General features: G+C 47.6%; 1 protein-coding gene across 3 annotated transcripts; it reads left to right on the top strand.

The window, feature by feature from the left end:
* The first annotated feature begins 49,965 nt into the window (after positions 1–49,965).
* Positions 49,966–94,356, top strand: JDP2 (Jun dimerization protein 2). Of its 3 annotated transcripts, none has more exons than XM_066341440.1 (4): positions 49,966–52,250; positions 61,611–61,834; positions 85,782–85,886; positions 93,034–94,356. In XM_066341440.1, exons 1-4 carry the CDS (start codon positions 52,070–52,072, stop codon positions 93,217–93,219), a joined length of 696 nt encoding a protein of 231 aa, XP_066197537.1. In that variant the 5' UTR covers positions 49,966–52,069; the 3' UTR covers positions 93,220–94,356. The 3 variants fall into 3 exon arrangements, with proteins under 3 accessions (XP_066197537.1, XP_066197539.1, XP_066197538.1); XM_066341442.1 differs by lacking the exon at positions 49,966–52,250 and adding an exon at positions 52,358–52,660; XM_066341441.1 differs by lacking the exon at positions 49,966–52,250 and adding an exon at positions 52,518–52,656 and having other exon boundaries at positions 93,034–94,355.
* The last annotated feature ends 49,106 nt before the right edge of the window (positions 94,357–143,462 follow it).

Genomic DNA, 143,462 nt, shown 5'->3' with positions numbered 1-143,462 from the left:
TCATGTGGAGCAAGACAGTGGAGTCAAGACCTGGGCTTTGGAGTCAGACAGTCCTGGGTTGAAATCCTACTTCTGATTACTTGTGAGCTGCATGACTTTGGTCAAGTTATTCAGCCTTTCTGAGCCTCAAGCAAGTTACTGAATCATAAAGAGGAATGACACTTATTGAGCACCTACTGTACGAATGGTACTGGGGATGAGTCCTGAGCAATGTTCTCTGTGAGCCTATGGGAAAGGCCAATGTTCACATTTGTAAATACAAGTTGTGGTAAGTTCTCCAAGGGGAAAAGGAAGGGTCCTCTGACACTGTAGAGCCGAGGCCCTAATTAGGGTCACTTTGGAGAGCGGGGCTCTCTGAAGAGCTGCTTTGGGGGGAGAACCGTGGGCTGAGAGATGCTGGCCAGAATACAAGTGTGGGAGAGAGCATTCCAGCAGAGGGTAGAGCATTTGTCCCACCTCCAGCCCATGAGACGCCCTCCCCCCCCCCCCCCAGAGCAGAGGAAGCCCTTCTTAGCTAAAAATAAACCTGCTGAGCCACTGGGGAAAATCCTGCCACTGCCCAGAGCCCCCCAGAGAGCCCGTTCTGTGGCTGTAACCCTCTGTGCCCCACCCCACAGGATGTAGGGGCTGGTGGTCCTCAAACTGCGAGCCCGACCTTTCCGGCTAATTCTGCCTCCCTGAGAGTGTGTCTCCAGCGAGGCTGGGCTTCCAGGTTGGGCGCCTGCCAGTCAGTCTGGCCAGGGAAGTAACTATTTTGGGAATTTTTATGATGGAACAATATTTTTTTGGTAAACAAATGGAAAGCTGTGAAACAGGGACGCTCACCCCTAGCTCCTGGTTCACCTTTCTGCATGTGGCGGTGTCACAGAGGTGGCACTGTCCAGTGGGGAGAGGGTCCCCAGGGCTTCTCACCTTCAACACACACCCCATCATTTCTCTTGGAACAAACATTTATGGAAATTGGGGAAACTGCCCCCCACCTACACCCTGCCTTGGAGTCCTTAGGAACCAAAGCACTTGGTGTGGTCTGCGGGAGGAGGGGCAAGGATTTGATGGAGAGGCAGCCTGGTTAAGCCCCAGCCCAGGACTCCAACCTTAGCTCTAGAAGCGACCTTAGAGAACATCTGACACTCCGTTCAGTCCCCCTTTAAAGGAAGGGAACCAAGGCCCAGAGAGGAAAGATCCCTTCCCTAAGGTCACAGAGCTCATCAATTACAAATGAGGTCGGAATCTCAGACACCATATGCTTCGTCTTATTCTTTTTCTTCAGGGATAATAAGCCAAACCAGCAGTCAAGAACAGGAGAGAGTAGGTTTCAAGTCTGGTATTTTGCAGGGAGCCTACAAACTATATATTCACAGGAAATCATGAATATATTAAGTTCCTAAGTACGGACCCCCACCCTCAGCCTCACCTGGGAGAGGACTCACCTCACTTCTGAGGACTAGTCCTTTCTCCTGGCCCTGACCTGACCTGGTTTGGCCTCCTGGGGCGGATACCTACAGTGGCACTCGCCTCTGATTGGCTGCTATGGAGGCTGGACTTCCTTAAGGAGGGCCCCTCTCCCTTGTACTGGGCTGTCATTCTTGCTTAAGAGACATTCCTCCAGCCATTCTATCATCTCTTTTTCTACCCTATGGCTCCCTAGCATCCGTAGCTGCCTGCACCTTGTTTTCTCAGACAGGGTTCTGGTCATGTTTTTATGCTTGGACTCAGAGAAAGATAATTAAAGCCCCCAGGCAAAAACAGGATCAGCACACTGCCTGCCTCCTACCAGAGGCCACAATATTGTTATAGTAATAATAGTAAAAACAGCGACCTCTTATTGGGCCCCCACTGGCCCCTCATAGAAGCTGTTCATTTTCATATAACAGCCACGTATGGTACAGATTTATTTGTCCTACTTCACAGACAAAGACACTGGGGGCCAGAGGAACCCAAGATCGCATAGCCACTGGAACTGGGAGTCACTCCAGCTCTGTCTGGCTCTAATCTCATAGCTCTCCCCGCCAGTCTGCCTCCAGGTATGAGACGGGGTCTGGCCAGAGTATGGAGCAGGAGGGACTTTGTTTACAAGCTCTAATAGGCCAGACGTTGGGATTGAAGGACACAGGCAAATAGAACATATCCCCTAAGTTTTGAGTCTTGTATTGGTTAGGAGTCTTCCACTTTGAGTGATTAGAAACTCAATGCAGCCTGACCTGTGGTGGCGCAGTGGGTAAAGCGTCGACCTGGAAATGCTGAGGTCGCCGGTTCAAAACCCTGGGCTTGCCTGGTCAAGGCACATATGGGAGTTGATACTTCCTGCTCCTCCCCTCCTTCTCTCTCTCTGTCTCTCTCCTCTCTCTCTCTCTCTCTCCTTCTCTCTCCTTTCTAAAATGAATAAATAAATAAATAAATAATTAAAAAAAAAGAAGTTATTTAAAAAAAAAAAAGAAACTCAATGCAACCTAGCTTATATTACAGAGAACTTATCTTCACTTGTGTGCCTGGGAAGTTCAGGGTTAGCACTGGCTTTCGGAGCTGCTTGATCCAGGACAGTCTTTCTTTTTCTCCTCCTCCTGACCTGACTTGGCTTATTCTTCAGACGTGGCTTTCTCCACGTGATGGTATCAGTGGTTGCTGGAGCCCAGAATCACCCTCTCAGCAGAAAGGAACTATTTTCTTTCAAAGCTTTGGTGAGAAAATCCCAGAAGGACTCCAACTGGCTGGCTTAGATCATGTGCCCATCTCTAGCCAATCACTGTAGCCAAGGGGACCGGAGGCTCTGAGCCTGGGGACGTGTGCCACATAGAATGTGCTTCCCACAGGGAAAAGAGCTTCAGTATCTGATGAAGGGCACAAAAGGTCTGGAAAGACAGAAGCAACAGGTATCTTTGGGCTTGGGAACTGGGAGCATGTTGGCATCTCTGACGATCAGAAGGAAAATTTAGGAGGAAGGGTTCTTAGGAACAATAGTAGTAATTACAACAATGGTAATAAACAACGTTTGTTATTTTACAGCTTATAAAGCCCTTCCACACTCCTGTTTCGTCCTCATGTAACTCTGGAAGGCAGACAGAGCAGGTGTTGTTTCCGACCTCATTTTACAGATGAGGGGACAGGGTGGAGAGGATAAATGATGTGCTCACAGCTGGCAGGTGGCAGGTCTGGGACTCTGATAATGGACACACACTCATGTTCTCTGAGATCAGGAGGAAAGACACACCGAGTGTGAAGTGTCTGACATCCTAAAGGCAGATACTACTCTCAAGGTAATAGGCACACCTGAGCATGTCACTTTGGGGCCATTTAGTTTCGGGTGATCCTCCTGCTAGGTGTTATGTAGCATGTGTGCAGGGTTCTTACCTACCTAGTTCATTGTTCTACCTTAGTGCCAAACACTGCTTGGCACACAAGAGGCACTGCATACAAAGTGATCCAGGAGTGGCCCCCTGAGGGGCTGAGTCTCCCCTGAGGGCAGAGGGTGAGGCTCAGAGCTGCAGGCCAAGGACTGAGCCTTGGGGAGTGGGTGGGGGGAGAAATAAGGAGGGGAGCCCCAAATGCAGCATGGTTGGCTCCAGCTACAGACAACCTTTGCCAAATGTATAAGCCTTCACACTTACTGGGCAGATCAAGCTGGACATATGGGATCTATAGACTCTGAAAATCCCATTGGTACAACAGGACTGGGTTGGCACCAGCTAAATTGCACCTTCTGGGGTCTCATTGCACTTCTCCTTAATTAAGTTTAAGTTAAATTAATCAAACTCCACTTATTGAGCACCATGCCAAGTATTATGCATTGTGTACCAGATGTATGGTAATAAGGAAGACACAATTTCTACCATTTTAAGGGTCACTCATTCATTTAATCCCCATTACTTCCCAGGCACTGTGTTAAGCACTAGGTGTACAAGATTTGGTGAAATTCTTATTCTAGGTCGGGCGGAGTGACACATTTATGCCCAACTGATTATAATACTTGCAAAGTGATAAGTGATTTGATAAGCATATTAAAAATACTTTGAGATTATAGAGATAAAAAGTGACTAATTTTTGAGAGATTTAGGGAATGCTTGATAAAGGGATGTTATCTGAGCTAGACTAGCAGAGCAAAGGACAAAAGGTAAGTTCATGGCAAACGTAGTGGATGAATGGTGAGCTGTTTGGGATAGGGAGAGTCAGGTGCGCAGGGAGAGCGTTGGGAAATGGAGGGTGGAAAGGAAGCTAAGCTTGAAGACCAGCCCAGGGGTATTCATTCTACCCTTTGACGCCCTGGTCCCTTGCGAGGGAACTCTGCCTGGTATAAGCGTCTGTGTTTTGCCATTCAGTCATCTGTTAGCCTCATGCTTCATTCTTGGCCATCATGCCCTATTATGTTTGTTACCTCTTAAAATGTAAGCTTCCTGCATTTATTTTTTAGTCCTGAGCCCAGTACAGTACGGATCATAATCAGGACCCCGACGCTGCTATCGTCCAGGTATATCAAAGGGAGAGAATGGCAGGAGCTCTTCCAGGGGGCTGGGGAGCAAACTCCAGGACAATCAGAGTTGTTGACGCTGAACTCTGCCTAGGGGTCCCTCATCTACCACCTAGGGGTCTCCCAACATGTATATGCTGGAGTGGGCTGGCTTTCCACTGACTTCTATTCCCCCTCATTTGATAATAAACCTCCTGAGCCTGACCCAGGAACATGCCACCTAGCCTCCTTTGCTCCCTGGTATATCCATACAGCTATGTTCCAGCCAGTGGGATGTGAGGAGAAGCGACCCACATTTAAGCTGCCCCGAAAGGAGTGTATTACTGCTCCCCCCTTCCTACAGGAGGGGGTGAGAACCACTGGAGTGGCCAGCTTGGACTCAGCAGTGGAAGCTGTGCATTGAAGATAGCAGTCACCTAATGACCTGGACGGCCTGTCTGTATCCTGATATATATAAATTTTTATTAACTGAGAGACAGAGAGGCAGTGAGGCAGGGAGACAAAGACTCCCACATGCATACCTACCAGGATCCACCCAGCAAGCCCACTAGGAAGCAATGCTCTGCCCATCTGGGGCCACTGCTCTGTTGCTCCTAATGGAGCTATTTCAGTGCCTAAGGCAAGGCCTGAGGCCAAATTGCTCGAAGCATTCTGGCCATGGCCGCAGGAGGGGAAGAGAGAGATAGAGAGGAGCGAAAGAGTGAAAGACTGAGGAGAGGGGTAGAGAAGCAGGTGGTCACTTCTCCTGTGTGCCCTGACCAGGAATCGAACCTGGGACTTCCATACGTGGGCTGACGCTCTACCGCTGAGCCAGCCAGGGCCTACATCCTGGTGTATTTTTAAGCCTCTTTATTATATAGCGCCTTAATCTGTACCTGAATCTGTTTAGTATCAGGAGACTTGGACAACTAGTTCTTTGTCCCATGGCAGGACAAATCACTTTATTTTCTAGGCTTTATCTGTTAGATGGGAAGACTAGTAACTCTCCTTGCTCCATGGGAAGCATCCAAGAGCTGGTGTGGCTGGGATTTGAGAAGCACAGGAGCAAGGCAGAGGTCTGTGGGGACCACTGTCAGGGTGAAAGCATCCCTGATCATGGTTTTCACTCAACATTTCCTCTCAGGAATGCTCAGAGGCTCAGTTAAATGGCTTGTCCAGTTAATCAGAGGTAATGTATTAGGTATTCACCATCTTCCCAGAATCATTCTCCCCCGTCTTTACAGTGCTCAGACTGTAATGATCTAGGTCGAAGAGCTTTTACCCAATTGTAATGAAATGTGCTGAACCTAGCTGAACCTCATTAAACTACCATGCTGGGACTGGTGTTTATGTTCCGTGTTCATAATGTTTGAATGTTAAAGTCATATGAAAAACGTAAGCACTGAGATGAAATAGCTGCCTGAGTCTGGGCCACTGTTTCAGGACGAAGGGTCCCTGATGGTGGCAGCAGAGTTGACAGGACACCCTGACTGTACCTGGAAGGCCTAGCTAAGACGGGACGCCCGCTTCCTCTCTGCTCACCCACCCGTCAACGCGATGCGTCTTTTCTCATTTAACCCTGTGCTGAGTCCTCGTGCTTGCTCAACACACCCATTTGATTTATAACAAACGAAGGATAGAGTCTGTGTGATTTGAGAGAATCAGGCGAAGGGCAGAGTTTAGGGGATTATTGGAGCTGGGCAAGAAAGAAATGACAAGATGTTTAAAAAAAATTGAAAACCAATTTCTTAAATACCTTATGGTAGGAGAATAGTAAAACTAATTATGACTCCATCATGCATTCCATTCATTAAAAAACAAAGCAAAACTTCATTTTCTACAGTGTACCTAGGTCCTGGGACAAAAGTCTCTGACCACATATTATGCATTTATTTAAAATCACAGAAGAATGCATGACATAAATTTAGCAGGAGATGCAAGGGTCAACATTTGTGTCCCATCTGATGATAACTAGATTACAAGAAAGATATGCAGAGGAGAGTGAAGTGAGGAAAAGACGTCATGGAGGTAATGATTGTATTAGGGTGGTGAAGTCAACCTGTCGTTCTTTTCCTAACTTACTGTAGTAATTGGATTTCATTGGTAAATCTAGATGATAAGAAGGGACATCATCTGACACACATTGGCCACCTGGTCCAGCCAGCCTTCGAGGGTCCTTCCCACTGGACAAGCCCCATCTTCCCACGCCAGCCAACCTCTGACATTCTTCAGGTGCTGGGCCCTGCTGCTTGGAGTCTAAATCCTAGACGTTAAAGTTTGGGAGGGGCCTGAATAAACAAAAAGGCACCCGTGTTCTCAGTGATGGCAGTTCTACAGCTCTCCAGTGGAAATGGTCCTCGATCCAGCACAAATGCGGGGGCTGGTATTTCCCCCGGCTCTCAGGGCCTGGGCGCCCATCCATCTGGGGCGCGAGATGAAACGCTTGGCCAGCTTCCCACCTTGGGAATGGATGGGCCAGGCACCACATGCCAAGCCACAGCCGGGCACTCACAGCTGTGCCTGCCTCCCCTGGACAAAGCGAAGGTTCTGTCTGCCCACTCCAGATAGGCCTGTCTGGGGCGTGACTCTGGGATGCGTTTTGGAATCAGACAGATCCGAATGTTGAAAAACCGTACAAATAATTAATTGAAGAACTACACACACATGGTTAGAAAAATAAAATGATAAAAAAGGGCTTACAGTAAAAAAACAGACTTCTGCTCCACCCCTCTTGGATTGAGTTTTGTCTCCTGGAAGCAACAACTTAAAACTGTTTGGGTTTTCGGTTCTACCGGTTTCCCATACTATCTCTAAGTGGTGGGCTAATGGTCCTACTGGGTCCCCGTGCATCCTCCGGGGACTTGTCTCCCTGCTCCAATAAAGCAGGATTTAGCTGATCTGTACATTTGGGCAGACATGGAGAGGTACCGTCCAGATCCTCCCTTCAAAAACAGACTTGCTGCCTAGCGACAGGGAGTGTGGTCCACAGACAGCCACCAATCGCCACCTCCTTCAGGGTCAGCCCCAGAGGTATAGAGCGGCCTCGCCCCAGGTCACGTCTTTCTGGGGCAGCTTGCATGCAGTGTCGAGAGCACAATGAGAGAATAAGACCAAGCTATTCTGCTCAATGTGGCACTCGCGCAGTGAATACTCACCTCAGTGCTCCGGCCCAGTTGTTGGAGACTTGATAGGGTCTGCTTCACAGTCTGGCTTCTTCTTCTGCCCAGCCTGTTTTCCCCCTTCTTTCACAGGTGTCCATCCCAATAAACATCATGTGTCCCTAACTGTCTCAGTGTCTGGTTCCAGAGAACCCACCTATAACATATGCCCTCATCCCTCTCCCAGTTTTTTAGAATTTATCAATTTGTGCTGTGTCAACAGGAACTACATTTTCCCCAAATCCCTCTCCTATGTGGTTCCAAGTGAGGGTTAGCCACGAAGGAGGTTTGTGCAGAATTTGGAAGACAGAAGTGAAGCAACAGCCATTTTAATCTTTGAAGGTTAGTGTAGGGCCAGGCGCCAACCTTGCCTGCCGTCCTCGACACGAGGCTCACCTTGTAGGCATGCTACCCCAGTCTCCTCCAGCTCTTCTGGGTCCTGGGCCAGGCGCATGTGCAGCTCCATGATGGGGGCCCCTGCTTATCGGAAGGTCACCCACATCATGGAGATTAGAAGTGGAGAGAAACAGATGCAGAATTCAGGTTGTCCTTGTGGGTTTCAGGTTGTCCTTCCTCTTCCTCATTTCCATCTTTTCTTCTCAACTGCCCATCCTGCTGCCCACCAGCCCAGAAACAGAGGCAATAGCTTTACACGGACCATTTAATCAGGTCCCATGAATACATAAGGTATAATCCCCGTAACAGTTCCCCTTTTCTTTCATTCTAACTGGTAACAATCACTTTTTTTTTTTTTTTTTTTACAGAGACAGAGAGAGAGTCAGAGAGAGGGATAGATGGGGACAGCCAGACAGGAACGGAGAGAGATGAGAAGCATCAATCATCAGTTTTTCATTGCAACACCTTAGTTGTTCATTGATTGCTTTCTCATATGTGCCTTGACCACGGGCCTTCAGCAGACCAAGTAACCCCTTGCTCGAGCCAGTGACCTTGGGTCCAAGCTGGTGAGCCTTGCTCAAACCAGATGAGCCCGTACTCAAGCTGGTGGCCTCAGGGTCTCAAACCTGGGTCCTCCACATCCCAGTCCAATGCTCTATCCACTGCGCCACTGCCTGGTCAGGAAAAATCACTATTTCTAATTCTTCTATTGATAACTTCATTTCATTGGCTCTCAATTGTACTTTACTCCTTACCTTATAAGGTAAAATATTAGTATCACATTCTTGTCTTTCCCTCTCTTCTTTTTATCTTACCTCTTCTGTCAGCTATTTTAAGTTTCTACATTTTCCAGTGTGGTAACATTATACCCCGTCCTAACATCATCGTGAACCTTTCCCTTCTTTGTTCATGGTCCACTCTAAAAGTTGAAGACAAATAAACAGCAACTGGGGTAGTGTGTTTTGTGTGGGTGAATGGGCAGTGGGCCTAGTGATGGTTTATTATCATATGTCTTTCTCTGTATGTCCAAGGACAAACACCCATGTCACTCAAAGGACAATATTCTTGGCCCAAGATCAAATCGATTTTCTTGTTTTATGTGTCATCATTTGCTCAGACTCACCTTATCTTTTATGTTGTATCATTTTTAGACCATAACTTTCTTGTTTAGTGGTTTGTTTTCCCCAGAGTTGTTGCTTGCTTTCTTTTTTCTGTTTGAGTAAAGAAAGCTAGGTCTTTGTCATCATGTTCCAATGATCTAGTTTTTTTACTCATTTTATGTTTGTTGGACTCTATTATAGTCTTCTAGAAGACTTTCTCTTTGGGGCCCACTGGCATTTTAATGGACATCAATTTCTTTTGAGGCTTGCTACACAGCTGCCATCTGAAAATTTTTTTATTGGGTTCCTGGGTTAATTCCATTATTTCTTGTATTGTTATATTATCCTTTTGTTCCTTGGATGTTCACTCAAATTTTACTGGAGTACATTTTCATTTAGCTTACCCACAAGGCATGCTCGAGAAGACTATCAAGTATCTATGTGAGGATCTAACTGTGACTTTGGCAAGTTCCTACCCTTTTTGTGTTTCAATGACCTCAGCTACAACATGGAGGATATGTCACTTACCTGATGGGGTCACTGTGAGGATTATATACAATAACTTGAGTAGAGTACCTGATCCTTGATGTTGAGCATATTTTAGTTTATTTTCCTAATTAAACTACTGTTTTGCTAAGAGATCTTAACATGTGCCCATTGCCTATGAAATAAAGTCCAAATTCTTTAACTTTGCCCGAGGCCCTCCTACATAACTGGATCCCAATTGAAATTTTCAAACTAATTTCTTATTATTCCCTTCACATACCTTGAGCCCTGTCAAGCTCTTCTCCCCCCCACACCCATGTCTTCAGTCATCAGGCCTTGACTTTCTCCACTCCCTCTGCCTGGAAAGATTTTCCCATAATGTCTGTGTGTCCAACCCATTCCCTTCCCCACCATACATCCTTCCCTGATCGCTAAATACAGACCGTCCAGATGTTTCCTCTGGCTTTTATCCCTTTCTACTGGGTATTGGAGGCACTATGGCTACACACGTGCCTGGCCACCTGCAGATGGACCAAGCTCTTCCAGTGCTTCTCTGCAGCTGGGGCAGCATAGTGGTGCATGCTCCCCTTTTTGCAGGCTGGGCAGAATCCGGAACATCTCTAGGCAATGTTTTTAGAGAGCCCCAAATCTGTTTTATTCCTCCTGCAAGGGTAGCTTCCCACACCCATAAACAGCCCCTCCCCACCCTCAGCCCATGGAAGGACCAAGTTTACTTTTAGGGACACCACCTATTGATTAGGTTTCATGGCCACTTTCCACCATCAAGTATCTTTTTCTATTTATTTATTTATTTATTTATTTACTCACAGAGACAGAGAGAGGGATAGACAGGGACAGACAGACAGGAACGGAGAGAGATGAGAAGCATCAATCACCAGTTTTTCATTGCGACACCTTAGCTGTTCATTGATTGCTTTCTCATATGAACCTTGACCGTGGGGCTACAGCAGACCGAGTGAACCCTTGCTTGAGCCAGCGACCTTGGGTCCAAGCTAGTGAGCTTTGCTCAAACCAGATGAGCCTGCACTTAAGCTGGCGACCTTGGGGTCTCGAACCTGGGTTCTCTGCATCCCAGTCTGACGCTCTATCCACTGCGCCACCTCCTGGTCAGGCCCACCATCAAGTATCTTTTCCATTGGGATTTAGTTAGAGCAACAAAATGCACATGCCCCTGGGAAGTATGTACACTAGTCTAACATTATTAGCACTGGTATTTGCTCACTTGGTCACTCACCCGCTCAGATATCAGATCAGGGGTCCCCAAACTATGGCCCCCGGGCCGCATGCGGCCCCCTGAGGCCATTTATCTGGCCCCCACCGCACTTCCGGAAGGGGCACCTCTTTCATTGGTGGTCAGTGAGAGGAGTATAGTTCCCATTGAAATACTGGTCAGTTTGTTGATTTAAATTTACTTGTTCTTTATTTTAAATATTGTATTTGTTCCCGTTTTGTTTTTTTACTTTAAAATAAGATATGTGCAGTGTGCATAGGGATTTGTTCATAGTTTTTTTTTATAGTCCGGCCCTCCAACGGTCTGAGGGACAGTGAACTGGCCCCCTGTGTAAAACGTTTGGGGACCCCTGTATTAGATGACTCTGGTGAGCCAGGCACTGTGGAGGACTTGGGGACACAGAGAGGAAAGGCATAACCCCCGCCCATAGGGGAAACACAACTAGCTTAGATTTAAGATCACTTTCCGGTGGAGAGCAGGCTGCTGAAGTATTTGAGAACTAGGAGAGGGTTGGGTGTGTGGGCTGGGACTCAGGAGGAGACTGTGAAGGACCCCGGGAGCCTGGGGGGAAGGAGACCCACAGGGCAGCGGGGTGCCTGAGACAGATTTTTCTTCCTCTCATAGTTTAGCCCTCAGATATGATGGAGCCTGACTGCTCAGCACACAAGGCAGGATGGAGGTTGGAGACAGGGTGGCGTGGAAGATAATGCGGCCTCGAGTACAGGGTTTACCCACTCTATCCCTGTGCCATACTCTCTCTGGACTCAGGTGAGACCCTGGACAGCTCCTTATAACGCTACCTGCTTGAGAAGCACAGAGAAGGGAAAATCCCTTAGTTCACCCAGTCACATTCTTGGCCATTTCTGCTCATTTTTAGGACTGGAATGGGAGGCTTAGGAAAAGAAGAGTGGCCCCAGCTGGTGCCCATCTCAGGCCCTCTCATCAGTGCCAGGCCAGACCCAGCCACCCGGACCAGAGTGATGCAGAGGGCGGTGCAGAAGCTCGCGTTGTGTGTTTCTGAGCAGACATTGCAGCCTATTAAAGGTTGCATTCCGTCTGGTGGTCACATCCTGGACTGGCTGCCCCATGGCAGACAAAGCTCCTTTTGTAACCAGTGGGACCACGGGAAAGGGAAAGCTGAGTTTTTCATGTGGCCAACCAACTTCCAGCTAATATCAATAAATTTATTCCTGGGCCTTTCCAAAACAAAGCTTTGCTAATGTGGAGCCGTGGGGCTGCGGGAGCTCGCGGCGGCCTGGCTGTGGCCACAGGCCCAGGTTCTCCTTGCCCTTGGCCAGAGCCAGCTCTGCGGCCCAGACTGTGAGGTCTTGGGACCCCAGCTTTCTAATTGGGCTTTTGTGCTGTCTGCCCTCTCCCAGAGGAAGGCTGTCAGGGAGCCCACCCACACCCAAGTCAGAGACCACAGTTCTCGTAGCTGGAAGGCCCTGAGATAACCAGCCCAGCACTTTTGTTTTATGGGGAGGAAGGGACACTAGACCTCTCTTATCTACAGAGATAGTGACTGGGATGGGGCTAGATTCCAGGTCTCCCTGCTCCACATCAGGAGGTCCTTCCGCTGACACCATGCATGGCGTTTCTTCTAGAAATGTGTCCTGTTCCACAGAAGGATGAAAGGAAGGGGGCAATGAACACTAAAGAACTACCTGCTGACAGTGGAAGCTGAAACACAGTGATTGGCCGGCAGGCCAGGGGCTGCCCTGGTTGTCCCCACATTGTGCTCTATGTGTAGACAATCTGACACCTCAGGAAGCGGTGGTGGGAAGCCAGCTGGATTCCACAGGCCTGAGAACGAGGGGAGTCAATGTTGTAAATCCCAGTCTGAGGGCAGGAGAAGGCCAATGTCCCAGCTCAAACAGGCAGGCAGGAAGGAAAAGAAAGATCAAGCTTCTCTTTCTTCCACCTTTGTTCTATTCAAGTCCTCAACAGGTTAAGTGATGCCACCCACACTGGAGAGAGCAATCTACTCACTGATTTCACCAGTTCAAATGTTAATCTCATGTGGAAACACCTCATAGACACTCCCAGAAATAATGTTTAATCAACTCTCTGGACAGCAAGTTGACATATGAAATTAACCATCACAGTGTCCTTGCTTTTTTTCTAGTGTCATAAGTTTCCTTTTCTTTCTTTCTTTCTGGATCTCAAATTTGAAAAGAATTCAACTGCAGTCCCTCATCCCCACTAAACCCTCTGCACATACCTAGGACTTCCCAGTGATGCGAACACTGGTTGGGTGGGAGCAAAACCCGCAGAGCTCATTTATGATGCAATTATAGTTACAGACAAATACCCACTAGAAAGTTAAACCCCAGACAGTTGTTCTGATGGTAGGACAGCAAAGGCTAGCTTTGGGGGGACTAGGTTGATCAATCATTTCAAGGTCTTACGCACATTGGGAGAGGCAATACAGCTAAGTGGTCTGGAAGATACTCAGGGGAGCCAGATGTAGACCTGGCTTCAAATCTCAGCTCTGCCATGATTTACAGGCTCTGTTACCTGTGGACAGTTATGTAACCAATCTGTGCACCAGTTTCCTCATCTGTAAAATGAGGACAATGAATTCAATGAATGAATCCATGTGAAGCACCTAGAACAGTGTCTGGCACATGGTAAATGCTCAATAGGTGTCATTATTATTATTACTCTTAGAGGAATAAGTACAAACAATAAATGTCTGTTGCATGTTTGGGTGAGGTATTGTGGATGCCAAGAGCTTTGGGAGATAGAGGGTTAACGAGAAGAGTGAGACATGGGCCCTGGTCTTGGGCACTTTCAGTCTGCAAGCAGAGAGCCGATAAGTATCAAAAGGGAGGAATGCCATATGAGTGAGACCAATAAAACCCCCTGAGGTTTGAGAAAGGGGATTGGATCTCAGAAGGGGAAGAGCAGAAACCAGGCCAAAGCCTGAACATTCTGAGATCTCAGAGATGGGGAGATTATCTTGAGTAATTTGGGGCAGTTGGAAAGTTTTTTCAAGTTAGCGGCCTGGGGTGTGTGAGTGTGTGTGTGTGTGCATCTGTGTGTGTGTGTGTTCCCACTCATAAAAAGGAAGGCCACTTTATTTATTTATTTTTGTTAAGAAAAGAGAAAAAAGAACTTTCTCAACACCTCCCTGTAACCTCATTCCACTAGGCAGCTTCGTGAACTCATTAGCATATCGGCTGTGGCACCTTGGTTCCAGACCCGAGCTCCCGGACACCTGGGGGAATTCTGAGAGGCCCCTTTGCCTGTCAGACAGAGAGCTAAGCAGAGATTTCCAGGTCAGAGCAAAGCTGGGCACCTACCCCTAAGGGAGTGGACTGGGGACCCGACTACCTGACACATGGAGGACTAAGGCCCAGGAGCCATTTATATGGAGGCTGACTTATGTATACATTTCTAAAGTCTGGTTATTTTTTTAAATAATAACTAAGATAAAGAAAAAAGGACTTTGACCCAAATGTGGACTCTCTTCACTCAGCTTGAGCCTGTGTGGTAAGACCTCAGCTTTTTGGAGCTGCAGAGGGACAAGTTGTTCTGAAGGGTTAAAATACGGGTGCCCAAACTGAAAGTCAAATCATTGTGATGGGCTTTGAAAATGTACACATGCTTCTTTGCTTTTTTTTTTATTAGAGTGTTTGGAACATGATTTATCCTTTTCTAGATGACTAAGGGTGCCTTCCATAATACTCTGTTGCCCTTATGTTCTTGTGAACAGGATGATTTGATCTCACTCTAAGTGGACCCAGACTATTATGCATTTTAAATTTTATTGGGGAAAAAACACCAATAAACTTCTGGATTCAGCTGTGGCATGTGAAAAAGCTTAGAAGCTGTCATTCCTGTCCTTACAACAAGAAAAATCTGTACAAACTGAATACCAATGGCTTTTCTTGAACTGAGCAGAGAATTGGCGTTGTAGGACATATCACCACCTTGAAATCTGGAGTGACGGATGAATACAGAAAAACACAGCTGAGATTGGGTTACTGGATGCTGCTAGAGCCATAGACTAGTGGGAACACTTAAATGATAACTTGATAATTTTCTGGAGATTGAAAGTAGACTTTCATGAGAGTGAGAAACTCTTGGGGGCCATGATCTTAGGGGCACCCACACTGTTGTGGGTTTTACCTCCAGGAACTCTACCAGGTTCTCACAGTGAAGAATCAAGAAAGAGCCCCTGTGGTTCTGGTGGGGAGAGGAGGAAAGCAACCATTTTGAAGTACATCCAGTGCATTCTCCATAATAAAGTCCTGCTATTCAGGAAAAAAGACTTTGCTAAAGCCTTAGCCCACCTGTAAGAAGGGTACTACCTAACATTTCTGTCTAAAGAGAGAGGGGGAAATAAAAAGCATTTGTGAAGGTCTCAGTCCAGGAACACAGGCCCAGTAGAAGACTTACATTAAGTCATAAGATTATATAAACATCCTCTCCTCACACTTTACCACATCAACAGGGCTCCCACATGGCAGAAGTGAATTACAGCTGAAAGAGGGGCAAGGTGCACACTCTATTTAAGGAGTTCTTAGGGAAGCCCAAAGACAATGGAAGACACAAATTTAAAATTTTCTAACGGTAACATTAAAGAAAGTAAAAAGAACAGGTTAACCCAATATATCTAAAATGTTATTTCTTCAACATGTAACCAAAATAAAAATTATTAATGAGATCCCTTTCTCTCCCTCTCTCTCTTTCTCTCTCTCTCTCAGTATTATGTCAAAATTCACTGTGAATTTCTCAGTGTGTATTAGCTACATTTTAAGTTCTCAATAGCCACATATGTAGGACAGCACAGCTCCAAGGGATTGTATTAAGCTAGAATTAGTTTTGACTGGTAGAGTCAACGGTGACTTAGACAAGATAGAAGTGTATTTCTCTATGTAAATGCACTGTTGGGCATTGATTTCTTTTTTATATAACACTTCATGACAATATTCAACTAGGCTTCTTTTGTCTTGTTACTCTACCATGCATGGGCTTTATTCCCGAACTTCTCAATAGTCCAAAATGACTGTTCCAGCTCCAGCCATTGCATCCATATTCCAGCCAGCAAAAAGTAAAAAAAGAAGAAAACACTGCTCTCTTTTAAGGCACTTCCAAGAAGTTATGCTCAAATTACTTTTACTTACATGCTTTCATCCAGAATTTGGCCAGATGGCCCTACCTAGCTGCAGAGGAGACTGAGAAATGTAGTCTCTATTTTAGGTGACCATGTGATCAGCTAAAATTCTAGGGTTCTGTGGCTGAAGAATAAAAAAGAGAACAGATATTGGGAATTAACTGGTACTGTTGATCTCAGAAACACTAAAGAAATGCAGATTAGAATGGTAAACCAGGAAGCCAATTTACTGTTTTTTTCCCATGTATAAGACACACCCTTTTCCGAAAAATTTGGGGTCTAAAAACTGGGTGTGTCTTATACAATGGTTATAGATTTTTTTTACTTGCATTTCCTGCTTTTTCGTCCTTATTTTTGCGCTCATTGTTGAAGACGGAGATTTGTCATCAGACACAGATGAGGACAAGCTAATGGATGGGAGTTTTGACAGGGATGAGGAGTTGTATGAATTTTATGATGAATAAAACGAGTTCAATAACTTTATGTAATTCATTTTTTTCAAATTTCGGGCCCCAAAATTAAGGTGTGTCTTATACATGGGAGCATCTTATACATGGGGAAATATGGTATTAAGAGATTATGAGACCATAGTTGCCAACCAGGTAGGTAGGAGTGCCTTGGTCTGCTGACCATTGCAATCTCTTCCCAGTAGAATAATGTAAATGGCTGGAAGATTAATGGACCAGGCTATGATGGCCTGAAAGACTTCTTTCCATTTAAGGATATAACGACCTGCTAAGTGAACTAAAACACTCCTGCTAGCTATGAGGGAGCCCTCTCTCTGGGATGACACTGGAGACCCCTGGACAAACTGTTTCTTTCAGCATTCTTTTTTTTTTTTTTTAAAGACTTTATTTATTGATTTTAGAGAGAGAAGGAGTGAGATCGTAGTTGCTTCATTTCAGTTGTACATTGATTGCTTCTTGTATGTGCCTTGACTGGGCAAAGCTGGGTTTCGAACTGGCAACCTCAATGTTCCAGGTCGATGTTCTATCCACCGTGCCACCCAGGTCAGGCTCAGTGGGTTGTTTTTTTTTCAGTGTTCTTTTATCTGAACTTCTTGGGGGCTCCATCCTTTCCTCATCATAGTTTTACACATTACAACTCTGCTTGAATTTGTTACATTTTAGATTTTGGAAGACTAGGTTTTGAAGACAAACTAGCTCCTTATTGTAGACTTTTGAAACACTGTTCTTTCACCAGCAACACTTACTCACTTGAAAAACATTTATTAAGTACCTACTGTGTGCCAGGTATTGCCTTATGCTGAGAGTGAATGAGTACCTGGCTTCTGTCCTTAAGGTGATCATAATACCTAAAGAACAAGGAAGGGAATGTTGGGCAAGGGTTTGAAATATGAGTAGGTGTTTGCTGAGCAAGAGGAATGAAAAGTCATCCCAGGTATAAGGAACAGCATGTGCAAAGGTTTAGAGACATCGAAGAATAGACCTTATTTGGGAGCAGTCGGTAGCTGGGTGGGGCTTAAGGGGAGGAGGCACTGGAAGGGTGCTAGAGTGGACATGGTGGTGGCCTTCTCAACATCCATTCCCTCTTGGTAACCACTACATTTTCCTTTGGGCATCCATTCTCCCTACACTTCCCATACTCTTTGAAGAAAGTTGACTCCACCCTAGCCCTAGGAGTAGGGTAAATAGCTCCAGTATAGACTCACCAGCAAAATCCTTTCTTGCCTGAGGATGAGCAACTGACCCAATTTTTTTTTTTTTTCAGAGACAGAGAGAGAGTCAGAGAGAGGGATAGACAAGGACAGACAGACAGGAACAGAGAGAGATGAGAAGCATCAATCATTAGTTTTTCATTGCGGCACTTTAGTTGTTCATTGATTGCTTTCTCACACATGCCCTGACTGCGGGCCTTCAGTAGACCGAGCAACCTCCTGCTCGAGCCAGCGACCTTGGGTTCAAGCTGGTGAGCTTTTGCTCAAACCAGATAAGCCCGTGCTCAAGCTGGCGACCTCGGGGTCTCGAACCTCGGGGTCCTCTGCATCCCAGTCCGATGCTCTATCCACTGTGCCACTGCCTGGTCAGGCACAACTGACCCAATTTTGACCTGAGAGACTGGAGAAGGCTTTGCTAGCAGCTTCTGGGAAAGAAGCTCTCTCTTTCTCTTTGTACATGTCATGGAGTGTGGGTGTGAAGCCAGGAATTGCTGCAGCCATTTTGTAACCATGCAGAAGCCTGTCCAAGGATGAAGACAACACCATGCAGGGTAGACAGAACATCTAGAAAGAAGCAGGGGCTTTGATGACATTATTGAACTATTAAGTCAAACTTACCTTGAAGCGCATTCTGTCCCTAGGCCTGAAGCAGGTTTGGGCCATTGTGTGAGGGACCTTGGGGCTCAGCCTTTATTCTGGGGGTGGTGGGAAACTATAGATGGTATCTTTCTTTCTTTCTTTCTTTCTTTTTTTCTTTCTTTCTTTCTTTCTTTCTTTCTTTCTTTCTTTCTCTTTCTTTCTTTCTTTCTTTCTTTCTTTCTTTCTTTCTTTTCTTCATTCCTTCTTTATTTTTGATATCAGCTGTTTATTAAAGACTTACATGGGCAAGTATTGTTCCAGAAAAAATTCTATTAGAAGGTAATCCTTAAATGGTTTTTGCTAGCCATTTTATATAATTATTTGTAAGGGAAAAGAAAATGGATTTTTTTTCTTTTGGTAACTTTTTGTGTGTGCTTATTTTACACCTGTACTTGGCTATTCCTTTCAGGTGCTATTCTCCTTCTGTTTAGTAACCTCTATTTTCCTTTCTTCCACCAGTCAACCTCAGAGACTTCCATAGTCCTATTACCATAATCACACTTTTATTTCCGCTCCTCTCCACCTCTCCCCACCAGTCTTGTTGCCTGCCTCTCTTTCCATAGAAGGTTTTCAGGCAGGGAGTATTAGATTGCGTTGTAGGAAGTGCTTTGGGTGCTGAGGGCAAAAAGCCTGGACCAAGGCTAGAAGTGAGGACCTGAGCCAAGACAGGAGAAAAGTGGGAGAATTTTATTTATTATTATTATTTTTTTGTATTTTTCTGCAGCTAGAAACTGGGAGAGACAGTCAGACAGACTCCCGCATGCGCCCGACTGGGATCCACCCGGCACGCCCACCAGGGGCGACGCTCTGCCCATCAGGGGGCAATGCTCTGCCCCTCCGGGGCGTCGCTCTGCCGCGACCAGAGCCACTCTAGCGCCTGGGGCAGAGACCAAGGAGCCATCCCCAGCGCCCGGGCCATCTTTGCTCCAATGGAGCCTTGGCTGCGGGAGGGGAAGAGAGAGACAGAGAGGAAGGGGGGGGGTGGAGAAGCAAATGGGCTCTTCTCCCTGGCCGGGAATCGAACCCGGGTCCCCCGCACACCCAGCCGACACTCTACCACTGAGCCAACCGGTCAGGGCGGAAAAGTGGGAGAATTTGAGGGGCCAGATGGCCTGGATACGGAGGCATGAGGACCAGAGCGTGCTTTGGGAAGACCCTGAAACTCTGAGCCTGACTGCACGATGGAGACTTCCTCTTTCGCCTCCAGCACTGCAGCCCCATAAAATCCTTTCCACCGCTAGACTCTTAATTCTTCTCTGTGGTGCACTCATGCCTCTGATTATAGTTCCTTATGGGCATGCCTGGTCCTCTAAAGCAGAGACCACGCCTCATCTCTTCACATCCCCGGAGACTAGCTTGGCACATGGTTGGCACTTGGCCAATGCTGAATTGGATTGAGTTGATCGCATACGGTTCTTGCTGAGCTAGGCATTAGCTGAACCCTCCTCCTCCCCCGGGGACTTAGTCATCTCTTTTATAAGTAGCCTCTAAAAACTGCAGCTCTGATACCCAGCTTCCTTGTTGTTGGCAGGTGCTGGCAGCCCAAGTGCCAAACACCAGGGAGCCAGCCACTGGGAACACACTAGGATGGGGAGAGCAGGCCAAGTAATCAGGGCCGTATACATTGGAGAGGCGTAAGTGTGCCCCCAGGGGATCTGCAACAACACCCTCTTCCAGGAAGCAGAGACCAGGCCTCTTCCTTTCTTGTTTCTCACCTGCTGTGTCTTGTGGCCAAAAGTACATTCACTGGCTTTCCATGCATCTAAAATAAATCACTTTTGGGACCACACCTTTCCAAGCTACCCCAGGTTTGCTCCATGGGAGCATTAATCCCTTACCATCCCATCCAGCCTAAAATGCTGGGGTTCCACTTCATAAAAATATTAACCCTTGCATGACCAGGTGGTGGCGCAGTGGATAGAGCGATGGACTACGATGCCAAGGACCCAGGTTCGAGACCCTGAGGTCGCCAGCTTGAGCACGGGCTCATCTGGTTTGAGCAAAAGTTCACCAGCTTCGACCCAAGGTCGCTGGCTCAAGCAAGGGGTTACTCGGTCTGCTGAAGGCCCGCAGTCAAGGCACATATGAGAAAGCAATCAGTGAACAACTAAGGTGTCGCAGTGCACAACGAAAAACTAATGATTGATGCTTCTCATCTCTCCGTTCCTGTCTGTCTGTCCTTGTCTATCCCTCTCTCTGACTCTCTCTCTGTCTCTGTAAAAAAAAAAAAATTAACCCTTTAGTCCTGGCCAGGTAGCTCAGTTGGTTAGAGCATCGTCCCGATACACTAAGGTTGTGGGTTTGATTCTCAGTCAGGGCACATGCAAGAATCAAACAATGAGTGTATAAATAAGTGGAACAAGAAATTGATATCTCTCTCTCTCTCTTTCTATTTCTCTCCCTTCCTCTCTCTAAAATCAATCAATAGAAAATTTTAAAAATTTGAACCTTTTAGCTCCTTTCAGAAAAAGGATTTCAGTTTGTCTGATGTTTGCCCCCCACCATTTCTCTCTCTGAGTAATTCATCCCATATCCCATAGATGGTCATGGGCTGAGCAGCATTGGGGGAGCTATATTAACCTTCACCAACTTAGCAAGGCACTCCTCCTTTCTCTTTTGCATCAGCCTCTTCTAAGTTTTGAGGTGCGCTTTTTTTCCTCCAACCCCGAGGTTTCCCTCTCCACTTCTCCAAGATTTCAAGCTTTCCCCCAAGTCTGTTTCGTGCGTTGGCAGTTCCTGGCCCCCTGTGAGCCGTGCTTCTCGTGCTTCTCCGGAGGGCTCTGAAGTTCAGCTCTCCTCTGCCCAGTGTTATGTTGTTTTGCCTGTCGCTATGGCAGGGATTAAGATGTGAGCCAGGGAAGGAGGGCGGAGGGAAGCCAGTGAGCAGGGAAAGCAGGACTGCGAGGAGGAGGACAGGGAGAGCCGTGTTGGGAGCAGGAGAAAAGAGTGGAAAGAGGGATTCCTGTTTTGTTTTGTTCTATTTTGGTTGTGGTTTTTTAGTTTGGGTTTGTTTCTAGAGGCAAGAAGACAGGCTTGTAGTGCTGAATCCTGCCCCCGATGCAGAGTTACAACCAAAGAAATCTTCTCCTACAGTCAGTAATCTAGAGGCTACCTCCAGACCCCACCTCTAATAAGAAAAACTCTCGAAAATAGCTTTGTTATTCTTTTCTTTTCTTTTTTTTTTTTTTTTGAGAGAGAGAGATGAGAAACATCAACTTGTAGTTGAAGCATTTTAGTTGTTCATTGATTGCTTCTCATACATGTCTTGACCAGGGGGCTCCAGCCGAGCCAGTGACGCCATGCTCAAGCCAGAGACCTTAGGCTTCAAGTCAGTGACCTTTGGGCTCAAGCCAGCAACCATGGGGTCATGTGGATGATCCCACGCTCAAGCCAGCAACCCACACCCAAGCTGGTGAGCCTGCACTTAAGCTAGTGACCTTGGAGTTTCAAACCTGGGACCCCAGTATCCCAGGTTGATGCTCCATCCACTGCACCACCACCAGTCAGGCCCTTGCAGTTATTCTTAATTCATTTTATGGACAGGCCTGCCCAGTCAGTGTGACAATGTGACCCAATAACATCCAAGGCCCAGGCAAGAGGGCCCTGGCTTTTGGAGACTTGGCCCATGAGGGACTATTTCTGTGGCCCACCCATCAAGGGTGGCCTGTGCAATCAGTGGCTGCTTGGGGCACAAGCAGTGGGCAGAACTTGGAAGTATAGGAACATGCAGGTAGACAAGACCCCTGGTTGAGGTTGGAAACCAAAGGGTGACATCCCCTGATCGGGGACTGCCTGCCCTGTGCTGCCACATTCTGGTCTAAGGAGTCAGAATTCTGACGTCATGCCTGGCCTTTCAGAATGCTGTTATCAAGGTACATTTGTGAAGGAAGGAGGCTAGGGCATGTTTTATTTAAGAACTTATTAGATTGACTAATAGCTCTTAAATATTTAGATACATGGTATGTGGGTCTTAATATTATTATTTTTTAGGCAATTAAATTTAACAGAGTGACTTTGGTCAACCAGAGCACATAGATTTGAGAAAAAAATCTCCACATCATTTGGACAGTTGATCATGCTGTATACCCATCACCCAAAGTCAAATCATGCTCTGTCATCCTATATTTTGTTTCTCTTTAAACCCCTCCCCCTCCCCCTCTCCTTCCACCTTCCCTCTCTTCCCTTCCCCTCCCCCTGGTATCCACTGCACTTTTATCTATGTCTGTCTATGAGTCTCAATTTTGTGTCCCACCTATGTATGGAATCATACAGTTCTTAGCTTTTTCTGATTTACTTATTTCACTTAGTATAATGTTATCAAGGTCCATGCATGTTGTCGTAAATGGTACTATGTCATCATTTCTTATGACTGAGTAGTATTCCATAGTATATACAGCTAGTGCTCAACTTACAACCACAATTTTTTCCGGCAGACTGGTCGTAACATGATTTAGTCGTAAGTTGAGTAGGCTATATGTACAGTACTGTGAAATGATGTTATAAAAATCTTTAAGTCATATTTTATCATAATTTTCTTTCATTATTGTTATATATCATAATTTTCTTTGTTCATTTTATATCATTTGTATAATTTCTACACCATTTTGTTTCTTATTTTTAAATTCGTCAGGTTTAAGTAAAACACTGCATTACCAGTACAACTGGTTTAATATTTGCAAAGACAATTTCCTATTGGTAGACATCTTGGGAAGGGTTTGATGAAAAATATCCAAGACACAAAACTCAAATTGCTGTACCGAGTTTGGGATAACAGTTGAAATGGTGCACGCAAAGATGGTAGTGCTGCCAGAAGCTGGTCCGCACTGTTGTATGCCCAGCTGGGCAATGCTTGCGTTGCCAGGCACGGAGCAGTCGTGGCTAGTGATTGTGGTCGTAAAGTCAAATGGTCGTAAGTTGCATAGATCGTAAGTCGATCAATATTTGTATGTATCACATCTTCTTTATCTGATCCTCTATTGAAGGGCATTTCAGTTGTTTCCATGTCTTGGCCACCGTGAACAATGCTGTGATGAACATGGGGGTGCATGTGTCTTTACTTACTCATGTTTTAGAGTTTTGGGGGTATATACCCAGTAGAGGGATTGCTGGGTCTTGTAGTAGTTCTATTCTTAATTTTTTTGAGTAACCACCATACTTTCTTAGGTAATGGTTTTACTAATTTACATTCCTACCAACAGTGAATGAAGGTTCCTTTTTCTCCGCAGCCTCTCCAACACTTGTTATTACCTGTTTTGTTGATAATAGCTAATCTAACAGGTGCGAGGTGATAGCTCATTGTAGTTTTGATTTGCATTTCTCTAATAGCTAGTGGAGATGAGCATTTTTTATATATCTATTGGCCATTTGTATTTCTTCTTGGGAGAAGTGTCTGTTCATGTCCTCTTTCCATTTTTATTGGGTTGTTTTCTTGTTTGTTGCTGAATTTTGTGAGTTCTTCATATATTTTGGATATTAGCCCCTTATCTGAGCTGTTGTTTGAAAATATTATCTCCCATTTAGTTGACTGTCTGTTTGTTTTGTTGTCAGTTTCTTCTGCTGTGCAGAAGCTTCTTAGTTTGATGTGGTCCCATTCATTTATCTTTGCCTTTACTTCCCTTGCCTTTGGGGTCAAATTCATAAAATATTCTCTACTGCCAAGGTCCAAGAAACAAGTACCTATGTTTTCTTCTATGTACTTTATTGTTTCAGATCTTATATTTAGGTCTTTGATCCATTTAGAATTAATTTTTGTACAAGGAGACAAACTGTAGTCAAGTTTCATTCTTTTGCATGTGGCTTTCCAATTTTCCCAGCACCATTTATTGAAGAGGCTTTCTTTTCTCCACTGTGTGTTTTTGGCTCCTTTATCAAAGATGATTTGACTGTATATATGTGGTTTTATTTCTGGGCTCTCTATTCTGTTCCGTTGGTCTGTGTGTCTATTTTTCTGCCAGTACCATGCTGTTTTGATTATCATGGCTCTTTAGTATAATTTGAAGTCAGGTATTGTAATGCTTCCAGCTTCATTTTTTTCCCTTAGGATTACTTTGGTTATTCAGGTTTTTTTATGGTTCCATATAAACCTGATGATTTTTTGTTTGGAGTCTTTGGTGTTTTCTATATACAGGATCATATCATCTGCAAAAAGTGAAACCTTTACTTCTTCTTTCCCAATATGAATGCCTTTTATTTCTTTCTCTTGTCTGATTGCTCTGTCTAGAACTTCCAGTACTATGTTGAATAGGAGTAGAGAAAGTAGGCAGTCTTGTCTTGTTCCTGATTTTAGAGGAAAAGTTTTCAGTTTTTTACCATTGAGTATGTTAGCTGATGGTTTGTCACAAATGGCCTTTATTATGTTGAGGTATTTTCCTTCTATACCCATTTTGTTGAGTGTTTTAAACATAAAATGATGTTGTAGTTTATCAAATGCCTTTTCTGCATCTATTGATAGGATCATATGGTTTATTTGAATTCTTGCCCTGGTTCCAGAAACTTGTGAAAAAACAAAGATTTGCCTAGTCAAGATGCCTCTATCTCCAGGTGTGTCTCCAAATTTCTCTCTCTCTCTCTTTTTTGAAGTCAGAATTTTCCCAACACCCTTGTTTCTGAAGAAACAACACTCTTCTGGTAGAAGCAGAATTAGGTTTTTTGAACTATTTGGTGTCTCTTGTTACAGGGACATGTGCCATCTGCTAGCTGAAGCCATGGTATTTTGGGAGGATACCAGCAACCAAAATTAAATATAAATTTAATAAAAATAAATTAGAATATTTCAACGGTAGCAGCATTTCACTTATCCAGAGGGGATTTATGCAGCAACCTCGGTTATTTGGAACACAGTCAGGAACCAGAAAAGAGGCAAAAATAAATAAAAACAAAAGACAAGTGAGGAAACAAACAACTGCCCTAAAACAACACACACAGAAAAGAGTGTTCGCAGTCAAAATAAATATCACAGAATTCATCCCCTACAGGTTATACATTCACTCCCAGGCAGGACCCACTCTCAGACCTTCCTTCGGAGCCCACTGACTCTGTGCAGATAACTCCAGGGCCAAGTTGAGTGTGAAACTTCCCACTTCACAGCAGAGTTGAAAGAGCACCTTAGAAGGGGAGGGGCGAGGCCACTGGAGACATGACACTGATCAGAATGAGAAGATGGTTCTCCGTTTGTGTTCAAGGCAGGACAGACCTAGAATAAAAAGTGGGCAGGACACCACAGCACAGCCTCAGAGCCCAGTTAGTGTGAAAGGAACCGCCCGTGTCACAGTCCAAGAATGGGGGCAGCAGGGGGTGAGAGACTAGGGAAAGTGTGTGCTATGGTAAGAATGTTGGTATCCCCCCAAATTTTATATGCTAAATCCTGACACCCTAGGTGATAATATCAGGAGGTGGGCCTTTGGGAGGTACTTAGGCTCTGCCCTCAGGAATGAGATCAGTGTCCTTACAAAAGAGGCTTCAGAGACCTCCTTAACTTCTGCCACCCACCATGTGAGGATACAAGAAGTCCTTGACCCAGAAGAGGGCCCTCACCCTGATCTTGAACTTCCAGCCCCCAGAACTGTGAGAGCTAAGTTTCTGTTGTTTATCAGGGCAGTTTGAGGGACTAGGGCAGTGTAGACCATGAAAACCCTGCGCATCATGGAAAGTTAGGGAAAATCTAAAAGTGGGCCGGTATTTAGTGTCGGCGAACCTGGGAAGCAGTGGGGACCCCCTCCCTGCTTCCGGGAGAAGAACCGCTCAGGGAACTGGTTTGCAGCCTCCTGTGTAGCCGAGCACATGCAGAATCCTTGACCCAGCAGTTCCACTCCTAAGTTTGTGTCGAGAACACTTCCTTGCACATGGTCGTGGGAAACATAAGCCAGAAAACTCATGGCAGCACTGTTTGTAATAGTATTCAAAGTCCCTCAAACAGTAGAGTGAATACATGCATTGTGGTATATAGCCTGCAATCGAATATCACCAAGCAGAGAAAATGAACAAACTATAGCCATGGATGAATCTAAAAACCATGGTGTTCAACAAAAGCAACTAGTCACAGCCCTGGCTGAGTGGTTCAGTTGGTTGTAGCATTGTCCCTGATATGCTGGGGTGGTGGGTTCAATCTTTGGTCGGGGCACACATAGGAATTAAGCAGTGAATGCATGCACGGGCGGAACAAATCAATGCTTCTCTCTCATCCTCTCTCTAAAATCAATTTTAAAAAGTAAAGTAGAAGAAAGAAAAGGTACTAGTCACAACGAAACATAGAAGTAGGGTTCAATTTATATAAAGTCCAGGAACAGGCAAAACTAATAATATTGTTTGGGGCTACATTCATATGTGGTTAAAAAAAAAAGCAAAGACAGAATTAACATATAAGCTGGTGTAGCGATTACCTCAATGGGAAAGAGGGTACTCCTAAGGTACTATAGTGATACTCTTTCTCTTCTTATCTGGGTGATAGTTCTGCTGGTATTTACTTGATTTATATTTTTTAAACTGTACAAATGTTTTTATTTATATGTGTATTTCGCCAACAATTTTTTAAAAGAAGAAGAAAAGCAAGAGTCAGGTTCTGTCCAATTTAGTCTGTTTAAGAAGGCACAATAGTGTTTAATAACATTAATTTGAAACATTTCCACCAATAACAATGAAAAGAAAAGAGCCGTTTTGGGTACATACGTGGAGGACTAAGTTTCAGTGATCTGGGAAGTTTTCATTTATATGTGACAGCTGCTCAGCCTTTCTTCCAGATAGTATGGTAATGAGCTGGAGTCCCATCTCTTTGCAAATCAATTTCTCAATTTCTCATTGGCTGAGAAGGAGGAGAGAGGAACTTTACTGGGAGCTCCTTGATGAGGCACAGAGCACTTTCCCTAACCAGCTCCAAGCCTGTCTGTTGGCCTCCCTCCCTCTGGCTGCCTTCCCGTGGGTGTCACTTGGGAGCCTGTTATAAATGCAGAATCTCAGGCCCCACCCCAGACCTACTGAGTCAGAATCTGCAGATTAACAAGGTCCCCAGAGGCTCCGAATGCACACTGAAGTGTGAGAAGCACTGCTCAAGTCTAGACCAGTGGTTTTCAACTGCCAACGGTCCGCCAGAAATTTCATGCCAAGTTCACCAAAGAGTTAACAACACCCAGGGACCAAATTCTCAGCTCTTTATTATAGATTCAGGGAAAACCTGCCCTTTGAAGAGGCCCAAGGTGGGCCCTCCTTATACTGAATTCCATGTTGTTAGTGGATAGCATTCAGGAAAACTCAAATTCATTCATTCATTTATTCAATTAATATCAGGACGAAGCATGTGAAATCACCAGTCTGTAAATCACAGACAGCTAAGACAGTATTATTCATTTGATATGGTCTAGCTCTTAATGTTTACTGAGCTCCTATTATGTGTCAGGCACAATGCTAGGTATTGTGGATGAAGCTAAGGGCAAAACCAGCCTTGCTTGCTGCCCTCATAGAGCTTACAATCTATCAGGATAGATGGTCATTAATTTTTTAAAATTCCACATAAGTAGATATAAAATCACAACTGTAGTAATAGCTACAAGGTGGAAGTTCCTGGCGCATGGACCATCCATGAGCTGACACATTTCAGGGTGGGTGTTGGTCCGAAGAGGCATGTCTGAGGAAGTGTGGCCAGAAATGCATTCTGAAGGGTGAGAAAGGGTGGGAATGTGGAGCGTGCCGACTCAGGATGTTCCTGGCACAGCAGGTGCTAAGGCCTCCTGGAAAGGATTCCATGGAAGATGGAGACCCCCCCCCCTGACTGCAGGACCCAGCTGGCCAGCTCTAGAGTCTCTCTTCACCCCAGTGACCTTGTCCACAAGGCAACTGAGTGCTTTGGTCTTTTTTGTCTGGATAAAGTTTGGTGGCCTTGGGAGACTTGTTTCAATTCCCTGCATGCCTGTGATGATCTCTCTTGCTGCTAAGTCTTTGCACATGCTGTTCCCTCTGCCTGGAACACCGCATGGGCAGGCTGCCCATCTCCCTCCACTCCAAATACCTGGTTTACTCCTAGTCGTTCATTGTCAGTAAGTCTTCCTTACCCCCTACTGCCAAACTCTGGTGCTGCTCCCACAATCCCCAGCAATAGGCTTGTTAAGCACTGATCGCCCTTCTGGTACCAAGTCTGATTTTCCTCATCAATCCTCTCTAACACTCAGCTCAGGACAGAGGAGCTGCTCAATATTCACTTGCTGACAGAATGAGTGAAATATTGTATTTAACCTGATGCACAGTGGTGGCCCACACGGTGGGTGGGCATACTCAACTGCTGTTTCCCCCTTCTTTCTTCCTTCCTTCCTTGCCTGCCTTCACTGTAGAGGCTGCTTTGCTTCCTCAGCATCGAAGTGTTGGCTATTTAATTGTTCCTTCTTTGAGGTCCTTCTCCCCACCATTGTCCAACCCTGGGAGCTGGACGTAGTGCTCCTGGTAAACACCCCAGCCCAGGCCCAGACTGTCAGAACCAACCCTGTCCCTTGGCTGGGGATGTACAGCAGTCCTCTTGGTTGGTCCTACTTTGAGGCCTTGAAACATTGTGCCAGGCTCTGTGCCAGGCTTTGTGCTAACAAACATTTGAGTTAAGCGTTATGATCTCATTTTACAGATACGGAAACTGAGGCTCTTACCCAACGTTAATAGGAAAGACTCAAACCCAAACCGGGTGGTCTTGAAGCATGAATTTGTCTTCTTGGTTAGGATGTTGCTCACCTGACCCAACATCAGCCTCCTGCTTTTTGCTCCCCCACCCCCACTCGCACCCGCCCTACTCTCAGGGCACCCAAAGGTTCCCTATTAAGAAATTTATTCCTTGAGACTGAAAGCATTTTAATTTTTAAGAGTTTCTATTAAAATGCAAAATTCAATGGGAAGTATAATTTCTTAAGCCTTTATTTTATAGCTTAAGAGCAGGGAGAGTTCAGTGGACTAGTCCTGTGGGAGGACAGTAAGGGAAGGCCTGAGGGCAGAGAGGACAGGGGCAGATGAAAGTGTTTCACTGGCCCAGGGCCCCTTTCTCCTGGGGCCTGGATGAGCCCAGGGCTAGCCTCCTACCTGATCCCAGGGGCCCTCAGGCTGATTATTTCCGGCAGCTACTTTGGGAGGGCAATTATCCTGAGAGCACCTTATCCCCCACTCTCCTCCCAGATAGTCTCATAATGCTTCCAGGAGCCCTGAGCTGGCAGTTCTGGGTGGACAGGAAGAGAGGGAGGGTTTTGTTTGTCTGTTTGTTTGTTTGTTTTAGAGAGAGAGACAGACAGGAAGGGAGGGAGATGAGAAGCATCAACTTGTAGTTGCGGCTCCTTAGCTATTCATTGATTCATACTAATCGTGACCAATGGGCTCCGGCTGAGCCGGTGACTCCTTGCTCAAGCCAGCGACCTTGGGATCATGTCGGTGCTCACGCTGGCGACCTCAGGGTTTTGAGCCTGGGTGGATGTTCTACCCACTGCGCCACCACCAGTCAGGCCCACATGCTCTCTCTCTTAACCACAGGACACAACTTCTGAGGCTCAGAAAGCCCAGGTCCTTCCAAGGTGGGTCTGAGCCTGAGCCTGTGCTGTGTGCTCAGGTGGGTGGAGGGGAAGGGTTCAAGTCCTGGCCCCTGGGTTGTCACGGCAACCTCTCCTTGAGCCAATCTCCGGGTGACCTGGGTGTTTCTGAAGGCAAGCTGATAGCTTCCTGGCTGCCAGCCCTGCTTTAAGCTGAGCTGTGAGACGCTCTGGGTGAAGGACCATCGCATTGCTGGCTTGGCACTGTAGGCTTTCAAGACTCAACCTCAGGAATCAATATTTTTATTTCTGTCTCAGCGCAGAAGTCTCTGCTGACCTGCAGGAATAAAATGGCCCCTCCACATTCTGAGTCAGGGCCTGAAGGCTGGTGACAAATGTCCCCTGAATATAGAAGGAATTTTCCATGGACTTCCCTCACCGTCTCCCTTCCCCACAGCATTGGGACTGGATCTGCATTGACCGCTCTCTTTCCTGCATATTTCCCAGGAAATGGGATGTAGGTTATCTGCATAGGGACTAAGGAATAGGTCATCAACATGCCAGGCATTGCGATAAGCACTTGACACGGCTCATTTACCCTCACCACAGTCACATCAGGTACAGACAAGGGCTCATTTTACACGTGAGGGATGTGATATTCTGGGAGCGTGAGTGGCTTGTCCAGGGTCACGGAGCCAGCCGTGGTAGAACTGGAGTTGAGCCCAGTTGTCTGATTGTCAAGCTAGAACCGCTAGCATGCTGCCTTTCGGTCTGGGTGCTGGGAGCAGACCGCCGGGAAGGAGGGCACACGGTGAGATGGAGAAACGCAGCCAGAAGAAACACAAGTGCAGCCCAGGATGGAGGGGCCTCCCCTTCACTGCCATTTGAGTTGCGTGCCCTGAGTAGGACGCCCCTTCACAGGATTTAAACTATCTGGAATAAATATCAACCTCCCCCTAAAACGTTCAAACATGGTTTAAAACAACAACACAGGATTTCCAGTCCTTTTAAATTTGCAATTCTCTATTGCTTTTGGTTGTTGTTGTTTCTTTTGTTTTTGTAAATATGTCTTTTGTAAAAGGATTAGTTATCTGTGATATGGGATTCAATTAAAACATGTTTGCTTTGAAGTCTTCATTGAAATCCCTTAGAGTAACTGGAGATTCCTAGAGGTGTTCCCTGAAATTAGTGGAGCAGGTTACCAGATGTGTCCACTCTGTGAACGTCCAGTTGAACAGGTAAGATTTGTGTGCTCTGTGTGTGTGTGTATTCTAGTTCAATCAGAAATTCACTGAAGTATTAGAAAAGTGAAAGAGGAAGAGCTGTCTCTGAGCAGCGTGTGACAGAGGACGAGATGTGGGCGTCCAGCATCTCCAGTTTTCAGTGGAGTTGAAGGGCTCTTATTCGGGACCTCACAGATAGCTCTCAGGGCCCGTCCATGTGTCCGATGGTCACCACTCTGTGAACAGCTTTCTCGTGGCAGCCTTCTGGGGGGTCTTGTATATGTGCCTTTTAGCTTCGGGGACTTGCAATGTAGGATTCGCACAGGGTCAAGTGTGAAGACCTGTATACACACTCACATGTGTGTGGGACAGCGGCTGGCCACCAACTCTAGGCTGCTTCTAGTTGCATGCCACTCCAGCACATATGAGTCATGTGACCCTGGGCGGGTCCTTTAATCTTTCTGAACAATATTTTCCTCATTCACAGAGTGAGAATGCTAATACACTTCACACCATAGGTTGCATAAGGACGGATTAAGTAGGATCATGTGTGTGGAGGGCTTATCCCAGGATCTAGTACACAGTAAACGCTAAAACAATGTATGGGGCTTATCCCAGGATCTAGTACACAGTATACGCAAAAACAATGTATGGGATCAGAATGTCTGGGAATGAAGCTTTGGCATCCATTTTTTAACAAGCTCCACAGGTAAGGTGACCAACTATTTTACAGTGAAAAGGAGGACAAAAATAAATTGAAGGAAAGAATATCGTAAATAAAAGAAACATTTTATTCATTGCAGTAATACACTATAATATGATAAATGCATAATAAAAACATTTGTTTTATTTTATATTGTAATTATGCTTTCATGCCTATTAATTTTTAATAATAATTGTAAAAAAAAAGTACTCATTTAGATACAAATACGTCACATCCCACACAATAGATTGACTCTGCATCGATTGAATATGGACATTTACAGATTAGTCTTCCAATATCGAAAAGGACATGTAGGAGGACACTTTTTGAGGGAGGATGGAACTTAAAAAAGAAGGATTATCCTCCCTAAAGGAGGACGATTGGTCACCTTATCCACAGGAGATGCTGACACACAGCCAAGGCTGAAATTGCACTCTGGTCTGGCCTCTGCCCCCAGCACTGCACCAGGGAAGCTCTAGAATGTTAATTCGCTTCCCTTCCTCTCTCAGATTAGAGCCGAGGTCCGAGGAGCCTGCCCTTCAGAAAGAGCGCAGTCTGGCTAGAAGAAAGTCATTTCTTCTGCCCTCTCACAGACATTCACGAAGTGTGTGCGAGGCATGGTGTGGAAGGACAGACGGGTGGCCAGGTGTGACTCTTGTCCTTGGGGAGTTAATAGTTCATGACAAGGACATGCACTGCAGTGAAGGAGCACTAAACTCTTGGGCTCTGCTTCCAGCTTTGTCCCATTTGAGTTTCTCTGGGCCTGATTTTTCACATCTCTACAACAAGGAATTGACTGCATGGTTTCTGAGATGCACCCACCCCTGGCATCCATGACTCCATAAGTGTACCCTTAAAGACACTGTATTGTAAAACTCAACAATAAGAAAGTGAACAACCCATTTAAAAAATGGGGGGAAGGCCTGCACAGACACCTCACGAAAGAAGATCTACAGATGGTAAATAAGCACATGAAAAGATGCTCCACGTGATATGTCATGAAGGAAGTGCAAATTAAAGCAACAGCAAGATACCACTACATGCCTATTAGAATGGCCAAAATCTGCCTGACCAGGTGGTGATGCAGTGGATAGTGTTGGACTGGGATGTGGAGGACCCAGGTTTGAGACTCCAAGGTCGCCAGCTTGAGCGCAGGCTCATCTGGTTTGAGCAAAGCTCACCAGCTTGGACCCAAGATCACTGGCTCAAGCAAGGGGGGTTACTCGGTCTGCTGAAGGCCCGTGGTCAAGGCACATATGAGAAAGCAATCAATGAACAACTAAGGTGCCGCAATGAAGAACTAATGATTGATGCTTCTCATCTCTCTCTGTTCCTGTCTGTCTGTCCCTAACTCTCTCTCTCTCTGACTCTCTGTCTCTGTAAAAAAAAAAAAAAAAGAAAAAAAAAGAATGGCCAAAATCGCAAACGCTGATGATACCAAATGCTGCCAAGGATGTGGAAGAAAAGGACTCACTCCCTGCTGAATGAATGGTGGAAATGCAAAGTGGTATAGCGGCTTTGGAAGATGGTGCTGGTTTCTCACAAAGGTAAACATAGTCTAAACATATGATGCAACAATTGTGATCTCTAGTATGTTTACCCAAGTGAATGGAAAACCTATCTGCACAATACACAAAAGCCTGCATGAGAATGTTTATAGCAGCTATATTCCAAAACTCAGAAGCAACCAAGATGTCCTTCCGTAGGTGAATGGATAAACAGTGGCACATTCAAACAGTGGAAGAGTTTTCAGTGCTAAAAAGAAATGAGCTATCAAACCATGAAAAGACATGGAGGAATCTTTAATGTATATTAATAAATGGAAGCAGCCAGTGTATAAAGGATACACACAGTATGATTTCAACTCTATGACATTCTCGAAAAGACAACATTATGGAGGCAGTAAAAAGATCAGTAGTTATGGGGTGGGGAGGGGGGTGATCTGTGGAGCACAGAGAATTTCTAGGGCAGCAAAACTATTCTGTATGATACCATGATGGCGGATACATGTCGTTATACATTTGCCCTAACCCATAGATTGCACAACACCAAAATTAAACCCTAATAAAACTATGGACTTTGTGTGATAATGATGTGTCAACATAGACTCATCAGTTGTAACAAATGTCCCACACTGGTGGGGATGTTGATAGTGGAGGAGGCTGTGTCTGGGGAGGGGGGACAGTGATATATGGAAATACTTTCTCTTTATTTTGCTGTGAACCTAATGCTGTTTTTAAAGAATAAAGTCTATTAAAAAAATAAAACCAAAAACAAATAAAATGCCATATGGTATATGGTCAAGAGCACAGGCTCTGGAGCCCTACTCTCTAAGTTTGAGTCCTGGCTCTGCCCATTAACTAGTTGCAATCAACAGCAAATCAGCTATTCATTCTGTGCCTCAGTTTCCTCATCTGTAAAATGGGGATACTAATAGTGCCTGCTTCATGGGTGTTTGTGAGGATTAAATTAATTAATCCAATGCATTTAACACAGTGCTTGGCATATAGTAAGTGCTCAATCAATATTAGCCACGATTAAAAAAGCGAAGCTTTTAAAGAGCTGATTTCAGACGATTGGCTGTCACTACCTGTTGGCCATAACAACCCCTCGCACTTACAACAATCAGATGCCTGAGAGGATGACCTCTTTTCACTCCGTGTTGGGGTAGAAGAGCTTTGCAGAGCCAGAGCTTTCAAGCCCACACCTGTTCTGAGGCCCAGGGAAAATGCCTCTGGATGGAACCGTGCCAGCGGATCAGGCAGGAAAAACAGTGATACGTCTATGTCTCATTTCCCTGAGTGGCCTGGCAGATCCTCCTGTCCCCATTCTTTCCTTCACCAAGCAGCGTTTGTTTCTGATGGCAATCCAGGGAAGAAAGCTCTGCACTGCATTAAATTAAGACTGGTGACCAAGGGTAATGTGATCATATCACCTTTTGACCACAGCAACCAGCCTTGAGCACCACAGCCTTTGAGATGAACTTTGACATTTTTCGTGCACTTAAAATGCATTTAATATTTTTGAAATCCTTCCAAATAGCTCTAATGGCATAATTATGTTTGGAATTTATACACGTACCTATCAATATATGTAGTTTGCATTGCAATTTAGAATTTTTTTTTTTTAAAAAAAGGACACACTGTTTTGGTCCTAAGACCCTAAAATGATATCTATTGCTTTCAGATAAAGAATTATTAATACAAATAAGAACAGGTTGACCTTGACCAAATAAAGGTCACTTAGCCACAGTCTGTAAAGATCAAGGAGTGAGTGCCCCCAAAAGGCAACTCCACTTTCCCTTCCATAGAAGATCTATTTGTGTCACCCCACTTTCATTGCTAATGACAGCGTCAAGACCGACATTCTATATAGTATGGGATGCTGAAATCTGCCAAGGGCTTGCATGAACATTAAATGACCTCGTCTGACCCACCCAACAGCCTTGTTAAATGAATCTGAGGCTATCAGATGTCAAGAGTCCCACTCAAGGTTTTTCAGTTAGTAAGAGGCATAATTTGTATCCAGCTCTTTGGCTTTTAAGTTTTGCTCAGTCCTTTTTTAAAAAATTCATTTTAGAGAGGAGAGGAGAGATTAAGAGAGAGAGAAAGGGGAGAGGAACAGGAAGTAATCAACTCCCATATGTGCCTTGACCAGGCGAGCCCAGGGTTTCAAACCAGCAATTCAGCATCCAGGTTGACGCTTTATCCATTGTGCCACCACAGGTCAGTTTCAATCCTTTACAATTGAATACTTTCTCTTGTTGCTGGATGTGAACTGCTTGCTGGAGTAGGTTATCACTGGCTGTGTCTCTAACAACCTACCTCCTCCTTTCCTATGGGTAGAGCTTCAATTTACTTAATTCAGGTATCCATGTTGCTTCCAAGTGACTAAGCCAATCATGAGCTTCTCAGCACCTCGGCCAGGGGTTGACAATTGGGCAATGGACAATTGGGAAGGCTCCTGGTATTAGGGAACTGAGATCAACATGAACTTGGCCGTGTAGCTCATTTGGTTAGAGCAATGTCCCCGTATGTCTAGGTGGCAGGTTTGATCCTGGTCAGGGCACATGCAAGAATCAACCAGTGATGGCATGAATAGTTTGCACAGTGATGGGCATGTGACTAAGTCTGGCCAATGAGATGCCAGGGGAGATAGATGTGAGGAAGAGGTTTCTTTGACTAAAAATTAAGTATGAAAGAAACAGTCTTCTTCAACTGATAGAGAGAACTCAGGTCCTAGAAAAATGTTTCCTTCAACATCATTTCATCATATCCTTGATGAATGCCATTGGAACTTAAATCTTGTTTCTATCAATTAGCCTGTGGTAAAATTGGTTTTGTAATTTGTCATTTCACTGAAAGTTGTAGAACCTTCTTGCATTAAATGAGGGCTTACTGTATTTCTATCAGACTTGTTTTGTTTTGATTCTCATTGTATTGCTCCTGGTCCTCTTTTAAAGAGCTTCTGGCTCACTGCCTTTGACTCTGGGCCTGTGGGCCTTGGCTCTTCTCTGGATGACACCAAGGCTGGGTCTGTAGTTTAATGGCAACTGACTGCAATTGACACGGGTCTGAGGCAGGGAGCCTCCTTCATGGAGAGGGTGCAACTGTCCCAGCTGGCTGTGCCCAAGAGGCTGGCACAACGGTACCATTTGTGGATGTAGGGCTCCCAGTTGATCTCAGAGGAGGTTGAGAGCCAAGCCCCCTGCCTGATGTTTCAATAATGGCTGGAGGCGAGGTGACTGACGGTGATGCCCTCCTTATTAGAGCTTTCTCCACAAGACCGTGATCACTGAGCACTCAGGCTTGGAAAAGACATTTCTTCTTTGAGAGTTGTAGTCGCAAATGAAAAACTTCCAAGAACCAGAAACTAAGCTTTTTTTTTTTTTTTTTTTTTTTTGTATTTTTCTGAAGCTGGAAATGGGGAGGCAGTCAGACAGACTCCCGCATGCGCCCGACCGGGATCCACCCGGGATGCCCACCAGGGGGTGATGTTCTGCCCCTCCGGGGTGTCACTCTGTTGCGACCAGAGCCACTCTAGCGCCTGAGGCAGAGGCCATGGAGCCATCCCCAGCACCCGGGCCATCTTTTCTCCAATGGAGCCTTGGCTGCGGGAGGGGAAGAGAGAGACAGAGAGGAAGGAGAGGGGGAGGGGTGGAGAAGCAGATGAGCGCCTCTCCTGTGTGTCCTGGCCAGGAATCGAACCTGAGATTTCCGCATGCCAGGCCGACACTCTACCACTGAGCCAACCGGCCAGGGCTAGAAACTAAGCTTTACACATGAACATTAACCCCTTAGTTCTTAGTACCCTGGTCAGCTTCCCTAATGGGTTTAGTAGATCTGAATTGGAAGGGTAGCGGGAACAGCACAGAATGATTACATGGCATTTCTATTTTCAGAATAAGTATTCTACTGCTTTGTTTTATCCTTTTGTCAACCTGGTGAAGAAGGTAAGAAAGGAACTGCCAACTAGTCATGTGGGAAACACCCTTATGAGGACCTACCCAACCATACCCAGACCCTGTGCATCACATGTGGTCTCATTTAGTTCTCATCATGACCCCCTGCAGTAGGAATCCCTATCTTCACTTTTCTAAGAGTATAGTGAACCTCAGAGAAGAGACTGAGTTGTGGAACTGGGATTTGAATCTAGCCTCTGTTTCCCAAGTCGCATGACATTTCTGGGTCTCAGTTTCCTTAGATGGAAAGTAAGGGGGTTGCAATATGGACTTTCTAAGGTCAATTTTAGTTCAAATTCCATGATTCTCTTGGTACCCTTCTCATTGCTGGAGCAAAGGACAATTGGGAAGGCTCCTGGTATTAGGGAACTGAGATCAACATGAACTTGGCCGTGTAGCTCATTTGGTTAGAGCATTGTCCCCGTATGCCTAGGTGGCAGGTTTGATCCTGGTCAGGGCACATGCAAGAATCAACCAGTGATGGCATGAATAGTTTGCATAGTGAATTGATATTTCTCTCTCCCCCCCTCTTTCTTTCTCTCCCTCTCTCTCACCCTTTTTCTTTCTCTCAAGTCAGAAAATGAAACAATTTTTAAAGAGGAGATAAACGGGGATGGAAAGAGACTTGACTTGGGGTGGTGAACACATCGTACAGCATACGGATGACGTATTATGGAACGGAATACCCGAAACTTAGGTAATTTTATTAACCAATGTTACTCCAATTTAAAAGAGAGAGAGAGCAACATGTTGCACATCCAGTTGGCTTCAGTGCCCTTGTCTGTTTAGCTTCAGGCAGTCTTCATCGCTGCCAGTGCCTTGTCTCTTTGACAGAGTTCCAGCCTGTCCTCTCCTCTCCTCTCCTCTCCTCTCGGGCAAGCAGCAGCCTGAGACCCCGGCCCAGGCCGGGTCCCAGGAGCCAAGGCTGGACACCTTGTCAGGGGAAATCCAAACCACAACGTCCAATCACTCCCTTACTGGTGCTAAGCGTGGTTCCAAGTGCTTTGCAGGCAATAACTCTTTGTATATTTATGTATTTCAATCTTTATAATACCCCTGTGGGTTGAGTATTATCACATACACTCCATTTTAATGATGATGAAATCGAGCATAGAAAGAGGTTAAGTAACTTGCACAAGGCCACACAGCTAGCACGCGTCGGAGACAGGATGCAAGTGGGGAACGTCTGGTTCCAGAGCCCACACTCCTTACTCTTAACCTCTACTGCCTTGCGTGATGCCTTAACCTTAAAAGACCGGGTAAGGCGGTGAAAGCTGTGTATCTGGTCATGAACGACAGCCTGAGACGCCAAGATGGTGAGCAGCTCGAGAAGAGTTGGGGCTGGGCAGTGAAGGACGGGGTGATCCCCTGCCACACTGAAACGTTGACCCATGGGAGGAAGGAGCAAGTTGGTGCCCCTTTATAAAGAACACCTGCCCCTGTGCCAGTGAGTAGGATAGGTCTTGGACACCAAGCTGATCTGTTTAAGGGCTTCTGACAAGTAGACAGAGGTTGGTTCTGATAGTTTCTCTCCCTGTCTCATAACACCCTTTCACTCTCCTGTGTGCACTTGTTAATTATTTAGTCACCAGAGAACTGGGCCAGCCTTGTTCACGACTGTATTGCCATGGCCCTGCATATACAGATAACCAAATATTTGTTAATGAACGCGAGTAAAAGTCCGGCCCGAGGTCTAAAGTGTACTCTCAGCCAGAGCTCCTGGGGCGGGGCAGGGCGAGGGCGCACAAATAACAAGCTGGCATTTGAGGAAGTGTTTGAAAGGAAGGGAAGGCTTTAAAGAGGAGGAAGGAGAGGATTAGGGAGGTGTGTTTAAGAGATAGAGAAACACTGGCGGGAGGCAAGGGGAAGGATATGTGGGCATAAAACCTGAAAGGGAGCTTGTGAGCTTGGCCGGGGCTACCAAAGAGGCCCTTGTCCAGGGGGCCTCCCCGGGCAGGGCGCGGCCTCCCTCAGAGCCTCTTCCTGAGGCTGCCAGAGATGTCCCCTTGTGGAGCAATGAGTTCTCATTGTAAACATTTTATCTACATTGCCCAAGGAGAGCCAATTCACCCCAGGTTCTGGTGCCCGCCCGCCCGGTGTGAGTTTCCTTGAGCTGGGCCTGGGGACTCCCCCAACCCAGGTACTCTGGAAGTCAGACCTCTTGAGCCAACATAAGGCAGAGTGCTGAGAAGAGCAGGTGTCAAAACCTGGCCCAGATTGCCTGGAACTGGATGAGCTTTCCTAGAAGTGAGCACCTCCCCTTCCCCCACCCACCCAGACCCACACAACAGCCCAGTCATAGGCCCCCTTGGCTCCTGCCCACACCTCTCTACCACACCACCAAAATTGTTGAGTGTAAGAGGAAACGCCACCTCCCGCAGAAAACCTAAGGGACTTTTTTTTTCCCTCCTTCAATAAACATTTGCTGAAATAACTTTTTATTGGTGGTTGTTTTAAAACACACGACATGAAAAGAGCCCTGAGAGTTAATCCCATCGTAACTTTTGTTCAGCTAGATCTGTGTCATCAATGGAGACCTCAATTTCCTCATCTGTAAAACACGGCCCCTTTCTCACGTTCGTATTCTACTAGTGTGCACCACACCAGGGCTAACCGATCATCACATCCTGCTCAGCATCTGTTCAGGGACTGTTCCCTAAGTGCCGAGAGCCCAGACTGCTTTTGACATTATTGGAGATCCAGAAGAAATTGTCCCGCCCCTGCCCACTGTTGATGTAAGTGCCCTTGAGTGCCAACCGTAAGCTCAGTACATGGCAGGTTGTAAGACCAGTAGCCACAGCCACCATCACAGCCGCCTGGCTCGTGCAGGTTCGCATTGGATTCAGACAGACGGTAATGAAACAATGGGGCCAAGAACTGGTGGGCCATTAGCTTTAATCCTAGCTTGCACCTGGTGGGCAAGTAAAAACACACACTGGGCTCCAAAACCCACTCACATTCAGTGCTCACAAAGCTACTACTGACTTATCCAAGTTTCCTAGAACCAAAGGTGTCTACCTCACCAGATGTTCACCTCTATGCCCCATCTCCTCTCTACACAAACTCTGCACAAACTGGCTTCTCCTTCAGCACTCCGCCATCTTGGCTGCCTCTCTTCTCCTCCACATGGCCTTTCTCTGCTCTCTCCTCTAATGCTAATCTCAGGAACCGAGAAAGCAAACTCCCGGTCTGCCCCCATTTTATAGTGTAGAAATCAAAACCTTTAATCCAATATACAAATAAGGAAGTCTCTGATATTTGCTGAATCTCACAAACCAGCAAAGCTGCCCTCCACCCCCATCAGGGTATTTTACACTATCCAAAATCCAGTAAGTCCATCCAACAAAGGAGTCAGTATCCACTCTGGTCATAGCCCAGGAAATCAGTCCACGCACATGGGGCCTCAGCCACCCCCCTCATCCCTGCCATCCTGGCAGGTCTTACACTGTCCCAAAGAGGAGTACGTGGCAATGGCAGTCAGCATTTCCATCTCGGCTCCAGAGAGCTTGATGGCATCCACCCCTGTTGGGCAGATAAAATATATTATGCACCCTGGCCAGTTGGCTCAGTGGTAGAGTGTCGGCCTGGCATGCAGGAGTTTCGGGTTCGATTCCTGGCCAGGGCACACAGGAGAAGCGCCCACCTGCTTCTCCACCCCTCCCTCTCTCCTTCCTCTCTGTCTCTCTCTTTCCCTCCCGCAGCCAAGGCTCCATTGGAGCAGAGTTGGCCCAGGCACTGAGGATGGCTCCATGGCCTCTGCCTCAGGCGCTAGAATGGCTCTGGTCGCAACAGAGTGATGCCCCAGATGGACAGAGCATCGCCCCCTGGTGGGCATGCTGGGTGGATCCCGGTCAGGTGCATGCGGGAGTCTGTCTGACTGCCTCCCTGTTTCCAACTTCAGAAAAAAGAAAAAATAAAAAAAAATAAAAAAAAAAATAAATATAATGCTCACTTTGTTAAAGATGGCGATGCCCACGTGGAAGCTCATTGCCCAGGTGATATTAATGTGTGTTGGGGCAGGCTGTGGGCAGGCAGGATCCTTGTAGCCTGGGGCTTGGTTTTGGGACTAGGTCTTTCCCACCCTTTTTGATGTGGGGTGGTGCAATCCTGTCATGCCTCAGATGGATGGCTTTGTGTTAGAGACTTCCCTGTTTTGTATATTGGATTACAGGTTTTGATTTCTGCACTGTAGGGTGGGGCAGACTGGGAGCTTGCTCTCTTGGTTCCTGAGATTAGCATTAGAGCAGAGAGCAGTGAAGGGCCATGTGGAGGAGAGGAGAGAGGCAGCCAAGATGGCAGAGTGCTGAAGGAGAAGCCAGGTAGTGCAGAGTTTGTGCAGAGAGAAGGAGATGGGGAACAGAGGTGAATAAGGCTGGTGAGCTAGAAACCTTTGATTCTAGGAAACTCGGATAAAGTCAGTAGCTTTGTGAGCACTGAATGAGTGGGTTTTGGAGCCCAGTGTGTGTTTTTACTTGCCTGCCTGGTGCAAGCTAGGATTAAAGATGATGACCCACCAGTTCTTGGCTCCATTGTTTCATTACCATCTGTCCGAATCTAATGTGAACCTGCATGGGCCAGGCGGCTGTGATGGTGGCCGTGGATACTGGCTTTATAACCCCAATGTCCCAAAATCTCAGACCTACCAGGAAGTAGCAGGTACTCCTTCCAGCTGGGCTCTCATCTTCTGGAGACCGTGGATTGCAACTCCAGCCCGATTCTCCTCATTCTCCAAAGAGGAACTGGAAACATCAGCTCCCACCGCCAGGCTCGAGCTCTGGGCTGCTGCCACCTTCTGCTCCGCAGACCTTGCGGCCCCAACCCCAGCCTTAGCCCCGGCCTCCTGCCGCTGCTGGTTCTCCACAACATCCAGGGCAAGCTGCAACTCATGAACCTGTGACTCCTTCTCCAGCGGCTGGGCCATTTCCAGGTGAATCTCATGAACCTGGTCGGCCTCCTCTGGTGCTTGCTTCAGCTCCAGGGTCGACATCTCTTTCTCCCAGCTCCAGCTCCTTTCACTGCTTGGTTTGCAGGTCCCAGGCAGCCTCTTCCACAGAGCTCTCAGTTTCCTCACACATGGCTGTAAAAGTCAGCCAGCCTATGTCCCCCAAAAGGACAGCCATGGGGAACCATAACAGCAGCCAGTCCTCTACTCCCGTGCAGGTTCGCATTTGATTCGGACAGTCGGTAATGAAACAATGGGGCCAAGAACTGGTGGGCCATTAGCTTTAATCCTAGTTTGCACCCGGTGGGCAAGTAAAAACACACACTGGGCTCCAAAACCCACTCATTCAGTGCTCACAAAGCCACTGACTTATCCGAGTTTCCTAGAATCAAAGTTTCTAGTTCACCAGCCCCATTCACCTCTGTTCCCCATCTCCTTCTCTCTACACAAACTGGCTTCTCCTCCAGCACTCCACCATTTTGGCTGCTTCTCCTAGCCTCCTCCACGTGGCCTTTCTCTGCTCTCTCCTCTAATGCTAATCTCAGGAACTGAGAGAGCAAGCTCCTGGTCTTTTATAGTGGAGAAATCAAAACCTTTAATCCAATATACAAATAAGGAAGACTCTGATACAAAGTCACTTATCTGAAGCATAATGGGATTCCTCATGAGAGTGCACCACCCCACATCATGCAATCAGTCAAGGGTGTGGGGAAAAGCTTAGTCTTAAAACTAAGCCGTAGGCTATAATCACCCTGCCAGCTTATAGCCTGTTCCTTACACCCAATGCAAACTATAAGCGAGAAAACATATATCATATTTAAAAACTTATTTGACCAACACAGGTGCCATAGGAGTTTTAAAAATGTAAGATGTTGCCTGACCAGGTGGTGGCGCAGTGGAAGAGCGTCTAACTGGTATGCAGAGGACCCAGGTTCGAGACCCCAAGGTCACTAGGTTGGGCACGGGCTAGTTTGAGCAAAAGCTCAGCAGCTTGGACCCAAGGTCGCTGGCTCGAGCAAGGGGTCACTCAGTCAGCTGTAGCCCTATGGTCAAGGCACATATGAGAAAGCAATCAATGAACAACTAAAGTGCTACAACAACAAACTGATGATTGATGCTTCTCATCTCTCTCCATTCCTGTCTGTCTGTCCCTATCTATCCCTCTCTCTGACTCTCTGTCTCCGTAAAAGAAGAAAAAGAAAAAAGTAAGATGTTGTCCCTATCTCTCAGGTAACTTCAAGCACGTGAGAATGACAATACATATATGGATAAAGAGGACAGTTTAAAATAGCATACAATTAATATTAGATGGGCAGGGAAATACTAAAGGTTTGAAGAGGGAGAAATTCATGTGGGTTTGACAGATCTAAGAAGGCCATGTAACAGTAGGGGTTGAGTTGGCTAAAATGTGATGATGATGATGAATATGGCCACATTTATTGAACTCTTAGCATGTGGCAGGTACTGATATAGTGCTATAAGTGATATCAGTGATATAAATATCACATTTAATCCTTACATCAACCCTTTAATGTAGATACCATTATTGTCCCCATTTAACAGTTAAAGAAACCGAGGTCCAGACATTTTATCAAAGTATCTGACCAATACACAGTAACACCTTCTGGGGGTGAGGAGCAGGGATTAAGAAGAAAGGAAAGAAGGGGGAAGGGTTTAAAATTCCTTTAGAAGCAGCATTTTGGGGGTACTAGGTGGAAACATCTTTATAGCATAATGTTTTGTAAAGCCAGTGGACACGGCCAAGGCCATTATCACAGCAGCCCCCTGGCCCATGCAGGTTCGCATTGGATTCGGACAGTAGGTAAAGAAACAAAGGAGCCAAAAGCAGATGGGCTGTCATCTTTAATTCTAGCTTGCACCCGGTGGGCAAGTAAAAACACACACTGGGCTCCAAAACCCAATCACATTCAGTGCTCACAAAGCTACTGACTTATCCGAGTTTCCTAGAATCAAAGGTTTCTAGCTCACCAGCCTTATTCTCCTCAGTTCCCCATCTCCTTCCTTATCCCAGATACAAACTCTACACAAACTGGCATCTCACTCAGCACTCCGCCATCTTGGCTACTTTTCCTGGCCTCCTCCACGCGGCCTTTCTCTGCTCTCCTCTGCTCTCTCTTCTAATGATAATCTAAGGAACCAAGAGCCCAAGTTCCCGCTTCGTCCCCATTTTATAGTGTAGAAATCCAAACTCTTAATCCAATATACAAAATAGGGAAGTCTCTAATACAAAGTCACTTCTCTGAGGCATGATTGGATTGTACTACCCCACATCAAAACCGCTGGGAAAGGCTTAATCCCCAAACCAAGCCCCAGGCTCCAAGGATTCTGCCTGCCTTTAGCCCACCCCAACATACATTAATATCACCTGGGCGATGGCCTCCTCGTGTTATCTTTAACAAAGTGAGCATAATACATTTTATCTGCCCAACATGTTTACATTTTCTTTTTCTTTTGTGACAGACAGAGAGAGAGAGAGACAGAGAGAGGGGCAGATAGGGACAGACAGACAGGAAGGGAGAGAGATGAGAAGCATCAATTCTTCGTTGCGGCACCTTAGTTGTTCATTGATTGCTTTCTCATATGTGCCTTGACCTGGGGGCTACAGCAGAATGAGTGACCCCTTGCTCAAGCCAGCGACCTTGGGATCAAGCCAGTGACCTTAGGCTCAAGCCAGCAACTTTGGGCTTCAAGCCTGCGACCTCTGAGCTTCAAGTCAGTGACCTTTGGGCTCAAGCCAGGGACCATTGGGTCTCGTCTATGATCCTATGCTCAAAGCAGTGACCCCGCGTTCAAGCTGGTGAGCTTGCGTTCAGGCCATGCGACCTCAGGTTTTGAACATGAGTCCTCTGCTTCCCAGTTTGATGCTCTATCCACTGCGTCACCACCTGGTCAGGCTAATGTTTACATTTTCAAGTTAAATTCCTTCTTTTAATAATGACTTTAGGCCTCTTGACTATACATCCTTACGGTTACAATGTACCTTTCAGATCTGAATAAATACAATGAACTTATCTCAGATCTCATTTCTTTGTGTTATATTTGACCACATTGACAACGTATTTTAGCTTCCACGGCAGTGGGAAGCCCACTCCCATGGTAAGGGAGAGGGGAGTTGAGGAGCCTTGAGGTTCTGTGATTCTATGTCTGTATCTATGTTTCTTCTGCTGTCTGGGGCACCCTTTGTCTGCTAACTTCTTTGTCTCCTCTGGTTCAGTGTCACACCTCCTAAGACTGACTCCTAAACCAGCTTCTGTTCACTCATTCATTAAATCAAACTTTATTAGTTAATTACTTATTATTTGAAATTTAATATTTCTAAAAATCGCCTTTGTACTAAAGGAGTTTGGTGGTTCTGTCTACAACCCTGGTGTCCGCTTCGTGGAGCATCCACATGGGGATGACTTACACAATGATGTCCCCAACGTGGACCTTTCATCCTTCCCCAGGTGTCTTCAGGACATATTTTGATAGATAATATTCTGGAAGTAGAATGTATCTGGTTTCTCCCAGATCAGTCAAACCCTAATTTCCCCATTTTTATGAATACCATCCATCTTCCTGGGCCTCTTGGCTGTCACACTTTAATTTTAATTTTTTTTAATTCATTTTAGAGAGGAGAGAGAGAGAGAGAGAGAGAGAGAGAGAGAGAGAAGAGAGAGACGGGGGGAGGAGCTGGAAGCATCAACTCCCATATGTGCCTTGACCAGGCAAGCCCAGGGTTTCGAACCGGTGACCTCAGCATTTCCAGGTCGACGCTTTATCCACTGCGCCACCACAGGTCAGGCCATTTTTTTTTTTTTTTAATTTTTTTTTTTATGTCACACTTTATGGGCAGGGATGATCACTTCTTTTTGCTTTGCCTTCTCAAATAGGGTGGCACGTGGTGCCCAGCTCATACCAAACATTAAAACAAGGTTGTCTAAGTTATTTAAATGACTAACTACACCTCCAACTGGGAGAAAGGAACTCAGTGCGGGTCTGTATTTAGTCTCAGATGGTTGAGTGGCATTTGATGAAGGAGGCAAGAATAGTAAGCAGATTAGATTCCACAGTGACTGCTTGGCAGTCCTTTATAAGACTGACTTTGGGTCACTTTATTCATGTATTCTTCAGCCCTCTTTCGGTGGCAAGTATCAGAAATCTTAAAATATCTTAGCAGGAAGAGAAAGGGGTGTATCGACTCCCTCACTCTGAAGCCCACAGACCTGTGCAGCATGTTCTCAGGTATGTTAGATTCAGAGACTCAGATGATGGTCTCATAGCTGTTTCTCTCCTTATATGTATGTCTTGGCTCTCTTCTCCTCTGTGTATTAGTTTCATTCTCAGTCAAGTTCTCGTCATATGACAGAAAAAATGGCCATAGACAGCTACAAATTACATTCTTACACAGCTAATTTTTTTTTTTTTTTTTTTTTAGATTTTATTTATTCATTTTAGATGGGGAGGGAGGAGCAGGAAGCATCAACTCCTATATGTGTTTTGACCAGGCAAACCCAGGGTTTCAAATAGAAGACCTCAGTGTTCCAGGTTGATGCTTTATTTACTGTGCCACCACAAGCCAGGTGTTACTCAGCTGATTTAAAGGAAAGTTCCTCCCCTCTTCCTTAATATCACATATCAAATCTTAGGGAAGACTCTGATTGGCCCTGTTTGGGTCATATGCCCATCCCTGAGCCAATCACTGTAGCTTTGGAAATGAACTAATCTAATTGGCCAGCTTGGGTCACATACCCATACTTAGTTGGGGCACCAGGATTGGCACCCCTCCAGGGCCACATGGAGAGGGAGAATAGTGGCTCTCCAAAGAGGGGACTGCTGAAAACAAAACGGAAAGGGATTCTGAAAAGAACAACATACATCCACTGCTCCTCTCCTCTCCCTAATCCCACCTGGCCAGGGTTTTGACTAGAGCATATATATATATATATATATATATATATATCATGCAACTTCTCTTTGCATGTTGCCTGACTTTGATTTTTTTTCAAGACACTTGTTTCTCCTGGTCCTGGTAGGTGTTTGAGCAAGGGTAGAGCAGTAGGAAGAAACCATTATAAACAGGTCTGTGTCATTTGAAGAAAATATAACAGCTAGTCTCAACTTCTTGTTTGATTTTTTGATACCATCCTGCCCTTCACCTCAGAATTCTCTATGGCATTTTTAAAAAATTAGCAAATCAAGGCCCTGGCCGGTTGGCTCAGTGGTAGAGCGTCGGCCTGGCGTGCAGGGGTCCCAGGTTCGATTCCCGGCCAGAGCACACAGGAGAAGCGCCCATCTGCTTCTCCACCCCTCCCCCTCTCTTTCCTCTCTGTCTCTCTCTTCCCCTCCCGCAGCGAGGCTCCATTGGAGCAAAGATGGCCCGGGCCCTGGGGTTGGCTCCTTGGCCTCTGCCCCAGGCGCTAGAGTGGCTCTGGTCAGGCAGAGCGACGCCCCAGAGGGGCAGAGCATCGCCCCCTGGTGGGCGTGCCGGGTGGATCCCGGTCGGGCGCATGCGGGAGTCTGTCTGACTGTCTCTCCCCGTTTCCAGCTTCGGAAAAATACAAAAAAAAAATTAAAAAAATAAATAAATAAATTAGCAAATCAAAACAAATGTTTTTGAAAAATCTGTGATAACTCCATTGATCATCAGGAACACTGGAAAGACTGATATTGAGATTAGCTTTCTCTGTACCAGAAGCTGAAAAATCAAATGCCCTTAGAGGCTAGGCAGGCCATACAAATGACCTGGCAGGCTGGGTGGAGACTGTCCATTGGGGTTAATTCCCATCTGAAGGGAGCAGCTGCTAGTGGGCTGCAGCCCGTTGTTGCCATTAGGTAGTGCACGTTGTGGTAGATACTAATAGCTCCTAATACGTGGTTTCCTTTTCCTCCCTGGTACACCAGAGGACTGAGTGTCTTTGCCTCTTTTAAATTAAGAATGGCCATGTGACTTGCTTTGGCCAATGAAATGTAAGCTAAAGTGACAGATGTCACTCTAGGAGAAAATATTTAACTGCTGTTGCCTGGCTCTCTCTACTTCTGTTTTCCCTCCATTGTGACCATGGCTACACTGCTTGATATGGAGGTTCAGTACTGAGCCATCACCTGTGGGGCAGCTGTCCTGCACAATCACCCTGATCCACAGTTGTCTTGTCAAATAAAACTTTCTTGTGTTAAGCCACAGAGTTTTGAGGTTCTTTGCAACTCAGCATAACCTATCTTAACTATGACATGTTGCGTGACTGTTTTCAAGAGAAGTTAGAAATTAAAATTTTTGTGTTAAATCTTGATATATTAAAGTAAAAAAAATTAATGTTGAACCAACAAAGCCAAATTCAGCCTGCCAACTACTAGTTTGCAATTTTGTGTCTGCTCAGTTTAGAGATCAATTAATGAATGATTTTTTAAAATTTGTTGATTTTAGAGAGGCAGAGAGAGGGAGAAAAAGAGAGGGAAATAAAGAAAAAAAGAGAGAGAGAAATATCAATTTGTTGTTCCATTTATTTATGCATTCATTGGCTGTTTCTGTGTGTGTGTGTGTGTGTGTGTGTGTGTGTGTGTGTGACAGAGAGAGAGAGAGAGAGAGAGAGAGAGAGAGAGACAGATAGAGGGATAGATAGACAGAAAGGGAGAGATGAGAAGCGTCAATTCTTTGTTGCGGCACCTTAGTTGTTCATTGATTGCTTTCTCATATGTGCCTTAACTGGAGGGATACAGCAGAATAAGTGACCCCTTGCTCAAGTCAGCAATCTTGAGCTCAAGCCAGCAACCTTTGGGCTCAAGCCGGCAACTATGAGATCATGTCTACGATCCCACGCTCAAGCCAATGACCCCGCGCTCAAGCTGGTGACCTTGGTGTTTTGAACCTGGGTCCTCTCCATCCCAGTCTGATTCTCTATCCACTGAGCCACCACGTGTTCAGGCCATTGGTTGATTCTTGTATGTACCCTGGTCTGAGATTGAATCCACAACTTTGGCGAATTGGGATGATTCTCTAACCAACTGAGCTACCCGGTTAGTACTGCATGCTTTTTTTGTGTGCAGCAATCCTATCTAAAGACTTACAGTTTTTATAATCTGTGTCACATATTAGCTTTAGTTACTCCTGGTCTTGCTGTTCATTTATTCAGATCATTCTTCCTGATGTGGTAGGGACAGGTGAGAATTTAAATCTTAAACTTTGTGTACCTCACAGGCATATAACAAAGTTTCAATAAATTAGTTTAAAAAAAATAAAGACTAGTTGATTACTCAGAACTATCATTTCCTCCTTTGATAGTGGAGGAACACCTCTGGGGAATTATTTTGCCTTGCCATTGCATATTTTTCTATTTGCAAGAGCCTGGGATTAATTTATCAATTATATTTTAAAACATACGGCCCAGCATGTGGAAGTCCCGGGTTTGATTCCCAGCCAGAGCACACAGGAGAAGTGCCCATCTGCTTCTCCACCCTTCCCCCCTCTCCTTTTTCTCTGTCTCTCTCTTCCCCTGCTGCAGCCAAGGCTCCATGAGAGCAAAGTTGGCCCCGGGCGCTGAGGATTGCCTCCACCTCAGGTGCTAGAATGGCTCTGGTTGCAGCAGAGCAACACCCCAGATGGGCTGAGCATCGCCCCCTGGTGGGCATGCCAGGTGGATCCCAGTTGGGCACATGTAGGAGTCTGTCTGCACCCCCTTCTCACTTTGGAAAAATACAAAAAAACAAGAACACAACAACAAAACATTTTAAAACATAATTGTCTAAGTCAGAGATGCAATCTGATATATTAACCAGACCCTTTTTAGTTGCAAGTAATAGAAAACTTAAATTCAAACTACCTTAGTTAAGACATAATTTACTGATTCCTATAACTAAAAATTCCTGAGGTAGGGAGTGTCAGGCACGGGAGGATTCCGGAACTCAGACAATGCTATCTGAACTTGATTTGTCTTTCCATCCGTCTGTTGCTTGGCGCTACTCTTTTTACATTAGCTTCCCTTTCAGTAGACTCCTTCATGTGATATCTTCTGGCAATTTCAGGTCTAGTTATGGCAGCTGCTCTTCCTGGCAGAGCTACAAAATTCCTAGTCTCATTGGACCAACTTGGGATACTTGGCAAACTGACCAATCCATTGGCCAGGGCTGGGTGTATTAATCAGGACTTTTCTAGTTGCAAGTGATAGGAAACCTAAATTCAAACTGCCTTAGGCTGGGTCACTTGTCCCTCCCTAAGAGCCAGTGGTAGATGAGCTCCATCTAGCAAAGCAGGGAGAAGCAGGCCAATGTCTGCATAAACGGGCCTATTTATGGTCTCTCCCTCCAGCCACTTCAGAGGCAAAGACTATGTAGAAGTGCCTGGTGGGGGCAAGGTGGTAAAAGGGAGGTCCTGAAGCTATGTTTACATAGCATTCTATATAATGAAAATCATCCACATCAAATAATGGAAGAGACCTGATAGATATTATAGGGAAACAGAGAGGGCTAGAGATTCCCAGGTTACCCCTTGGTGCCACCCTGCAGCATTTTTAATTTGTGGGGGAAGCAAAGACCTACAAGTACTACCAGTGGCTCCGACACATGCAAAGCAAGCCTTAGAGACGACTTGCTCTAATCACACACACTAATTATCAGTCCCCACACATAGATCAGTTTAGCTTGTTTTAAAGTCCTAGACAAAGATGCATAAAGTAACACTGCCCCACCTCAGTGTTTTCTTCCATGTAAGTGTCCAGACCTCAGTCTCTTGGGGGAAACATCCCAAGGCAGTTTCATAGTACCCAGCTTTGATCTTGATGCTGCAGTAAAGGTACAGTTGGCCTTTCTGATGCTGAGAGTCATTTTCTTCCACAAAACTATCAAATCACTACTCATTTGCATTGTAGATTCTTTTCTTTCAGGACCCTCTTCTTCTTCTTCTTCTTTTTTTTTTTTTTTACTAACTTCAATGTTTTGAGAGAAAGCTCTAGCCATGAAAGTGAAAATGGTTAGGCACTGTCATCAGGATGTGATCTGCATTTCCCTGCATAAGACCAGTCCTTCTGTCCAGAAAGATCTTACTGCACTGGGGAGACAAGGAGAATGAAGCCTCACTGTTTTCGAATTGCAGAGACATGCTTGTTTGGCCTCACATACTTGCTCCCACCTGTCTCAAGTCTTGTTTCTTTCCTCTGAGCATCCGTACTTCAAGAAGGCATGAACTTTTCCTTTCACTTCCTTTCTTCTTGGGGTGATGACCTGACATCACTCTGAGTAGGAGGCTGACAGTCACTGAATATAAATACTGTCACCCCTATCTGGTTTAGACAGAAAAGTAGGGGCTTGGCAGAGCTCCAGGGGGTCTGGAGGTAGGAGACGTCGATTGTGGTGCCAAGGTCTCAGGTGCCACATGTGCGCTCGAGGGCACCGTGGAACACACATTTCCTCTGGAGTCTCCCTTAAGCGTCTACCACTCTTAGAGGATGAAAGGCAAGGGCAGAGTTGGCAATGTTAGTTGTAACGGGGAAGAAGACCAGTTGGCGTGGGCGGGAGGCTGGGTCTGCTCTGCCCATGCGAGGAAAAGAGACACCTGATGGAGTGGGACAAAAAGCCTCGGGGCAAACAGCGCTACCACCAAGAAAGCGAAATTAGTGGGCTCAGGCCGCAGCCGCAGAGGAGGGCATGCCTCTTGCCGTGAACCACCCCAGGGCTTAAGGGCACCTACGGTGGCCAGGTGAGTTAGGGCACGGGGTGGAGGCACCCATCTGTCTTAATCTTCTGCCCAGCCTTCTCCATGGGAAAATAAAACTAGCTTGCGAGATCATTCCCTCACTGACTCAGTCGTAGTGTCCAAGGTTGAAAGTGTGCTGAAATCCTCTCTCGCGGTCTGGGAAAAAGCGCTAACGACGGAGGAAGATGGTTCAACACAGGCTACTTATGCTTGAAGAGCTTTTGCCGTGTCCCGCCGCCGCCTTTTCATTTCTCTCTCCCGGAGCCGCGGCTTCTGTCTACCCGCGCCTGTGCGCGGGAGATGCTCTTACATAACCGCTCGCCGCGTCCTGCTTTCTCGCGCGCTCCTGCGCCGCGGGGTGGGAGAGCTGGGGAACCCGATGGAGCCTCGGCCGGCGCTGCGGGGCCGAAGCCGCCCCTGCGGGGAGAGGAGCGCGAGAAGCCGCAGAAGGAGGGCGCGAAAGGCGGAGGGGGAGGTGAAGGTCAGTGGGTGTGAAGCGCCGGATCCACACTCCCCTCCTCCCCTGTCCCCTCCTTCCCTTCCTCTCCGTCCCCTCCTCTGACGTCTGGAGCTGGCAGCAACGCGGGTTCCGCATTCCCGACCCCTCCCCGCCGCCCAGGGGCCGCTATATAGCTGGGGCTGATGCAACCCGTCCCGCCGCCCGCCACAGCCTGCGGGAGGGACGCTCGGCGGTCGCGACGGGGGGCGCTGGCGGCGGCGGACGCTGCAGCGGCGGCGGGGCTGGCGCCGCGGCGGTTCCCGGGCCGGGACGGGCCTGGGCACCGGGCGGAGCTCGGCGGCCGGGCGGCAGCGGCGCTGAGTGGGCACGGCGCCTACAGCCGGGCCCCGGCCCCGGGGGCACCGCCTCCGCCCGCGGCTTCTGCACGGTGGGTGCGTGCGCGCGTGGGGGCGCCTGGGCCGGGCGGGACGGGGTGGGGCGCGCCGGCCGCGGGCACCTGGGACGACCGCCCCCGCGCGGGCGTTGAGCGCCGAGCCCCGGAACCCGCCGCCCCGCGGGGAGGCTCCCGCAGCCTTGGGACCCTGAGCTGCCCCGGCTGGGGGCGCTGTAGCCCGGGCTGTTCCCTCGAAGTGCCTTGGAGCCGGTGGCTTCCCTTTGGTTCCCGCCCAAGAACGGGAGGCTCTGTCTGCTCCCGGCGCAGCCAGGGCGCTTCCTCTGTCTCCCTCCCGCGCTCTCCTCCCCAGTGCGTTTGCAGAGGGGTGCGCTCCTCGGGCGCCGGGGAAGGCGGCGAGTGAGAAGAAAACTGTCCTGCGGAGACGGGCCGTGGGGGTGCAGATGGAAGATGAAAGGCCAGGGAGGTGCTGGGTGCTGGTGGTGAAGGAATGACAGCGACCTGCTGGCAAGTCTTGCCGCCCCCACCCCTTCGCAGGGAGGAAGCGTGGCTCCCTGAGGACCTGGAAGAGGGTAGTGAGAAGGCCAGGGGCTCTCCATCCAATGAGGAGGGCTTCTCTCAGGGCCATTGCTCCGGGGTTCTGGCCTGGGAGAGGGCCTAGAGGTGTCCCGGGTCCCCTTTGCTTCTACCGGCTCCCAAGCCAGATTACGTAAGAAGGCAAGCCGGCTCTTCTAGGTGACGAGCCCCTCCTCTCCTGACCAGCCCAGTTTAGAAAGGCTTTCTTATGCCCCTCCTCTCAAAGGAGGCTGAGGGGTTGAAATTTAAGACCTGGACCCCAGACCCTGGGAGGGACCCGGAAGATGGGGAGGGCTTGGCTCTCCTGCAGGGATGGATGGGCCATGCACGTGGCTGGAAATGGAGAAGCTGGTGGATGGGAAATTAACTGACCCTTTAGGTCAGTTCCACTTGCAAGGTTTCCTGACCCTGGCCCAGTGTGCAGCCCTCCCTGCTGGCATCCAAGGCCTCAGGCTGTGTCCTGAGCACATGTGTTCAGGACAGATGATCCTGGACATGCCCCCCCCCCCCCCAAAAAAAAAAGCGCTTGCGGACTGGGTGTATAGCCAGATTTAAATCTAAGTGGACTTCCCTCAGGGTCTTAGTTTGAAGAGCATCAGAAACTGAAGCTTTGAACCATGATTGGGTGCCTGCTTGTCTTGTAAGGCCTTGCTGTGAACTGTGTTTACATATCATCTCCCCCAACCCCCAAGTTTCCTTCCCTGAAGGTTTCTAAAAACACCTCCCATTGCTTTCATCTTTCCAGCAAATCTGGCTGCAGCTTGGATGGCTGCCTGATCTTCCTTTGCAGGTTTCTAGGGGAGAGTGTAACCAGGTATCAGGTGTGAGCACGGCTCTGATTAACCTGAGGACCAGAGAAGCGAAGCAAAGTCTATTCTCATGCCTCTGGCTGGTTAAGGTTTTGCCTTGTTTAAAACAGGGAGGACGGATTTCTCAAAGACTCTTCTGTTCCCCTTCTACTTTGGCTTTGGTTCAGAGCTGCAGGCAGCTCCAGAATCTTTCTGAAGAGCTGGGTGCTGTGAGATTTGAAAGGCTGCTGGAAGGCAGGGGTGTGGAGACCTCTGACTTTTCTCCTAGGTTGTTTGCAGCCCTCTCTAAGATGTGTTCATCAGTGCTAATGGTGTCCTCTAGGGAAGGACTTGGACCGGGAGCTCCTCACTCACTGACTGCTTAGCCTTTGCAGCCACCAGCGTCTGTCTCCCCCACCTGTTTGCAGGCTGTGTGGGCATCTTTTCCAACCTGCAGAGCCCTTGGCAGGATGAGAAGGGCTAGGCTCTCCAGGCCTTGTTTGTCGTGGGGCTGCTGGTGTTGCAATGGGCTGTCTCACCAGTGTTTCTGTTTCCAGCTCTGCTCTGGGAGACAGAGGCCAATGCAGACTTGAGGTTGGCCTGCTCTGTATTCATTCAGCCCCAGCTCAACTTGAGCAATCAGAGCCAGGGCTGAGGGCAAGCAACATTCTTTTCTGCTTTTCTGCTGCAGGATGCAGTTTGCTTTTTTTCCATGCGAATGAATTATGTTTGAAACCGAAATGGGAGGAAGAGAAAAATAGAGTGAGTGTGTATGAATCTGTGTGTGTGCATACCTATATAGGCAGGGGGAGAGTGGCAGGCACATTATTTTTCCATTTTCCTTTAATTAAGGCTCTGTGGAGGTGTGTTTGAAAACAGAGGGTCTCCTATGCCTTTGAGGAGGGTGAGAACACTGTTTTGGCTGCGTCCCGGGCCATATGCAGCGTATGGTGGCCAATGAAACTGGGCCTGGCTCGTTCTGTTGCTTGTCTTGGCAGTCGGTTCCGTGGCTTGTGTTACCAGCTCTGGAACTTACGGGCTGCCAAGCTCCATGTGCCTGTGTGTGTATGTGTGTGCGCACACTCTTGTGCGTGTGTGTGGTTTGGTCTCTCGAAGCTCAGCAGAGACAAATGCCTTAGCGACCCAGGGCTGGAATTTCAGCCTGTGTTTCTTTACGTTCATTGCTGGCTGTGGGAGGCCCGGCCAGAACCCACCACTCTGGGGCTTTTTTTAGTCTGTTTTCTTGCTGCAGCCCATGGGATTCTAGTTGTGGAGCTTCGTTTAAAGCTTTAGCTGGCCCATGGCATTAAAAAAAAAGGGGGGGGACCAAAGGGTTTATCACACACTCCGTGTATGTCTGTGTAAAGAATCATGCTATGAACGCCTGATGCCAAGGAACAGAGGTGGGGTGAGGAGGGAGGAGAGGATAGAGGCTTGCTGGTGGCAGTACTTTCCCAGCCACATCGTGCTGCTCAGGATAAGGATTCCTGGCGCAAGTAACTTAATGTGTACTCACTGAGCACCTACATAAGGAAGGAGAGACAGTGTTTACGGACAGGCCCTTGTTGAGAGCATTTCTCTGTTCTCCTGGGAAGAACCTTTCCTGGGGAGAGGTTCCCGTTTCTTCTATGACTGGGATGCCTACGCAGGGATCGTGCATGCCGCGGTGGCGGTGGCTTCTCCTGATGGCGACCGCCCCTCTTTTTCTTCTCATGAAGATCTGAGGAGTGATCCCTTCTAAGCAGTGCAAAGATAGAGTAGGTCGAAGGACACCGATGATGCTGGAGGCAGGGGTGGAAACCCAGCCAGTTGGTGGTGCCAGTGATCTGTGCGGCTGTGTTCTGGAATGGAGGATGGAGGAGACCTGAGGAGAAACTGGGGCGAAGGGCAAGCGCTGGGCCCCATCTCTGCACCTCTGTGCACAACCCTGACCTGGCCCCTTTGCTGCTGTTCTGCAGTAACTGCCTGGGTGCAGGGTGGTCCCGGCTTCTTGGGATTCAGAGCTGGAAAGTGGGGGAGCAGAGACTTTTCTGGGTGAGCCCTCTTCATGGCCACAGGAAAAGGAGATCAGTGTTAGGTGGGAACTAACTGTACAGACGCGACCCCGAGGGTGGCCCAGCGCTCTGTCCTCCAGGAAGGAAGGACCCTGTGGCTACGTTGACTTCATACTCACTAAGGGCAGGCGCTGTTCCGCGGGTTTTCCAGGTTTTCACTAATTTAAACCCTCTGCAGCCTTCCGGGGCAAATAACATTATTCCCACTTTGCAGCTGAGGAAAGTGAGGCGCAGGGAGGTTAGAGAAGCTGCGCCAGGTCACACGGCTAGTAAGGGGCAGAGCCAGTTTTCCCATCCAGACAGTCTGGCGCTAAAGCTCCCACCCGTAACCCACAGCCCACCCGCTCCCCTGCCTGTAGAGCTGGGACAGCCGGCTGGGAGGGGCTTCTGCTGCTTGTCCCTCGTTCCCAGTCTTGGTGCTTTCCCCAGCCTTTTGCCCCTTGCCTTCTGGATCTCCTTGTCTTTTTGCAGCTGGTTGACCTACGTAATTTCAGATTCCAGGAGAAATTATTCCAGAAAATTCCGTATCTCCAAGAACAGGCTAGCTGTTTAATTCTCCAGGATTCATGATAGCACTGTGTTCTGTGATCACCGGCCTGGCACCTTTCTGTACTGCTTACACACACACACACACACACACACACACACACACACACACTTTCCTCCTGGGAATCTTCCCAGGTTCCAGCTCCCAAGACCTCCCACCTGCTCTTGGTGACTTCCAACTCCACTCGTGCTCCTGGGGTCTGATGTGAAATCAGCTCCCTTGCTCCTGACCTGTCCTCGCTCACCTCCACTGTTTTATTTATTTATTTATTTACAGGGACAGAGAGAGGGACAGATAGGAACAGACAGGAACGGAGAGAGATGAGAAGCATCAATCATCAGTTTTTCGTTGCGACACTTTAGTTGTTCATTGATTGCTTTCTCATATGTGCCTTGACTGCAGGCCTTCAGCAGACTGAGGAACCCCTTGCTGGAGCCAGCGACCTTGGGTCCAAGTTGGTGAGCTTTGCTCAAGCCAGATGAGCCTACGCTCAAGCTGGCGCGACCTCAGGGTCCCGAACCTGGGTCCTTCCGCATCCTAGTCCGACGCTCCATCCACTGAGCCACCGCCTGGTCAGACCTTCCACTGTTTTGAACCTTGCCACCTTAGGCTGCCTGCACTCACTTGCACGCCGGCTCCTGGCTCCTGATGCGGCCGAGGGCAGCTGCTTGCCTGGAGAGGAGCCTTCTCAGAGAGGCCCAGGGATTTTCAAGCCTCCCTTAAACTTTTGTGGCTATGGACAGAAAGTTCATGATGCAGATTCTAACTTTCTCTTAACCTGTCTTTTTTTTTTTTTAATGTCTTTGCCATTTAGATGAAGATGCCAACTATTGGGCATTTTCTAATAGAAATAGCCCTTACGAGTTGGACCCCTCAACGCAAGACTGTTACTTATTTGTACATACTCCCATTTAAGAAATCAGGCTATCTAACAGATTTATGTACAAGAGAAGAAAATAAGGGGAAAACTGAAGTTATCTCCACATGTTTTTGCAGCTAAACTGATGTTTCATGTTAATATCACACACAAGAGGGTCCGTTTTCTGGACTTGAAATGTTTTCTGGCATTTCTTCTGCTTGTTCGGGCAGCGCCCCAGACTGTGTGCCTGCGAGTCCCCGAGTAAGTCAGAACAGAGAGATACCAATGTCAGACCTTCAGGTTCTTTTCCCGGGGCTCCATCTGGCCCCCGTTTCTGTCCAGCTGGCCTTTAGGGCCCCGCTTCAAATCACTCGTGGGCTCAACAACCGCGTAGGGATCCACCATGACCACCTGAACGCTCTCCGTCTTATTACGCCTTGCTCGTCAGTCCCAGCTTGATCGTGCATTACCCAGTTTTTCTTCATTGGCTGGTTTCCAGGTTATTTATTCCTGGTCAGTGTCCCAAATTGCCAACATCTTTTTGGATCCTACGCCTGTCTTTTAGAGGCACCGGCTTCATTTGCCAGTTTTGGTCTCCTGCCAACATACAGCGCTGGCTCTTTATTTATGCATCCTAGTTACTAATGGAGACGTGGAGGGTGTTTATCTTCCTTGTGGACCTCCTGGGCCCCGAAGGGGGGAAAAAACCCTCTAGGTTCTTCCCCTAAAGCTTTTAGTGCCTAGTTCTCCTTTTCCTGCTAAATTGTTTCCGTATGGAACAACCAGTGCGGGAGATGATTTCACCTCTTGTCATCTTTCCTGTGTCTTCCTTGAAGTGGGTAAATTCCTCCTGGCTGGTTTTGGTTCCCGGCCACCGCCCCCCCCCCCTCCTCTTTTTATAGAGCTCTAAAGCACATCAAATTGTTTTATTTTTCATGTCACCCAAGTTGCCTTTGAGCCTTGGACTGGCCGCCAGCACTTTGCAGTTAATGAGGATCCCATTATGAAAGGCAGGCGAGTGCTCCACCTCCTCTCTCTCTGCCCCCCCCCCCCCCCAAGCCCTTGCGGATGACTTCTCACTGGTAAATGTCAGCTGTTGTGGCTGTCTCCTAGGAATGGCATGTGTTAAGGACTTTGTGGTTTGTATCCGAGCAGTTAGGGGCACCTCTGGATGGAGAAGGACAGAAGGGGATTTTTTTGCTTCTGCAGAGGAAAGCCTGGCTGATCCCCTGAGTGAGGCTTGTCATTGCGTTGGGTTCACAGGGAAGCAGGAATGGCAAGAATTTATGAGGCTGCTGCTCTCAGGGGTTGGTTACCCTGTGGGGGGGTGGGTTTCACAGTAGCAGATATTTTGGGATCATTTGTTAGTGTCTCATTTATACCATCTGTATGAAAATAAACAGAAGCTGCACGCGGAGCCTATCGTTCCCGGAACAGAGCGGGGTCTGGCTTCCATCTCTCAGAGAGGGCGCAGGCAGGGAAACACAGAGCCTCCGCGGCGCTTTGCTTGGGGTCTGCTGTGGGAGCAGATGATCTGGAAGTGGATAACGAGCATCTCAACTTCCAGGGAACGTTGCTCCGCTGTGAATTTATCGTTTGTTCATTTATTCATTCACTTAATCTGTAATTCAATAAATGTTTGTTACTTTTCCTTTTTATGCCAGAAGTGAGGCTAGGCACTGGGGTCTCGTGAGGCAACAACCAGCTGCGACTGCTGCTTTCCCCCTGAAATCTCCCCTCCACTTCCTACGTGGCCACTTGGCACACTTTGCCACACAGGAATGGGTCTTCCAGTTCAGGGGGCTCCAGGGCCTCCGGCCAAGGAGGGGCTTTGCTCTGTGTTTTCGCTTGGTCCACACTTGGGGCGTGTGCCCCGGCCCCGGTCTGGGGTTTGTGTTCAGCCGAAGCACCGGGCACAGCGTTTTCCAACCTCCTGTCTCCTGTTCATTCCTGTTCATTAAGTGTCGTTTTGGGGGGTCCTTTTTGACTGGTTGTAGCATCAGTTCAGGTCTAGAAGAGGGGCTTTGCAGAGTTTGCTTCTCTTCTGAGGAGGTATGTGTTTCCTTTGTCAGTGGGACTCGGGTGGCCTAGAATCACCCCCTCTGCCAGCTGAGTGGCAGACCGGGCATCCGTTTGCCACCCAGGATGAGTCCTTACACTGGCCCCTTTCTTGTTTCCCCCAGAGGGGGTCTGGGGAGACATGCAGCTCATCCGCTACCCCTCCTGGTGAGGCACCTTGTAACCTCTGCACTGCAGACCCAGCTCCAGAGGATGGAGGGGGGGGGCTCTCTCCCTGACCCTGGACTCAATTCCAGCTCAACTTCAGGGAGGGTCCTAGCACATTAACCAGCCACCTGTGAAATGTCCCAGAGACCATTTCTGTGTCTGAGCTCCCACCTCCAAAACCTGGCTCTTAATGGGAGGTGATGTTGAGGGTCATCTGTGTAAGAGAATGATCCTCCACTATGGGCTAGTGTCTGAAAGTCTACTATTAGAAGGTCATTTTTTTTCCTGCATTAACATCTCTTGGAATCCAGGATAGGAAACAAAAAGGGCAGGATGAGAAAACTTTTCCAAAATCCAGGAACGAGGAGGCCAGGTCTGGCTCTTTCCTGCCCTAGCTGTGTGACCTTGGACCAGTCATTCACCCTCTTTGAGCCTCAGTTTCCTCGTGTGCAAAATGAGGGTGTGGTTTAGATAAGCACAGGGCCTCTTCCAGCTCTAAGACTATAACTTACTGTGAATGAGTCTCAGATCCTGTTCTGAGATGGGCTGGGGAACACTGGGTGCTGTGGAGGGGAGACAGGGTGTGCCTCCTCACTTAGAGTAGTTGGTCAACAATTGGATGGATGGATGGATGGATGGATGGATGGATGGATGGATAGGAGCCCTGTAAGAGATCAGGTAAGTCTGGCTTTATTGGAAGACGAGCTTTCTTCACTGCCATCTGTGCCTTGAAGTGAGCATTCTTTACCCATGAGCTTTTCTCAGTAAAGAAAGGGAAGGAATAAGAATTCTCTTGGTGTTGACCTGTCTTAATTTATGTCTTTCTTTCATGCCTGCATCTGTCTTCCCTTGCAAACCTTCTTGATCTTGCACAGCCAGAGTATGTGTTTGCTTTGAGAGAGGAGACCCTGAAGGACTTTCATGGTACCGGGCTCCACTGAGAAAACACGTGCTAATTAATTGCATCCCCTCTGCCTCGGTCTCTTTCTCACATACGGAGGCACACACTCCCCTGTAACTTCGATGTGCTTCATTTCCTCTTTAGGGTATCTTAACAAGTAGGCAGAAAGGGATGTGTGATTTGAGCGGAGGCACCATGCCAGACCAAAAATAGCTCCTCGTACAGGTGCAAAGGTGCCCGAGATTCCACCGTTAGACTCCGCCCTCTTTGGGAGTCAGTCTGTTGCGGTGTACATCACAGCTCTCCCAGTTTTTGTTTGTTTGTTTGTTTGTTTTTTACAGAGACAGAGAGTCAGAGAGAGGGATAGACAGGCAGGAACGGAGAGAGATAAGAAGCATCAATCATTAGTTTTTCATTGTGTGTTGCAACACCTTAGTTGTTCATTGATTGCTTTCTCATATGTGTCTTGACCGCGGGCCTTCAGCAGACCGAGTAACCCTTTGCTGGAGCCAGCGACCTTGGGTTCAAGCTGGTGGGCTTTTTGCTCAAATCAGATGAACTGGCACTCAAGCTGGCAACCTCAGGGTCTTGAACCTGGGTCCTCTGCATCCCAGTCCGACGCTCTATCCACTGCGCCACCGCCTGGTCAGGCAGCTCTCCCAGTTTTAACTGTGCAGTCTTGAGCGAGTTATCCTTCTAAGCCTCAGCTTCTTCCTCTGTGTCCTGGGCACTGACCCAGTCTTTCAGGGCTAATGGGAGGATTATGCAGTGCCCAGCACACAGCAGATGCTGAGTCAATGAGGTGAGGGTTGGTTAAGCGTTACCTTAATCGCCAAGGATAACCTTGGTGTGAATTGATGGATTAAGTTTTCCTCTATCACAAAATGGACTTATGGGCAGAAAGAGCCACTGGGTCGGGAAAGGGTTCAGGGAGACGTCGGTGAAAGGCTGAGGTCCTGGCAAGACGTGGGGGCTTAAGCTCCTCATGCGCCTCTTGTGGCTGACAACATGTGTCTTGCTCTTCTCTCGCCTTCTCCAGGCTGGACCGCTGCTCCTCCTGCTATGATGCCTGGGCAGATCCCGGACCCTTCCGTGACTGCGGGCTCTCTGCCAGGGCTCGGTCCCCTGACCGGACTCCCCAGCTCGGCCCTGACTGCGGAGGAGCTGAAATACGCCGACATCCGCAACATCGGGGCCATGATAGCCCCCTTGCACTTCCTGGAGGTGAAACTGGGCAAGCGGCCTCAACCCGTGAAAAGTGAGGTGAGTGAGCCTTGATCTAGGCAGAATCCCAGGGTGGGACGCCTGTGTGACCTAAGCGCTGCTGTTCACCGTGGGGCCTGAGAACCACTAACGAGCATCCGTGTCACCCAGTAGCTTGTTAAAACTGCAGGCTCTCGGGCTTCACCCCACACCTTCTGAAATAGGATCTGCATTTTAATAAGCTCTGCTGGGGAATTCCTGGAACCATTCATGTTTGAGAAGTCCTGGGCTTGGACAGGATGCTGGGCCTGTCCCAGGTTCTGTGAGGAGAAAGGGAAAAGTGATTGATAACAATAATGAATAATAATACATTGGCAACCTCTCTGGGGTGTTGGGAGGACCAGAGGAGGTAACGGAACTGTGCACGTGCTTTGACAAGTATATAAGAGAATACCAATACTGGGTTTGCTTTAAGATTTATCGGTAGTCACGTCATTTCTCTAACACCCTTGGCCCCAGGCTGCCCCTGAAGGGGGAACTTGGAGGAGGGAAGGTGTGACCTTTCTTCCCAAGGCACTGCCAGAGCAGGGCATGGCCTCGGCCACCAGTAATCGTCTGTCTTAGATGTTTGCAGGGGACCCACGCATGGAGCACTCCGGGTTCCTTGCAGCTCAGCTCCCATGAGCCTTCCTTGCAGAACGGCTTTTCCTTGGGACTGGGGAAAACAGAAGTCCCCTGGTGAGCTCAGTGTTAGAAATGCCCCCAGCCACTGCCCCGGGGCTGGAGTTTTGTCCTAAGGCCCGAGGTCCCCAGCAGGGCCGTTTTCTCAGAGAAGGAGCCAGTGGTAGTGGTGAGCTGGCTGGGGGCAGAGATGGGGGACAGGACGTGGGAAGCAGCTGAGTATCAGGCGCTTGGCAGCTCTGATGAGAAGGAGCTTTCACAGGCAGAGGTGTCCCTGGACGGGAGCTCAGGCTTTAGAACAGGGGTCCCCAAACTTTTTACACAGGGGGCCAGTTCACTGTCCCTCAGACCGTTGGAGGGCCGGACTATAAAAAAACTATGAACAAATCCCTATGCACACTGCACATATCTTATTTGAAAGTAGAAAAACAAAATGGGAACAAATACAATATTTAAAATAAAGAATAAGTAAATTTAAATAAACAAACTGACCAGTATTTCAATGGGAACTATGCTCCTCTCACTGACCACCAATGAAAGAGGTGCCCCTTCCGGAAGTGTGGCGGGGGCCGGATAAATGGCCTGAGGGGGCTGCATGCGGCCCGCGGGCCATAGTTTGGGGACCTCTGCTTTAGAAGGAGCTCCGAGGGCTGGGCATGCCGAAGAGCAGGGCTCTTGAGTGGAGAGAGGTGTCCGGGTCCTGGCAGGGAGAGTTGGATACTGTGTAGCTGCTGCTCAGCCCTCCCTCTCCCCAGGAGTACCACGAAACCTGCAAAGAAGGGCTACTGGGGGCTTGGCCAGGGGTGGCACACTGGTCGTTTGCATCCTGGATCTGGCTCTCAGATGTGTTTTGTTTGGCCTGCACAGTGTTTTAAAAGAAATTTGAACCAACACTTCACTTTAAAAAGTGGGGTTTTAATCTTCGATTAAAAAATTGGAAGATCTGGTCATGTCGTGCCCAGTTCGGCATGGCAGCAGCTTACGCAGAGTGCAGAGACCCCCTTCGCTTCTTGCCTCTTCCCAGTTTGCCACAGGCTCCCACGCCTCCCTATCGTCTTGATTTTTCTTACACTGTTGTTTTGCTTTGGTTACCACCAGCTGCCTTCATTTACCTCAGTTGCTTGGCTCTGTTGTAGATACTTGCCCTTGAGAAACCTGGATGAGGTGCATTGTAGATGCTCACTGAATTCTTTTATTTTTTTATTTTTTTAAGACTTTATTCATTTTAGAGAGGAAAGAGAGAGAGAGAGAGGGAGAAGGAGAGGGAGAGGGAGAGAAGGGGGGAGAAACAGGAAGCATCAACTCCCATATGTGCCTTGACCGGGCAAGTCCAGGGTTTCAAACCGGCGACCTCAGCATTCCAGGTCGACGCTTTATCCACTGCGCCACCGCAGGTCAGGCTTGACTGTTGATTTCAAGATGAGAGTTGACGGTAATTATATTCTTGTGACCTGACTTTGAAGATCAGTGTGCTGTCGATAGTACTTCCTGGCTTATTTAGAATTCTGTTTTCTTTTTGGAGGGCCCTTGCCTTTGGTCCTTTGCTATTCACCTGCCCAGTCCTGTAACTTGAAAGCACCTTTTTCTGGGTCACTCCACAGTATAATTGCCATTTAAAACCAGTAGCTGAGCAGTGTCGCTGGGCTGCCAAGGCTGCAACGTTGATGAAAAGCCTCGGTCAGGGACGGGCCCAGGAGAGATTGGCCTGGGAGCTGGAGTTACCACCTCTTCCATCTGCAGAAGGTGCTGGAGGAATCTTCTTTTTTTGGTGGGGAAGGCCTTTATTTGGGATGGGTATTTTTACATTTCACAGCCTCCCCCAAATTGGTGGCATATGCCCTGTACCTGACAGTGACGTGCTGTCTTCACAGGCACCCACAAACACGCACCATCCAGGTCAGGGGAATAACCAGCCGTTGTTGGGGCGTATCTGCGTGTCCTCTCCCATCTGCCAGCCTGCAGCATTGTGGGGCGAAGTAGACAGTGCCCGTGTCAAGTAAGGTCGGCCCTGCACGGGGAGCCAACCTCCAAGTGCTTCTTAGATCAGACTCAGGGTGGGCGGGTAGTTGGCGTGGTGTGGGAGGGGCCTCATTCTTAGAGCACCTAAAAAATAAAGCAGGTGGGAAAAGAGAAATTTGCGGAACCTTATGCCCCAAAGATTTATTTGCATATGGCCAACTGCCTTTGGTGGATTTTCAGAGGCATTTCAGATCAGTCAAGTTTCTTGAATTATAAAAGAAACCAGCTCACATTTATTAAGCATTGAATATGTCCCAGAGCCTGTGCTAAGTGTTGAATGTGTACGATCTCGTTTATTCCCTCTGTGATCCTGGCTACTGGGTTTTTCCCAGTTAGAGAAGAGGATTGTGAGGTCTAGGGAGGAGGAGGTCAGGTGATTCGGGCTCCCAGTGCTGGGAAAGGGCCAAACCAGGGTCTGGGCTGATGACGAGGCCGCTGCTGAAGTCATCATGTCAAAGCTGCGCTCAGCCAAGCACCAGGCACATTGTTGGACACCCTGTGAAATAATCTCGGTGAACTTGCACAAGAATCTTTGGAAGTAATTATTGTTACTATTGTTATTGTTAAGCCCACGTGATGGATGAGGTTAACAAGGCTTGGAGAGGACCAAGGTCATGCAGCTGGGAAGCTGCTGTTAGAGCCAAGGCTTTAACCTTATGCTGCAGCTGCTTTTCTGTCAGGCTGAGGAGGGGAGTGGGGTGGAACGAACCTGGCCACAGAACATTGGATCATTTTGATGACATGGCCCGATCAGCGCCGAGCCCGGCAGTTCTGTGGCCACAATGTCTCCCAGGCCCAGGAGAGAGAGTGGGCCGAGCCGCCATGCAGGGAGCTCTGTCCAAGCAGGCCCTTGGACGGTCTACCCTGTGGAGGTCAGCAGTCTCCTGGGCCACGTGCAAATGCATGAAACAGTTTGGTAAAAGAAAACTGGAGGAATTAAATTAAAACAATAGGTTTTATAAATGATCAAGTGCTTTGTGCTGATGTTATAGTATCTTTATGTGGTTGATACATAATGCTAAATTGTTTTGGTGCCAACTGCTTGCCTATAGTCCATTTGTTAAGCACCTACTATGTGCCAGGCACTGTCCCAGACACTGGGAACGGAGCCATAAACAAAACAGATAAGCTTTCCCTGCCCTTTCTCTTGGAACTATGTATTGTAGTGGGAGCCTCCAGAAAGAAAAGTAAGCAAATTAATGTACAGTATCAAAGGCCAGGTAGTAATCAGTATTGTGAAGAAAAATTAAGCCGGCCAAGTAGATGGTCAATGGCCAGACTGCTGATTTTGATGGCTGGCTAGGGTCTAGGGGTGTTATATTCTAGGTTAGGGGGATTTTAGAGCCCACGCTTCTTTCTTGCTTTTTTGTTCTCCTTTCCTTTCTGATATTTCTTCTCCCAACAGCTTTGCTCTCTGGCTTTCTCTAGAGCAGGCGTCCCCAAACTACGGCCCGTGGGCCACATGCGGCCCCCTGAGGCCATTTATCCGGCCCCCGCCGCACTTCCAGAATGGCCACCTCTTTCATTGGTGGTCAGTGAGAGGAGCACTGTATGTGGCGGCCCTCCGACAGTCTGAGGGACAGAGAATTGGCCCCCTGTGTAAAAAGTTTGGGGACCCCTGCTAGAGCTTTTCTTCCTACAGTTTTCATTCTGTGGCCCCTTTCAGCTAGAGCCCTCCAACCACCAGTCCCTACTGACCGGTAGGTTTGGTCCTTCCCGGGCCATCTGTGAGCTGGTTGCTGTGGCTGCTGGGGCCACACCCCGCCCCTGGGCCCAGAATGCGTTTCCAGTGTGACTTGAGAGGGACCAGCAGAAGCTGCACCCTTACAGACGCGTACGCACTCAACCACCTGCTAGCTGGGACCCCTCACCCTCTGTGCCACTGCAGGACTCTAGAGGGGACTCGAGTTCAAGGGCGGTTGGACTGGATGCCCTTAGGGAAGAGGCTGCAAACTGTCATTCCATAGGCAGGAGTCAGCTACAGATGAATCCTGTTTGGCCCTCACAGTGTTGTTGTTTTTTCTTTTTTCTTTTTTTTTTTTTTTAATTGAATAAGTTGCTATATTTAAAAGCCAGGAAATGTGAACTTTCTGGCTTCTTTTAAAAAAACCAGAATATCTGGCCACTCTGGGCCCACACCCTTCTATGCAGTGACAGCTACAGCTGAATAGCAGAAGCTCACTGTATTAGCATGCAGTCTTTGTTTTGCTACAGGCCCCACTCCTCCCTGTTGTCTTATACCCAGCCTACTTCACACTGTCTGTGGCACTGGCCTGCTTTGGAGTTTGTGTCTTGTGTTTGGGTCCCCAGAACAGGGACTGGACCTTACAGTTCTTATTCCTTCCACCAGACTATGTGCAGTGCTCTGCATAAATTGTATGTTTAATATGTGCTTCTTGTTTTGAACGTTAATTAGCTGTGTCAACTTGGCAAGTCACTTAAATTTTCTGTACCTTGATTTCAATATCTCCCAATTCTTACCTCTAAGCATTGCCCATTTGTTTTTCTGTTTCTGAACTTCTACAACTTGAGGCAGAAAAAAAAGAACACAATGAAAATCAAGCCAGCCATTCCTACACTTGACTGATCATTAAACGGCTTGGAAAACTTCTCATAAATACAGCTTTCCAGATCGTACCGGGGTCCCTGGACCCAGAAACTCCGAGGGCAGAGCCCAGGGAACCTGTATGTTTAGTAGACTCAGGGATGACTTTGTGTACGATGTGATACATCTCTGCAGGCTCTGCTGATCCTTGTCAGGGAGCATTCTGAGGGCTTGGCCTTTAGGAGTCAGTGGGTTCATCCCATGGCGGACGGTCCATCTAGCACAGGGGTCTCAAACTCGCGGCCCGCGGGCCGCATGCAGCCCGCCGAACAATTTTGTGCGGCCCGCAGACTAATCCACGAAGTTCAAAATATTTTGGATAAAATTAAGTAAGCCTAGGGGCCTACTTGTATTTTTCATTTCTCTAGCATCCTAGCTAGATATTAGCTTAGTTAACAGCAGTTGTGATGCGAACTACAGTTTCTGGTCGTTTTGTGACACTGAGTAAACTGCATGTACGATTGTGCTTGTTGTACTGATTTTTTTGGTTTTCAACTGCAGTGAGAAAAGTGTTGCGTAACAGTTGCCTTTTGTAGACCTAGTGCGGCCCGCCTAATGGCTGTGATCTTGCTCTGCGGCCCACATGCTGAGTTGAGTTTGAGACCCCTGATCTAGCACATATTCCCCATGTAGACTGGAGCCAGGTCCTTGTCATCTTCAGAGCAGGAGAGAGGAGACTTAGCTGTTTGTGGATTTCACACTAGTGGCTTTCCAATTTCTCCTGGGACCCTGAAGCACATTTAGAAAGTTTTCGCCTTTGGACGAAATGTGAATTTGGATCTGCAGACGACAGGATGACCTTGAAAGGTGTGCTCACTCTTAGCCACAGGTGGCTTCTGGAGTCTGTTCACCAAAAAGGCCAGAATGTTCGCCATGTTTAGCCTGAGCCAAAGAAGTTGCCCCCAGCCAGCCTGTGTGCTGGGTAAACGTTGGGATAAGCATGCTTGTGTGTTTAGTGATTTAAAACATCAAGGCAGCCCACTGACATTTTTTAGCAAGCCTTGCATAATTGGTTTTAAATGTGTGGCTCTTCGGAATAGTGTTGGCCTTCTTCCCCCTGACTCAGATTCTTTTTCTGTCTCGCTTCTTTGGCAGAGCGATCCAATCTGTCCCTTTTCTTGGAACCGAATCTCCTGACTGGTTTTTGACATCCTGAATTTCCATTTTAGTTCCGTCACTTTGTTAGCACATTTTTTTTAAAGCTGTTAGCTTTTCTCCCCCCTTTCATGGTTTAGTTTGAGGGAGAATGAGTGGTAGCTAAAAGCAGCTATGACTGGGTTTACTGTTGCCTCCCGTGGTTGAGTCTGATTTGATACCATACCCTGGGCATTCACAGGGGTTCTGAAGCTCTTATTTAACATCAGAGGTTGGTCGTGCCTGCTGCCATCCTAGCACGGGGTCACCTTGGAAAGGTGACGGTGGAGATATGGCTGGATATGTATGTTCTTAGCAGAAATCAAATACCTGTGAAAAGTTCAGGGAGTCCCACATTGCCTTCTTGGAGGGAATAATATTAGTACCTCCCTCTCAGTGTTGCTGTGATGGTTAAACGAACTCATGGAGGCAAAAGGTTTCACAGAATGCCTGCACTTACTGAAATACTCAGGAAATGGAAGATATGATGATGCTGATTTACTTTTCAAATGCGTCAATTACGCCCATTAGTTTTATAACTTATTCAAAAACTGTGACTGGGGCTTTCCTTGAGGGGGTTTTGCCCTCAGAAGCGGTGAGCGGCCTGAGTGTGTGGAGGTGCCCAGGTGTCCTGGGAGCAGGACGCCGGCTTGGCTTCCTACCCAGAGGGTTTGCTTCTGGGGCCTGGGCAGAGCTCAGGGCTTGGTTCAAGCTTCTGGGTTCAGAGTCTGGCTCCTTGGCTCACTCCTTGTATGACCTCGGACAAGTCAGCTGGTCTTTCTGAGCTTCAGTTCCTTTTTCATTTATAAAGGAGGCAACTAAAAGAGAGTTGCATTGTGAAGACTGAGGCGCTGTGTGTAAAGATGAGCTTGACTGCAGCACAGAACGTCTGTAAATTACCTACTGAGACTGAATCCACTTGCAGTGAATGGTACTACACACCCTGACAGCACTGACCTTTCCAATGTGTTGTGCCTGCGCCCTGGGTTTCAGGAAAACGAGCAGACCTTCCTGTTTCTGGTTGTCTGTGCAGTTTAGATGCAGCCCAAGTTGTAGTTTCCATCACAAACTGTAAATGAGAAGGCCCTTCAACCCTGTGGTTTTCCCTGAGCGGCCTCGTGTGACCCCTTATCTTGTTTCCTGAGTGTCAAGGTCATTGCTGGATTTCCATGACCCCATCACCTTTTTAACGGCCCTACAAAGCGGCCTTGCCTGTTCATGCTGGTCATCTTGCTTTGGCGTCCTCAGATCCACCGTCAACATGGACTCGGAGTTGGGGCACTGAGTCCTCTCACAGGTGACCTCCTCTGGCTGAGCAGCTCTGGAGTCAGCCACGGCTCTCTCCCCTCTTCTTTGCCTGAAAGACACAAGACGACTGGGCCAGAGGATAGAGCTCAGTGACTGGGAGGACACTGGGGCAGATTCCGGCCGGCGGCGGAGGTGCTGGGAGTGAGGTGACAGGCCTCTTAGTGATCCCTTTTTTTTTTTTTTTTTCTGAAGCTAGAAACAGGGAGAGACAGTCAGACAGACTCCCGCATGTGCCCGACCGGGATCCACCCGGCATGCCCACCAGGGGCGAGGCTCTGCCCACCAGGGGGTGATGCTCTGCCCCTCCAGGGCGTCGCTCTGCCGCAACCAGAGCCACTCTAGCGCCTGGGGCAGAGGCCAAGGAGCCATCCCCAGCGCCCGGGCCATCTTTGCTCCAATGGTGCCTTGGCTGCGGGAGGGGAAGAGAGAGACAGAGAGGAAGGAGGGGGGGTGTGGAGAAGCAAATGGGCGCTTCTCCTATGTGCCCTGGCCGGGAATCGAACCTGGGTCCCTCGCACGCCAGGCCGACACTCTACCGCTGAGCCAACCTGCCAGGGCCAGTGACCCCTTCAGGCTGCTCACGTCATGCCCTTTGCTGGGACTCCTTGACTGTGCTCTGTTCTGTGGCTGCAGGGCTCCCTTTACTAAGAATAGTGTATGTGCATGTTCTGGGCCACAAGCTCCTCTGGGCTTTGCCTCCATAGTCCTCCCCCCACCGCCTCCCCCAGCCGCCGCCAACAGCCCACGCTGGCTCTTTGGAAGCAGTGTAGCAGTGTGATACAGGGCTGCCGCACTGGAGCAGGTTAGCTCTGGAGATGTCACTAGATGTTTGAGCTTCAGTTTCCTCTACGGGAAAACTGGGAGGGAGCAGAGAGACCCTGTCTTACAACATATACAAAATTTAAACTCAAAATGGATCAAAGACCTAATGTAAGAGCTAAAACAGCAAAACTCTTAGGATAAAACAGCAATAAATCTTTGTGACCTGGGAGTAGATATGACACCAGAAACACAAGCAACAAAATAGAAAAAGAAAAAGTAGATACATTGGACACCATCAAAATTAAAAACTTTGTGCTTTAAAGGACACCAAGTAAAAAGACGGTTCACAGAAGGAGAGAACATTTTTGCAAATTACAGATCTGCTAAGGAACTGGCATCTAGAATATGTAAAGAACTATTACAACTCAGTAATAAGAAGACAAATAGTCCAATTTAAAAAAACAGGCAAAGTATCTGAAAGCACGGATATCCAAAGAAGATATGTAAATGGCAAATAAGCACACAAGGGATGCTGAACATTATCAGCCATCAAAGAAATGCAAATCAAAACCACCGTGAGAAGGCCCTGGCCAGTTGGCTCAGTGGTAGAGCGTCAGCCTGGCGTGCAGGAGTTCCAGGTTTAATTCCTGGCCAGAGCACACAGGGAAAGTGCCCATCTGCTTCTCCACCCCTCTCCCTCCTCTTCCTCTCTGTCTCTCTCTGCCCCTCCCGCAGCTAAGGCTCCATTGGAGCAAAGTTGGCCCAGGTGTTGAGGATGGCTCTGTGGCCTCTGCCTCAGGCGCTAGAATGACTCTGGTTGCAACAGAGCAATGTCCCCTGGTGGGCAGAGCATCGCCCCTGGTGGGCATGCCGGGTGGATCCCTGTCGGGTGCATGCAGGAGTCTGTCTGACTGCCTCCCCGTTTCCAGCTTCGGAAAAGTACAAAAAACAAACAAACAAAAAAACCCCACTGTGAGATACCACTTCATACCCACCAGGGTGGTCATAATAAAAAAACAGATAAGCACAGGAGGGGTGAAGGGGGAATCCTCAGAAACCGCTGGCAGAAATGTAGCATGGTGCAATCACTTTGGGAACTGGTCTGGCAGCTCCTCAAACAGCTAAACATAGACCCACACCATACGACAGCAGTTTTACTCCCAGGTATGCAGCCAGTAGAAATGAGAACGTGCTAACAAAACCTTGCCCACGAATGTTCATAGCCATAATATTCATAACAGCTCAAAAGTGGAAACAGCCCAAATAAACCATGGAATGACATAGATAGATAGATAAAATATGATATATCCATACAATGGAATATTATTTGACTGTAAAAAAGGACAAAGCATGGATCCACACTACAACACACATGAACCTTGAAAACATGTTAAGTGAAAGAAGCCGGTCACAAAGGACCATGGATTGCAGGATTCCATTGACGTGAAATGTCCAGAAAAGGCAAATCCATAGGGATGGGAAGGAAACCCAGTTCCCTGGTGCCTGGGGCTGGCTGAGGTGGGGGACAGCTCAGGGGGGTGGGGTGACTCTTGGCGGTGATGAAAGTATTCTAAAAATGGTTGTGGTGAGAGTCACAAGTTTGTGAATATATGAAATGCCGTTGAATTGTATGCTTTTAAGTGGACAAATTGAATGGTGTGTGGTATCTCAATAAAGCTGTTTTAAAAATGGGGAAGAATGGTATCCATTTCACAGAGGTGTGGGGAGGGTTAGAAGGGATAATGTATGTATAAATAAATCATCTAGCATTTATCACTGCTCCAGAATTAGTAGCTATAGTTATGAAAACCCCCTTTCCGGCCAACAGCAGTGGAAAAGTCAGGAGCTGGTGGTTAGGGGCATTTTCCTCCTCTTTTTTTTTTTATTGCTAATGGCCATCCAGAAGCAATGAGAGCAATTTGGCAAAATTTTGTATGAAACTCAGGAGGAAATGTGGAGTAATCCTGGCTACTTATTAGAGTCCCCTGGAGAGTGTTTAAAAAATATTGATGTGGAGTCCAGAGATTCTGATTCAGTTGGTCTGGGTGGGGCCGGCAGGTGGTTCTAGCCTGTAGCCATTGGTTGAAACCCCTGATTCTGTATAAACTGGCCCAGGCCTCCACAGGACTGCGGACGTCTGCGTTCAAGACAAAAGGCTCACTTGAGCAATGTATTTTATGGTTTGCAAAGTACTTCTGGAGACATAATGTTTGATCTGTTCGATAGCCCTACAAGGTAGGTGTTATCAGTACTACTAGTTGTTAGGGAATCAAGGCTCAGAGAGACTAAGTAACTTGCCAGGGTCTCACTTTGAAAGCATAATTTTATCTTTTTCTTTTTTTTTTTCTTTTAAAGAAAGCAAGATCCAAACACATGCTCATACTCATCAGCTATCAAACCTAACACTTTGGAGAGCACTGCCAGGGTGATCTCTGGTGCCGGTTCATCTATTTTGCATAGCCCTCAGAACAAAGCTCTTCCTGCTACTTTTCTTTAACTCACGAGCCTCCTGAGAGTGCAACGCCAGGGGATAAGACATTATTTACATGGACGGCCCTGCACTGCGTAATGAATGACAGGGATGCATACTCGTCATTGTGCGAATGTCATAGAGTTCACTTACACAAACCTGGATAGTAGAGCCTACCTATTGCACACCCAGGCTCTACGGGATAGTCCACTACTCCTGGGCTGCAAGCCCGGACAGCATGCTTCTGTATAAAACAACACAAGAGTAAGTCAGACATGAGAGAAAACGATGCAATCAAGACACAGTCAACACGAGCCGTACAAGGCTACTGCCGACCTAACACGGCATACTGTTACACTGCAAACATTTTTTATAAGTGGAAAAAGTACACACTACAGTAATGATAAGAAGTATAGTAAACACAAATACTGGCAACATAGTTGTTTATTACAACGATCAAGCATTATATACTGTACATGATGGTATGTGCTAGATTTCTCTAGAACTGGTAGCATGGCAGGTTTGTTTCCACGAGCATCACCACAAACCCCGGAGTCCTGCGTGTGCTACGATGTTAGCATGGCCGTGACATCACTAGACGAAAGGAATTTTTCAGCTCCAATATAATTTTATGGGTCCACTGTTGTTGATGTAGTTCATCATTGACCAAAACATGCAACGCATGGCTGTATGTGTATGTACATATATACACAGATATATGCATCATACACACACTGTTGGTAACTACTGATCTGTGTGTTCAAGGAAAACAGAAGACGGGACTAATCTGGATCCTGAGGCTGTCAGAAATCTGTAATCATCCCCTATAACTTCTGAGTTAAAAGTTTTGCATCAACCACAACTCTGTCTTATTTACAGTGAAAGACTAAAACAAGTACCATATTTTTCGCTCCATTAGACGCACCTAGGGTTTTAAGGAGGAGAAAAAAAATATTCTGAACCAAATGGTGTGTTAAAATATTTAATAAGGTCCTGGCCGGTTGGCTCAGTGGTAGAGCGTCGGCCTGGCGTGCGGGAGTCATGGGTTCGATTCCCGGCCAGGGCACACAGGAGAGGCGCCCATCTGCTTCTCCACCCCTCCCCCTCTCCTTCCTCTCTGTCTCTCTCTTCCCCTCCCACAGCCAAGGCTCCATTGGAGCAAAGTTGGCCCGGGTGCTGAGGATGGCTCTGTGGCCTCTGCCTCAGGTGCTAGAATGGCTCTGGTTACAACAGAGCGATGCCCCAGATGGGCAGAGCATCGCCCCCTGGTGGGTGTGCCAGGTGGATCCTGGTCGGGCGCATGTGGGAGTCTGTCTGACTGCCTCCCTGTTTCCAACTTCAGAAAAATAAAAAAATTTAAAAAAAATTTAATAAAATGTACCACAATAATATTTCAACAATGTAAACTCAACAGCAGTATTAACAACCATTAGCACTGTTATTAACAAATGAAAAGAGGCTTTAATGTTCAAACACTCTTCTAGTTGTCTGGCAACCCGCAGCAGCTAAAAACACCCCAAACATTTGCTCTATAAGACGCACGGGCATTTCCCTCTCCTCTTTTTGGGGAAAAAACTGCTTCTTATGGAGCGAACAATACGGTATGTAATACAACTGTGAGCTCCTTAATAAAATATGGCCTTTATCTATTTGACGTATTACGGTATCATCTGAACAAGAGCCTGCTAGTGCTGAAACTGTCCTGAAAGCCACGGGTTTACATAAGCGCTCCTCAGAGTGCGGTCCGCGGACCAGCAGCGCCAGCCTCTGCAAGCATGTTAGAAGCGCTGATTCTTGGGTCTTACCCTAAACGACTGAAGCAGACTCTCTAGCTGGTGGTGCCCAGAAATCTCTGATGTAACAAATCCCTCAGGGGGTGCTGATCCTTTCTGCATTTAGATGACCTGAATGTCCCAGCTCTGAGTGTCGATGATTTGTCTCTGAGAACAGCTGCAACCAAAACCACGTTTTTCTCCAAACCTATCTCCAGCTTCCCGCAGGGACCCACACACCGTCAGATACTCATGAATGTGTGTGGTACCTGAGTGTGTCAGGCAAGGTTGCTCTGAGTCAGCAACCACTGTAGCATTTCCAAACCAACCAGTTACTTCCAGGTCTTGAGATCCTCCCCGCTGCCAGCGTTCACACCCTAAGGGACTTCCTAATTAATTAAGCTTCTGAGTTTATCAGTAGGCTGGCTTCTTTATTGTTTCAGGAGAGAGAATCAGACGCTGTTCTGATGCCAGAGGAACTCCCGTTTGCTGTATCTGGCCGGGAGTTCTCAGCAGCTCTGATCCAAGGACTGGGGTGGGAGGAGCCTTCTCCACTCTGCACCTCAGCCCCCCCTCCCCATCTGCCTGGGTGCTCTGATGCCCTTCCCACATCTCTGAACTTTATTTGCATTCATTTCATTACATAGATCACTCGTAGTGAAATTATTCTTCCATCCCCCATGCCAGGTATCCCTGGCTGCAAATTTGTCTGACTGTCACCTGGGTGGGATTTTTATTAGTTCAGCACCCTCAAAGTGGAGGTCGCCGTTCTACCTGGTGATCTGTCTGCTATCTGTACCTTGTGCCTGAAAGAAATTGGCTGAGATCCGTATTTTAGCTGCACAGCCTGCATGCAGATTAAACAGAACTGCCTTGGTGGAGAATAATTAAGCCAAGGACCTTGGTTTTCACCTTCATGATGAAAGACAAATGACTTCTGAGGCTTTAAGAGGATGGTGGAACTTACTATTCTCCTTCTGCCAACTCGGGACTTTCAGAACATCCCTGTTCATGGACAGTCTTTGCAACAACCGCATTTTCATTTAATTATGGGTAGTCATTTTGCAGGAGCTCTTGTCTCTCTCTTTCTCTGCCCCAATATAATCAAGGCATATTACACTGCTTGTTTGGGTTATTGTTAAAGACTCAGTTTGTTTGTTTGTTTAAATTTATTCATTTAAGTGGGAGAGGAAGGGAGAGAAAAAGAGAGAGAGACAAGAAGGTCAAGCTGTTCTTGTATGTGTCCTAACTGGGTATCGAACTGGCAACCTCTGTGCTTCCGAATGATGCTCTAACCAACCAAGCTATCAGCCAGGGCTTGACTGTATTATTAACTATTTTGGAGAAGAAGAAAAAATTTCCCCCCTGAAGCCAGATACGGTCTGCTCCATACCAGTCTTTTGGAAGGTGGGGTGGGTCTTGTTAGGACCACTGTGTCTCTCTTGTTCTTGTCTTTTGAAACGATTGTCAATTGGGCAAGAAAATTGATTGATTGCCTCGCGGGAAACCAAACCTCAGTTACACCATAAGTACAAAATGGGCCTGAAATAGATATATTTCAACAAAAAAGCGCCATTATTCTTCAAATAGCTCTTCTGTAGCAGAAGAATTTCTAGTCAATCGTGCTCCCTTTTTCTCGTCTGTAATAGGTTTCCTGCCTGTGCTGAGGCGATTTTTCCCATGTCTCCTGGCGTCTCTCTCACTCTTGCAGTATCAGTGTTTGCTCTGTCCTTAGCAGGACCATTGCAGATGGGTGTCACCTGCCCAGCTGGCTTTTTCAGACTTTATTCCAAACACAATGCTGTCTTTTCTCAGCAGTATTAACGGTATTAAGGAGCTGTTCTTCACTGCTTTCTGAGAGAATGACCTTTCCCTGTTCTGTACGTATAAGCCCGTCCCAAGCCCCAGGGGCCTATTGTTTTATGGGTTCTCTTAACCCTGGAGAAAGTTTTTACTGAGGAAAGGGGGGTTGGGAGGGCCAAGGTCAATGCTTTATTCTGCTGAGCTGTGAACAGACAGATAAGTCTTTCTGATGGATCTCCCTATGGGCTCTGATGCCCAACAATGATAGTGGAGTCAGGCTTTCATTCATGAAGAAGGCGTTCCCAGCCTCTTTCCAGAAAGCAGTGTGTCCTGGTTGGTACTGTCACTGTCCCTGACCGAGGGACCTGGGCACACTCACTCCCTTTCCCTGCACTCGAGTTCCCTGGCCTGCGGGTGCAGCAGGGACCTGGAATCTCTAGGTCTTCTCAGTTCTAGGATCTCAGGATAGGGCTTCGCTCACAGCCCTGCTGCTCCACACCGTTTCCTGCAGATGCCAAGTGCACTGAGCAGTTGCTGGTCCCCTGCACTCCCAGCCAGGGGAGCTGAGTGAATCATCTTGGCAGGTGGAACCCGGGCCGCTGCCAGCTCTCGGTCAGAGCCTTCACCTGGTGGTTGGCTGGGCTGGTTTGATGCTTTAACGGAGAGTGGCATCCAGTGTGTGGGTTTATTTGTAGGTGAATGTGTTTAACGATAGCCTAGCATCAGGGGCAGTTGCAGTGAAGTGGAAAGGGCACCAGCCTGGGAGGCAGGGGTCCTGGGTTCTGTCCAGGTCACGGGTTCTGTGGATCAGGACTCCCGTTAGCGAACATTTATTGAGCACTGTTGATGGCTGTAAACTCAGCAAGGTTCTGGGCACACAAAAAGTAACAAGATACAGACCTTCCCCTCATGGAACTCCCAGGTTAGCGGGGGAGGCAGGAATAGAGTCTAGAATACAGCACAGTAGGCTCCAGGATAAACTCAGAGTTCTGTGGGAGCCCAGAATGGAGACAGTCCTCCCCAGCCTGGGAGTGAGCAGGGATGGGTGCTACAGCACCTTCCTGTAGGTGATGATGCTTGAGCTGAATGTACAGGCTGAGAGTAAGTCAAGGGGACAGCAAGGGCAAAGACATGAAGCTAGGACAGTGTAGGGTGTAGGAGGGCTCAGCGTTGCAGGAACAGGGTGGAGGGTAAGGATGGACAGGAGGTGAGACCATAGCAGGTGGGGTCAAGACCTGAGGAACCTTGAGGGCGATGAACCCTTCCCCCTCCCCCAAGGGCCAATAACTGGATCGTATTTGCATTTTAGAAAGACCCCTCTGCTGCCTGGGATGGAGGGTGGTCATGCAAGGTCAGGAGGTCCCCTGGGAGGTGGTCCAGGGGAGAGAAGAGGGCTGGGAAGTAGCCGTGGGGATCGAGAGTGCGAAGCACACCTGGGGAAGATGTAGGGCGTGGAATCGGATGGCCTGTCTGGTCAGAAGTGGAGGCAAGGAGAGGAACGGGTGAGGGGCGGGCCCTGAGCCTCTCACCCCAGTGAATGGGGAGGCAGTGGTGCTGGCGGGGTGGGGAGCATGAGCCTTACTCAGGCATGAGCCTTCGAGTAATCCCATTCCTTCCCTGAACCTCAGTGTCCTCAGCTGTAGAATCTAGGCATTGCTTGGGTGCTAGCCAAGAGTCCCTTTCTGGCTCTGAAGTGACTATTTTGAAACTCCTTTAAATAAATGTATATTAATTTTAGAGAAAGAGGAAGGGAGGAGAGAGAGAGACAGAAGCATTGATCTGTTCCTATATATGCCCTGACCAAGGATCGAACCCACGACCTTTGTGTATGGGAACAATGCTCTTAAGCAACCGAGCAGTCCAGCCAGGGCATGAAACTTCTTCTTTTTTTTCCCTTTAAGTGAGAGGCACAGAAGCAGAGAGACAGACTCCCACATGCGCCCCAACCAGGATCTATCTGGCAACCCCATCTGGGGCCACTGCTCCATTGCTCAGTAACCAAGTTATTTTAGCACTTGAGGCAAGGCCATGGAGCCATCCTCAGCTCTGGGGCCAATGGCTGTGGAGGGGTGTGGAGACAGAGAGAGAGAGAGAGAGAGAGAGAGAGATGTGAAGAAACAGGTGGTCGCTTCTCCTGTGTGCCCTGACCAGGAATCAAACCCAGGACTTCCACCTGCCAGGCCGATGCTCTACCGCTGAGCCAACCAGCCAGGACCTTGAAACTTCTTAAAAGAGGGGAGATGTCCTTCCACTTCTCTCTCCCTCTCCCTTTAGCCAAGCCAACACTGCCTCTGAAGATTGAATGAACAATAATCCAGGGACGTCAGAGCTAGGTCGGACTTGGGGGAGATTTTAGTCCAGCCCGCCCATTGGAAGGAGGCCTGACGTAGTGGAGTGGAATCCCTGTCTTTTCCGAGGTGGGTGACCTGGGTCAGACACTTCACCTTGTGTCCTCATCTGTAAGATGAGGCCCCTGTTACCCACCTTGCAGAGGTGTTGGAAGGTTAGTGAGAAGTGGGAGCTATTGTGTTTGTTAACAGTGAGCCCCAGGACAGGAGAAGTGAACTGACTGGCCCATGGTCACAAGGAGTAGGGCTTCATGGTGGCTAGAACCAGGTGTCTGCAGACAGTGGCCAGCCCCTCTGGGGTCCGTCACTAGCCAGGGGTCATAAATTAGCAGCCCACAGCTGGTGCAGCCCACGGGTGTGTTTTGTTTGGCTCATTCAGTGTTCTTTTCAAAATGGGATTTGTTGCCAACATTAAAAAAATTGGGAGATTTTACTTAAAAATCTGCATTTTCAGCTAGTCTTGAAAACTTGGAAGATCTGGCGCACTGAGCCTGCATGGCCCTGGGTCTAGTTGGGGTGCCTCTCTGGGGACCGTGGCCCCCTCTAGCCCTCCTCCTTTACTTGACTTGGCCCCTGGAGGTGAGTTGAGTTTTTAACTGCAGCCTTAGACTGACCATTGTCTTGAATTTTCTCTTCTTCCCCTGTCCACTGTTCACAGAAACTGTCCAGTATTTCACAGCCGAGGTCCAGACCTTTGCCATTTGGAGGGGAAAGGCCTGGCTAGAAAAGGTGGGAGAGAGAGCAGGGCAGTTTCCAACAGCTTAGCCCCTCGGGAGAGGCCGGTTGGGAGGGCCTGGCCCCTGCCGGTCGCAGCGGGTCAGCAAGGGAATTGACCTCGGGCCCTGGGGTTTCCTCACGCCTCCTTGCAGGGGTGGGAGGAAGCAGCAGGAATCATGGGCCCAGGCTGGCTGGCCTACCCAGTGAGGTCTTGTCCCTGGACTGCCCTACTTTTTTTTGTTGGTGGAGGGGGCAGGGGGGTGGGGTGGGACCGCTCAGAGCAGCCTGTTTATATGGGGGAATGTCTGGTATGTTTGGTATTTGGGTGTTTACTTCCCAGGGTGCTCATGGGTCCCTGGTGTTGAAATCTGTCTCCTTCGTGCAGTGGGGAGGGACCCTGTGGGCCTTGCCAGGGCTGGGCTTGGAGGCCATGGAGCTGTTACTCCAGGTCTGCGCCCTGCTCTCGGACTGCTCTCATGCCCTGAGACAACCCTGTCTGCTTCCGTCAGCCCTCCTTTTATGCCAGATTTGCCCCCGGGTGCTGGAGGCTGGGGGTACCTACCCCAGGCAGCGCCATCTCTGCCTGCCGGCCTGCTTGCCTGCCTCCCCTGGGTAGGAGGGCAGAGAGGCTGGCAGTTACTGAACCCTTCCCGGGTCCCAGGCTCTGGGCTGAGACTTCGTCCTCTTTACAAACCTGTGCAGAAGGGCTCAGGGCCTTCCTCACGCAGGTGAGGAGGGGGGGCTCAGAGGCCATGTGACATGTCCAGGAGCACACAGCCTGTCTGGAGCAGAGCTGCTGGGGGATCCAGGCCTCTCGGACCCCAGAGCCCATGCTGCCAACCCTGATGCCGTGAGTCTCGGATGAGCCTGGTCTCTCCGCCCATGTTACAGTTTCAGTGAGAGAGAAGCCTTCCAGACCTCCGCTGCTCTGGTTACGGCTGGGGGTTTGATCCCCACCCCACCCCCGTTTCTGCTGGTTGCCTGCTTTATTGCACTTTCTCTATTGCTTTGTCCATAGGATAGTTTCTGTATTTTTAGTGCCTCGGGTTAAAAGATACTGCTTTTTCTCATCTTACCTCTTTGTGGATCCCACAAGTAACATTTTTGGAAAGGCTTATGAAATGTCAGAATTTACAATCACATCTGGGCAACTGTTGCCACCGTGTGAAAGCCATGTAGCCGACTGACTGTGCCTGAGAAACAGGCCACCAGTGAGTGTGAGGTAGGAGTGGGACAGAAACACGCAGCTTTAATGCGACAGTGTTTATTTTAAAAGACCCAAATGGGGAAGAGCGAAATGCTCATCACCCTCAGAATAGAGGACCGGAGGGAGGGTGGAGCTGATGGAAGAGAGCCTTTTACTCTGAGGGGGGCTCACCCGGCCACCTGCCCTTCAGGAGCCAGGGGCTGTCACTGGCCTTCCAGGCGGCTGTCATGTCTTTAGTTCTCTAATCTGTAGACGTGGAGAGGGTAAGTCTGTCCTGGGTGGTTTACTGAGGCCATTTAACCAACTAGACTCCTAACCCAGGTATGTGATTCTTGCCGTGGGGACCTGCTGCTTGCTCCAGGGTCCTTCTGCACCCAGGCTCTGCCACTTTCCCAGCTGTTCTAAAAGCATGGCCCCTGGGGACCACCTTCCACTCCTCCATATTCACTTGGCATCACCAGACTTCCAGGTGGTCCTCTAGTGACCTGGGCATCTCACAGCGGTAAGAGGCAGAAAGCTGCTCGCACTCCCTCCAGGCCAGAGGGGTTTGCAGGAGACTCAGGCTGTGCCGCGTCATGGACCCCAAGGGCAGGAGGCAGAGTCGGGCCTCTGCAGGGATGGAATCGGGAGGACCGGGATCGTTTGTTTCCCTGGGTGTGCTTTCTCTCGTCCACTCGGTCTGTCTGTGCCGCTGGCCGCTGGCCGTGTCTCTGTTCTCTGTGTTTCTGTCTGCGTCTCTGTGTGTCTCTGTTCTCTGTGTTTCTGTCTGCGTCTCTGTGTGTCTCTGTTCTCTGTGTTTCTGTCTGCGTCTCTGTGTGTCTCTGTTCTCTGTGTTCCTGTCTGCGTCTCTGTGTGTCTCTGTTCTCTGTGTTTCTGTCTGCGTCTCTGTGTGTCTCTGTTCTCTGTGTCTCTGTTCTCTGCGTCTCTGTGTGTCTCTGTTCTCTGTGTTTCTGTCTGCGTCTCTGTGTGTCTCTGTTCTCTGCATCTCTGTTCTCTGCGTCTCTGTGTGTCTCTGTTCTCTGTGTCTCTGTTCTCTGCGTCTCTGTGTGTCTCTGTTCTCTGTGTTTCTGTCTGCGTCTCTGTGTGTCTCTGTTCTCTGTGTTTCTGTCTGCGTCTCTGTGTGTCTCTGTTCTCTGCGTCTCTGTGTGTCTCTGTTCTCTGTGTTTCTGTCTTTGCTCTCTGTCCCAGTCTTCCCCTGACTCAGTCTGTAGCTTGCGTGAGGCAAAGAGAAGCCCAGGGCCCGGCATTTAAGGAGGCTCCCACTCGTGGGTGCTGAACCTGCCCTTGCATGAGCCTCAGAGTGAGTGAGCACCTCCTTCAGTGAGTGTCCTGGGCACCTTGCTTGCCTCAGCCTGGCTCAGAACCTGTTTTTCTCTCTGTCACCCATTCTGTCCCTTTGCCTCTCTGACCCTGTCCTGTAGCTGAGTGTGCACGTCTCTCTTGCCTCACGGTCCCTGCTCCTCCAGGGGCCTGATCCTTCTGCTGCTCTGGGCACACGGCTGAGGCTGGGTGTTCCCCAGTCCAGCAGTCCAGTAGTAAGTTTGCAGGAGGTAAGTACAGCCCAGCTCGAGTCAGCCATTCACACTTCGTCCAGTCAGCTGTGGCCAGGGGCTTGAACACAGGCTCCCTGTGGCGGGACAGCTTAGCAGGAGGGCCTCTTGGTACGGGTCCCTTAGTCCCTGCGATGTGAAGGATGGTCCAGGGGTGCCCCTCACTCTCAGGACTCCGACAGCTTTGCCCCAGGCCTTGCTGGGAGTCGGGGAAACACGAGCCAGAACGAAGCCAGAGAACAGGCGAAGACACGCTCCCCTCCATCCCGGGAGCCCGGCTCTTCATTCCTGAGATGTTTTGAGCGTCAAGTTGCCCCCTCCTCCTCAGATATCCCGGTGCTTCCAGCTGTATCTGCAGGAAAAAATTGTCATCTCCCGTTTTGGGGTTTCCAGTTTTAGAAGTCTGAGCTGTGTGTGGTAAAAGCCATCCCTGCTGCTCCCCACCCACTCGTGGCCAAACGCATTAATCCAGGGAGCATCGGGGAGGAGGGGCAGCAGCCTGCCTCTGGGGCTGGAAGGAGCCTGGAGGAGGGCGGGCGGGGGGCCTTGGACGGCCTCGCTGTGGGGGCGCAGCCCGCGCAGGCCCAGGCGGGAGCCAGTGCTAGCCCACGGGGATGGAGTAGGCCGGGGGGGGGGCTGCCCAACCCCGTGTTCCTGGCGGGGCCTCAGCAGCTGTTCTCCCCACGTCCTGGGGTGGCTCTAAAATAGCAGCAGGAGGATTTGGGGGGAGATGCAGTTCAGCGTCAGTGGGGAAGCTGTGACCATGGGGCTCTGGGGCCGTTTCTTTCCTTAGAGTGAGATGTCAGGTGCGTGGGGGCCCGGGCGCAGGCCAGGCCTGGGACGGCTGGGAAGCTGGCAGTGGCCGTGGAGCAGGAGGCTTTGGGCTGCAGTGCGCGGCCTGGGTCCGTTCAGGGCCTGCCACAGCCTCCAGGGGCTGTACCCTGAATCCAGGCCCTGCCTTCGGCCGGCGTGCTCCTGAGAAGACAGGACCCAGTCCCCAGGAGAGAGGCTCCTTATGAGCACTGGGGGAAAGGTTATGCAGATGCAAAAACAGGCAGTGAATCAGTGAATCGCTTTTATAGTGATAAAGTCCAAGCCTGTGCCATCTTTCTCCAGAATCCTTTGTTCATTCATTCATTTGATTAACGTTTGCTGAGCTCCTACTAAGTACCAGGTTCTGTGCCATGTGGGGGGTGGGGATGCTCAGGTCCCCCGCAGGGAAGACGGGCTCCTACGTAAACAGAGAATTATGGGGGGATAGGTAGAGACTCTTGCAGTGGGGTACTCAAAGTGCTGTAGCAGCACAGAAAAAGCAGGTAGTTCTATCCCGGAGTGAAAGGAGCCTTCCTAGAGGAGGTGACATTTGCTCTTGGAGGTTGAGTAAGAGTTTCCCAAGTGAGAAAGGAAGGTCCTGTCAGGAGGACCTGGCCGGCTTGGAGAAGGGGTGAGATGTTTGGAGTAAAGGGTGATCAGCCTGGTTCAGTGGATCTTTTTTTTTTTAGATTTTATTTATTGATTTTCTGGGGGTGGGGGCAGGATGAGAAGTATCATAGTTAGTTGCTTCACTTTCATTGTTCATTGCTGCTTGTTGTATGTGCCTTGCCTGGGCAAGCCCAGGGTTTTGAACCTGTGACATCAGTGTTCCGGGTCAACACTCTACCCACTGCGCCACCACAGGCCAGGCACCAGTTGATCTCTAAACTTCCAGCATTGAGCCTCTTTGCAACTGCCGCTAGAGCAGCCTCTGGCTGCCCCTGGCTTTATATAGGAGGAGGCCTGGCGCAGGGGTGGGACAGGGAGCTGGGTCTTGGAGGACAGAGGTTGTGTCTCCTGGGAGATAGCAGCTCTGCCGGGACCCAGGGTGCTCCGGGAGGGACCCTAGGCCCTGCGAGCCCAGCAGGGCTCAGGTTGCACACAGCACCTTAGCAGTTTGTGGGCAAACCCTCTTGGCCGAGGGGAGATTGCACTGCCTGCCACTTCCTCTAGTTCCTTCCCTCTGCCTGTCGTCACGGTTACCTCTGCTTTGTTGGGGGTTAGGTTGAGGTTGGGCGGAATCAGTTTTGTCCAGGTTTCTATTTTCCCAGATGCGGGTCAGCCAGAGGAGCTGTCACTTCTGGTGCTGTTTCAAAGGAGGCCAAGGGGCTGGGAGGCGCTTGGGTGTGGCACTGTTGACAAGGCCCCTCTTCAACCTGTCTCCTGGGCCCAAGACCCGGTAGGAGTGGGTCCGGGAGGAGCTGAGAGGTGGTGGAGAAGGGGAGAGGGCTGCCCTGCCAGGGCCCGCGATGGTGGCCCAGGGTGCTGGTCTCCGGCCCAGGCCCTGGGTCCTGACCTCCTGGAGCATGCTGGGAGTCCGTGGAGCAAGGCTGTTTATTTTCCTGGCCCAAAGCCGTTTCAGCTGAGACCTTGTTCCAGGCCTCAGGCTGCCAGAATCACCCCCACTGGCTCGAGAAGTGAGAGAGTTGGCAAGCTCAGGGCAGTCCATGACTCCTCTAATGGCCTCTCACTCTAGGCTGTCCCCTGCCCAGCTGGTCGGGTGTGTCCTCCAGAGTCTCCTCCAGGTAACGAGCCACAAGAGGCATCATCATCACATCAGATTGGTCCTGATGGTCTGTAACTGTGGACCAGGGGTCAAGAGCAGGAAGGTTGAAGTCACAGAAGTCTGAGTTGGAATGCTGACTCTTCCATTTCCTAGATGAATGGCCTTGAATAGACTGAACTGTTGAGCCTCAGTATCACCATCTATCAAATGAGACAGTCACAGTACCTTCCTCATCAAACTTTGATCGCAGCGATTGCATGACCTACATTTAAAGCATTTAGCAATGTCGGCAGTAAACAGCAGCTCTTGTTATTATAATAAGTGAAACAATAATAACTGCCACTCTGATTGAAAGCCAGTGTTGGTGGGCAGTGAGTGTCTCCCTTCCCATGTCACAGGCCTTCTGTCATTCATGGTGCATTTCCTAGCGTGTCCTGGGGACACTCCAGAGGCCCCTCTGCCCGCGTCACGTGCAGGGCCCTTTGGGGAGCCCCGGGGTCCCGGGGTATGGGTGGTGTCCCCGGGGGAAGAACATTCAGGGAAGAGGACTAAAGCCAGGTGAGGAGGCTGGGAGACTGTTGAGGAGACTAATATATAGATCCAAGTTCTTGGAAGGACCAAGATGGAGGGAAAAGGCATTTCAGGGAGGGGGAGATGGGTGGGGGTGGAACGCCCACAGTGGTTTTACAGGAAGTGCCTGAGAGCCCTGAGGACTGCTGGTCTGGGAAACGGTGCCCAGAGGGCTTGGGCCGGGCGCAAACACTGACCGGCCAAGTGGAGTGCCGGCTCTGTGTGGGTGGACTCCCAGGTGTGGGCCTCCTGAACTCTGGCAGACCCCAGGGAGCCCTGCCTTCTTGGAACCCTGACTCCTGCCAGGGGTGCCCACCTGCTCTGAGCGCATCCTTGGGTTGACTGGGAAGTACTTCCATCTCACCAGCCGAGAGGCCAGTGAGCTGGCAGACAGGGACGGCCTCCTCACTGCCGACCTGTGGGTTAGGAGGGCGGTGGCCCGTCTGTCTGTCTGCCTGTCGGGAGGGAAGCTCTCCTCCAGGCCTGCCTCCGTGTCTGATCAGTGGCTCTCTGCCCTCACAGCTAGATGAAGAAGAGGAGCGGAGGAAAAGGCGGCGGGAGAAGAACAAAGTTGCGGCAGCCCGATGCCGAAACAAGAAGAAAGAGCGGACAGAGTTCCTGCAGCGGGTGAGCTGGGCGGCGGGCCAGGGCGGGCTGCGGGCTTGTGCACATGTGGACCAGACAACGTCATCAAAGCTGCAGGATCGGTGTGCACCTGGGCATCTGTGCAAGCAGCCTCTATCCCTTTGGTCTTCTCTGCCTCCTGTCTAATGCCCTCTCCCCAGAGAAGATAGCCAAGAGCAGCCTGCAGCAGCTCCGGCCCAGCAGATGGGGGGCCGCAGAGGAGGTAGGAGGAGCCAAGTTTCCTCCACTGTGGTCACTGTGGTTAGATCCTTGGAGCTGATTGACCCAGGTGGCCAGGACTGATACTACCCATTTTGGTACCCTGGTGGCTGCTAGAGTTGTCTAGGGTGGGTGCTGATGAAGCAGGTGGTGACTCCATGTGCATGGGCAGTGGACGCAGCACCTGGGGCAGAGGAACGCTCCTCCCTCAGCCGCGGGAGGCTCTTCCAGCTCTGCCTCCCAGCCAGCTGGCCTCTAAGCTCTTGCCTCTGGGGACCAGAGGTCAGCTCTGATGCAAAGGCCAGCAGAGGGTCGCCCGTCCTAATGGCCCTCTTCTCACGTCTGTAATGGTCAGAGAGCAACTCTGAGGTCATGGGTGTAATCGGCACGGAGCCACGTGTACGCCTCGGGGCCATGCGCACTGGGCCGGGTTAGACTCCTACATCTTGGAGCCCCCTTGGAAGAGATGGTGAACAAACATCACACCGAACATTTTCAAGAAGTTTCTAAGACACTGGTCTCTCATGGGCCTTTAAAGATGGGATGGAGAGTAACATACTCATTTCTAGCCCTGAGTGTCTGCAGAGCTGGGCAAGGCACAGCAGAGAGCAGACAAGCCTCCCATCAGATCCCTGCTTTCAGGGGCTTGTCAGTTAGCAGGCAAGATATGCCAAGTGAATGTAAACCAGTAACGCACTGGTGCAGTAAACAGTCGGTGCCGAACGAACACTGCTGGCTGCGCCTCCTGTTCCAGCACCACGTGTTGAGCACCCAGGGTATGCCGGACAGTACACGTGTCTCATTTAATCACATAATGTTCTGCTGAGATGAATATCATCTGTCCCTGTTTTAGACATTGACCCGTAGCTCAGAGAGGTCAGGTTATTTGCCCAAGGTCACACTGCTAGCTAGCATGGGGTAGAGCCAGGATTCCCTTATTCAGTTGCTGAGCCATGTGTCCATCCAGTAAGTGGCTAGTGAGTGCCCGCTGCACAGGGGCTGGCAGGCAAGGTCTGCAGTGGGGTGGCCGACCGGAGGTGAGGAATAGCGCCGTGCGCTGAGCCTCACGCTGGGCAAGCCCCGCCAGCCGTGAGGACAAACCTGGCCCAGGCTGAGGAAAGCCCGCTTGTTGAGACATAAACGAGACGAAGGGCAGGGATAGAAGGGGAAACCAGGAATAGCTGGAGCCAAGGCCAGAGGCAAGGGGTGTGTGAGGATGCGGTGATGGAGTTGAAGAGAGTGGCTGGAGTTAGAGCGCAGGTGGGAGCAAGGAGAGGGCAGGCGCCTGACCCTCCACGTGGTAGGTGATCCTCTCTGCTGGGCTTCTGGGCGATCCCTGTGTGCGCCTGCTGTCCTGGCCGGATTATTAACACCTTCTCTCACGCTCACAGTGTTCCTGTTAGGAGGATGCATTGTATCACGGAAGGGTTTTGGAAGGAGAGACAGACACACCTTAGAAAGATCCCTCTGGCTGCAGCAAGGGGGCGCAGGTCGGGAGTAGAGCGGGAAGATCCCTTCCGTGGCTCCGGTACTGTCCTGGTGAGAGAAGAAGGCGCTGTGAGCAGAAATGTATGGCCTCTGGGTTAGGAGGGAGGTTTGCACGGGCCTGACGAGGCCTAAGCCCAGTCACTCTCCTCTGCTCCATGCCCCCTCACCCCCACCCCCCATCTGGCCTTGGAAGTAGAGGTTGGGTGTGAGGTTTAGGCATGAATGCACATGGCTGTGTTGACAGTCAGTGTCCACAGACCTGGGGAACTCTCTAGGAATTTACACATGCACACACACATATATGTAAAAAAAAATCATTTTCCCATTGTGAACCGTGATTACCCAGATCCACCCTGGGAGATTCCTGTAACGTCTCAGAGGTCCCGCTCCTGGACCAGCCCCTGGACCAGCCGAGGCTCGGAAGGAGGCAGGAGGCGGGCCTTGGGATGGGTTGGATTTTCACCCTGCAGGCCCCCGGGTGACCTCAGTCCCTCCTCTGTCTGCAGTCAGGAGCAGCAGGCCCCCTAGTCTTCTCCCTCCTGTGACGCCAGCGTCTGTGACTGCTGTGCTGACACAGGTTCCGGCCTGCTGGTAGCAGTAACGCCATGTCACACGCCCATGGCGCTCAGCGTTCCCCGCAGCCGCTCTCTCGATGGTGACAGTGACTCTGGGAGGAGGCGAGGCAGCTCCATCCCACCGACGAGGACGCTGAGACTCGGGGGCACTGAAGTTGCTCGAGGTCACACAGTGGCTGAGTCGGGACTAGAACCCAGGGCTCCTTGGCTGCCTAGCGCTCTGCACGGGCTGCCCAGGCTCAGGGAAGTGGGGACTCCTGCTCACAGTGGCCTAGTTAGCAAGGGGCAGAGTTAGGATTTTAACTCAGACAGGTCTTTTGGGTTCAGAAGGTTGCGCCAGGCTTCTTCTCAACTCTTAGGGTAACTTTAATTTAAAAGATAGAGTCAGAGAATCTTAATGCTTAAAGTCCCCTGGGCCAATCATTTTATTTTCTGGGAAGAGACTGAGGAACAGAGAAGAGGAATGACTTGGCCAAGGTCACACAGCCAGGATGAAAAACCAAGCCCCTCACCCTGTACTTTTTCTGTTGCCATTACTGACCACAGTGGAGGAAACCAAAACTTCACCTGTACTAATTCTATTCTAGCTAAGATTTTATGTATTGGTTTTTTAGAGAGAAGAGAGAGAGGGGCAGGTAACAAGAAGAATCAACCTGTAGTTGCCTCATTTTATTTTTTATTTTTATTTTTTTCCTTCTTTTCCTTTTTCCAGTAGAGAGACAGATTCCTGCATGTGTGTCCCAACCGGGATCCACCCAGCAAACCCATCTGGGGCCAATGTTCTGCCCATCTGGGGCCATGCTGGAAACCAAGTCATTTTTAGCTGAGGTAGTCATCTTCAGCACCTTGGGCTAATGCACTCGAACCAATAGAGCCATGGTTGCAGGAGTGGAAGAGAGAGAGAAAGAGAAAGGGGAGGGGTGGAGAAGCAGATGATTGTTTCTTCTATGTGCCCTGACCAGGAATCGAAGCTGGGACTTCCACATGCTATGCCGGTGCTGTACCACTGAGCCAACAAGCCAGGGCTGGTTGCCTCACTTTAGTTGTTCATTGATTGCTTGTGGTATGTGCCTTGACCGGGTAGGCCCAGGGTTTCAAACCGGCAACCTCAGCGTTCCAGGTTGATGCTCTATCCACTGCGTCACTACAGGTCAGGCTACTAAACTATTATAAAACAACGAATGGTTTTATTTTCTCTAGGGCAATAAATTATCTACCAGAAGGCAAAATGATAAAAATGTAAGCAGAGTTATTCATTTCATAATTACATGCGAAGATCCTAGCCCACTTTCCTAATTAATTAGGAAGACAGAGCAGGTACTTGCTGTTACAAAGCCACAAACCAGTTCTACAATCATGGTTAAAAAGATACTCTTCTGCAATCAACTTGTACAGAGTAACTATATAGTAGCACTAACCAATAAAACAGAAGGAAATAAAGCTAAAAAGCAGTGACATTCTGAACAGCCTGGAATTCCATGATACACCTTAATGTTTTTTTGTTTTGGGTTTTTTTTTTTTTTGTTTGTTTGTTTTTTTACAGAGACAGAGAGAGAGTCAGAGAGAGGGATAGACAGGGACAGACAGACAGGAATGGAGAGAGATGAGAAGCATCAATCATTAGTTTTTCGTTGCGACACCTTAGTTGTTCATTGATTGCTTTCGCATATGTGCCTTGACTGCTGGCCTTCAGCAGACCGAGTAACCCCTTGCTCGAGCCAGTGACCTTGGGCTCAAGCTGGTGAGCTTTGCTCAAACCAGATGAGCCCGCGCTCAAGCTGGCAACCTCGAGGTCTCGAACCTGGGTCTTCCACATCCCAGTCCAACGCTCTATCCACTGCGCCACCGCCTGGTCAGGCCACCTTAATGTTTTAAAGCCAACAGAACGCAGTGGCGTTCTTGTGATAAATGCATGTGTGAAGCAAGATGCCCCAACCTGCTTGGCCTTTGTGCATGATCGTAGGTTCACATGTAAGGTTGGGTTGGCACACAGTCATTTCAAGGAGGTGGATCCGTGCACAGCGCTGAATGTTGTGGGGTCAGCCACTGCCCCTTATGTGTCCAATTTTACCGTCCACTCGCTGTGCCTACAACCTAACTAACCCCTTCCTGTCCTTTTACACCTCTCTCCAGAACGGCTCCCCTCCCCCAGGCTCACAGGCTGCTCTCTGGCCTTTCATTCTCCAAATCCAGGCTGTCACCAAGACAGACCTGCCACGCTTTCTTTGGAACGTCCTCCGCCCCTTCTCCCCTTTCTCTTGCTGCATATGCTCGTCCTTGCTCATAGCTTCGAGTAAACATTCCTTAAGCCTCCCTAACCCTTCGGTTTACAAAGTGCCTTCCCCATGCGAGTCCATGATCATCCATCATCTCTTCTCGGACAAGATAACCGGGACTCAAGTTGAGAAACTTGCCCTGGACTCTTATTTGGAAACCCTAAAGCTTTTCCCAGTCTACTCTACACCCACTTCCCCAGCTTTCTAACCCACAGCGCCCTAACTGGCCTGTGGTCGCAGTGGAGGATTTTATCTCCAAACACGTCTTAGGCTTTTCCGTGTCTGTGTCCTTGTGCACTCAGGGCCTCCTTCCTGAAATTCTTCACCCCCGCTGACCTTCTCTACTCAACCCAAGAGTTGACTGCTTTTCAAACCCAAGGTCAAACCTGGCCGTGTAGCCCCCACTGAAGGCCTTTCATACTCCACCTGGCCAATGGGCACATAGTAAGCCCAGCCTGGCTGTATGGATTCTTCTTCCCTTCAGAGTGGAAGCCACACAAGAGCTGTGTTGGGGGTTCAGAAGTCTCTGGATTTTTCCAGAGCATTCATTATGCACAACAGGTCCTCAGCAGATGTTCACGGATGGGTGAGACAGAGGCTCAGAGATTCAAAGTGGGAGCCGTGGCTGGAGTGAGTCAGATAATGGTCAGAGGGTTTGAGAGAACTTCCCGAACTTCCCGAGGTCACCAGCTCAGCAGACTCAGTGAGCCGGGGTGGCTGAGATTAGCACCTCACCGCCCAGACTGACAGGTCGTGGACTCATGGGTTCACGTGGAGTCTCCTGGCCCCTGGAGGTGGGCTTCTCTCAAAATTCCGACAACAGTGGAATCAGCCCAGCCTCCCCGTCATCCCTCATCCTGTTGAACTAACAACCACCATAGCTGGGTTTTTAATATTTTCCTCCTGAGCATTTCTTTCCCTTTTTCTGAGGTTTTTTTTTTTTCCCCTCAGATCTAGTCACGAGGACTGTACATCTCAGCAGTTCCGAGGTCCCCGGGCGCTGACGCTGCCCCCCTCAGAGACCAGCACCAGGAACAGTTTAGTCAGACCAGCTGGCCGGTGTGAGGAAGGCGGAAGCCCGGGGTGTCTGTGGACCCCATGGAGGGCCCCTGAGATGCAGGGAGAAGTGCTCAGGCCCCGCCAGTTGGAGGGGCAAACTCGTAGGCCCAGGCCGGGGACACACAGCCTGTTGTCACACATACGGTTGCAACCGCAGCTTGTTCTTTGTCTAATACTGGTTGCTCAACCTCAGTACTGTTGACATTTTGGACAAGTTAGTTTTTTTGTGTGTGGGGCCACCCTGGGCATTGCAGGGCGTTCAGGAGCATCCTTGGCACCCAGTCACAAGATGCTGGTAGCAGCCCCTCCCCAGTTGTGACGACCAGAAACATCTACAGGCCTTGTCCAGTGTCTCCTGGGAGGGGAAGCTGTAGAAACATCTACAGGCCTCGTCCAGTGTCTCCTGGGAGGGGAAGCTGTAGAAACGTCTACAGGCCTCGTCCAGTGTCTCCTGGGAGGGGAAGCTGTAGAAACGTCTACAGGCCTCGTCCAGTGTCTCCTGGAAGGGGAAGCTGTAGAAACGTCTACAGGCCTTGTCCAGTGTCTCCTGGGAGGGGAAGCTGTAGAAACGTCTACAGGCCTCGTCCAGTGTCTCCTGGGAGGGGAAGCTGTACCTGGCGGGGAACCTCTGCTCTGAACCTTCGTTGGCCATTGTGTACAGTTCAGCTCTCACACTGGTTGTAAGCTTTTAGACACAGTTCAAGGAAAATCATTCAGGAGCTTTTCTGTTTCGTTGTTTTGAGCCCCCGCCCCGAGCCTGTACCTGGTGTGCCTTTCTTTCCCTCTCCACGCTGCAAACAGGTAAACCCCCCAACGTCAAACCAGCATTCTTTCCCTTCCCTGAGCCTCTCCAGCAGAGCGGGGAGTTCATGGCAATCTCTCCTGAGGTCCAGCTGGAACTTCTTTTTGGATCCAGAAGGATGACTGTTACTGGCCACCAAGGGGCAAGGTTTCTGGATAACAGGGGGTAATGTCCTTCCATCACCAGGAAGGACATGTTTTAGAAGGAATTTTACAACCACACTGGGCCCGTTCATCCCACAGGCCAAAACCTCCGCGACATGCATCAGTCACTCATCAAAACACATTGCCATTTCACTGCCACACAGGGGTCTCCCTGTGAACCCTCTGCACGCCTGTGCTAGACCACCTGGCTCCCGCCTGTTGTTCCTTATACAGAGGAGCCTTATACAGAGGGGGAGAGTGTTTGGCATCTTTGAGTCACAGCAAGGAAGCCAGTGTTGGGAGAGCATTGCGTGGAGGGAGAGAGGTGGGACATGAGCCAGCCTGGCCCCAGACATAACCTGGGTCATCTCACTGGTGCCACGGGCCGGTGCCCCGGGTGTGACAGACACTGCTTGCAGAAAGTGAGTTATCCCAGGGGCTCGAGAACAGGTTCTGTTCTCCCTCCAGTGGGAACCTGGCAGACAGAAAACAGGGAAATAAATGCCAGGCTGTACCCGAAGGCAGAGCCTCTCCCCAGCGCCTGTCCCCAGTGAAAGCCTAAAGCCCTGTCTCTGCGTTTGCGCACAGGAATCGGAGCGGCTGGAACTCATGAACGCGGAGCTGAAAACCCAGATCGAGGAGCTGAAGCAGGAGCGGCAGCAGCTCATCCTGATGCTGAACCTGCACCGCCCCACCTGCATCGTCCGGACCGACAGCGTCAAGACCCCCGACTCAGAAGGCAACCCGCTGCTGGAGCAGCTGGAGAAGAAGTGACCATGGGCGGGGAGGAGGCGGAGGAGGAGGAGGAGGAGGAGAGGGGGAAAGGGAGGAGGAGGAGGGTCCCAGAGGGCTCTTCCTCGCTCCGTGAAAAACTTTTCTAAGCGGCTCAGCACAGCCAGCATCAGCCGGGCTTTCTTGTGAAACTCACATCAGCCACACCAGGGGAAGAACAGGCTGATGACACCCAGGACCAAGCGCTGAGACCAAAGTAGCCCCGAGGTTGGGGCTGTCCTGCCTGGGGGCCAGGCTTGAAGGAGGCAGGACAGAGGCTCTGGGCTGGAGAGACTCCCATCCAGGCAGCTGTGGGCACTTCTCCGGCCTCTCCGCCAGGGTACCCACCCGAGAGACCTCCGAACGGCCAGGAAAAGCCATGAGGTACAACCAAAATGTGGCTGGGGACGGAACTCAGTGAAACTGCAATATGCCTGCCCCCAGCCCTGCCCCCAGCCCTGCCCCTGCCCCTGCCCCTGCCCCTCACACGAGGCTGGAGAGGGGCCCAGTGCCGGGCCCTGCTGCAGCCGCCCGCCACGGTCCAGCGCGGCCCTGCCCGGAGCGGCAGCCGGGGCGCACCCTCGCCGGCCCCGCTGGAGCTGCTGTGGGCACGCGGCGCGGGCGCCCTTCCAAAGCACATACTCACTGAATGTTTACAGACTGGCTGTCCTGGCAGGGCTTTCAACTGCACATGTTTTTTATACTTTCTTTCCTTTTTTTTTTTTTTTTTTTTTTTAATATTTTTTACAAGAAAAAGATTTTATACAAGCAATATATATATGGATTTCTATAATCACTCGATGTGATACAGTATAAATATGCTATGGTTTGTTTGTTACGAACAGATATTCTGCAGTTATGGCCGTTGTGTGTAACTCCTAAGTACTGTAGTCTCTGGGTGTTAGGGGTGGCCGGGGTGGGCGGGGTGCATTTCCATCCTGGTAAACCCTTCGTAGTACTCAGTCCTGTATCGCTCAGTAAACATTACTCTTACTTACCCAGCTGCCTCTTGTGGTGTCAGCCTCCGGCATGGGGTGCAGCCCACACTCAGTGGGCCTCCGGGTGTGCGGTGCACGAGTGTTTGGGAATGTCTGCTGCGGGCCTTTGGCTCTCACAGCAGCCCTCCCAGGTAAGTGTCTGTGTGCCCATTTTACAGATGAGGAAAGTTTTTGTTGTTGTTATTGTTGTTTTTTATAGAGAGAGTGGTGGGGTGGGGGGAGAAAGATGAGAAGGATCAACTAATAGTTGTTTCACTTTAGCTGTTTGTTGATTGCTTCTCATATGTGCCTTGACCAGGGGCTCCAGCCAAGCCAGTGACCTTTGGGCTCAAACTGGCAACCTTAGGATCATGTCAGTGATCCTGTGCTCAAGTTGGTGAGCCTGCGCTCTAGCCGGCGACCTCAGGGGTTTGAACTAGGACCCTCAGCGTCCTGGGCCGAAGCACAATCCAATGTGCCACCATCAGTCGGGCCCTATGAGGAAGTTGAGGCTCAGAGAAGTTCAAGAAATCTGCCATATTGACTTCGCTGACTCATTCCGCAAATGTTTACTGAGCACCTCCACGTGTGTGCAGGCGCGCTGCAAGACGCTGAGTGGTCACTGGGGAATAAAACAAACCCAGGCCCCACGCCCGTGGGGCTATCAGTCATGAGCTGAATCCTGCGCTTACTCCACACAGTCTCAGCTCACCTTTGCAACAGCCGTGCCAGGGAGCAACAACTGCCCCCACTCACAGATGACAAATTAGACCCTAGGAGATAAACTTGCAGCCACCATTTGTTGGCTTACTGTGTGACAGCACAGTCTCATTTACTTCTCTCAACAGCCTGATGCCTATTTTTTGCCCTCATTTTACAAGTGACTGAACTGGGAGGGTAAGGGACTAACCCAGGGTCACCCAGCTAGCAAGGGGCAGAGCTGGTGTGTGAGCTCCGCCTCCAAAGGCCCGTGACTCTCCAACTGTCACCAGCTGACTGTGGTTATCCCTGTGGTTGGTGTCTCACCTAATGAGAACAGGAAGCCTGTGCGGCTTATGATTACAGATTTAGTTTCTGGAAGGGCTAGAATGTCAGGCTCTGTCATGGTCGTGGAGAGAGTTGAGCCCGTGATGCAGGGACATGTGTCTGACCCAGGAGAGGGGGCGGAGGACTCAGCCAGACCCTCACCTGCACAGCCGAATGCCTGACTCAGAAGAAGGAGGATGGCTCAGTGTGACAGGCAGGAACTGCCCTGCACTCGGCACGCGACAGTTTGTATGCACTTCATGTGTGTTTTCTCATTTCCCGTGGCAGCTCTGTGGGGGAGGAGGGATAGGTACCTCTAGCTCCATTGCATAGTTGTGCAAACTGTAGCTCACAGAGATGAACGTTCAGCCAGCTGAAAAAGGGGCAGAACCAGGAGCTGAACCCTGCTCTCCACTTTCTGTGGCGTGTTTGTTTTTCTCCATTGGGTTGCTTCCCAAATCAGGAACGAGACCTTCCGGGACGGATGGGAACCGAGAACAGGTTATTCATATATCTTTGGTTCCTCGCTCGTCTTAAGTGCTCTCCGCCGGACACGCTTGGGGTGGGCCCCCTGAGCCCTGCCGCGGAAGCAGGGGTGGTCAGCTCGCTGTCAGCTGTGGCGGCCACAGCGAATCCTCAGGCTGTGACCCTTTGACATCTTTCAAGCCACGAGAAAAATGAGGACGGTGGAGACTTACAAGGGTCCCTCCACTGACCTGGTGGAAGTCCCCGCCACCTGCCCTGGCTGTGGTTCCTCTGGCCTGCACTCGGGTGCTACGAGCCTGCACCTCCGCCATGGAGCCCTCTTAGCCTGGGCGGATGGCCGTCTCCCAGAATCAGAGTCCTGCTGTGTGTGCCGAGGCCTGCCCTGGGCATTTCTTCCTGACTGGGACCCGTCACTCCCCCCGGGGGTAGCCTGAAGTCACAGTCGCAGTCTTCCTCATAAGTGCTAACGTCTGCTTGTTTCCTGCGTGCCTGGCGCTTTAGCTGTATTGTTGCAACCGGTCCCCGTGACCTTGCCGGGAAGTCGGTGCCATTGTCCCCATGTTACAGATGAGATGACTGAGGCACAGGAAAGAAATAACTTGCCCAAGGTCACAGTCCTGTTGGGTGATGGAGCCTGGATGTTCTTACAGGGCTGGGCTTCACCCTTAGGGGGAATGAATGCTCCTGCTTCTTGTGGTGTGGCCTCGGTGACAGGGAGATTGTGCAGGGAAGCAGGAGAGATGGCACGGGTTGAGAATCTTTAACTCAGCCATCTCCAGGCGACTGGAAGGAGACATACTTTAAAGGCAAACAGGTTCCAGGCCAGTCTTCTGCTGAGTGGCCACGAGCCTCACTTTTATTTGGAAGGTGGCATATAATTTAAAGTGTTTTGTATGGGGTTATTTGGGTCAACCAAGGAACGTGTAGAAAGAAAATTGTCTTGTGAAATATAAAACTCCATAACATGGTTATTTCTTGCCCTCTATGAGTATGGATAGTTGTGGCTATTTACCACATAGTACAAATTATGTGAATATCTTTTATTCTCTAAAGGTGGCTGCAGAGTGTGTGTTCTGGCCATGAATCCAGTCCCCACGGTGATGAGTGCCTGGGACCCAAGACTCCTGGGTCGGTTCGGCTCCTGATTGGCCACTAGTAGCTTTGCTGGGCTCATCATTCCTTCCCTGAGCCTCCCTGTGCCCTCCCGCCAGGTGGTCATCAGTAAGACCTGCGCCACTCGGGTCCTGGGTGGCTATGAGAATCAACTGTGCAACCTGAGAAAGATAAAACCCATTAACAATCGGATGGGCAGAAACTAGTATGTGTTGTCCAGGATACGGGTTAAAGGGACCTTCCGTCCCGTGCCAGTGGGAAATTGGTGTGACTCCTGTGTAAAGCAACTGGCAGTAATCAGTAACGCTAAAGCTGAACGCATCCTTTGACCTAGCAATTTCCCTTTTAGCATCTACCTGGGAGGAACTCTAGCAGAGGGGGAGGAACTCGAGCAGAGGGGGAGGAACTCTAGCAGAGGAGGGGGAACTCTAGCAGAGGGGCGCAAGGAAATGTACAGGAGCGTTCACTGACACTTTGTTTGCCATAAAGAGAAGTTGAAAGCAACCTGAATAGCTATGAACAGAAGAGCAGATAAACAAACTGTGTTTTCATCAAGTCGAATATTAGTTAAAAGGAATGAACCAGAGCTACAGGTATCAATGTGGAGAAGTCTCAGAAACTTAATGTCGAGCTGGAGGACGGGGGCAGCTTGCAGAGGGATGTGGACAGTGTACGTTTTATGGAATCTTTTGAACACATACACTGACATTTTATTGTTTATGGGTACACACACATCTGGGTAATAGAGGTATAAAAGCCTGCCCAGGAATGCCGTAAATGTCAAGGCCAGTGAATGGGAGAGGCTCCAGGGGGTGGAGGGGGAGGAAGGAGGGGATAATATCAGCAAAGGTAAGGAGGACCCTGAGTTTCAACCATACATGTAACATTTCATGTCATTTCTTTAAAAACTCCGAATTGAATGTAGAATAACGTTAGAGTTTGTCAGAGGTGCCTGATGTGCACACAGATGTGGATTCTGTTCTCTGTGTGGGAGGTATTTTTCATAATAAAAGAGAACAAGCCACAGTGCAAGTAGGTTTTGTTTTTCAATGCTTTCCTTAGCAAACTCAGGGAATTAAAACAAAATCTGAAATTACAGTGGAGTTGCAGCATATGGTCTTTGAATTGATGCAAATTTAATTTTATGCCTTAGAGGGAGAGAGGATTCAAAGAGAGTGATTTGTTCAGCTGGCCTTTGCAGTCCTTAAGCTGCTGTCCCAGGATGGGGACACCTTGGGGAGTGTTCATCTGCTTATTGCAGTGGGTCCTGGTCCCAACAACTAAGCAACTCAAAGCAGATTTGAGGCCTGACCTGTGGTGGCACGGTGGATAAAGTGTCAACCTGGAAATGGTGAAGTCCCCAGTTCAAAACCCAGGACTTGCCTGGTTAAGGCACATAGGGGGAGTTCCTGCTTCCTGCTCCTCCCCCCTTCTCTCTGTCTCTCTTGCTCTCTCTCCTCTCTTTCTAAAAATGAATAAATAATAATCTAAAAAAAAACAGATTTGAGGCTAATTTTGATTTTGCATTTTCTCATTTACATGCTGACTTTTCAACCCAACCCCTCTGTAAAGGCAATCCACTGCACTAAGGCTAAAAGCAAAACAAAAGGGGAGTGTTTCAAAGACAGGAATCCAGCCTGACCAGGCGCCGGTGCAGTGGATAGAGTATCGACCTGGGATGCTGAGGTCCCAGGTTCGAAAACACTGAGGTTGCCGGCTAGAGCGCAGGCTCAGCAGCTTGAGCACAGAATCAACATGATCCCAAAGTTGCTGGCTTGGCTTGAGCATCCCCCCTCCCATCCCCGTCAAGGCAGGTATGGGAAGCAATCAGTGAACAACTGAAGTTGTGGGGAAGACAGCTGTGGTTAGGCTTGCTCGCTGGTTTCCTGGCTCCAAGCTCTTTGCATGATTACTGAGTGAGCACGTGACAGAAAGCCACGTGTGTGTCTACGAAGAGCTATGGGTGCTTTCCCTTGGTGGCAGTTTCCCCAGCTCGCTCTCGCGCTACCTGCTACCATGAGGTGAGGTTCCCTGATTCCCTCAGCCGCCGCCCCCACCACCGTGTGAGGGGAGGTGTCCCTGATCCCTTGCCCTCCACTGCAAAAGCAGTTTTCTTTTACTTATTCACTTGCTGGTCTCAGCGCGCCTCCAATAAATGGGAATGGCCGTATGCTCTCCATTCCGGCTCTGCAGTTCCTCTGCCTTGCCGAATTCAATGCAAACTTGCCTGGCCTCGGCCATCTGTCTGCTTTACAAAAGCGAAGCAACTGCATCTCTCTCCTCCCCCTCTCTTGCTCCCTTCCTGTCTATTTCTTGCTCTCTCAAAGTCAATTTTAAAAAAGACATGAATTCAGGGTTCACAGGTAAATTTGTTTCCTCTGTGTGACAAATTACCGCAGGTTTAATGGCTTAAAACAACACAAGTTTTGATATGGCGGAGTTCTAGAGGTCAGAAGTCCAAAGTGGGTCTCACTGGGCTAAAATCAAAGTGTCAGCAGGCCCGCGTACCCTTCTGTGGGCTCTGGGGGGGGGGGGAATCCATTTCCTTGCCTTTTTCAGTTTAGGGGGGGCTCTCCACATTTCTTGGTTTGTGGCCCCTTCCATCTTCAAAGCCAGCAAAGGTTGGTTGTGTCTCTCACTTCATGTAGCTCTGAGAGTGACTCTTCTTCTCCCATCTTTTCTTTTTTTTAAAATTAATTTTAATGGGGTGACATTGATAAATCAGGGTACATATGTTCAGAGAAAACATCTCCAGGTTATTTTGACATTTGATTATGTTGCATACCCATCACCCAGTCAAATTGTCTTCCATCACTTTCTATCTGGTTTTCTTTGTGTCCCTCCCCTCCCCTCCTCCTCCCCCTTTCTTTTTCTCCCTCCCCCTCCCTTCCATCTTGTAAGGACTCTTTTGATTATACTGGGCCCACCTGGATAATACAGGGTAATCTTATTTTAAGGTCAGCTAATTAATAACTTTAATTCCACCTGCAATCTTCACTGCCCCTTTCCATGTGACGTAACACATCTTTGGGAGGCCATTATTCTACCTACCACAATAAAATTTAAGAGTTGAGGGTTCTTTTTTTTTTTTCTGAAGCTGGAAACAGGGAGAGACAGTCAGACAGGCTCCCGCCTGCGCCCGACCGGGATCCACCTGGCACGCCCACCAGGGGCCACGCTCTGCCCACCAGGGGGTGATGCTCTGCCCCTCTGGGGCGACCAGAGCCACTCTAGCGCCTGGGGCAGAGGCCAAGGAGCCATCCCCAGCGCCCAGGCCATCTTTGCTCCAATGGAGCCTTGGCTGCGGGAGGGGAAGAGAGAGACAGAGAGGAAGGGGGGGGGTGGAGAAGCAAATGGGCGCTTCTCCTATGTGCCCTGGCCGGGAATCGAACCCGGGTCCCCCGCACGCCAGGCCGACGCTCTACCGCTGAGCCAACCGGCCAGGGCTGAGGGTTCTTAACTGAGGCATTCTTACTCCCTGGCAAGATAGGCTGCGTTCTGTGTAAGTGCCATGTGGACGGTGCCTACACGGGGCATCCCCAGTGCCTGGCACAGTGCTTGGCACACACATACCAGATGGTTAACACACACAAATGCAATATGCATAGACACACACACAAACTCACAGATATGTGATACAGTATACACAGAGACAAACACGGTCTCACATACAACACACAGATACGCAGATACAGGCACATTTATTCATATAAAGCGTGACTAAGCATAGAGTAAGGAGACTGAGGCCAGCTTGGGCAGGAGGAAGGGAGAAGAGACAGGCAAGGGGAGAAATGGGGAAGAGGCACCCGGTTCTCCCTCCTGCCTGTGACTGTCAGGCTGAAATAGGCCTGTTCTGGTGAGGGGAGAAGATGTGAAGATTTGGGGTTTTGATTTTATCTCAGACTGGACTGTCTAATGAACAGATGGAGGCTCAGAATGGCACAGGGCCGTCTCTTACCTGAAAGTGAGCAGGAAAGTTCCAGGCCTGCCTGCCTGCCCGCTGTTTCCGGCCCCTCCCAGGGATGGCGCAGGAGCTGGGAACGCAGGAGCTGGGAACCGTGTTGAGGAGGTAGGAATGGCCCAATGATATTTAAAACTGGTTCTTTTTTCCATGCGTTTTTTTTTTTTTCTGGATTCTTCTGATGTGTCATTCTCCAGCATGTCCCTCTACCTGAACAGATAGATCTGCAAGAAGTGCTTTCCTTAGGCCCAGGAGAGTGTCTGTCACCTCCTGCTTCTTGTGTGTACAGCCCAGCATCCCCTAGATGGCCTTATTAGGCAGACCCAGGCCAGCCCACACCAGCCCACGGGAAGCTCCCAGTCACCCCATGCGCAGAAACACTCGAGGCTGATAGACCCAGCCCAGCACAACCACCCCTTTAAGAGGCCCCTTGGCTTGAGGGGAAGGAGACAGCAGGCACCCCCTCTTGCCTGGTGGGGAGCGAGGACTCTGTACTGCCGCAGTTCTCTCCAAAGAAATGCTCTCTGCAAATGCTTTTTCTAGCTCCACATTTGGAGCCTGTTCTGTGTCCTCAAAGTGGATAAGGGTTCAATAATCTTGGAACCAGCTCTTTAAAATTCATAATGTCTATACTTGGTGACGTGGCTTCCCATTTATGGTGCTTTGGTGTCTCAGTCCACACTTTACCTTGAATACCTGGACACCTTGTTTTGGAGTTAAAGGGTAGGTGAAGACCGTAAAGGGTCACAGACTCCCCTCGCCTGGCTGTGAAAAATGAAATGGCTGCAGCACTGCAGCAGACAGAGGGCGCCCGGCACACGGAAGGGCAGATGTTTTTAGGGAGGATCAGCCAAAAGTTGGGTTCTTGCGAGGAGGGTGTTATAACTTTTCCACCTATTTTACTGATGAGAAAACTGAGGCAGTTAGCACACTGGATTCAACCCAAGCGATACTCATTGAACCTGGCTGGAAGACATATATGGACCCGACAAAATCCATGCCTGTAGGGAGGTCGCAGTCCCTTGGGGAGGCAGATAAGGGCAGGTCTAGGGCGATGTATAAGGAGCAGCTACCTTGGGTCAGGTGACCTCAAGGGCGCTCTTTTCACTTGAAGGAAAATAAAACATCATTTTGGCTGGACATCCATTATGGTTTAGTGACCATCTGATCACATTGCTCCCCCAAAGGTCACTCTCCTGTAAACATTAATCACGGACAGCAGTGTTGGCTTCTCTGATCCCGAAGGTCAGTCGGTGGTACGTGGTCAGCTTCCTTCTCAGCCATCTTGTAGTGGCCTCTCTTAGGTGACCAAGAGGCTGCCCTGTGGTGGTGGCCGTGTCCTCAGGGAGCCTCTTCTAATTGGTGCCCATCACAGTTGCGCCATCCCAGCTTGTATCGTCCTTCCTGTGCGAAGAAACCTTGACGACCAGCCACAGGCCTCACAGCAGATTCAAGCTCTGGAGGCCCCAACCGCCGTTATTCCCAGCCCTACTTACTGTGGTATTTATAGCCCAGATGTGAAGGGTGTTATTATTCTCCTTCTCTGCTTTTCTTTGCTGGACAGAACGGCTCAGTCACCCTTCTGTTAAGCCAGATTTGCATAACACCGTCTTGGAAGAAACTTCTTTAGGGCCCGGGACCAGCGCCTGGAAGTCCCTGCCTTTATACTGCACAGCCTCTGAGAAAGCCCTGTTCCCCTTTGAAGGCAAGAGACTTCCCTCAAACGCATCCCCTTCAAGCAGCCGAGCCTTTGCATTTTTCTAAAGCAGCTTCCAGCCCACACTCTAGACTAGAGACTTCCCTTCCTTCATCAGAGAGGGAGTAGAGGGGAGTCCAAGGTCACTAATTGTGTATCTCATGAAATAAGCATCTCAAGGAACTGGTTTCCGGGACCTAGTCAGGTACTCCGTTCTGCCTCAGGCAGGTGGGGGTGCAGGCACCCCTGCAGTTGGCCTCCATCCCTGACTGGGCTTCCCACCAAGGAGCAGGTGACCCTGACAGGTCCCTGAAGTCCGCAGTTTCTGTCCCTCCTGTGTAACTGGACTGTACTTCTTTAACTGGGCCTTGCAAAAGCAGGGGTTTTCTTGAATCACAAACTATAAACAATGGGATTCATGAAGTCAGTGACATAAATACAAAAACTGTTTACGGAGTAACACATAGGAGTGAGTTTCCTTTGTTGCCAATCGCTCCTCTCTGGGAATCAGGAGGAGAAGTCCAGCCAGGCAGGGAGGGCCCACCTGAGTCAGTCCTGCCCACCTCCATCTTCTTTATGGAAGCGTTTACTTGGAAACCACAGCAGTGTTGAAAATAGCCTGTCCTAAGAGGATAGAAAGGCAAGCCACAGACTGGAAGAAAATATTTGCCAAACACATATCTGAAAAGGGGCTCATATCCAAAATATACAAGGAATTCTAAAAACTCAACAATAGGAACACAAACAATCCAATTAAAAATGAACAAAAGATCTGACTTGACGTCTTATTAGAGAAGTTATACCAATAGGAAATACACATATAAAAAGATGCTCAACATCAGATGTCATTAGGGAAATGCAAATTAAAACAGTAAGGAGATACCACACATCTAATAGAACAGCCAAATCCCAGTCACTGGCCACATCAAGTGCTGGAGAGGATATGGAACAACAAGAACTGTCATTCACTGCCAGTGGGAAGTACAAGTCGGTACAAACTCTTTGGAACAGTTTGGTAGTTTCTTACAAAGCTAAATGTATCATACGATCCAGCCATCATACTCAACGGTATCTACCCAAATGAGCTGCAAACTTTGTCCTCCCAAAAGTGTATAGCAGTTTTATTCACAATTGCCAAAAATTGAAATTAACCAAGATGTCCTTCAATGGACGAATGGATAAACAAACTGTGGCACATTCAGAGAATGAAATATTTAGCAGTAGAAAGAAATGAGCTCTCATCTGACCAGGCGGTGGTGCAGTAGATGGACTGTCGGACTGGGATGCAGAGGACCCAGGTTTGAAACCCCGAGGTTGCCAGCTTGAGCGCGGACTAATCTGGTTTGAGCAAGGCTCACCAGCTTGAGCCCAAGGTCACTGGCTTGAGCAAGGGGTTACTCACTCTGCTGTAGCCCGCCCCCCCCCAGTCAAGGCACCTATGAGAAAGCAATCAATGAACAACTAAGGTGCCACAACAAAGAATTGATGCTTCTCATTTCTCTCCCTTCCTGTCTGTCCCTATCTGTCCCTCTCTCTATCTCTCTCTGTCTCTGTCACAAAAAAAAAAAAAAAAAAAAGAAAAGAAAAGAAATGAGCACTGTAAAGCCAGTAGCCATGGCCACCATCACAGCTGCTTGGCCCATGCAGGTTCGCATTTGATTCGGACAGATGGTAATGAAACAATGGAGCCAAGAACTGGTGGGCCATTACCTTTTATTCTAGCTTGCACCTGGTGGGCAAGAAATACACACAGTGGGAAAACCCTTCCCTTTCCATTCAGGGCTCCCAAAGCCACTGACTTATCCGAGTTTCCTAGAGTCAAAGATTTCTACTTCACCAGCCTTATTCACCTCTGTTCCCCATCTCCTCCTCTCTGCACAAACTCTGCACAAACTGGCTTCTCCTTCACTCTGCCATCTTGGCTGCTTCTCCTCTCCTCCATGTGGCCTTTCTCTGCCATCCCTCTCCTCCTCTCTGCACAAACTCTGCACAAACTGGCTTCTCCTTCACTCTGCCATCTTGGCTGCTTCTCCTCTCCTCCATGTGGCCTTTCTCTGCCATCCCTCCAGCATGGGCTCTTCTGACCCATTTTATAGTATAGAAATCAAAACCTTTAATCCAATATACAAACAAGGAAGTCTCTGATACAAAGTCACTTATCTGAGGCATAATGGGATTCCTCATGAGAGTGCACCACCCACATCATGCAACAGTCAAGGGTGTGGGGAAAAGCTTAGTTTTGAAAAGATCTTAGTATTAAAAGGATGGGAAAGGCTTAGTCTTAAAACTAAGCCTTAGGCTATAACGACCCTGCCTGCTTACAACCTGTCCCCCATACCCAATGCAAACTATAAGCGAGCAAACATATATATCATATTTACAAACTTTTTGACCACCAAGCACTCAACGCACGAAAAGACATGGAGGAACCTTAAATGCATATCACAAAGTGAAAGAAGCCAGTGTGAAAATGCTACCTAGTGTGTATGTGGTTTCAATTAGATGACATTCTGGAAGAAGCAGAAGTTTAGAGACAGTAAAAAATCAGTGGTTGCCAAGGGTTCAGGGAGGAGGAAGGGAGAGATAAATAGGAGGACATGGATTATCAGGGTAGTGGAACTGTTCTGTGTAATTTTATAGAAGTGTATAATCAGGTATGAATGACATTATACATTTGTCAGCACCCGTAGTACTGTATAACACAGAGAGTGACCCCTAATGGAAACTATGAACTTTGGTTAATAACACTATGTCAGTATTGGTTCATCATTTGTAACAAATGGACCGCACACATGCAAGGTATTGGTAGTGCAGGAAACTGTCACAAAGAGTGTGTGGGGGAGAAGAGGGAGTATATGGAAGTCTCTCTACTTTTGGCTCAATGTTTTTGTACATTAAAATTGCTCTAAAAAAATAAAGACTTCATTTTTTTTAAAAGATCTATAATACTATCTTTTTAAAAAAAAATCACGTAAGCATTCCAGCCCATTTCATTTCCCACTCTACAATCCCCAAAAAGGAACCATTACACTGGGGAACAAAATTTTTGTTGCATCCACAAAAACACTTGTTCTTACCTAATTCAAATGTGCTGATCCCAAATCTGACATTAGTTTTTCTCTGTAAGCTACAGGGTTTTTTGGTTTTTTTTGCATTTCAAGATTTTAGATTGTCATGTTATTGTAAAATTTGCAACATTTAGTTTAACATAATGAAGTAGAATATCTTCTTGGGCATCATCTTTGTGAAAATATAATTTATATAATGCAGTAAATACACTAATACACTAAAAGATATTGCATCAGAATTTGTCTACAATTTAGAAATAGAACATATTAAAACACTTATTTTAATCATAAAATTTGTGTAAAACTTATTTAAATTCTATTCAGGCAAAAATTTGCGTTTATAGCTCTTATGTTTGTGTACTTGTTGAGGACAATCTCGTTTGATGCTCCAGCAGTAGTCTGCCATCATATTTCTGTCCCATCGCCCCTGATAACACTCTTCCATCGCCTTCAGATTTTTTTTTTTTTTTTACAGGGACAGAGAGAGAGTCAGAGAGAGGGATAGACAGGGACAGACAGACAGGAATGGAGAGAGATGAGAAGAATCAATCATCAGTTTTTCTTTGCGAGACCTTAGTTGTTCATTGATTGCTTTCTCATATGTGCCTTGACCACAGGCCTTCAGCAGATGGAGTAAACCCTTGCTCCAGCCAGTGACCTTGGGTCCAAGCTGGTGAGCTTTTGCTCAAACCAGATGAGCCCACACTCAAGCTGGTGACCTCGGGGTCTCGAACCTGGGTCCTCTGCATCCCAGTCTGACGCTCTATCCACTGCACCACCACCTGGTCAGGCTGTCTTCAGATCTTGATGAAAGTGTTCTTCCTGCTGATCACTAACAGCTCCAAGATTTTTGGGAAACTTATCAAAGTGACTGTTTAGGAAGTGAATCTTTTTTTTTTTTTTTTTTTTTTTTTTTTACAGAGACAGAGAGAGAGTCAGAGAGAGGGATAGACAGGGACAGACAGAGAGGAACGGAGAGATGAGAAGCATCAATCATTAGTTTTTCGTTGCGACACCTTAGTTGTTCATTGATTGCTTTCTCATATGTGCCTTGACCATGAGCCTTCAGCAGACCGAGTAACCCCTTGCTCAAGCCAGCAACCTTGGGTCCAAGCTGGTGAGCTTTGCTCAAACCAGATGAGTCCACACTCAAACTGGGGACCTCAGGGTCTCGAACCTGGGTCCTCTGCATCCCAGTCCGATGCTCTATCCACTGCGCCACTGCCTGGTCAGGCCAGGAAGTGAATCTTAACGCTCATGTTACATCCAATGTCGCAAAAAGCCAACAGCATCCTTTGAACCAGAAATTTATAGTTTTCTGCTTTTTTGTTGCCAAAGAAGTTCTTTGTAACTGCCACAAAAGACTACCATGCTGCTTTCTCCTCCTTATTTATCTTCCTGGAAAATTCTTCATCACGTATGAGGGTTCGAATTTAAAGTCCATCAAATACACCTGCTTTTATCTTCTCAAAAGACAAGGCAGGAAAAGAAGAAATAATATGTTGAAAGCATTCACTTTCTCTATTCAAAGCCTGAACAAACTGCTTCATTAAGCCGAGTTTGATGTGAAGTGGGGGAAAAATGATCCTGTCTCGATTAACTACAGGTTCATTCACAATATTTTGCATCCCTACTTCCAGAGCTTCACGTTTCAGCCACTCCTTCTGTGTTCAGTGTTTCTCCCGAGCTTGGCTGTCCCACAAACACAGAAAGCAAGGATACTTTGTGAAATCTCTCTGTTGTCCTAGCAGAAAATTTACCATTTTAAGATCCACACAAATGATCCAGTTATGCTCCTCATACTTCAGTAAGTCGAGGACAATTTTTATGTCATTATAATCTTCTTGCAGATGAGTTGAATAACCAATTGGAACCACTGCATAAACATTACCGTCGTGTAAGAGAACACATTTCAGACTCCGTTTAGAGCTGTCAAGAAATAGCCGCCATTCTGTTGGACTGTAAGTGGTAACACCTAGCTGGTTGAGAAGAATACTGATACCATGACAGTAAACAAAGTGTTTGTCTTCAGAAAAAAAGTCCACAAAAATTTTTTCACGCTTCCTGAAATGGGATACTTTAGCTGACCGGTGAAGTACATTCTTTTCTTGAAGCCAAGAGGCTAATAACTCAGCTGCTTTCTTTGATAGGCCCACATCTCTTACTAAGTCATTCAATTCAGATTGGCTAAACTGCCGAGGGGTTAATGACTGCTTGGCATCAGAAGAAGACCCTTCAGATTCTACAACCATTTTCTCATGCATCTTATCAAAATACACTTGATCATCATGTTCACTTTCTTCGTCCTTATTAGAAATAAAACCATTGAAAACTGGAACCGGGAGTGTCTCAGAGAGTGGGATAGGTCATATTGCTGAAGGAATATTAGGATATGCAATCATATGTGGTTTTTTCCTACCGATGCCCTTTGTATGGATCAGACAGAAATAACAGTCACTGCTGTGGTCCTTAGGTTCATGCCAAACCGTGGGAATACCATTTTGTTTTCCTTTTGTCCAGTCATGAAGCATTTCCTCACAATTATGACACATAATATGAGGAGCCCAATTCTTGTCTTGATCGTCAAGGGGAACTTAAAAATAGGCAATATATACACGTGTCACAAATGATGAAATAACACGCCTTTGACGTTGAAGTGTGTAACAGCCACTTATATAACAGCAGGTGTCAGGACTATTCTTACATTTACGCCTACTCGAAGGAGCCATAATTCAATAAACCAAAATAAGAGGGTGTTTTTATCAGATAATATATTTTTACATTAAAAACAACTACAATTATGTAAAAGTGATGTTTGTAAAACATTAATTGCCTTGTGCTTATGTTCAATCCAAGAGTCGTTGCCCTTTAACTCCAATTTAAAAACCAATGCATGCCATTAACTGTAACAAAAAGAAATTAAAATTGCATAAAAACTAGAGTATGCACCAAAAAAAATGGAATTCAGATTTGGAATCAGCGATGCAGAAATATATAGAAAAAGTTCTAAAACCTCATGCAACAGAAAATGAAAAAAAAATTGTTCCCCAGTGTATAAGTTGGTGTGCATGCCTCCTGATTTTTTACAAATCCACCTATCTATCTATCTGATATCACCGTGAGCATCTTCATACATATGCTTTCAGTTACTCATATGTTGTTTCTGTAGCTTACATTCCTCCAATGAAGATGTTGCCAAATCTCTGTCCTTTGCTCTTCTTAATCTGTCTTTCTGTCCTCTGTGTCTTCTTCTCCTGTGTTTTAGGAGGCTGGGGACTCACTGTGCAGCGTTGCTGTGCTCCGACGCTCACATTCCTGCTAGGGTTTGGCCGTGCTATCCACAGATCCGCTGATGTGCCTCCCCTTCCAGCCGTCTGCGCCTGCGCCTGCGCCAGTTCCCACTGTCCTCCCTCTTCCTGTGTCTTTTGATTCGGCACTGTTGTACTGTCTTCCTCCAAACTGGAAGGAATGTGATTACTTCTCCCTGGAGTCTGGGCTTTCTGCACAAGGAAAGAGATAATTTCTTTAAAACAATTATAGTATTTTAAAGAAGACTGTGATCTTATAGAACATACACCCCCCCAGGCATGAGCTAGGAAACAACAAATCTGCTCATTAGGTGCAGGAACGGATGAACTCCACATCTCTGTGGCTCAGTTTACAAAGACCTTTATTCCCATCTTCTAAAGTTCAAATGGACGCAGAGTGGGGAGGGCTCCTCAGTGCTCCCCTTACCCCCGGAAGGGAGCCAGGTGTCTCTCACTTTGTACCTACCCTCCTCCAAGACTGAGTACTCTCTCTCCACTCAGCCAGTCTGGGAAAGAGAGCGAGGAGGACTGCACAGGCGTTTTTATGGCCAAGCTTCAATGTGTAGTAGATTATGGTAGTTTAACTAGACCCACAGATTCTTTGAAACCAAGGGTTCTCACGACAGATTAAATTTAGCGTTAGCCTGGCCTGTGGTGCGCAGTGGATATAGCATGGCCCTGGAACGCTGAGGTCATCGGTCGGAAGCTCTGGCTTGCCCGGTCAAGGCACAGGTGGCAAGCAATCATTGAACAACTAAAGAGAAGCAGCTATGAGTTGATACTTCTCACTCCACCGCCCCTCTCTCTCCTTTTTGTGAAAGCAAGAAGTAAAACCTTTAAATTTAGTGTTAAATCCTAGCTCTAGAAATCATCTCTCTCTCTCTACCTCTCAGAGACCTAACCTTTCCCCCTGATAATCCACAACCCCTGAGGCAGCAGAAGACAGTAGCCTGGACCTGACTAATGGTCACATAGTCCAGACCAATGGCAGGCTACAGATAACATATTTTTAAAATCTATTTATTGAATTTATTGGGGCGACATGGGTTAATAAAGTTAGATAGGTTTCAGGTGTACAAGTCTATAATAAGTCATCTGTATATGGTATTGTGTGTTCAGTCTCCAAGTCAAGTCTCCTTCCCCCATTTCTCTTACCTTCTTCCACCTTCACCCACCCCCCTTCCCCAATCACTGCTGTTGTTTGTGTCTATGAGGGCTTTTTAAAACTCCTTTTACCCTGTTACCCAGTCTCCCAATCCCCTCCCCTCCGTCAGCTGTCAGCCTGTTCTCTGTATCTACGGGTAAAGATAACATCTTGACCTAAGTTATGTTTCAGCTCCTGAGTCCTAAAATGGAACAACCCCCTGGCTACTTTCCCATGAGATAGGACAGAGGAATGCAGGAAAAGACCCCAGAGCTGTCCTCAAGACCTGAAGAAATGCTTTATCAACCTTACCTCATTTCTGACCAATCAGCTTCCAGCATGGCTCTGAACCTCTCATCTACAGTGTTTTGTGATTTTGCCCTATATAATCTATAATCTACAAGCCATCACTGGGCTTTTGAGCATTAGTTTCCCATTCTCCTAGGTGGTGCCATTCAGAATAAAATAGCCAGTCTTTCTGCACTCCAATCCTTGGTGTCTAATGTTTGGCACTATTAGTGCTGGGTGGACAAGCTCTTCGTATTCTGTAACAATATTCTTTCCTTCAAGAGAGCTTAACTCTCTTCCCCTTGAGTGTAGACTGGACTTAGTAACTCACTTGTAACAAACAGAATTAAGAGGTGATGGTCATTTTTAAGGTTTGGTCTCACTTTAGATGTTGTCACGCTTGGATTGCTCAGTCTGGGGAAGCCATGTCTCCAGCAGTCCTATGGAGAAGCCTGTGGGGAGAGGAACAGAATCACACTCTTATCTGCCCCCCGAGAGTCATGTGACAGAACCTCCTGCCTCAATTCAATCTTCAGAGACTGCAGCCCCAGCCAATAGATTGACTGCAACCTTGTGAGACACCGTGAGTCAGAACCATGCAGGTAAGCCATTTCTGGGTTCCTGACTCTCAGAAACTGTGTGAGATATATATTTTTTGCTTTTTTTTTTTTTTAAATGAGATTTTTTTTTTTTTTATAAATTCTTTTTTTTAATTTATTCATTTTTAGAGAGGAGAGAGAGAGGGAACGAGAGAGAGAGACAGAGAGGAGAAAGAGACAGAGAGAGAAAGAAGGGGGGAGGAGCTGGAAGCATCAACTCCCATATGTGCCTTGACCAGGCAAGCCCAGGGTTTCAAACCGGCGACCTCAGCATTTCCAGGTCGACACTTTATCCACTGCGCCTATTTTTTGCTTTTATAAACATATTTTATCACCTTTAAAAACAATTTCTTTCACTGGCAAACAAACATATTTTAGAAGACATAACAGAGATAACAGGAACCTTTTGTAAACCTAAGGAAAACAAACATATTTTTTTGTTAAGAACTTTTTAAAAAAATTTTAATGGAGTGGCAATAAATCAGGGTACATATGTTCAGAGAAAACATATTTTCTCTAGATAATTATTTTTTGTTGATTGTTGTTGTTTTAAAATATTGACTCTGGGGATAATTTGTTATGCAGCAATAGATAACTAAAACACATTTCTACCTGTATGTCATTGGCCAAAACTCAGTCACATGGTCTCACCTGACTGCAAGAGATGCTGGCAAATATAGAGTGGTTGTGTTCCCAGGAGGAAAGGGAAATAGGTTTGCTGAACAGCTAACTAGTGTCTGCCATGCCATGTGACTTCTGGGATTCCACAACTACTTGGCAAAAACAAAGGTCAATTCCATCAATTCCTGAGACATGAGAAGAGCCAAAGGTCTCACCTGTGACCTCTTGTTGCCTGTTCTACGTGCACTACAACAGCTTTGGACATTTAGAAGAAAGTAAGGAATACTACACACAAGTTGATATTTTCTTTCACATATTTTAATTGTAACAATAATTCTGTCTTGTTCATTATTTTTCTTAAGCATCTACCAAATTGTTTACCAAAAATAACTGTATTATATATGAACTCAATGTTGCAGGGGTTAAATACATATTCATATGCCATGAAAAAAAGACCAGAAAGAAATATACCAAAATATTAAGCAAGGTTATTTTTTCCCATTGAGATGATTGGTGACTTTTACTTATTTGTGTGTGTCTTTTTGTATTTTCCAATTTTTCTAAGATGAAAATATGTGTGTTATTTTGTTACCAGGAAAGGTCATTATTATATATATAAATAAAAATTATGATTAAAAATAATATAAATGATTATTATAAAACATAAAAACCCAACTTCTCTGTATGTGTGAGCCGTGTAGAGAGAGCAGGAAGGGAGGGACCAGCTGAGTAGCACGTTCTGTTTAGGGTGAGCCTGGACAACACTTGACCTCTGGAAAGCCCCCTCTGCCCCTTTTAGTCCCTTTGCCTCAGGGAGAACCAGGCTGATCGGATTCCCAGGGTGGCTGAAACTTTGATCCCCTGCGAGGAACACCGCTATGTGGTCAGATCATTCTCTCTACCTAAATTTTCCCCCCTTCATGAGTGGAAAACATTTGTCTGCGAGGAAGACTTCTCCCTGATGGCTCCCCCTTCTCGATTTCACAGCCACCTACTCAGGAACAGATCTCTGTTTCGGTTCATCAGAATCACGTCGAGTTGGTGGCTCTTGCTGGGCCAGGCACCCCCAAGTACCTGCCTCTTTCTCCCCCTTGTCTGTCAGGATCTGGGCTGAGCTGAGCGTCACAGCCCGAGGCTGTAGCTAAGGGCACAGGTCCCAGGTTTCAATACTCACACACACCACCACCACTTCTTATCATGTGACTTTGAGTAAGTCACTTGTTTGGAACTAGCCTTAGTTTGTTCATCTGTAAAATGGGGGCTAAAATTATATCTTTATAACTGCTGTCATGCATTTAGAGCATGAAGAACGAGGCACGGCCCGTGGTAAGAGCCCTGCGTATGTGATGCGTTCGAATCATGAAGTTAGACAGGATTCCTCCCTGTGTGAGGCTTACAGCTTAGTGGGGAAAGACCGACACTGAATATATAATTAGGGATGTAATAAGTAATTAAAAAAAGAAGAAGAAGTAGAATTCAATGAACCAAGAGGTAGAATTTATCAAATGACTCTTCAGATGAAACTAGAACCCCCCCAAATTCTAATTATCTTTCTTTAGGTCACACTCTTAGCTAAGTGGTTGAGTTGGATTCAAGTCTGACCTGTGTCACTCTGTGCCCTGGCACTCAGGGCCACATGGTGACATTCCTGAGCTGAAGATATTTTGCCTTTCTGAGTCCCTTCCTTCATTAATAATATATATTACAAATCATGTTTTTACAACTGCATTGATACAAGAACAAAGCTAACCAAAGCTGGGTTGTATTTATGTTTTTCCTTCTGATAATAAAAGAAATTAGAACATTTTTATGCTCTCCTTAAAGTACCATGGGTGATAGCCCCCGGATATGATGTGTCTCTGGCCCCCTGAGCGGCTTCCAGTCCCGTGTGAGAGATATAACACAAAACAACTGATACCAGCAGCAGTAATTCTAGGTTTTTTTTGTTTTGTTTTGTTTTTTTTGTATTTTTCTGAAGCTGGAAACGGGGAGAGACAGTCAGACAGACTCCCGCATGCGCCCGACCGGGATCCACCCGGCACGCCCACCAGGGGGCAACGCTCTGCCCACCAGGGGGCGATGCTCTGCCCCTCCGGGGCGTCGCTCTGTTGCGACCAGAGCCACTCTAGCGCCTGGGGCAGAGGCCAAGGAGCCATCCCCAGCACCCGGGCCATTTTTGCTCCAATGGAGCCTTGGCTGCGGGAGGGGAGAGAGAGACAGAGAGGAAGGAGAGGGGGAGGGGTGGAGAAGCAGATGGGAGCTTCTCCTGTGTGCCCTGGCCGGGAATCCAACCCGGGACTTCTGCACGCCAGGCCGACGCTCTACCACTGAGCCAACCGGCCGGGGCCGTAATTCTAGTTTTGATGTATCTCATTTAAGTCTCTCCATAACCCAAGAATTAGTAAATAATATTATTTTTCACTTGGCAGGCAAGAAAACTGAGGCCCAGAGGGTTGACCTTGCTTGCCCACAGTGATGCACCCGTCAGGGACAGGGGCCGGAGTCAGACCCTGGTCTGCGACCCCCATGCCTGGCTTCTTCCCTGCCTGTGGAGCTGCCTCCTGACTGACTCCAGTGCAGAAGGCAGAATCGGACACCTGCTGTGGCCGAGAGCTGAGCAGAACGCTCTGACGTAACTCCCCATGCTGTGCCTGAGGTAACTCCCCATGCTGTGCCGACAGAGCAGAGTCAGCACCTGGGTCTCCTGAGCCCTGGGGAGACTGTCTCTGGTCATCGTCCCTCTACTCAGGGCCCAGATGTCCCCAACTGCTGGGAAAAGGGACCTTTTCCTTTTCCTCCCTCTGGCTTGCTTCTCTCTCCCTCTGCGCCCCCCTCACTCCAGCTGGCTGGGCGTGAGCACAACCGAAAGAGGCTGAGAAATACCACCGGGGCCGAGTGTGACTGTGGTGGGTCTGAGAGGGTGGGGACCACGCTCACTGGAAATGTCCCGCGGGTACGACTGGGATGGAGAGTCGGGGTGGTGAACCCTCCAGGCTGCACCTGGGAGCTGGTAACAGTCACCCAAATGGAAAGGAAAGATGCCAGTGACGTATATTTCTAGCTTACCAAGCCCTTCCCCAAATGCATTTTGTTGGTTTTTACCATAACTCTTGTGAGACTGGTACAACAGATAATATTCTATCTATATTACTGCAACTTAACCCTTCCTAAGGGCCTGCCCTGGCTCCTGGTGGCCTCCCCGTGTGGCTCTCAAGGCCATGCTCTTGGCTCCCTCCTGCTCTGCCTCCTCTCATCCTACATCCAGCCAGACGGGACAGCAGATGCTACCCCCGGAACTGTTCCGACAGTCTCCCCTTGGCCCTGCGCTAGAAGGCCCAGGATTATGTGTATGACTGGCCCAAAGACACACAATTAGAAAGTGATAAAGTTGATTCAGAAGTAGATTTGTCTCACTGTAAAGTACAGGCCAAAGAGAATGTCCTTAGGGGATCAGTGGTGTCCCGTCTACTCTTGTGAAACAAGTCTATAAATCCAGGTGGCACAATGCCTCTTCTTCTCACGTGAACACCTGTACCTTTTAGACTTATTTCAAGCGCCAGCACACTTTCAGTGAGCATTTTTTTAGGTTTGAATTTCATTTAACAATGATGAAAGGGGTCACAGAATAAGGATGGTGATGTTTTCCTTTGGGAAGACGTGGTCATACCTCAAACAAACAAACAAACAAACATGGTGCCTATAACTGCTGCCTGGATTCTCTCCATTCTGGAAGTGCCCTGTCTCTGGTTAAAGAATGATGTGCTGCTGGTTAGCCAGGAAGTGGTAACATCTTGTCACTTCTTCACACCTTCTGTGTGACTCATTTTGATGAAATTCAACAGAACTCCAAGCATCTGCATCTGGTCACTAAGTGGAGTCTCTTTCTTTCTTTCTTTCTTTCTTTCTTTCTTTCTTTCTTTCTTTCTTTCTTTCTTTCTTTCTTTCTTTCTTTCCTTCCTTCCTTCCTTCCTTCCTTCCTTCCTTCCTTCCTTCCTTCCTTCCTTCCTTCCTTCCTTCCCTTTCTTTCCTTTCTTTTTTCTCTTTCTTTCTTTCTTTCTTTCTTTCTTTTTTTTTTAATTTTTCTGAGGTTGGAAATGGGGAGGCAGTCAGACAGACTCCCGCATGCGCCCAACCGGGATCCACCCGGCATACCCACCAGTGGGTGATGCTCTGCCCATCTGGGGCATCGCTCTGCTGCAATCAGAGCCATTCTAGTGCCTGAGGCAGAGGCCACAGAGCCATCCTCAGCGCCCGGGCAAACTTTGCTCCAATGGAGCCTCGGCTGTGGGAGGGGAAGAGAGAGACAGAGAGGAAGGAGAGGGGGAGGGGTGGAGAAGCAGATGGGCGCTTCTCCTGTGTGCCCTGGCTGGGAATCGAACCTGGGACTCCCACATGCCAGGCCGACGCTCTACCACTGAACCAACCGGCCAGGGCCTCTTTCTTTCTTATCTTTCTTTCTTTCAATTTCTTTCTCTCTCTTTCTTTTTTTTTTTATTTCTTTCCATTTCTTTCTTTCCATTTCTTTCTTTCTTTCTTTTTCCTTTTTTCTTTCTTCCTTCTTTCTTTCTTCTTTCTTTCTTTCTTTCTTTCTTTCTTTCTTTCTTTCTTTCTTTCTTTCTTTCTTTCTTTCTTTCTTTCTTTCTTTCACTAGAAGACTCCACAACTCCCCTTCTCTAAGATTTCAGGAAGCTTAGACCCAGGCTGTGAAGAGACCCATCAGAGTGACCAGGGGACCCACCCCTCTGTGGGGTGCTGTGGACACTGACCTTTGAGAAGCTCACAGGTGAGCAAGTGAGAGACAGTTGGACAAATAATGCAATATATACACACATATATAATTACATGTGTATTTGTTGTAGTTGAATTTTTTAAAATGGACCACCAGCGTGTATATACTGACTGATGTCAGTTTCACAAAGCCAAAAAAATATGTAAATGTATATCTATATGTGTTAATATATTAAATAGTCATCTATTTCTGCATCTTTCCAGAAGAATATTTATTTATTTATTTATTTATTTATTTATTTATTTCTGAAGCTGGAAACGGGGAGAGACAGTCAGACAGACTTCCACATGCGCCCGACCGGGATCCACCCAGTACGCCCACCAGGGGGCGACGCTCTGCCCACCAGGGGGCGATGCTCTGCCCCTCCAGGGCTCGCTCTGTTGTGACCAGAGCCACTCTAGCACCTGGGGCAGAGGCCAAGGAGCCATCCCCAGCACCCGGGCCATCCCCGCTCCAATGGAGCCTCGCTGCGGGAGGGGAAGAGAGAGACAGAGAGGAAGGAGAGGGGGAGGGGTGGAGAAGCAAATGGGCGCTTCTCCTGTGTGCCCTGGCCGGGAATCAAACCCAGGACTTCTGCACGCTCTGCCACTGAGCCAACCGGCCAGGGCAAGAATATTTATTTAAATGTTAACTAATAGCGTTTTTCTCTGGGTGGTGAGATTATCATCATTTGATTGATGTGTTTTTCTACATTTTCCAATTTTTCTACACTTAACCATACATTAGTTACATGATCTATAGAACAAATTCATAGCCTAGTCTCTTTTAAATGGCTAGGTTCCCCCATTCTAGGGGATGCTGTTAGAGTGATGGAAAAAGCCTTTTCTCATTTTTCCTGTCCATCTTCCATCCTGTGAAGATGATCCTAAGAAGAGCCCCAAAGGGGCCGCTGCCTTCCTGACCAATGTCTTTGCTGCCCTCTGGTGGTCATATGGGACCTTGGCAGGTCCAATGACCAGGCTTTCTTGGTGAGCGATGACTTCTGTGTTAGTTTTACCCTCTAAAGTCCTGTTTATCTATCTATCTATCTATCTATCTATCTATCTATCTATCTATCTATCTATCTAGAGAGAAAAGGAGAGAGATAAGAAGCATCAACTCATATGTGCCTTGATCATGGGGCCGAGCCAGTGACCTGTTGCTCAAGCCAGCAACCTTTGGGCTCAAGCCAGCGACCATGGGGTCATGTCAATGATTTTACCCTCAAACTGGCGACCCCATGCTCAAGCTGGATAAGTCTGCATTCATGCCGGAAACCTCGGGGTTTTGAACCTGGAACCTCAGTGTCCCAGGTCGATGCTATATCCATTGTGCCACCATGGTTCAGGCTAAAGTTCCATTTTTTAGAACTGCTTTTCTTTTTTTTTTTTTCTGAAGCTGAATATCTTTTTAAATTCAGTGAGGTTTGCTCCAGTGTACGCTTCTTTAAAACTCTGGTATAAATGTCATTGTTGTAAAAAAAACAAAGTTCTCAGGCTTGATTTCACAACCGGAGGAGAGTTTCATCATGGGAAGGGCTCTGGAGGGGCTCTGGGAAAAGCCCACCTGCTGCTTTTCACAGCTGACTGAAGCAGCATTTGGTTTTGGTCAGCATCACTACTGCCAAAGCCACCAGCACACCTGCTGGAACACAAAAGGGTGATGCTTCTCATGGTCCGAGAGTGCTGATTGATCTGTGCTGTCACGGAATCTCAATCAGTAATGGCTGTTCACCTTGGACATGCTACTTGGCATCTCTGTGTCAGTCTCCTTATCCATAAAATTGAGGGGAAATTATGTCTAATTCATAGATCCGTGAGGATGGCATTAATACAGAATATTAGAACAGTACTTGGGACATAATTAGTTCTCAATAATATTTATTATCATTGTTACTGGTACCAGTTACCCAAATAACATTTAACTAACAGTTACCAGTTAGTTAAATGTCATTCTAAGAATTTGTGTAGTTAGAAGTAAGATATTTATTATCTGATGAGCCTTTTATGTCTTAGGAACCATTCTAAGTACTCCGTGTGTGTGTGTGTGTGTGTGTGACAGAGACAGAGAGAGGGACAAACAGGAAGGGATAGAGATGAGAAGCATCAATTCTTCTTTGTGACACCTTAGTTGTTCATTGATTGCTTTCTCATATGTGCCTTGGCCAGGGGGCTACAGCAGAGCGAGTGACCCCTTGCTCAAGCCAGTGACCTTGGGCTCAAGCTGGTGACCTTGGGGTTTCAAACCTGGATCCTCCGCGTCCCAGGCCAATGCTCTATCCACTGTGCCACACCTAGTCAGACTCTAGGTATTCCTTATTGAATATTCACTGCAACCCTTTAAGGAAGGTGTTATTATCTTAACTTTACAAATGAGGAAACTAAGATTCAGAGGGGTTAAGTAACTCACCCAAGATCACACAGCTAGGAAATATGGAACCAGAGTTTGATCTCATTGATTTGGCTCTAGGGCCTCTGTTCTTTCCTGTCTGTTTGGTTGACTGCTAATTCCTAAGGTTAGGTTGTTTTTACTAATTTTTTTTTCTGGAGTACTTTATCTTTCACTCCTACTTGGTAATTAGTTAGGGTGGTATCAGTTGCTGTAACAGATCAATCCCAAATTTGCATGGCTTTAAACAATAGAACTTGATTTTCATGCAATAACTCATGAGGGCACCCCATTTGGTGGGCAGGCCTTCCCTGGGTGATTCAGGGACCCAGGCCCCTTCTCTCTCACGGTTCTGCTCTGCCCTGGAGCTTTGGAGTCCTCTGCATTTAGCTGCTGAATGAGCAAAGAACGAAAACTGGGCCTGGCAGTGGAGCCTATCAATTCTGTCCATATTCCATTAACTTAAAGCTCAGTCACATGGTCACACCTAACTGCAAGAGAGGCTGGGAAATGTAGTCTTGCTGTGTCCAGGAGGCAGAGAAAATGCGACGTTCCAGCCAGTCTGGGTTGGATGCCCCTTTTTTGTATTTCTTCTTTTGTGGCACTCAGTGCATGGAATTCTAATTATTTACTCATCTGTCCCCCCATTCTTCTGTGGGCTTCATTAGGGCCGGGCTTACTTACGCCAGTCTAGGTCACTACTGAATTCCCAGCTTACACGGAGCCTGGCACACAGTAGGTGCTCAATAATTGTTGAATGGATGATGTCTGGGACAAATGGCTGAGAGGCAGAGGAAGTGGTAGGGAGTGGTCTCTTGGCCCCCCACTTCCCAGCATCACCAAGTTTCAGAATCACGGATGTCTAGTTCCGGAACAGGGTTAGAAAGCCCTCTGAGGTTGAGGTTGGGGTGTCTGTTCTTTGAGAGTGGAACTGAGACGCTGAGTGTGGTCACAGGCTGTCTGGACCTCTGCACCTGCCCCCAGGGAGGACCCCACACAGACAGCTCCTCCTCCGGTCTGTCCTAGCACATGTACCCAACAGGGCCTGGCTTCGAACTTAAGAAACAAACCACCACCATAACGATAAAACGATACAACGCATTTATTCACTTACAGTTTATATTCTTTCCACTTTCCAAAAAACTTTGCAGTAGCTTACACAACTAAAACGATGAGAGAAAGAAACCTGAATAACAGAAAAACCCAGTACAGTGATATTTGGTCATTGAAAATCGTGTCTTGGCCTTACAAGCCAACTCTTTATTTTGGGACAATATTTTGTTTTTTTTTAATATTAACCTCTTTTTGTCCCCCTTTCCCCCCTACTGTCCCTGTGTGTCCAGTATTCATGACTCCGGCCTGAAGCTGAGATTGGGAGTGGGGAGGGGACTGTGACCAGCCTTTCTTTTCAGGGTTCCCGGCCCCTTTTCAACTTCAACCCTTGAGCTCATTTCTGCTCCTCTTCCCTTTCTACACATCCCCTGCCACAGCCTGACGTTAGTATCCATGAACAGGAACACAGTCCCAGTATATTATAACCTTCGTATGTTGTACAGAAAACCCAGTTTCACAAGACAGAGAAGATGGTCTAGCCTGATGATGAGGAAGGAATCCCACCCAGCCTGGCGCCTACTGGCCATTCACATGGTGGTTAGGAGACTCCATCGTCTCATCCATGAAGTGGGATACCTGAACCCAGATACCCTGGGCGGGTCTGAGTTTGCGGTGACACAAAATGCCCCCCAAAGGGCAACATGTTACATCAGGGATACCTTAGGAAGGGCAAGAGCATCAGGCCACTCCTGTCGGAACCAGCTGGTGGGGGGTGGGGGCCTGAGCCTGGGACAGGCAGGAGGAGTGGAGCGGAGCTTCGGGGCCCCTGGGCTAGGGGCTCTTCCCCGCGGGGAGCCAGGGACTTGCTCGGTGTGCCGGGAGTGCTGGGATGGAGGCCCTGCCCAGAGGAAGATGAGTTGGGGGTTGGGGAAGGAGGACCACAGTTACTGGGCTGACTTCTCCCTTCATACAGCGTATAGATTATAGAGACCCGCAGGCCCCCCCGGGGTGGGGGGTGGAGGCGCGGGCTAGGAGTCTCTTTTCTGGGCCCTGGCTCCTGGGGGCAGGGAGGGCTGGAGGCAGCTTGGTGCCAGGGCTGAAGCAACCCCGGGGCCAGTGAATCTGAGAGAGGAGGGAGAGCCCGTGGGCCGTCAGAGAAGCACCAGGACCTCAGCAAGATTCGTATTCCCGAAACTTCTCTGGCCCACACAGGCCAATTCTGTGCTGATTCATAAAAGGGAAGGGAAAAAACCCCTCGGTTCCAGAGGAGCACGGTTGCAGTGAGTTTTGAAGAGAACCAAAGCCAGCCTGAGCCGGAGAAGGGGTTTCCCCCAAACTCTCCCTCCGCTCACTCAGCAATTGCAAAGCTGCTGAGAAAGTGCGGGAGGTGGGCCCGGCGGGGAGGGGGGGCGGCTGGGGGTGAGGCAATCGCCACCCGGCAGTCCAAGGCCCCTGCCCTCAGGCTTCCTGGGGGTCATCCCTGGGGGGGTTAGAAAGTGACCACTCCATCCTGTAGTACAATGCACCCACCACTGCAGGAACACAACAGAAATGTTGACCAAGGGAAAAAAATCCCCGTAATCTTATCACCCTATCATATCTTCTGTTTTCATTGGGGGGGGGGGTTATCACCCTATCAAATCATCTGTTTTCATTTTTCTGGGCTTCGTTCCATCTGCCTCCCCCATCCCCCCCTCTTCATAGTTTAATCATAGCTCCACTGCATTTATGACATTAACTTTTTTCTTTTTTTAATATCGTGTGAGGTCGGGCAGTTTCAGTTTCCTCACCTGTAACATGGGGACCTCAGAGCACCCACCTCACAGAGGGGTGTGAGCCTTGAATGAGATCATGATTGTAAAGTGCATGGTACATAGTAGGTGCTCAGTAAATGGTAGTTGTGACGATTCTTTCTGGAAGCATCTCTCTGTTTCATTATAAGTTCTTCTGCACTATTAGAATTTGTTTTCAACTTTTTTTATATGTATGAATGTGATAATGAAGATTGCAACTGCTTATCTGAAAAGAAGTCCGGTCACAGCAAAATATCGCATATGATTAGCCTCTAAAGATTTGCATTAGCAAATTGGTCGTTACAAAATAGTCCTGGGGGTGTAAAGTACAGCAGAGGAATGTTGTCAACGGTACTGTAATAACTCTGTGCGGTGCCAGGTGGGTGCTAGACTTACTGGGGGGGATCGTGTCGGTTATATAAATGTCTGACCACTGCGCTGTACACCTGAAACTAATACACTATTGAATGCCAATTGTGATTGGAAAAGAAAGGATTTGCATTAGCAGGTGCACATGAGCCCAGCTCTTTTGCAACTAAGGGACCCACTCCCTGCTCATAGGCTCATTTTGGCCTCAAGATTTTGCTGGGGCTGAGGGTGGGGTGAGAAATGAGGGTCTCATGACAGTTGAGGCTTTTTCAGAAGCAGCCCATTTAACGTCGCCTTTCTTCAAATACAGATTTCACCACCTCCTGTGATGATCTGGTAACGAAAGCCACAGGGCCCCCAGGCATCTCAGCTCAGTTGCTCACGCACTACTGTTCGAGGGGAGGTGAACTTTTTGTCCTTGCAGCAGAAAAATAAAAAAGCTGGGCTTTTTCTCTATCGTGGTGCAGAGAAAGGGCCGTGTCGGGAAACTGCTACGTGGTGCGTCTCTGCACAGGCAAAAGGCTGAGCTGAGACATGGGCTGCTGGGGGCTCTTTCTGACTGGGCAAGCGCGAGGTTACCGGGATTGATATCCATTGTAGGTGTCGGTGCTGCCCTATCCAGCCCACTTAGGGGTGACTGGGTAACAGGTGTCTGTCTGGGAGGCTAATGGAGAAAAATAAAACAATACTGTAGATAGATATGGAATTTGTTAAGACCCAAGGTGATCAACTCAGACAAGACCCGTCTCCTCTCGGGAACTCAGTTCTCTCACCAGTAAAATTCAGTCTGTGAAAATGCCTGGAGCTACGTTGTTCGTGGCTCTGGAGAAGGAACTGTGAAGGCGACTAGACGGTTTCTCCTAAGACCTGTCACGCGATGGAACACCTCTTCACCTCTCAAGCTCTTACATTGGGGGCCTTCGGAGGGGCAGAGGCAGCAGTTTGGTCCAGGGCTTCGTTATTGCCGTTCACTAAAAGAGATCTGTGTGCCTCGACGGTGCTGCTCTCTAGGGTACCAATGATCACCCTAGGGCGTGCACCGTCAATTCAGGAGGAGAGACAAGATGTTACCAGCGGTCAGATTAACAATGATAATGGCTGCCCTTCACCACGTGCACCAAAAACAAAATCTCATGCAACGTTTCAAACAGCTATGTGATGGACATACTGGTAATATCCTCATCGCTCAGGTGAGAAAACTAAGGTGCTGAGCCATAAAATAATTTCCCCAAAGTCACATAGCTAGCAAGTGGTAGACCTGTGATTCAATTCTGTCTGTCTGACTCTAGGTGGTCACCAACCCCCACCTTTTTAACTTATTTTTTTTTTTAGTTATACTAAGACTTTTTTAATTTCATTTAACACAACTTCAAATTAAGCCTGTGCGTTGATGGACATAAGGGATGGCTCAAATCTCAATGTAAAAGGGATTGCTCTTGTCTTATTCTTCTGAGTAGAGTTTCAAGGCCCCTCCAAATTCCTGACATCTGACACCTTGAGATTTTATCTACAGGCACAGAAAGCAGGGACACCATCAGTATACAAATGCCCAACCCTGAGCTTGCGGTAGCCCTGTGTGACAGTCACTTAACGAGCGATTGCTTTGTTTCTCTACTCAAATTTCAGTGCCATTTTCTTCTTGTTACCTTCTCCCCTCTCCCTTTCCTTCTTCTATTTCTTCTCTTTTTGCCCCTTCTTTCTCTTCCTCTTCTTCTTAAAGTAACAAGATATTGGGAAACACTTAGGACCTCTGTCCTCATTACTCTTCATACATTAACTAATGGAAGTTGGCAGATTTCCAGTCCTACAGCAGATCAAATAGTCACATGATATCATTGATGGCATTTATTTAATGTTATAATCCCAAGTTTGGCAACCATCCTGGTACCAGCAATAGAGGGTGCAGGCTTAAATTTCCCAGTGTTGTACAACCTTGTGCCACAAAAGCACAGATGTTACTTGGTTGGTATGTTCCCAGGTGTGCGAAACCACTGGAAGTGGGAGGCCATCTGCTTTTGCAAAGCCTATGACACAACAGGAAGCAGCCAGACAGTCCATTCTAGATCATTCTGCAATGAGAAGAGACTGCAGCGCCCGGACGGGCTGCATCCTCAGAGTCCACGCTCTTAACCGATGCACCGTATTGCATTTTCTGTCCTGAAACATTTCACAATAAGACAATTGCAAAAGCAATCGTGTCACATCGACATTATACTCTAAAGAAGTTCCGAGGGGTAGGGGCTAAAAAAAATGTCATAGTCTTACAGTGTTGAAACTCCAGCAAAGCTGCTCTGCACTCAATCAGTCATCTCCAGCCCGTAGATGAGGCGACAGAGGCTGGATGAATGAGGCTCTCACAGTCACACAGAGGTAGGGCCAGGTCCCTGGTGGCTAAGTCTCAGTCCTTGGCTCTCTCAGCCACACCACACTCTGCCCTTCTCTACAGGAAAGCTGGTGTGGTGAGAGAAGTCTCCACTGAGGAGATGTGACCTGGGCCCTGAGGAAGGGATGGGGAGTGGGCGGGCTTGGAGGAGGGGCAGGCTTCCGAATGCCATCTGAGGCTCAGCTGTGACTTTCCCAACCAAACGGCTAGTGCCTTTACTGGAGGCATTTCACCCCTCACCCTTTCCTGGCGCTGGGCTGGCATGACCTATTGGGGATCTGGCTGAGCCCTGCTTCACATCTTCTCCAGAGATTAAACATACATGTATTCTCTGAAGAAAAATAGGCACAGGCTAAACATCTCATTTTTTAACCTGCTTTCTAATTTAATATATTGTGAACATCTTTGCATGTCATTAATTTTTTATTAAATATTCTTTTGCAACATAATTTTTAATGACGGCATAGTTCTTCATTGTACTTGCTGAAGCATCTGGCACTAAATGGAAACTCAGTCAATAGTTCCTTTCTGCCTCCTTCTTTATTTCCTACAGAGGACACCTTGGGGCGTGTGTGCCTAGCCACCATCTGAGAGTTATCCAGTCCCCCACCCCCAGTATAATGGACTCTTGACAGCTGTGTTTATATGACCAATCCCTGACTTCTGGCTGAGTGGCACAGGGCTGGACCCCAACTCAGAATGGACCTATTAGAGCCTTTCTCCCAATCTGGAATTTCAACTTTGTGGGTTACCTTGGGCTCCTTGATGGTTTGAACTAAGGCAGTGTTAGCTCAGGGGCTGCCTCAAACGTGGAGAAGGCCGTGCAGAGGAGGAGGGTGACGGGCAGACGCTCAGAGGCTGGAGCAGTGAGGAACCCCAGAACCCCGTGAGGGCCCCGAGAAGTCCATCACCCTATGCCCGGGGTGTGTGGGGGGGTGCCCAGAGAAGGCCTTCACCCTCTCTAGTCACACAAGGACAGTCTCTTGCCTGGAACCCTTACCATACTCTGATGTTATCTAGTTTCTGCAGAAGGAGTTGGCTCAGACAGGAGGTCTGACAGAGGCACCAGGGGAAGTCCTTGGTTACAGACGCTCTGGGCTGGAGGAACCACAGTCCCAAAGGGGGCGTGCTGTTGAAGGGGGGAACTTGCTTCTATTTCTTGAAGAGAGACTCCTGGCTGGGTGGTTGCAATTTGACCCAACCTCCAGAAGCAGTGGGACTCTGGAGAAAATGTTAATTCTTTTTTTTTTCTTTTGCAAAGGTTTTTAGTCAGAGGTCTTCACAGTGGCATGAACAGGAGAGGAGAGACCTCAGGGATCAGTTTAGTCAATTGTGCTAGGTCCTGAGGAACAGAGACAAAATAAGGCCTTCCTGCCTCTCAGTGGCTGAGATGGACGCACGGATAGTTTCCTGACAATGAGCTGTCAATGTCAGGATAAGAAAATGCACAAGCAGAGATGGCCCCTTCAGAACATCCAACCTTGGGGGGGGGGTGTCAGAGAATGTTTCCCAGCGAGGACGACAACTGAGTGGAGGCCTAAAGGGTGAGCAGGGGTCGACGGGCCAGATGGGGTAAGGGACAATCCAGAGGAAACAGCAAGAACAGCCGAGCAGAGCCGAGAAAGGGAACAGTGGCTGCCGAGAAGCACAAGTGGCCGAAGCCCCTGGAGCGTGACGTCTCCAGGTTCCGGTAAGAGAGCTTTCCAGGAAGACAGGGGACACCTTGGGGCCGGGCCCTCGTGCTGCACACCTGCAATCTCCAAGGTGCTCTGACCGTGCGCTCCCTCTGTGGAAGTTTTCGGAGCACGCAAGAAATGTCTGTAACAAATACATAGCGTACGTACAATTGTTTACAAAGCAGTATCACCCAAGGTACATCTTTGTCCCTACTGTACTGATAGGTTAAATATTAACTTAATAAAATACAAATAAATATACAGAGAAATTCTAAAATATTCTCTACACCCATATGGAGGCACGCCTATGGGAAATTGCTCTGTAGATGTGATCAGGAGCCCCTAGAGGGTTTGGGTATCATCGCCCTCGTCAGAATTAGCCAGATGTGTAAGTGTGGCTTGAGCAGACAGCCTCTGTGCTGGGTGATTCAGACCAGGAGGCTTCAGAAGCAGGCCTGGGTTATGTGTTGTCTCAGCCTAGACTTCTAGAATTCTCTGGGCCTTACGATTTGGTAGTATAGCCTCCTGATTAAATATATGTGTATTCTCTGAAGAAAAATAGGCACAGGCTAAATATCTCATTTTTTAACCTGCGTTCTAATTTAATATATTGTGAACATCTGTGCATGTCATTAATTTTTTTATTAAATATTCTTTTGCAACATAATTTTTATAATTTTTTTTATAATTTTTTAAAATATTTTTTAAATTTTATTTATTCATTTTAGAGAGGAGAGAGAAAGGGAGAGAGAGAGAGACAGAGAGAGAAGGTGGGTGGGGAGAAGCTGGAAGCATCAACTCCCATATGTGCCTTGACCAGGCAAGCCCAGGGTTTGCAACATAATTTTTAATGACGGCGTAGTTCTTTATTGGACTGTTGTCTCTCAGTCAGTCTCCTTTCATGTGCTAAATTTTGCTCATCAGCTAAAGAACACATATTTCCAACATTTTTTTAAATACCATGGAGCATTTTTTTAGCCTTCTAGAAATACTCAGAATCTTTGGCCGGTGAATATCTGCTCCTTCCATTATCAGCATTGCTATCAATCAATTCCTAACTAAATGCGCTTCTTTGCATTTTTTTGCATTTGTCATGTCAGTGACATCGGAGAAGACTGGGATATTTGGTGGTCCTCTTAACTGGGTAGCATGTTCAATTTCAGCAGCCTCGCGTCTTCATATAGCCATCCTTTTGCACAATTATTTAGTATTTTATCGCACATTACCTAGATGTTTAATTTTGGTGTGTCAACTTGACTAAACCCTGGGGGGTGAGATAGTTGGTCAAATATTTTCCAGGGTGATTTTGTGAGGGTGTTTCTGGGTGAGTTTAACATGGAATTTAACATTGATTCACTGAAGAAAGCAGATGTCCTCCGCTCAGGAGTGTTGTTAAGCTACTCCATGGTTCTGTTGCCTTGGCACTCGTTTTGCTGGGCCAAGCAGCCGACAGGGGTCTTAAGGTGACACTAGCTCCCTCCGGCAAACACATGCCCTAGATACAAGCAGAGCCGCAAGCAAATGAAAGTTCCTGATATGACTCCCCCACTGGCTTGTGTGATAACTGGCCTCCCCCACCTCCCAGGGCTTTCCCCTTGTGTGCCCCTAGATACGACCCCTAGGAAGCTTACCAAAACCCTGCTCTTTTTGGGTTACATGGACCAGTGTGGCTTTAGCATAAGCACATCAAAGCACTTCACCATGGACTCTAATAGAGGCATGTGCTCTGGGTCCTGTCACTCTATCTACCTGCACTCTGCCTTGACCTCCCTGTGTGGCCCTTCAGCATGCTGTGTACTTCCTCCAGGACCTGTGGGTAGTAAACTCCTCCATTTCAATTTCTCTTAGAATCAGTCAATCCATCTCTCTCTCATATATATATAAAATAAGGGTTCAACAGAGAAACAGAATATATGTATCTTTCTCTCTGTGTATATATACACATATATAATAGATTCAGACATATCTGATGGTTCTGTTTCTCTGGAAGGCCCTGATTAATACGGCGCCTTCTCCCTTAGAAAAAAAAACAAAAAAAAAAAAACCCTGGCCGGTTGGCTCGGTGGTAGAGCGTCGGCCTGGCGTGCAGAGGTCCCAGGTTCGATTCCTGGCCAGGGCACACAGGAGAGGCGCCCATCTGCTTCTCCACCCCTCCCCCTCTCCTTCCTCTCTGTCTCTCTCTTCCCCTCCCGCAGCCAAGGCTCCATTGGAGCAAAAGATGGCCCGGGCACTGGGGATGGCTCCTTGGCCTCCGCCCCAGGCGCTAGAATGGCTCTAATCGCGACAGAGTGACGCCCCGGATGGGCGGAGCATCGCCTTCTGGTGGGCATGCTGGGTGGATCCCGGTGGGGCGCATGCAGGAGTCTGTCTGACTGCCTCCCTGTTTCCAGCTTCAGAAAAATGCAAAAAAAAAAAAGAAAAAGAAAAAAAGAAAGACTAGATAAGTGGACGTGTTAATACAAATCACAAGAAATGTAGATCTTTTAACCTCGCAGCGACTGAGACCCGAAAATGGAAATCACTGAGCGTGCAGGGAGCACAAGTCTTTACCCATTTGATGTAAAGTCAGTTCCCTGGATAGTCAACTGTAAAGGGGAAAAATAATTGAATAATAGAACTGAAATGTTAGAAATAATATCATCAAAGATGAGCCTAACAACCCAAAATCCCATCAACAACTAAATAGATAAATAATACTGCATTCACCCCCAGTAATAGCAACAGCAGTGAAAAGGGCTACCCTGCAACTACACTCATTAGACACATAGAGAAAATGGACAAATCATAGAGAAAAAGAAATGAAATTAAAAGACAGGTTCTTTAAAGGATCAATTAATTGGCAAATAGGGAAGCCTATAAAGAGAGAAAGTAGATGAGTGATTGCCTAGGGCTTTGGGGGATGGGCATATGAGAGATTTAGGCAGTGATGGGTAAGAGGCACGGAGTTTCTTTAGTGAGCAATGAAAATATTCTAAAATTGATTGTGGTGATGGATGCACAACTCTGTGAATATGCCAAATGCCATTGTATTGTACTTTTTAAATTGGTGAATTGTATGCTATGTAAATTATACCTGGATAAAGCTGTTTAAAAATGAAGGAGAAATTAAGGCATTCCCAGATAAACAACAGCTAAGAGAATTCATCAGGAGACTATCTACCCTATAAGAAATAGTAAAAGGAGGCCCTGGCCGGTTGGCTCAGAGGTAGAGCGTTGGCCTGGCATGCGGGGGACCCGGGTTTGATTCCTGGCCAGGGCACATAGGAGAAGCGCCCATTTGCTTCTCCACCCCCCCCCCTCCTTCCTCTCTGTCTCTCTCTTCCCCTCCCACAGCCAAGGCCCCATTGGAGCAAAGATGGCCCGGGCACTGGGGATGGCTCCTTGGCCTCTGCCCCAGGCGCTAAAGTGGCTCTGGTCGCGGCAGAGCGACGCCCCGGAGGGGCAGAGCATCGCCCCCTGGTGGGCAGAGCGTTGCCCCGGTGGGCGTGCCGTGTGGATCCCGGTCAGGCGCATGTGGGAGTCTGTCTGACTGTCTTTCCCTGTTTCCAGCTTCAGAAAAATACAAAAAAAAAAAAAAAAAAAAAAAAGATAAAAATAAATAAATAAATAAAACATTCTCATGTATTAAAAAAAAAAAAAAAGAAATAGTAAAAGGAGTCCTTCAGGCTGAAATAAAAGGATATTAGTAACCTGAATCCACATGGAGGGATATAGAATATTGATAATGATAACTACATAGGTTAAAAAACAATATAAATGTGCCTGATCAGGTGGGGGAGCAGAGGATAGGGCACTGGCCTCGGACCCTGAAGATCCAGGTTCAAAACCCTGAGATCACTGGCTTGAGTGTGGGATTGCTGGCTTGAGCATGGGATCATAGACATGACCCCATGGTCTCTGGCTTGAGCCCAAAGGTTGCTGGCTTGAAGCTCAAGGTCACTGGCTTGAACCCAAGGTTGCTGGCTTGAGCAAGGGATCACTGGCTCATCTGGAGCTCCCCCTCCCCAGGCAAGGCACGTATGAGAAATCTATCAGTGAACAACTAAGGTGCCACAACGAAGAATTGATGCTTCTCATCTCTCTCCCATCCTGTCTGTCCCTGTTTGTCTGTCTCTCTCTCCCCCCTCTCTCTTTCACTAAAAAAATAAAAATAAAAAACAATATAAATATAATTTTTCCCCTCTAACCTTATTTAAAAGATAACTGCATAAAGCAATAATTATAAATGTGTGTTGATGAGCATATAATGTATAAAGAAGTAATTTATATAGCAGTATTATAACACAGGAAGAAGTGGAGTTGTATATGAGAAATATTTAATATATTATTGAGCTTAACTTTTTATTAATTCAAACTAGATTGTTATAAGATGTTGATTATAATCCCCAGTGTAACCACTAAGAAAATAATTTTTAAAATATGGTAAAAGAAATGATAAAGGAGTTAAAATAGTACATAGAAAATACTTATTCAACACAAAAGCCAGCAATAATAGAGGACTAGAGGCAAAGAAGAACATAAGATATATAGAAAACAAGTAGCAAAATAGGAGGCATAAATCCTACTTTAGTGGTAATTACATTAATGTGAATATATAAACACTCTAATGAAAAGGCAATGATTGGCAGAATGAACTTAAAAATTATGATCCAGCCACATGCTGTCTGTAGGAAACACACCGTAGATTCAAAGACACAGATAGGTTGAATGTAAAAGGATGGGAAAACATACTATGCAAACAGGAGTCATAAGAAGGGTGGAATGGCTATGCTAAAATCAGACAAAATAGACTTTAAGACATATATTGCTGTTGTTGCAAAGAAAGAGATTTTATAATAATAAAGGGTCAATCCTTCAAAAAGACATAATTATAATCCTATATGCACCTAATAAGAGAGTCCCTAAAATATATGAAGCAAAAACTGACAGAATTTCAGGGATAAAGAGCCAATTAAGCAATAATAGGTGAAGACTCCAATACCATACTTTCATTGCTAGATAAAACAACTAGATATAAGATTAACAGGAAATAGAAAATAAAACTCTAAGCCAACTAAATCAGACATCAATAGAATGTCCCATCTAACAACAGTGGAACACACATTCTTCTCAAGTGTACTATGGAATAATCTCCAGAACAGACTATTTGTTAGGTCATAAAATAAGTCCCAATAAGATTATAAGGATCGAAATCATACAAAGTATGTTCTCCAATCACAATGAAATTAAATTACAAATCAGTGACAGAAAAAAATGCATAAGTACGTGAATGCTAAATATCATACCCTTAAAAACCAATGAATCAAAAAATAAATCACAAGGGAAATTGGGAAATACTTTGAGATGAATGAAAACAGAAGCATAACAACCCAAAACTTATGGGATGCAGGTAAAGTAGTATTTACAGGGAAGTGTGTAGTTATCCATGCCTATATTAGAGAAGAAAGATTTCAAATCAATAACCTAACAAGGAGAAAAACCAAGACAAACTAACCTGAAGGAAGCAGAAAGAAAGAAATAATAAAAATTATAGCAGAAATAAATCAAATGGAGAATAGAAAATTAATAGAAAAATTCAATGAAATCCAAAGTTGGTCCTTTGCAAAGATTAACATAACTACCCGACAAAAGAGAGAGATAAAGAGAGAGAAGATTCAAATTACTAAAATCAAGAATGAAAGAGGAGAACATTACTAATGATCTTGCAGAAATAAAAAGAATTGTAAAAGAATACTATGAACAATTGTATGTAAACAAATTGGATAATATAGATAAAATAAAAAAATTTCTTAGAAGATACAAACTACTGAAACTATATCAAAAAGAAATAGAAAAATCTGAATAGAACAAAAACAAAGAGACTGAATTATTAGGCAAGAACTTACCACAAAGAAAAGCCAAATAGTTTCACTGGTGAATTTTACCAAATATTTAAAGAAGAAATAATACCAATCTTTCTCAAACACTTCCAAAAATTAAAAACAGAAAAAATACTTTCAACTCATTCTCTGAGGCCAAAATTACCCTGACACCTAAGCTAGAAAAAGAAATCACAATAAAACTATAGACCAATCAATATCCCTTATGAATATAGATGCAAAAATTTTCAACAAAGTACTAACAAACCAAACCAACAACATATAAAAAGGATTATGCAATATGACTAAGTGAAATTTATACCAAGAATGCAAGATTGGTTTAATATGCAAAAATTAATCAATGTAATACATCATGTTAAGAGAAGAGCAAAACATATTGATCATCTCAATAGATGCAGAAGAAGCATTTGACAAGATCCAATAGCTTTTCATGATAAATTTAATGAACGATAAGTAAAGAGAACTTTCCCAACATAGTAAAAAAAGTCTGGAAAATTCATAGATAAAATTATGCTTAATAGTGAAAGACTAACTAAAAACTTTCCTAAGAAGATCAGAAACAAGAAGAGATTGCTTCTCGGCCTTTTGGCTAAGATCAAGTGCAGAAACAAGAAAAGGATATCCACTCTCACCACCTCTATTCAAAGGTGTACTTGAATTTCTAGCCAGTGAAATGAGGCAAGAAAAAGAAATAAAAAATATCCAGATTGAAAGAAAAAGTAAAATTATGTCTATAGATGACATGACCTTGTATATATAAATATATAGAGAAAATCCTAAAAAATCCACACACATACAAAATTGATCGAGCTAGTAATCACGTGCAGCAAGGTTTCAGGATACAAGATCAATATACAAAAATAAATTACATTCCCATATGCTATCAATGAATGACTTAAAAATGAAATTGAGGGAACATTTCTATTTATAGCAGTATCAAAAAGAATGAAAGATTTAAGATTAAAACAGCATTGAAAGAAATTAAAGAATACCCAGATAAGTAGAAAGACATCCCATCTTAATAAATTGGAAGACTTAACATTGTTAAGAGGGCAATGCTTCCCAAATTCATCTATAGATTTGATGCAATTTATATCATTTTCCAGCTGCCTTTTTTTGTTTTGCAGAAATTGACAAACTGATATTACAATTCATGATAGTACAAGGGTTCCAGAATAACCTAAGCAATTTTCAGAAAGGAATAAACTTGGCCTTGGCTGGGTTGCTCCGTTTGTTGGAATGTCATCCTCATACGCCAAGGTTGTAGGTTCAATCCTGGGTAAGGAAACACACGGGAATCCACCAAGGAACGCGTAAATGAACAGAACAACAAATCAATGTTTCTCTCTCTCTTCCGCTCTTTCTCTTAAATCAATAAATGAAAAAGAAGAATAAAGTTGGAGGATTCACATTTCCTAATTTCAAAACTTACTACAAGACAGGGTGGTACTGGCTTAAAGTTAGATATGCAAATCAATAGAAGAAATTTTAGAGTCCAGAAATAAACCCTGACATCTATAGTTAATTGATTTTTGACAAAGATACCAAGACCATGCAATGGGAAAAGAATAGTCTTTTCAACAAATGATGCTGGTACAATTGTATATCCACACATAAAAGAATGATTTTGGACCCCCTACCACACACCACACTAAAATTTACTCAAAATGGGCCAGAGACCTAACTATCAGATCTAAAACTATAAAACCTTTAGAAGAAAATATAGGTATAAATCTTTATGATCTTGGGTTAAACAATGGTTTCCTAGGTATAATACCGAAAGCACAAGCAAGCAAAGGAAAAAATACATAAGTCAAACTTCATTAAAATAAAAAACTTCTGTACTTAAAAGGACACTATCAAGCAAGTAAAAAACATTATTTCAACAACAACAACAAATACCAAGTCACCAATCTCAGGTTCAGCTTTATTCTCAGCAAGAGCACAGAAGTAGTTATAATTATAGTTGGAAGAAGAGTTCAGTTAACCTTCTTATAGATTTGAAATTAAAACCCAGTCATTCCAAATTATTTCAAAATCTTGCCTCAGCTATCATAAAATGATACTGCATGTTCAAAACCTCCCAAAACCTCAATAAAAATGCACTCTAGAATATAGAATATTAATTAGGTAAAATCCTCTACACCCAAAATTTGAAACAGAATACAGAATAAATTTCACAAAAAAAGTGAAAGACAACACACAGAAAATATTTGTACATAATATGAAGATCTAGTATCTAGACTATATAAAGAACTCATGCAACTCAACAATAAAAAAATCAGTTTTTAAAATAAGCAAAAGATTAGCTATAAGTAACCAAAGAAGATGTATAAATGGTCAATAAGCATATAAAAATATGTTCAGCAGCATTAGTCATTGGCAAATGCAAATCTGAACCACCATGAGACACTACTTCATGCCCATTAAAATGATTATAATAAAAAAGTGTTGGTGCCTAACCTGTGGTGGAGCAGTGGATAGAGCATTGAGCTGGAATGCTGAGGTCACCAGTTTGAAACCCTGGGCTTGCCCGGTCAAGGCACATACAACAAGCAACAAGCAAGTAATGAACAACTAAAGTGAAGCAACTATGACTTGATACTTCTTGATACTCAACCCTCCCCCGTGCCCCCATAAAATCAATCAATAAAAAAAAAATTTGTTTTGACAGAGACAGAGTGAGTCAGAGAGAGGGACAGATAGGAACAGACAGACAAGAAGAAAGAGAGATGAGAAGCATCAATTCTTCATTGTGCCACCTTAGTTGTTCATCGATTGCTTTCTCCTATGTGCCTTGACCTGGGGCTACAGCAGAGTGAGTGACCCCTTGCTCAAGCCAGCAACCTTGGGCTTTAAGCCAGTGACCTTTGGGCTCAAGCCAGCAACCATGGGGTCATATCTATGATCCCACACTCAAGCCAGTGACCCCACGCTCAAGCTGGTGAGCACATGCTTGAGCTGGATGAGCCCGTGCCCAAGCCAGCGACCTCGGGTTTTCGAACCTGGGTCCTCCATGTCCCAGTCCAATGCTCTGTCCACTGCTTTACCGCCTGGTCAGGCATCAGTCAATAAAAATCTTTAAAATAGGCTGACCTGTGATGGCACAGTGAATAGAGCGTTGACCTGGAATGCTGAGTTTGTCAGTTAGAAACCCTGGGCTTGCCTGGTCAAGGCACATATGGGAGTTGATGCTTCCTGCTCCTCCCCCATTCTCTCTCTCGCTTTCTTTTCTCTAAAATGAATAAAGTCTAAAAATAATCTTTAAAATAATAAATAAAATATATGCTGCAAACAAATGTATTGGTGAAGATGTGGAGAAATGGCAAATTTTATCGGTGGCTGGAGAATGTAAAATGGGGAAGCTGCTGTAGCAAACAGCCTGTAGTTTCTCAGGAGATAAACATAGAATGGCATGTAACCCAGCAATACTATTTCTAGGTAAATGCCCAGGAGAATTGAACATATATGTCCGCACAAACTTTTTTACACAGATGTCTGTGGCAGCATTCTTCACATTAGCCAAAATGTAGAATCAGCCCAAACATCCATCAACTGATGAATTAACAAACAAAATGTGGTCTTTCTATACAATGGGATATTATTGGGGCATATAAAGGAATAAGGTACTGACACGTTACAATGTGGATAAACCTTGAAAACATGAAAGTGAAAGAAGTCAGTCACCAAAGGTCATATTGTGCATAACTCCATTATGTGAAATGTCCATAGAGGGCAAATCCACAGAGACAGACAGTGTATTAGTGATTGCCAAGGGCAGGGGGAGGAGTGATGAGAGTAGCTGCTAATAGTACAGCGTTTCCTTTGGAGGGCGATAAAAACATTCTGAAACTAGATAATGGTGATAGTTGCAAAGCTCTGTGAATATACTAAAAAGCACTGAATTTTGTACTTTAAAAGAGTAAATTAAGGGTATGTGAATTATATCTCAATTGAAAAGTATGCTAAGAAGTATGAGCAAATAGCGTATATCTCCGGAATGTAAGGTTGGTTTAACATTCAAAAAAAATTAGTCAATGTAATTCATCATAGCCATGGAATAAAGGGCAGTGAACCATTCAGTTATATTAATAGAAAAGGCATCTGACAGAATACAACACACATGCAAGATGAAGGTTCTCAACAAACTAGAAATAGAAGGGAATTTCCTCAACCTGATAAAAGAAAATCTATTAAAAAACACCTGTAACTTATATTATACTTAATGATAAAGGTTCGAATCCTGCCCTGGTCAGATAGATAGCTTGGTTGGTTTGAGTATCGTCCTACAATGCAACAATTGTGGGTTTGATCCCCGGTCAGGTCGTATAGAAACAGATCTATGTTTCTGTCTCTGTCTCGCTCTCTCTCCTTTCCTCTCTCTCTAAGACCACTCAATCAATAAAAGGACTGGATGTTTATCTCTTAAGATTCGAAACCAGGCAAAAATGTCTACTTTCAACACCTGTACAAAAAAAGACAAGTGCGATAAAGTAAGGGGGGGGGAGGCAAATGCGTTAGAAAGGAAAGAGAAAAACTGTTTTTATTCAAATACAACACAATCATCTAAGGAAATCTTAAGAAATCTATATTAAAGCTATTAAAACTAATAAATGACTATAGCAAGATTGCAAGTATTCCATTCTAGCTAGTCACCCAAGAGAACTAAAAGCCAATGTTCCCCCATATACTTACACAGAAATATGCATATCCATTTTATTCATAATAGTGAAAATCTGAAGACACCTCCAATATCCAACAAGAAGTCAATAGATAACCTTGGTAGAAGCATCTTTGTTCCACTGAGGTAGCTACTGAACCTTTGCCCCGAGGAGCCAGGAGAGGGTAGAGGAGAAGACAGAAAGATGAAAAGTTAGTGACATTAACTTGGCCCGGAGATGTCAGCTGAGGAACAAAAAAACGCTTGGTTGAGCCCTGGCCGGTTGGCTCAGCGGTAGAGCATCATCCTGGCGTGCGGGGGACCCGGGTTCGATTCCCGGCCAGGGCACATAGGAGAAGCGCCCATTTGCTTCTCCACCCCCCCCCCGCCTCCTTCCTCTCTGTCTCTCTCTTCCCCTCCCGCAGCCAAGGCTCCATTGGAGCAAAGATGGCCCGGGCGCTGGGGATGGCTCCTTGGCCTCTACCCCAGGCGCTAGAGTGGCTCTGGTTGCGGCAGAGCGACGCCCCGGAGGGGCAGAGCTTCGCCCCCTGGTGGGCAGAGCGTCGCCCCTGGTGGGCGTGCCGGGTGGATCCCGGTCGGGCGCATGCGGGAGTCTGTCTGACTGTCTCTCCCCTTTTCCAGCTTCAGAAAAAAAAAAACGCTTGGTTGGGAGGTAGAGACTAGAGGTGCTCAGCAAAGCAAGAGAGGCTAGAGTGAAGGTCACAGACAGGGCTGTGAGATTTGGGAAGCAGGAACAGAGGAAGACCTCAGGCCTCAGAAAGAGAAGGGATAGACTGGCACTATAGTCTGTCAGAGGAGGGTGACTTTGGGGGGGGAAATGTATAAAGAGGATTTTCAGAAGTTGGTGTGCATTATGATCCCTGCTTCTCAATGTTTCTCTTGGATGATGCACTATACTGGAGGAGGTTCGGTTCAGTTTGGGCTACACAAAATAAGTATAACAGTGGTGATAGCTATAGGGACCGTATGCTAATTAGGTACGAGTGCTAAGCAATCTAACTATGTTCACTTCTACAAGGTGGGCACTGTTATCCCCAGTATAGAGATGCGAAACCTGGGCACAGAGTTTGAAATGCTCTGTCGAAGATCTCATAGTCACTAAGTGGCAGGGCCATTGAGAAGCAGGGATCGTAACGCATACCCAAGGCTAAGCAGAAATTTCTCTTTTTCACCTTCCTCCCTGACCAAGGTTCTCTCCACATCTTCTGAGGATTGGGTGGGCCAGGGAGGGGTGCTGACGTGTGACTTTGGTTCAGGCCTCACATTCTCAGAGCACCTTACCTCGGAATGAAGTCACATATCCAGCTGGAGATACTCAGCCTGGCCTGAGAAGAGTCCCCTGTTTCAGAGTTATCTCCTACTGCCCAACGGTGTGACCTCCAGCAAGCCACAAATTCATAATTGTATAAATCCCATAACTACCTGATTCTAACACAAGTACCTTGCTTTTATTTTTATTTTTATTTTTTATTTTTTTGTACTTTTCTGAAGCTGGAAACGGGGAGACAGACAGACACCCGCACGTGCCCAACCGGGATCCACCCGGCACACCCACCAGGGGGCGATGCTCTGCCCATCTGGGGCGTAGCTCTGTCGCGACCAGAGCCATTCTAGCACCTGGGGCAGAGGCCACGGAGCCATCCCCAGCGGCGGGGCCATCTTTGCTCCAATGGAGCCTTGGCTGTGGGAGGGGAAGAGAGAGACAGAGAGGAAGGAGAGGGGGAGGGGTGGAGAAGCAGATGGGCGCTTCTCCTGTGTGCCCTGGCCGGGAATTGAACCCAGGACTTCTGCACGCCAGGCCGACGCGCTACCACTGAGTCAACCAGCCAGGGCTTACATTGCTTTTAAAATATGCCATAATTGCCTGACCAGGCTTTGGCGCAGTGGATAGAGCATTGGACTGGATGTGGAGGACTCAGGTTCAAAACTCCGAGGTTGCCGGCTTGAGCGCAGACTCAACAGCTTGAGCGTGGGGTCGCTGACTTGAGCGTGGGATCGTAGATATGACCCTATGGTCACTGACTTGAACCCAAAGATCACTGGCTTGAAGCCCAAGGTCTCTGGCTTAAGGAAGGGGTCACTTGCTCTGCTAGAGTCCCCGCTCCCGTCAAGGCAGCACATATGAGAAAGCAATCAATGAACAACTGAGATGCCACAACAAAAAATTGATGCTTCTCATCTCTCTCCCTTCCTGTCTGCCTGTCCCTATCTGTCCCTCTCTCTGACTCTCTCTGTCTCTGTAAAAAAAAAAAAATTCATAATTTTTGTTACTTCATGTTAATATATCTTCATTTTTTTAATCTGGCGGGAAATGAAAGAATGCAATGGCTTCTCTCCTTTGAGAGCTCTCACTCCCTTCCTCACTCCCTGTCTGAAAGGGTTAAGAAAGGGATGAACGTGCCAGAAACAGCTTTGATGCCTACTCTGGGTGCTATGGGGGGGGGGGGGGTCTGCTGTCAGCATAGCCCTACCCACAGCGGGGAGTCACTCAAAAACCTGGGGACTCAGAGGCTTCGTGGGCAGATCACATCTGTCCAGAGAGGTCCTGAGCTTTGGTGGGGTTTGTGAGAAAGCCACCAGCTTCTGATCAACTTGCAGTGGTGGGCAAACTCATTAGTCAACAGAGCCAAATATCAACAGTACAACGATTGAAATTTCTTTTGAGAGCCAAATTTTTTAAACTTAAACTATATAGGTAGGTACATTCCTTATTGAGGTAGCGCCCGCACGTGGTATTCTGTGGAAGAGCCACACTCAAGGGGCCAAAGAGCTGCATGTGGCTCGCGAGCCGCAGTTTGCCGACCAGGGAACTAGGGGAAACAGTTGTTTTGGGAGTCTTTAACTGAAACACAACTGTTTTTGATTCTCAACTGGGGTAATTTGGCCCTCACCCCAGAGGACAACTAGTAAGGCCTGGAAACATTTCTTTTCCTTTTTTTTTTTCTTTCTCGAGAGATAGAGAGGAAGGGAGAGAGAAAAGCATCAACTCAGCGCTCCACTTGGTTGTGCATTGCTTGCTTTTCTTAAGTGCCTTGACCAGGGATCGAACCAGTGACCTCAGGCTCAAGCCAAGGACTTTGGGGTTTCAAAACTGGCAACCTCAGTGTTCAGGGCTGAAGCTCTGTCCACTGCGCTACCACGGATCAGGTTGGAAACATGTTATTATTTTCACAACTGGGGGCGGCGGGGGTTACTGGCATCTAATGGATAGAGAGCAAAGACACACCTAAACATCCTACAATGTACAGGGCAGCTCTTCACAGCAAAGAGCCATCCGTTCAAATGCCGAGAGGGCTGGAGCTGAGAAACTGCTTTACCCTTTGGAACCTGGCCACGTGCACGCCCTTGGAAGAAGCTTCCTACAAGTCCTGCCCTAGCAGAGTGAAATACAGGCCATGCCCGCTGGGGGAATTTCCCTGTCATCACCTGGCCGCCCCTCGGGCCCCTTTGCTGGAGAGCTCTGCCCTCAGGTAAATGTTTTCCCAACTTGTTTGGGAAACTTCTAGAAAAATCCCCTTTAGCCATCTTATAAATGGTAAAAGATGTACCATGCAGTGCTTTTTCCACGAAAAAATAAAAAGTGGTTAGGGGATTTTTATTATTTTAGTTCAAATAACGAAAAAGTGGCAGCCAACCATTGAGATTTCAAAGGTGTCAGTCACATCAGCGGATGGGCCCTCAGAAATGCGCACAGATGGAGGTCAGAAAAGGAGAGAGCAGGGGTTTAGTATCAATGAATGAATGGTCTAGGTGAGGGGGAGGGGCGATAACCTAGGAAGTCCGACCTGGGTTCGGGGAAGCCTGGAGCGGTGGACAGCACAGGGGAGGGGGACAGCACCTCCCTTCTCCTCCCCCAGTCACAAGCCACCTCAGCGTGGGGCCCTTGGGAAACCCAGGGACATTTGCCTGCACTCTCAGGAGAATCATTTCTTGTCTCCATTCTTCTCCTTGGGTTTCACCTTTACTAAGTAGGAGGGGACTATTAGGGAATGTGATAATATCAAGTAGTCTAATAGTCGTACTGCCTCTCAGAGCTAAAGGCCAGTGGCCCCTTGCAGCCACTGAATGCACCAAGGAGAGCCTGTGAGAGAGGGGAGGGCTGCCCCACTGTGCTCGCAGTGGGCTGCACTGAGGTTAAAGCCAACAGGCCCAGTACCAGCTCAAAGCAGGTGATGAGAATAAACGTGGAGCCAGTTAAGCCTGGAGCACTGGAATTGGGTCGGTGCCTTTGTGTTCCCAGGAAAGTGAGCGAGAAGGAGCGGAGGTGTCTGTTCCTCGTGGGCCAGCAATGATCTTGGCTCTGAGGCACGAACTGCCCCGTCCTGGAGAAGTGTGAGGGATGATTTCCCCCACTTGCCCGTATGGGCAGCTTGCGAAAAAGAAGCTCGCTCAGACCGATTCAATCATGGGTCCTGAGTAAGTACTGTACCTCCTTTCTTCTTTTTTGGCCTTGGGAGATTTTGCATCTCCTTCCAAGGACAGAAGCCTGACTTCTGAAATGACTCTTCTGAAGGAAAAGTACCTAGTTCTGTAGCCAGCACCACCCACCCCCACCCGCTGGGTAACACACAACAGACACTCAGGTGTCCGCTCTGCTTGGCTAGTCAGTTCTCACCGCGTCCTTCCTGATCCGGTCAGAGCTCCGTGCTCCTGTAAAACACAAAGTCTTGGAAATGAGCTGAGTCAGCAGACATATATTTGTCCTGGTACTTGGAACAGCAAGCCAATACGAGAACTGACACTGAATAAGTATGAATATAGAAGGTTGTGGCACTTTACAAACACCATCTATTTTCAATAACCTTAAGAAGCCCATTTACCTACAGCTGAATCCTGCTAATTTTAAGCAAGGCTGATCCCCGAGGCACTACTGGTGTTATGATACCAGTTATTAAAAGGCTGAAATACAGATTGGCAAACAACTGCTGCCCTCAATTCTTGGGGTTCCTCCTACCCCCACTTTTCCCTTCCCCTCCCTCAAGACCACTCCCTCTCCCGCCTGCTATGATCCAACAACTCAAAGATTACTTGCTCAGGGGCCCAGGTGTTCTGACTGGTGAGTGCCCATGTTACACAGGTTGTCAAGTATGTCACCATTGATTATAAGTCACATAAATCTGCTTCTGAAAGTGATTTGCCCAATGGCTCTCCACTTGTCTTATTTAGTTAGAACAGTACAAATTTTGTTTTAATTGAACACGAACTCATATTAAAGCACTGTCTTGAGAAGTTTACTAATGTTAACTTTTTTCATCCTTATAACAAGCTTATATAGACTGTTAATATTATGTTCTCCCATTTTATAGATGTAGGAATTGAGGCACAGAGAGGTTAAATACTTAACTTCAAAGTCACCCAGATAATAAGTGGAGAGCTGAGCTTCTCAGCTCATCTGGCCACAGAGCGTTGTTCTCAATCACAGAAAAAAGTCAGCTGGAGACAGAGCTAAGAGCAGAATGCTGTCTCGTGACTCCCTGGTCTCATACCATACCTCATCCAGCTGTGTGTCCCTCAGGAATCAGTTTGAGAAGTGTGGTCATTTTAAAAAGTGTCTATAAATTGTTTAAGATTCTTCCCTTCGACAGGTAGAGTCTTGCTTGCTTGCCTCCCCTTGAGTGTGGGCTGGACTTAGAACCTCACTCCTAATAAAAAGAATAAAGCAGAGATGATGGGAGACGAGGTCATAAAAGGCCCTGTGAAGTACTCTCTCTCTCAGACTGATTGATCTCAGACCAGCTGCCAAGTGTGACCCTGAAAATTTAACTTAATCTCTCTGTGCCTCAGTATTCCTAACTAAAGAGGGAGGAGGGTAGTAATTACTTCCTATGACTGTTGTGGGAATTTAATTCATGTACATGGCACTTAATAAGTCATATACACCAAGGATGCTGGGGACAATTGTGCAAACTGTTCACTGTTCAAGAGCGCCCACTTTAGCAGTCAAGCAGGTGCTCCCCAGTCCATGTCCTGTGGCCTGGGATTGCTGGCCAAGAGGTGGCACTGTTTTCTAATTTGTACCAGAGCCATGTATGAGCCAATAACCGTCCTGATAGAAATGTTCATTGTCAGCATAAGGAAGTTAAGTGTTCTGCAAATGTGACCTTACCATTACTCTTAGGCTTCGGGCTGATGTCAGCTGAGCTGATGCTGGCTGTATTGCGGCCGTACGTGGTGGCTCTGCGGTGTCCTCCAGAATAACCTCAGTGTGATGCTTCAGGGTGTCCCAGGCTGTGTGTGACCATTCGAATACTATAAAATAATAACAGAAGTTAAATGTAAAAATGTTGACAATGTAAAAAGTTTAAAATCCTGCATGGCAACACCACGTGTGGCTTGGGTATTCATATACGCATGGTTCAGGCACAGAGAAGTGAGTAGGAATGATAAAGGAGCACATTCTGGAGAATAGATGCCTGTGGTGAGGGGAGCTGGGGCGTGGGATTAGCAAGGGTTGTACAGGGCCTTTCAGCTCTTCATCATTTATTTGTTAAACTTAATGGTGGATACATAAGTGGTTATTTTTCCTCAATCTTAAATATTTAAAAGTAATTTTAATAATATTGAAAGAGATCGTATTTCTGTGTCAGCTAATTTTTCATTTCTCTCCTCATTAGTCTCTGTTAAATACTAAATAAGCCCTGGCTGGTTGGCTCAGTGGTAGAGCGTCGGCCTGGCGTGTAGGAGTCTCGGATTCGATTCCTGGCCAGGGCATACAGGAGAGGCGCCCATCTGCTTCTCCACCCCTCCCCCTCTCCTTCCTCTCTGTCTCTCTCTTCCCCTCCTGCAGCCGAGGCTCCATTGGAGCAAAGATGGCCCGAGCGCTGGGGATGGCTCTGTGGCCTCTGCCTCAGGCACTAGAATGGCTCTGGACGCAACAGAGCGACCCCCCAGAGGGGCAAAGCATCGCCCCCTGGTGGGCATGCCGGGTGGATCCCGGTCGGGCGCATGCGGGAGTCTGTCTGACTGCCT

Source organism: Saccopteryx leptura, chromosome 6 (genome assembly GCF_036850995.1).
Source record: "Saccopteryx leptura isolate mSacLep1 chromosome 6, mSacLep1_pri_phased_curated, whole genome shotgun sequence".
In the NCBI taxonomy this organism is placed as follows: domain Eukaryota; kingdom Metazoa; phylum Chordata; class Mammalia; order Chiroptera; family Emballonuridae; genus Saccopteryx; species Saccopteryx leptura.
Note: the sequence above shows the minus strand (reverse complement) of the source record. Positions and strands in the feature narration are given on the sequence as shown.

Excerpts from the sequence above, each read along its gene's own strand:
- JDP2 (XM_066341440.1), top strand. The coding sequence starts at position 52,070 with ATGCTCTTACATAACCGCTCGCCGCGTCCTGCTTTCTCGCGCGCTCCT. Across the intron at positions 61,835-85,781 it reads CTCAACCCGTGAAAAGTGAG|CTAGATGAAGAAGAGGAGCG; the intron begins GTGAGTGAGCCT and ends CTGCCCTCACAG. Across the intron at positions 85,887-93,033 it reads GGACAGAGTTCCTGCAGCGG|GAATCGGAGCGGCTGGAACT; the intron begins GTGAGCTGGGCG and ends GTTTGCGCACAG.